The sequence below is a fragment of the Anolis carolinensis genome, chromosome 2, assembly GCF_035594765.1.
Source record: "Anolis carolinensis isolate JA03-04 chromosome 2, rAnoCar3.1.pri, whole genome shotgun sequence".
Taxonomy (NCBI): Eukaryota; Metazoa; Chordata; class Lepidosauria; order Squamata; family Dactyloidae; genus Anolis; species Anolis carolinensis.
In genome coordinates, this window is record NC_085842.1 from 205,931,599 (window position 1) to 206,075,777 (window position 144,179).

The following is a 144,179-nucleotide window of genomic DNA, read 5'->3' on the forward strand; positions in this document are numbered from 1 at the left end:
CTGGGTGACACCATCAAACGAGTGACACGAAAATTAGTGCCTATAAAAATTTTGAGCAGTGTTCTACCAGAATTTGCTTATATAAATAAACATCCCTAAAGTTATATATAACCACACAAACATTTTTGGAAAGTACAGTGTACATCAATATGTCCACAATATCAATCTATCTACAAGGCTAACTACTTTTTGAACGAAAAAGAGATTTTTGTTTTAGTAAACTGCAGTCATTTAACAAAAATGTAGCACACATTACAATGATTCCTCTTGGTTTCCTCCCTGCTGGCATTAGCCAAGTGGTGTTTTGGATATGGTGACTCACCCATCTGCATGTCGTCTGGACACAGTGGATAAGTAATATTTAATGTGATGGTTGGGTATAGGTAAGCTCTTCTGCAAGAATTTTATGCAAAATCAAAATCTGCAAAACATTACTATATTTACTCAAATCCAATGCTCATCTTTTTTGGATAAATTACACAGCCAAATGTAGGTTGTGCATTAAATTTGATGGTGTGTTAGAATCACGCACGTAAACCTGTTCATATCCTTCTGTCAAGCCAAGGCTGGCAAACTCGCCAACCTCAGCCTGACAGAGATGCAAGCTTCCCAACTTTCCTCATTTACAAGGCCTTCAAAACCTCCCCCTCTGTTTTGAAAGAATATTAAGGCCTTTCAGTTTGCCAGCCATAGCTTGTGGAGGGGCACACCTTCACCTTGCAGACAGGCAAAGGGAAGCCGTGCATTACATTTGACAACAATCTTTTTTTGCAATGTGCTCCTTCAAAATTACGGTGTGCAGTACAATCAATGTTTGCATTCCAATCAGAGTTGTCATTATTACCTACTTACACTGATGCTTGAATCGTGTGGCTTCATCTACATACACTTCAAGCATATATTATTGTTTCTAGTGCTGCTTTGTATATATAGTTGCTGATTTCACCTAATCTTCTGGTACTTTAGCTACTGTACTGTGGTCTGGTCTGGGTCCATGAATTACTGCACTGTCTGGCCCCAACTGTAGTGATGCAACAATTTGCCCTTTCTTTTTTTTTAGCAACTCAGCCCAAATTGAAAAACAGGACAAGAATATGTTTATTCTACTTACTCTTCATTGATTGTCAGCTCTAAGCTTCGCAAGCATGACCTATGGATTGAATTCTTAGCCCTATTGAAAAGGATTTTTAACCAGACAAAAATGTACATTTAGCTTAATTCCAGTAGCTAAAGTACCCATTGATTTCTGTGGTTGTTTGGCTAGACTGTTGGTTCATTGATCTGTATGCTCAACCAATACTGGATAGGGGTGAATTATGGTAAGTCTATACCAAATTTCAGCAGGGAATAAAAAGAGATGAAGACTACACCAGGCAAAGTTAGGATGAAGTTGGGACAGATTAAAGAAGTGGAGAATTGCCTACTAAGGTCATGACAAAATATAGCTAATGTCCTCGCTTCCACCCCTTATATGATTACACAATCTTTGCAGCCAGAGGTTATAAGCAAGGGCAGAAAATATTTGCTGTACTGGGTTAATCATATACTAGAATCTGCTTCATTTCCTTAATTTCTTGATAAAAGCCTGAATCACAGGGGTGAGCTATGTGCCAGTTTATTTACATTGTACTGTGGGCAAAGGGGGCAGACTCTGAATCCTACAGCATGCAGTTGGCATAACCTAAGGCTTGTTGCTTGAAGGTGCTTGTTCCTCAAGAATATTAAAGTAACATTTCAATGGTAAAGGGCCTTTGAGATATTGGTCACAGTCTCAGCCTCTGTAAAGCTTTAATAATTCATTCCTATACTAAGCCAGCCTTCCTCAGTGTGGTGCTTTCTGTACTAGAAACCACATCATGCTGGCTGGAAATGATTTGAGCAGTATCCCAATATATTTTGGCGGTGCCAAGTTGGGAAAGGGGAGTACACCGCCATGTGAAATGGAGAAAAATGTCCTCAAGAGCATAATTTTCTTTCTACCTTCATGCTCCTACATTCTTTCAACAGACTAAAGTAAGCAAATAGCCCTCCCATATCAAAGGGAAGGTCCTTAGCAACACTTTTTGCAGGCTTTTTGGAGAAAAGGTATATGTGTGAAAGAGAGTGTGTCAAAACACAGTTAAAAGCATAGACCTCAAACTGATTTTTGCACCCTGCCAGTTTAAGAGCTTGAGGCTACAACTTTCACACTTTGCGTGTAATTGGTTGCCAAGAATGCTCAAAAGGCCTGGAAGAAATCCATAATGTAATGAAATAATTAGTGGAAAACTCATACAAGGAAAATGCTGAATTGACAGGGCAAAAAAAAATTATAATGTTTCCCAGATTTTGATTTTGCATAAAAACTTAAGAATTTTTTTGCTTACCCAACCATCACATTAAATGTTACCTATCTGTTGTATCCAGAAGACATGCAGATGGATGGGCCACCATATTCAAAATGCCACTTGGCTAATGCCAGCAGGGAGGAAACAAAGAAGGGTCATTGTAATGTGTGTTATTTTGTGTGCGAAATAACTACAATTTTGCTAAACAAATCCCTGTTTTGGTTTTATAAGACTACATAGAGCCCAGGGCTGCCATAATTCTGCCACTACTTTGGGGCATATCTTCAAGCAAGAGGGATGGAGGTCCCCTACTTCTTGTCCTTACTTTTTGATGTCAGACTTCCAGCACTTCCACTCCTATTGACTACTCTCCCAACTTTAATAGAAGTTATGGTTCCTTAAATCTCTACAGGGGATTAATATACAATAATCAATGACATCATTATAGGCACAGTTTTGGGAGGCAGGAGATAATTACACCCTTGTTCTCATGTTCCTAATATCAATACTGCTTCAAATCCCTGCCTAATAAAAATAGCTGCATTGTAATTCCATGCTAATAGATATACATCACTTTTTTCCTGTCAGGAGCAACTTGAGAAACTGCAAGTCACTTCTAGTGTGAGAGAATTGGATGTCTGCAAGGACATTGCCCAAGAGACGCCTGGATGTTTTGATGATTTTACCATCCTTGTGGGAGGCTTCCCTCATGTTCCCACATGGAGCTAGAGCTAATAGAGGGAGCTCATCTGTGCTCTCCCCAAGTTGGATTTGAACCAGCAATCTTCAGATCAGCAACCCAATCTTCAAGTCATCAGTCATGCCAGCACAAGGGTTTAACCCACTGTGCCACCAGGGGCTCCTATATACATTAATGAATATTTACATACATAAATCTATTCGTACGTTATGATTGATCCTTTGTTTATTCTGGGAAACAATATATTAGATATACTTCCTAGTTCCCATTTTGTCTATAGTAAATGCTGCACTTTCTTCAAGATGTCAAAATACACTGTAACATTAACTGATGACAATTTGATGACAACCAACTGATAAAAGATAACACTTGTAACTCACTTTTCTGATTATAAAAATTATTCAGTGTGGCTAACAAGAGTCACATCATTATATGCTGGCTCAAGCTGTCACTGATGACAGGTTCCCATTATCTCCTCCAGAAAAAAGACTAGTAGTTCCTGTGCTTTTTTGTCTTTTTTGGACACCCTTTTATTTACTTCTATTATTCACTCATGCTACCATTAAGCCTCTTAGTTTTGCCACCTTCTGATAGCTTGAAGTCTCTCTGAACAATGCAGGCAAGAGGACAACCATAGAGTCAAAATTGTCGTTTTAAAAATGCTACTGTACTTGGGTAGCACTAGTATTTCATGAAAGACTTCTGTTCTCAGGACTATAGGTCATTTTACAACAATGGAAGGTACTACAGCAGGGATTTCAATCCTCATCTCATGTTTTAGACAAATTCACAGGAAGAAGTGAATTTATATACACCTATATATTATTGTCCTGGGCCAGTGGTTTTTAACCTGTGGGTCCCCAGGTGTTTTGGCCTACAATTCCCAGAAATCCCAGCCAGTTTACCAACTGTTAGGATTTCTGGGAGTTGAAGGCCAAAATATCTGGAGACCCACCGGTTGAGAACCACTGTCCTAAGCCATTTTGGACTTAAACACTGTAATCCCTTCGACTCAGAAGAATACACCATTACACTCAATGGGACTTATTCTCAGATACATTTGAATAGGATTGCATCTTTAAGATCATTGTGTACTATTCCCAGAAACTATCAGAATGGACTCCATTACATGCAATAAAATCAGTGTTTCTACACATTTAAGAAATGGGTACCAATAGAGCCCATCACATGAGGCAAGCTTATACAGTGGGTTCCAGATATTTCACCATTTCTAAAGTGTGTTTTTTCGCTATACTTCTTAAGTGGATTGGCAATTGACTTCTTCTTCAATTCTCTGCATAGAAACGTATAAAAATGCCCAATTTACCTTGTGATGGGAATTCCCCCTTGTCCACCTGTAAACATAATGATGACATCATCATGGAGGAAGGAGCCAAGATGGGCATTGCTGTTTCCTTTCTTCCGCCATTACTGCTTCCTGTAGTTTGAAACCATTGTTCCGCATCCTAGTCTCCAGGGCACCAGAAAACAAGCTTGCTCCTTCCTCCCTATGACTTCCCCTCACAAATTATACATGGCCCTCATGTCTCCTCTCAGCCTTCTCTTCTGCAGGCTAAACATGCCCGGCTCTTCAAGCCTCTCCTCACAGGCCTTGTTCACCAGACCCTTGATCATTTTAGTTGCCCTCCTCTGGACACATTCCAGCTTGTCAACATCTCCCTTCAATTGCAGTGCCCAGAATTGGACACATTTTTCCAGGTGTGGTCTGACCAAGGCGGAATAGAGGGGTAGCATGACTTCCCTGGCTCTAGATACTATACTCCTATTTATGCAGGCCAAAATCCCCTTGGCTTTTTTAGCTGCTGCATCACATTGTGGGCTCATGTTTAACTTGTTGTCCACAAGGACTCCAAGATCTTTTTCACACATACTGCTGTCGTGCCTAAGAACTGCATTTTCCCTATCCCTATGTTCTAGAATTTTAAAAAGACCCACTTTAAAATGTACCCCCATTTCCAGCCAGTTGCAAACTATCTTCAAAGGTAGAGTCCTTTACCCAATTCTGTCCTAGCCAAGGCTAGGTCTGCATTCTTTAGGAAAGAGGGCAACCAGTATATTATTGGGAGAAGATACTTCCAGCAACCACAACTATCTGTCCAGTTCTGAATCCAGTTACATTCCCCAGCTACTAATCTGATTCTTAGGGAGGAGTGCACGCACTGGAAATAGAGTAATTGTTTATTTCCAGGTTACTGGAACCCAGGAGTGTCTCAAGCCATATGCAAACTACGCAAGTGCGGAAGGCACCATGAATTCGATTTGTTGTAAAACATGGTGTTTTGGTGCTTAATTTGTAAAATTATAATGTAATTTGATATTTAATAAGCTTTTCCTGAATCCCTCCTTATTATTCAACATTTTCCAATGTTCTGCCAGCCCATTTATGTTGGATAACTGAGACTCTACTGTATACACACACACACACACACACACACACACATACAAACACATATGCAGGGACCATATGTGCCTCTCTCATACACTTATCTGTTCATCTCTACTTTCTACCTTTTATTTTTCAGTGATTGGTTTTGGGTGGGGGGGGGGGGGGCGCCAAAAATACTGTTTGCTTACACTTGAACATTATCTAGGGCTGGCCCTGCTGGAACCCCAAACAACTGACACTTTTATTCTGTATGGATAAAGTTTAAATTCATAGAGACTGTGGACTTCATCCCATCAGCCTGTTGTCTCATCACAATTATGTTCTTTAAGCAAATAGAAGCATATTGGAACAATTACTTTTACATCTGACCGTAATTGTGCAATGTCTGCATTTTGTTGATGTGATTTCCCAAGATCACGTTTTTTTGTACAGCACATATGAGCTAAGTTTTTTTCTGTTTTCTCTCAACCCCCCTTTTTTTTTTTGCAATTGCACAGCCATTCAATTGTGACTTTCTTGCAAGACCATCCCCAACTTTGTGATATTGGGATTGCAGCAGAAGAAAATTATCTGACAAGGATAACAGTGATATTGGATTCATGTTTTTTTTTTTTGCCAAAGAGAAGATCCAAACATGATTCAAGCACAATGTGACCATGGAAGAGACAAGATGTTGTGTAATAAGCTCTCCACAAAGGTACTTTTTATCATATTGCAATTGATCTGTATTAGCCATATGTGATAAAATCTTCACTTGCTGTTTCCAAGTGTGAATAATTTAATTTGTAAGGAGGCACTGTCATTCACATTTGGCAAGTTACATTAGAGTATACACAGTGAATACAATTGCTGACAGCGGGTGAAGTGAGCCAGCACTCTAGTTCATGAATAACATATTTGGAAAAAAGAAATAAAATAGGGCCCAGCACCACAAATCAGAATGAAAAGTCTCTGTCCAACCAACATTCAATAACATCCTTCAGGACTTCAGTGCTCTGTCCCAAAATCTCATATGATCAGACCTGAATGCTCTCTACAAACTTTTCGCTCAAGCAGACACCAAGAATTATTGGTAAGATTTTAGCAAGTGCTCTATTCAGGGTGGAATAAATCTGAGACAATCAGATTCTATTTGGGAACAATTCATCAAAAAGAAGACAGATGAATTGTGCAGAACAAATTCCTCTTCTGCTGTCGCAAAGATTGGTCACCCACAAGGACCTCAGGAGAGAAGAAACTAAACATAGACCATGTGAGAAACAGATTGCAGGAGTCCACACATTCCCATTAAGTAAGAATTTTGTTCTTTTCTTATTATTTCCTCTTTAGTATAATTTCCTGCTATGGCATCAGAATTTAGAATCTTAGGCTGTGTTTATACTGTCATATAATGCAGTTTCAGAATGCAGATTATCTACATTGAACTGGTTTATATGAGTCTGCACTGCCTTTGGCCCCATCTACACTGCCATGTAATGCAATTTGAATTGCATTAGATGCTCAGTGTAGACTCATATAATAAAGGCTGAACTGTAGTAAACTGGATTATTTAAGTCTACACTGACATATAATCCAGTTCAATGCAGTTAATCTGCATTCTAAAACTGCATTATATGGCAGTGTAGATGAGGCCTTAGATTTCTTTTTTGTTTCAGATACACTGAGATATTTTCATTTTATTCATTTATATTTTAGGATTACCGCATTTTCTTCATTTTTACTGCAGAAATCAAACGTTTAATTTTAAACAGGATATATTATTTGGCTTCAGAGGAAAATATACTTTGTGCCTTGATTTCTCAGTCTGCCTCCCGAGTAGAAGATCACATGTGTAGTGCAGTAACTCAGAGAGGAAAGCAATGCACAAATAAAATTTTAGTCATACTTGATACAGAATATATAGTGTGACCCTTGTATCCATGAGACTGGTACCCATATATTCACTTATCCAGATCTGAAAAAATAGCTTCTCTCTAGGCATTTTCTAAGTCTTCCAGCATGATTCTATGGTATGCTTCTTCTGGAAGTTGGCCACAGAGTTGTGCTGAAGGACTTAACAATGCCTAGAGAGGTGTGATCTCCAGACATTTTCTAGTCTTCCAGCACAACTCTATAGAATGTTTCCTTGAGAAGTCATTTATTTCAAAATTGTTTGTTAATAGCAATTATTCCTTTTTTTCCATCCCTACTACAGAAAGCAACAAGAAGACAAAGCCAGAGAAGTAAACCATTAAGAAAGACTGCACAGACCTACCACTGTGTATCAAGAGAGAAGCTGTAGACCATTGTAGGGGACTGAGAGAGCCTAACTGTACTTCTCGTCCTCCATGTTGTGATGGTCTCCTATTATGATGCAGGTCCTTCCTATCCACCAATTTGTGCTGTAATGTCACCATCGCATGCTGTGACAGGGTGCCAAGGGACAGGGAAGAGGCCTGGATAGGGATGTCCTGTATTGCTATTTGAAAAATCTGGCAACCCTCAATCAATCAATCAAAACTTTATTTGTATCCTGCCCCATCTCCCCGTGGGGACTCAGGGCGGCTAATAACATGAACTAATAAACAAAAGAAACAGAGATTATAAACAATCAATCGTAAAATAAATCATCATAAAAACTCAATAAAACACCATTACACACACAACATTAAAACAATAAACTTATTTTTCCACCGAGGCCCAAGACAGCACTCTATGGCCAAAGGCTAGCTCAGTAGGTTGTCTCCCAGGTATCCTTGGCTGCTCAGCTACTTTATGGCCCCCTCTACACTGCCATTCAAAATCCAGAATATCTGCTTTGAACAGGATTATTTGGCAGTATAGACTCATATAATCCAGTTCAAAGCAAATAATGTGGATTATCTGCTTTGATAATCTGGATTATATGGCAGTGTAGAAGAAGCCTATGACATCCTGACCACAAAGCCCCTATGAGCAAAGTCTTGTAAATGGATTCATCCCTGAAATAAAACGATGTCATGCAATAGAACTAAATTTGTTTCCATAGTGGCCACAACCTACTCTCAGCAAGGAGGATCTACATTGTACCAAATGAACAAAATCAACAAATGTGACAAGGATCAAAAGAGAGAGAAACAAAGATGACATTTCTGGGAAAGAATGCTAAGCAACCTTTATTGCCAGCTTCATCCAAGCGACCTCTTGCTTCAAATCAGCATTGTTTGTTTAAACCCACAGGCGACTGCTGGTTCAGTGCAAATCTAATGTAACTTTTCCAAGCGCTCATGGAAACTTCCCCGCAAAGGTCAGTGCCTCTTTGTCTCAGAGAAGCCTTTAAACAGGAGGGACTGGCGCTGGGCTGAAAGCCGCTTTCAGCAGGGGATGAATGGCATATTGACCTCCCCGATGCAAAGGTGAGTAGAGTTCATGTCTGGGCTTTGGCAAACCGAGACCCAGCTAACCTTTACATAATGCAATCTATTGCTCAGCATTTAATTGAATGTTTGGGGTGTTTTGAAACTAGGTGCACATCCATTTGGACAAAGAAACAATACAATTGATGCCATTATCAACAGCAATTTGAGATAAGAGGAGAAAAGAAGAGGCTAAGGTAATTCCTCGAAAGGTGTGCAGTAATACACTTAAATCCTGACACTTTTGATAAAAGCTAATTTATGAAGAGGCAAGGAGCAATCTGCTTGTACTGCCTGGCATGAGATTTTGTCAGTAATGTAATCTGCCTTTCACATACTGTTGCAGCTGGCTTTTGAATGGTAAATGTGTCCTCCAAACAGCTAGATTGTAAAAATAGACAACCTCTTTTGGAAAGATTCGGCACAATCCTAAACAAATTTGCTGGGACACAAACTAGGAAAAAAATACTTTTTTTGGACTACATTTTAAAAATTTAGCCAGTGTAAGATTTTATCATATTCAGGGAGTTATAATCTAAAAAGCATCTTTCCCTAGCTCTACCAGAATGTAATCTGTAATAAAACCAAATATTCCTGTCATCCCTGGGAGAACTCTAAATATCAGGCTTTGCAGGTTTTTGCAAAGCTATTGTGAATATTCAGAGACTGGACAAAAGCAAAATGAGTTTGAACAGGAAAAAATGCAAGATGCTCCTCTTAGGCAGAAAAAAATGAAATGCAAAGATACAGAATGGGGGTGCCTGGCTTAACAGCAGTACGTGTGAAAAAGATATTGGAGTCCTTGTGGACATCCAGTTAAAAATGAGCCAACAATGACATGCAGCAGCAAAAAAAGCAAGCGGGAATTTGTCCTGCATAAATAGGAACATAATGTCTAGATCCAGGGAAGTCATGCTACTCCTCTATTCCGCCTTGGCCAGATCACACTTGGAATACTGTATCCAATTCTGGGCACCACAGTTGAAGGGAGATGTTGACAAGCTGGAATGTGTCCAGACGACGGCAACTAAAATGATCAAGGTTCATTTTGAGGAGCAGCTTAAAGAGTTGGGCATTTTAGCATGCAAAAGAGAAGGCTGAGAGGAGACATGATAGCCATATGTGAGGGGAAATCATAGGGACGAGGGAGCAAGCTTGTTTTCTGCTGCCTTGGAGACTAGAACAACAGCTTCACACTACAGGAAAGGAGATTCCACCTGAACATTACAAAGAACTTCCTCACTGTGAGAGCTGTTCACCAATGGAGCTCTCTGCCCCGGACACCACACTGGTGGAAGCTCCTTCTTTGGAGGCTTTTAAGCAGAGGCTGGATGGCCATCTGTCGAGGGTATTTTGAATGCAATTGTGATGTCCCAGAGTCCCTCAGGTCACAATCCTGTATTCATTGCGGACCTGAGCGACGAGGATATAGGGTTTATGCCGACTCAGCAAGAGTCCGTTCCCTTCCAGATGCTCCCTGTTGACAGTTCAAGCCCAAAGCTCATTAAAAAAGGCCTTGAGGCCGAGCCTGTTCCCAGCGGTTCCCCTCCCTTTGATAGGAGGGTGTTTTGGGAATCAAGTCACTCAGAGAAGGCTAACTTACGGAGGAGCGCGAGATTAGCAGCCAGAGAAGCTGCTGACTAACCCGTTTCCCTTGAGAGTTTCCAGGGAGGCTTGCATCTGGCGAAGATGTTGTCTCTAGCCAGTTTTTCCCTTGGGAAAAGTGTTGGACACCTGTTTTGAAGGGAGATTTGAAGTCCCTTAAAAGTTCTGTGCGCTGGCTAGCCAGCGCAGTGTCAAAGTGTCAGTTGGAGGATTAACTTTGCTTCTAGTTCCTTGTGGCGTGCTACTCTCAAGTAGACCGGGCGATGCGCCTCGCCTTCTAGTCAAGTCTGGACCACATTTGGATCCACTATCTTCAGCCTTGCCTTGCCTTGTTTCCTTGCCTTGCCTTGAACTCCTTTGCCTTGGACTAGCCTCCTGAGACTCTTGCAAAAGACCTGGATTATTCCCCACTCAAACTGCTTGGAAGTTTGAGTGTGTTTCAGTTAATTGGATTATCATCTTTAAACTCTAATACTTGACATTGGATTTATAATACTGGACTATATTTGACCTTTCCCAGAAGGTCTATTGTTGGACATATATTCTGCTTATTTTTGTTTTATTTCTTCAATTCTTTAATAAAGATATTAGATTGTTTATTGGCTCGGTGTCTGGTTTCCAGTGCTCACGCAGCCTAGAGTATCACAGTGATTTTCCTGCTTCTTGGCAGTGGGTTGGACTGGATGGCCCACAAGGACTCTTCCAACTCTATGATTCTATGATTCAGTCACCGGAAAACACATCACATAAAGACCCCAGAAAGGACCTTTTCTGGAACATCATGACATAGGCCCCTTCCACACAGATGAATAAAATCCTACATTATTTGCTTTGAACTTGGATATATGACAGTGTGGACTCAGATAACCCAGTTCAAAGCAGATACTGCGGGTTATTCTGCCTTAATATTCTGGGTTATATGGCTGTGTGGAAGGGAGCATAGTTTACTACACTCTATTGCAGATTCTGTGGCAGCAATTTTATGTAATACAACTAGGTATTTCACATTAGCAACCTGTTCCAGTCCAATTCCATTTTATCTTTCAGACAATGAAATACTGACAGTAGCTATTAGGTATGAGTTTTAACTTCCCCCTGCACCTTTTAAGTATTTTTTTTGTTAATTTTTGAATGCTGTCTATATATATTTTGAATGCTCAATGTTGACAGCTGCTGTACACAGCTGCCAGACACTGGTATTTTGGCATCTTCTGCTGTCAAAAGCAAATAAAGAACAGTGTGCATATACATGTCCAAACAGCAGGTGGTGTGGTGGCAGAAAAGGCCAATTGACTTCAGGTACACATTGCACCATTGCTCAAACTTAGTCTCTTTTTTGGGAGGTTTAAAATGAGTTTATTTTTCTTTATTTTAGACAGCCTACATGACAAGCTTTTAAAAACCAGTGCCTCTGCTCCAAATATTTCAGGGTCAAAATAAATCAAATTAAGCTCAAGACAGCATCAGTCCAGTTTTTAGACATCACTGAGTCATGATGTTTTGTTGATGAATATAGAGCAGCAGCCAATTATGATGAGGATGGGTGATCCTGAAGAGCTGATCTTTTGTTAACATTTCTCCATCTCTAATCCATGGTTAAAGAAAATCATAGATGGGGTCACGCCTTCCTCACGGAAATCCAACAAGGCCACCATGCCATCTGGATTCATGTTCTCGCCTACAAAAAACTGGTAATTTTTGAAGTTGGCAATGATATATTTGACTTGTTCAGCTGCCTCTGTCATGAACAGCTTTATTTGCTCTGGCTTTGTTTCCTTAAGTCTGGTTTTGATTGCTTTCATGTAGTCCTTGATGTACTTCTTGTAAGACTCTTTAGTGAAACTTGTCTCCTGGAGGTGATGGTTCATGACAGTGTCAATGCCAGTGATAACTGTGGCTTCTGCCCTTTCACATTCTAGACCAGGCATGGGCAAACTTTTTTTACCTTGGGGCTATATTGTGGGCCTAGCTGGGTAGGCCGGACCAGGAGACAGGGTGGCTGTCTCTGTGCTGAGTGGGGTAGGCCTGTAAGGGGTAAGCCCCAGGAGGGGGCAGGGCAGGGCCTAGATCATCATCAGTTTGCCCTCCCAGCATAACAACGGGGTTGCTTTTCCCATCCTTATGCCAGGAGGAAGGCAGGATATACAGTGACTGCCCCAATCCTCCTCCCCTGATCTTCAGGCTGTCCTCTTCACATTATGCTGGGAGGAGGGCAAGGCACGTGGTGGCTGAGAGTGCTCTGGGGGGCTCTCAGCTACCTCGTGCCTTCCTTGAGCTGTCCTCCCAGCATAAGGATGGGGCTCTCACACCATCCTTATGTCGTGAGGAGGGTGAGACACGTGGTGGCTGGGCGTGCTCTAGCGGCACAGGGGAGACGTGTCTGCCTCTCCTGTCCTGCTGTGTCCTTATGCCAAGAGGACAGGGAAAATTAGGAGGGCCTGAGATAAGTGCCCAGGGAGCTGCATCTGGCCCCTGGGCCTTAGTTTGTTCATGCCTGTCCTAGACCTTCAGAAGACGCTTTTCCATCAATTAAGGCATCATCTATTTTGCCTTCTTTCCTGCTCACCATCTTTCCCTCCAATTCCAGGCAGAGTCCGTTGGCCACTTCTTTAATCTTTTAGATGTTTGAGAACATCTCATCTTCACTGATACAGCCGTGGTAGATAATCATGGCTGATGCATCAGGCAAATTTGGGCCAAGGTGGCAGGTGGTCTGTGACAGAGGAGCGGCTCGGCAGCGGCCCCCATCGCCAACAAGGAGAAAGGCGGAAATTCAGACATGGTCTCTTTTTGAGGAATTCCACTCTAGGCCAGCTTCCCTCACCAGATTGAGAGCTTAACCCATGTCTTGGTCTGTAACAGAGTCTTAGTTCTGGTTCAGGGGTTCCATTACAGGATTTGAACTGCAATCTGTGACCACATGGTTGCTAAGTACATGGGTGTAAAGCTTCACCACATCTATGTAGAGCATAACCAGGTAGGTAGGCTTTGTGTTTTCTCTTCTGAACCACCTACATGGTTCCTCTCTTGCAGTCAATAACAGGTAGTTGATACATCTTCCGCAATGAATATAAGGTCTTTTTCTCCTTAATTGAAGGATTGGAAGATCTTATACAGCCAGTCCTCCACATTTTCAGGTTTATATTTTGCAGTTTTGATTATTTGCAGATTTGATAAATATGTTCTCTTTAGGGATTTCCTGATTATCCAAGTACGTCTATAGCAGTGTTTCTCAACCTGTGGGTCACCAGATGTTTTAGTCTTCAACTCCCAAAAATCCTAACAGCTGGTAAACTAGCTGGGATTTCTGGGAGCTGTAAGCCAAAACACCTAGGGATCCACAGGTTGAAAAAAACTGCTCTGTTGCCAACATCGTCCAAAAGCTAACCATAGTCACTCTGGAGGACTCAGGCGTTCCTAGGAAACTGCTTTCTTGAAGACTTCCAGCACCATTATATGGTCACCTTCTGACATAAGTTGACTATAGAGTTTCCCCAGAGAAACTAGATGTTCCTAGAGAAGTTTTCTCTCCAGTTAAAAAAAGTTTATTTTCTATTCATTTTTCCCCAGTTCACAGGGGTCCTCAGCCCCAGTGCCTTCAAAAGTAGATAGTCTACTGCACAAGGAAACAATGAAGCCTCTGCACAATTCGATCAAATAAATGAGCAACTAACAACAAGGTGAACTCATTTTATTATATCTGCAGTTGGCTCTCAGACAGAGAATTAAACCTGAATGAGCTCTTTCTCAACAGATTTTCAGAAGCTCCCAACTCTCTTGGCATGCTGAAAAATCACTCTAATAAGTTTGTCCAATTTTATATTGGAAATGCTGCTGAGAAAGTGAATCTTCTGGATAACAAACTAAACCAAAACAGTTAAATGCCTGCTAGCTTAACCAGGAGTTAATTAATGAAGGATGGAAATCCAATCCCTGACAGATGAATTTGTTTATTTTCAATTTTGGAATAGAATTAGAAAGGCAATAGCAAATCAACCTAGCTTAGCAACCAATTCATTGCATTGATTATTGTATTCCAGTTCCTGAATATTCACATAGCATTTCCAAGGATAGGAACATCCACTATAGTAGAGATGGTAAGTTGGGGTCTGTTACATCAGAAAATGTTTCTATCTCTTAATGACATAACTTTAGCAATATCAAAAGACTCATCTCGACACATACAGAAGAATCCTCCCCATACATATACCTCTTTTTTTTTTTTTTTTTAAATGATCTTTATTAAAGAATTTCCAGATAACACTTATCGTCTAAGGGAAAAGGTGGGTGGAGAGGTAGGTTATGGGACAGGGAATTAAGGGAGGGGAGGGGAAGGGGTGGGTAGTGCGTGGGGAGACCAGACCTGTGGGGAGGGAAAGGGAAAATAATAGGTAAAGGGCCCTTAGAGTGGGGTGGGGAAGGGGAGGGGGATGGACCTCCGCTCTACTATCTTCTGTTAGTCTTCCTGTTTGATTCATCTTCTTAGCTCTTCTTCTACATAGTCTTCAAATAGTGTCCAGTCCGTTTCTTTCATTATTCCTCCTGTATTTTTTTTAATCAAAAAAGTTAACTTGTCCATGTTCTTAATATCCATGACTTTGTTTAGCCACATCTCTCTCGTAGGGGTTTCTGCATTCTTCCAATCTTTGGCAATTACCAGTCTCGCAGCCGTTATTAAATAAGTATAAATTTTATCTAAATTCTCCTTGTTTTTCGCTTCTACTTTATTCTCATTTTCGAAGATATTGTATAGCCCTAATAAATAGTATTCGGGTTTGCATTCCAAATTTATTTTCAGAATTTTCCTACTTTCCACGTTAATTATAGACCAGAACTTTTTAACTTTTTTACAGCTCCACCACATGTGGAAGTAAGACCCCACCTGCTCTTTACACCTCCAACATTTGTTATCAATATTGTTATACATTAAGGCAATTTTTTTAGGTGTCAGGTACCACCTATGAATGATTTTAATCCAGTTTTCCTTGAGGTCAGTGGCCCGGCAGTATTTGATTTTCTTATTCCAAATCGCCTCCCATTCATTTAGTAGAATTGGCCTGTTTATATCTCTTGACCATTTTAGCATTGATTCCTTTATTACTTCCTTTTCCGTGTTCCACTCCACTAATTTATTGTATAAAATAGTTAATACCTTTTTCTCTCTTTGTAAAATAATATCCCAAAACTCATCAGATGGACTAAAACCTTGTTTTTTATCAGCCCTAAAACAATCTCTTAATTGGTAATAGTGTAGCCATGATATATTCTTATATTTGATTTGAATTTCTTCTAACTTCTTTATCTCTGGTAATCCATTCCTGTTTGACCAGTTTAACACCTCCTTATACGTTGGCCAGGATATCCACCCTAATTCTCGTCTCTGATATGCTTCTAACGGCGAGAGCCACAGCGGAGTCTTTTCATAGAAAAATCTTTTATACTTAGTCCAAGTTTTTAGTAGCGCCGATCTCACAAAATGATTACCAAAATTCCTTTCAATTTTATGTTTACCATACCATAAATACCCATGCCAGCCCCTTCTTAAATTATAGCCTTCTAATGATAAAATTTTCGCTTTTTTTAAGTTCGCCCAATCTCTAATCCAATCTAAAGCACAGGCCTCGTGGTATAATTTGAGGTCTGGCAAATCAAGTCCCCCTCTTTCTTTGGGAGTTAGCATCGTCGAGAGCTTGATCCTGGGTCTTTTATTGTTCCACACAAATTTTCTTATGTCTTTATTCCAATTATTGAATATTTGATTGTTCCTTATTATGGGAATGTTCCTGAATATGTACAGCATCTTTGGAAGGACTGACATTTTTACTGTCGCTATTCTGCCTAACAGAGATATTTTTAAATTTTTCCATTCCTCCAGATCTTTTTTTATTTCTTTCCATTTCCTCACGTAATTAAGTTCCAGCAAGCGATTATTTTTTGACGCAATCCAGATGCCTAAATATTTAATTTTGTTTGCAAATTGGAGTCCCGTTTCTTTCTTTATTATTTCCAAGTCCTGTGATGTCAGATTCTTTGTCAACATTACTGATTTGTCTTTATTAATTTTGAACCCTGCCAATTTTCCAAATTCTTCAATTTTATTTAGCCAAATTCTTGTATTATCCCTAGGGTTTTCTATTATGCAGATTACATCATCCGCGAATGCTCTGGCTTTTATTTCCTGACTATCTACTTTAATTCCTACTAACTTGCTATCTTCCCTTATGGAACGCAATAAAATTTCTAGGGTCATTATGAAAATCAACGGCGAGAGTGGACAGCCCTGTCTAGCTCCTCTATTAATATTGAATTTTCCCGACGTCTGACCGTTTACTCTAATGATAGCTTCTTGCTGGGTATATATAGCATTTATAGTATTTTGAAACTGTGCCCCCATATCTAATTCTCGTAATAGCAATTTTATGAAATCCCAATTCAACTGGTCAAAAGCTTTCTCAGCATCTAGTGCGAGAAAGCCTACTGTCTTTTGGTGATTATACTCGTAATATTCAATTGCGTCAATTATTATCCTGATGTTATCTTTTGTGCTGCGGTTTGGTAAGAAGCCTGACTGGTCGTCTGCGATCCAATTGTTTAAAAATTTTGATAATCTTTTTGCCATAATTTTAGTAAAGAGTTTGTAATCCGTATTTAGCAGCGCTATTGGTCGATAATTTTTAACATCACTTTGATCTTTCCCTTCCTTATGGATCATTATTATCTCCGCTTCACTCCACGTTTTTGGGATAATACTTTCTGTTAAGACCAAATTCATTATTTGCACCAAATGTGCAATAACCTCCTCCTGTTCAATTTTGTAAAACCCAGCTATAAACCCGTCTAATCCGGGCGCTTTGTTTGCTTCTGTTTCTTTTATCGCTTCTTTCACTTCTTCGGGTGTTATTGCTTTATTTAAGTCTAATCGTTGCTCATCTGTTATCTTTTGCAATTTTTGCTTACATAGATATTTTACTATTTCCTCCTGGCTGATCCCTTCCTTTTCGTACAGTTGCTCATAATACTTTTTAAATTCTTCCTTTATTTCCTCATCAGTATACACTGTTCTCCCTTGCGAATTAATTTTTAGTACTTGTTGACTATACCTTTTCTTCCTTAATAATCTAGCAAGCCACTTTCCAGGCTTGTTAGCGTTTTCAAATGAATATTGCTTTGCCCACTTTATCTGGTTTGCTAAGTTATCTAATTCGAGGTTTTTTTTCTGGTTCCTAAAAATGGTCAACTGCTGGTTTATTTTATTGTTACCCGGATTCGCTTTAAGTGCTTTTTCCTTTTGCTCTATTTGAATTTGTAATCTTTTTAAATTCTCCTTTTTCGTTCTCGTTTTCAACTTCTTTTGCTGAATAAAGAACCCTCTGGCCACTGCCTTGTATGCGTCCCATATAATTAGTGGGTCAGACTCTTGAATATTATTAAATTTAAAATATTCTTTCGTCATTTGCCTAATTTTAACGATGTCCTCTTCTCTTTTAATTAAATTATCGTCTAATCTCCATTTCAAATTTATTTTTTTCTTATTGATTTCCATTAACATAGCACCGTGATCAGATAAATCTCTAGCCATAATTTCTACCTTATTTATTTTAGTGGTTAACAATTTAGACACCCAAATCATGTCGATTCTTGACCACGAGTTGTGACGACTTGAATAGAATGTATAATCTAATTGGGTGGGGTTTCTCAATCTCCATGAATCGTGGAGGTCGTATTCATTCTTTAGATCTATAAAATTCTGTGGTAACATGTTGTTTGTTATGGTCTTTTTATATGCTTTTTTATCTCTGTTTTTTTCCAATATACCATTGAAATCCCCCATTATAATAATGTGATTAAAATCACTCTCCCTAATATGGTTTCTTAAATTTTTGACAAACTTTCTTTTTGGCCCGTTAGGTGCATAAATATTACAAATTAAAATTGTTTCTGAATTTGATTCAATTTTCGCTGCTACTATTCTACCCTCATTATCTTTAAATTCTAAAGATGGATTTAATTTATTGTTAATATACAGGGCCACTCCTTTTTTCTTCTTCTCCCGGTCTAGAGAGTGGTATAACTTTCCCAGGTTGTCCTTAAACAAATATTTGGCCTGGCTTTGTTTGATGTGCACTTCTTGTAAAGCAATTACATCAAAGTTATTCTTTTTTAGATAATTATATACCCTTTTTCTCTTTGTGGGCGCATTCAGACCGTTGATGTTGTTTGAGAAAACCTTTATTGATTGGTTAAAATCATTCATTTGCCGCTATCTCCTCTTCTACTTCCTCCACGCTATCCGATAAGTCCTCAGTCTCTTTGTCCTTTGAAAACTGGATCAATAGCTCCTCAGCTTCTTTGGGAGAGTCGAATCTTCTTTTTTTTGTGTCCTTGGGATTTTTTTCCTTTTCTGCCGATTCCAGTTGTTTCTTTTGGGATAAATCTTTCTTCAATTTTCGGTAAAACTCGTCTGCCTTCTCTTCAGAAGTAATCCAATTTTTTTCACCATTGTAGGTCACCATAATCCCCTCGTATTTCTCCCACCGGAATTTTATTTGCAGTCTCTTTAATTCGTCCGTAAGAAAGAAGTAGTTCCTACGTCTGTTTAATATAGATAGTGGAAACTCTTTTAATACCGCAACTCTTCGGTCTTTGTGGATAATTGGATTGCTTTTATTATTCCTCAGTAATTCGTCTCTATAGTTTTTTCTTGCGAAATGGACAATTACATCCCTAGCCACTTTATTTTTTTTTGCATAATTCGTGTTTATTCTATATGCTCTATCAATCTGAGCACTGGTTTCCTGTTCGCTGCTGTTCATAGCTTTTGCTACTAGACTAATTATGGTGCTTCTGATATTCTCCTTAGCCTCTTCCTGGACATTCCTAAATCTCAGTTGGAATTCCGTTTCGTTTAATTCCATCTTTTCCTGTAATTTTTCTAATTTACTATTCTTAGCTTCAATCCCTTCTACTCTCCTTTGTAGTTTACTTCGTGTTCTTTCCTCTTTTACTTTCTCATCTCTCAGTTCAAGAATGTCCTTTGAGTTTTTTTGCACCTCACTTTTGATTGTGTACATCTCCTCTCTCAGCTCTTTTTTTAACTCAGTCAGTTCTTCTTGAAATAATTTTTGTTGCAAGTCTTGTTTACTGGCAATGGCTTGAATGTCCTTCTGTAGCAGGTCTTGTTTCTCCGAGACCCGTTGGATCTCTCTCAAAAGATCTTTCAAGTTTACTTCATCCGGGGTCGGGATCGAGTTCCTTCTTTGACCTGTTTTCAGCTCTTTCCAATCTTTATCCAGCTTTCCCTTGAAAGTTGCCATACTCCTCTCTTACGTGCTATTATTTGTTCCTTGCTATGTTGTTTTATTGTTATATTGTAATTATGAATCAAACTCTCCGCCAGTATATGGCTCAGGTGCTCTGGGTCCAATCCGTCACACTTTTCCAGGTCACCACGACCTCCGACTGGCTCAGACTATATCCTCGGTACCACACTATATATATTGGTTGCTTCCTCCGGCTCAGGTTTCAATACCAAGAAGAAGCTCCTCTTCTCTTGCTTAGATGCCTACTTTACTCAATTCCCTGCAATAAAGACACGGCCTGAGGTATACTCAATAATATAATAATACATTACTGAAAAAAGGAAAACACCATAGAGACCGTACACCCTTTCTTCAGGTACTGCTCCTCCCGGAACCAGGCTTCCCCTTATTGTTGGGTCACTCCCGCCTCTGTTGTCGATATGTCAATATGCTCCGCAACTCCAGCCTGACTCCACCAGGGGCCTGTTATCCGGGGTACCCTTATTTTACTTACACAACCCCTCTTCTCTACGAATTGATGCTCCTGCGGTGGTCTGCTGGAGTCTTTACTAGTCTTTGCTGGTCATGGACAGGTTTAAGCGTGTTTGTTTCCCACCGGAAGATCAACAGCGTCCCTCTGCGTAATTCCTCCTCGTAGTGTGTGTCGCTTAAGGCTTTCCCTCCGTGTTCCTTCCGTTCTCTTCAGCAGTTCTCGCCAGGGCTGTAGGCTCCCCCACAGCTCTCGCGAGCCTCTGCTTATCTCCTGAGGGCTGCCGCAGACACAACAGCTTGCTCCAAGGTCAGTGGATTTCCAATCTCACCCTCTTCCTTGGGTCCGTTCGAAAAAAAAAGGAGATTTTGTTGAAACGCTGCCTTTCTCTTTTGGATCTGCCGTCCATAAACCACCTCCAAGCACGCTTACACAGTCTCTTTTTCTCGTGTCCCGGTCCGTTTCTTCCCAGTTCTAGCACTACCCGAACCCTTCCTAACACTTGAATTCCAACTGGGTATATGCTATGTTACACCAGAACAATACAGTGGGTGCAGGGTACGTCTTCCTCATAATCTCATCATCTCATAAACTCCGGACACCATACTCTTATAACCAACTCGTTGCAGCCATATTCCTCCACAGCCGATAGTGAGCCCAATCAATGTTTGAACTTACGTTTCTATCTCCGGCTTCCCCACGCCGGAGTCTCGCTGCACTGGAACAATTTATTCCTTCTTGATGCGAGCGCGGCATACAGCTTGTAGAGAGATAGCTCTCTCTAGCGCACGAGCCGCTCCATGCTTGTCCCAATCCTCCGGACCCGCTCAATCCTCCACCCTTGAGGGGTGGCTGATTTTTGGGGCCATCGGTGGACGATGCGGACTTTGCTATCCCTCGCCGTATCGATCCGCGGGGAGGGCTGAGCCAAAGGCTCAAATTGGACGCGATCTCGTGTGTACCATCAGGAGCCCCGGTGGTGCACGTCTGTCGCCATTCAGCGCTCACCGGAAGTCCCCCATACATATACCTCTTGTGTTAGGCTGCCAAAATGAGGAGAATCTGGGTTAAGACAAGAACGGATGTGTGCAAGCTGCTATTCGGAATGGAAAATAAATTCTTGGGCTGAGCATGTACACAGTGGCAATTTGTTCTTCAGTTCATCTATGGCTTACCTTCCTGAACTATTATTTTGCTCCTGGCTTTGATTAATGGACCTCAAGAGTTTGGTGAAAAGCAACATAGATTTCATGTGCTCAGAGCCTCCCAACTACTGCTGCTTTGCAGATTCAGGTCATCATATCAGTGACTAAAGATCCTGAAAACCTTGATGAGATGCGAAGACAAGGGTGAATCGCTACTTGACTCTACCTCTATGGCATCTTAACAGCTCACTAATTTATTACAGTATTAGCTTTTGTATTCTATAGTTCCCTTCACTGGATGGGTGGAATGTTATCCAAAATGTCAGGTGTGTATGATTGAGATCGTTATTGAATCCCGGCACCCCAAAAGACCTCAAAATCCATAGCCAAGAACAACACCATGAAGGGTTCTACTATCTGATGTCTAGAATGACCTTTCCCACAGAAACATTGTCCAGTTAACATCTGAACATAAAATTTTCCCCATAGTTGCACAAGTACACATGTGCTAATCCTATTACTTCTCTGGTTGCTTGGCATAATTGCCTGGTGATCATTCTTCCTCGCCAACAATAAAACTCTCCACCCAACAATAAATTAATCCCTGGCCAGCCATAAGGGTCTCCAAGTCACCCAATATCTTGCCACTGTGTCTCCCTGGAAACCCATCAAGGTGTTCTGGTATCCATTCTTTCCCCACCCAGACCCGTTGTCACATCCTAGCTGGTAGGAATCAAATCAGCCCTGAACCCTGCCCATATTCCTTCCCGCATGCACCCAAGGAAGGAGGACTCAGGAAACAGCCAGAAGCTTCAAACAGAGCATTTGTAGTTTATTAACATTCCTGCCAGATAAGGAAACCAATCAGATGCAGCAGGAGACAGCATGCCTCCTCCAATCAGCATTTGGATCATAACTTGCACTAATCAGTTCCCAGAGCAGCCAAAGTCCATTGTTTGAATAGCTGTCAAATCTCTATAAATGTTTCTGTATGTATCCATTGCTTTATGTCTGATTTGAGAATGCTGACTCTCTGATATCCACTTTTGGCCAAAGTGAATAAAGCATCTGATCCTTGACTTCGACCTACTTGAATCTAATTTGATTTTTTGGACCCTAGGCATGTCGGGAACCAGAACATGCAATGCTTGCAAAGCTGAAATCACATATAAAAATGGAAGGGAGTTCAGAGGGAAATTATATGTACAAAGTTGGTGACCATTAGGTGAAGATATATGAATGATCTCTACTTTGGCATTGTATATTACATATTGAATGAAGAAATGTTCCAGGAGAAAACCAAAAGACTTTTTCTCCATTTGAGAAAAAGAACACCTAACTTTGGTCCTGTCTGAGACACTGGGAGGTCATTAGAGTGTACTGTTGCTGAGAAGGGATGGGAATGTGTCTCCAGGATAAGCAGTTCCTGTCTATATGCATTCTTCCTATGTCCTGCTTAACAGATACATATATAAGTAATCAGATATTATTAAATATGCCAAAGATGTTATCACAGGAACCCACTATTCCACTTCAAGTGCATTATCATTGACAGTGGATATTACTGGGCTGAGAACCTTTGATATTGCACTCAATCATGCCATTTGCCAGTATGCCAATCCATGATGCCATGACTGTATTTCTGTATACTGTCATAATTCTGCCATCCTGTCTATCTATCTATCTATCTATCTATCTATCTATCTATCTATCTATCTATCTATCTATCTATCTATCTATCTATCTATGCAATTTCCAAACATTGGGAAATTTAACTATAAACCTGGGAATAGCAGGGGGTGGGGAGTAGGGGAATCTCACCCCTTTACTTCTGGCATGTCAGCAAAAGGGAATCACACCAAAGCAGGTGATGGAAATATTTCAAGATTGTGAGCTATTGACAGGTTTTACCTGTCAATAGTGAGGGACAAGGAAATCATGGGGAAAGGGCTTGCCCATAGCATTTATTCCAGTTTACTTGCCTTGAGAGATAAAGTTCTAGGTTTCCAGCAGTGCCTTCTCACAGGGACCCTCACCTTGAAACCAACATGGGAAGCTTGAAGTAGAAGTTTCAAGCTTGGTAAGCAGAGAACACAAATATTATAATCATAAATAAATAAATAAATAAATAAAATTATTGGTGGATCTCAGGCTTTTAGTGGCATTCAAAACTTGCCAGATGGTAAATCCAGTCATGATATCAGACACCAAAAATTAAACCACTACAGCAAACTGCCTCACTGAATAGACAGACTTTGTAAAAAGCCAACAAAGCTGCAGTTAATAGTCTTGATGAAGATGCACCATAACATCCCAAATGGCCTTGGGTCACTCATCATATCATTTTGCACATTGCTCACACCACAGTGCAAAGCACAAACTGAATGTGTGTCGCCTTTTGACTTCTGTCTGCAGATATTCTCTTCTTTTCTAGCATTTGAATCTCATTATGAAACTCAGACTCTTCTCCACAGATGGGTATCAAGGCAGGTGGTTATTCTCATATGAACAGTTCCCATATTATTCAAGAAAAAAATGTAAGAAGATTTTCAGCTAGACCAGTCTGGAATCAAATACAGACTGGTTATACATACACATAGGTAAAGGTAAAGGCTTCCCCTGACGTTAAGTCCAGTCATGTCTGACTCTGGGGTGTGGTGCACATCTCCATTTCTAAGCTGAAGAGCCAGCGTTGTCCATAGACACCTCCAAGGTCATGTGGCCGGCATGACTGCATGGAGCGCTGTTACCTTCCCGCCAGAGCGGTACCTATTGATCTACTCACATTGGCATGTTTTCGAACTGCTAGGTTGGCAGGAACTGGAGCTAACAGCAGCCGCTCCCGCAGCTCCCGGGGCTTGAACCTGGGACCTTTCGGTCTGCAGCTCAGTGCTTTAACGCACTTTGCCACCTATACACCTATATATATATATATATATATATATATATATATCCAAAACAATAACAAAAACCCTATTATAAACTCTATTATATATAACCATATATTTATCTTAAACATGTATACAAAGATCCATATTATATGCCATTATATAAATAAATAAATAAATAAATAAATAAATAAGCATCTCGAGCTCTGAGGATTAACTGGGAAGGAATCCCACTGGAGCATTGCAGCACACCAAAATACCTGGGAGTTACTCTAGACCGTACTCTGACTAATAAGAAACACTGCTTGAATATCAGGCAAAAAGTGGGTGCTAGAAATAACATCATATGAAAGCTGACTGGCACAACCTGGGGATCACAATCAGACTCAGTGAAGACATCTGCCCTTGCACTTTGCTACTCTGCTGCTGAATATGTATGCCCAGTTTGGAATTCATCTCACCATGTTAAAACAGTGGCTATGGCTCTTAAGACATGTCGCATTATCTATACCCCACACCACTGGAGAAATTATACTGTTTAGCCAGTATTGCACCACCTGACACCCATCGGAAAGTAGCAGCCTGTAATGAAAGGACCAAGGCATTGACATCTCTGGCCCATCCTCTGTTCGGATATAAGCCACCAAGCCAATGGATTAAATCAAGAAATAGCTTCCTAAGATCTACAGAGACACTTGCAGGAACACCTCAGCAAGCAAGAGTCCAAAAGTGACAAGTTAAAACCTAGAACCTCAATCAGTGGCTGATACCAGATGAGAAACTCCTTCCTGGACACACAGAAGACTGAACAACTTAGAAGGAGCTGAACAGACTATAGTCTGGCATCACAAGATGAAGAGCTAACCTTAAGAAATGGGGCTACAAAGTGGAGTCTGCGACATGCAAGTGTGAAGAAGAGCAAACCACAGACCACTTACTATAATGCAGCCTGAGCCCTGCCACATGCACAATGGAGGACTTTTTTATAGTAACACCAGAGGCACCCAAAGTGGTCAGCTTCTGGTCAAAGCTAATTTAGCATAATGCCAAGTTTTTAACTTTGTTTGTGGTTTTTATACATTATAACTGTATTCTCAATTCGCTTCTGACACAATAAATACATATAAATAAGTGCAACAACATATGAAGTGCAACAGTTGTGAAGCCAGTCATACGTAGTAGTATTTAATATCCTGCTTTTTCTCTCCTAAAGAAGACTCAAAGTGGCTGATACTAAAAATAAGAACAATGAATAAATTAAAAACTCAAGCATATAAACATTAAAACAGAATCAAATATATGACTATCAAAAATACATCGTTAAATCCAATAAAACCATTTAAAATATATTAAACAACATAAAACACAGTTCCCTCAAACTCAGTCTTTAAAACTTTATTCTTTAAAAGCATTCCTGAAAAGAAAATTTGCTATGAAAGGAGCTTCAATATATTTATTTCCACATATAACTTTTAGACAAATTATTTTTAACAGTTTTGTCATGACAATGTCAACCATGTATGCTCATGTACAAGTTAACCTGATGTATAAGTCAATTGCAGGTATGGAGGTCAAAATTATGGATTTTGATCTGGCTCATGGATAAGTCGAGGGAGAGATAAAAACATCAATGTGATCTCGGGAGGCCAGTTGCCCCTCACTTCTATTGCTACCATTTTCATATCCAGATATTAAAAAAGGCCAAAAGCAGCACTATAGCAGAGAGATGCCCCTTTTTGGGTTTTCTTCGATGAACTTAGGTCCCATTGATTTCAGAAGGCTTTAGTGGATCTTTTATAGAAATATGTTAAATTTTTGCTATGTTCGTGTTTTTAAATTGTTTTGTAACCCGCCTTGAGCCTTGAGTCACAGGGAAAGGCCGGTAAGAAATAATAATAATAATAATAATAATAATAATAATAATAATAATAACTAAATGTATGCTAAGTACTTAGCCTTAATTTAGTAGGATGAGATGCATAATAGGCATTTACTTCACAAGCACTGTTGTTTACTCAACTGTTGTGCATGTTGTATTTTAAATTGATTTGCTTTTTTGGAAGCTTCACAACACACTTTTTGATCCAAGTGCTTTATTTGGACTTTTTTTTTCATGAAAGCCTTTTTCACTGAAACCTCTTTTATAGTGACCAGTACTCAAAGCTCTCTGCTTTTTAAAGCGTCGTCCCTCCTGCCACCCATGAAAATTGTCTCTTCATAGCACTGATTTAGTACCATGCTGAGGAGATAAAGAGGCAACTGTGCAAGTGTTTCCTATCAGGCAAGTTAATGTAGAAAGGGTTTCTAGTGTGTGACAGATAGTTGACTGACAGATGAATAGTAAGTACATCCAACTTCCAAGTGTGTGGTTTACAGAGGTCTTCAGGTTCAGATCAGGAAACCTGTAACACAGTCACCAATGTTCAGATCCTCCTGCATCCAAGGAGAGCAGCATTCTTTTTCTTCCCTTACAAGACATTTTCTCATGGTTTCTCATTGGAATATAACATGTGTTCCCCCTCCCCCACTGTCATCTTGACAGTGGCTGTCACACTTAAAAGAGAATACTGCTGATGTTGCAGGTACTGGCAGAAGGGCTCCTCTCTCACTCCCATCAAAATAATTAAACAGTTTCAAGCTTTACCAAGTTTCTTTTCTTCTTCTTCTTAAGATTCTGACACTTATTGATTTCTTTCTATAGAATCATATCCTTTAATTCTGTCAATGACAGGGTCTATAGTAAATCTGCTTACATTTTACTGGCAGTATTTACTTATTGGATTATTCAAGCAGTATTTAGTTATTTATTATGGAGTGTTGCTTCAAGGGAATGCTTGTGTGCTAGATGTTGTTTTTCTTTCCTCTCTATATCTTCAAATGTTTGTCTGTTCCAATATTGTCAAAGCTTGAATTGAATTTCTAAAGTAGTTGCTTGGCTTCTCAAAGCCGACTCATTAACAGATCAAAAAAAAAAAAGATAACTCAAGGAAATGGGATTTTGTTTTATTAGCTTGTTGGTTGCGTGTTGCAAAGGAGGGGAAGTATGCGTGTGCACAAATACAGTAGAGTCTCACTTATCCAATGTAAATGGGCTGGCAGAACATTGGATAAGCGAATATGTTGGATAATAAGGAGAGATTAAGGAGAAGCCTATTAAACATCAAATTAGGTTATGATTTTACAAATTGAGCACCAAAACATCATGTTATACAACAAATTTGACAGAAAAAGTATGTAATGCTATGTAGTAATTACTGTATTTACGAATTTAGCATCAAAATATCATGATGTATTGAAAACATTGACTACAAAAATGTGTTGGATAATCCAGAACATTGGATAAGGGAGTGTTGGATAAGTGAGACTCTACTGTACATGAGTATAGAACAGTGGTCCCCAATAACTAAAATATAGTCCGCAACCTCACTGTTACTACACCGTTGCAACGAGGACGACTAGTCTCATGAAATCCTCTTATAGTGCCGAGGCAACTGAGATGTCGGGATGGGACAGTACCTACGAAAGGCACGACAACAAGCCTGCTGATTGCTGCCTCTCCTCCTCCTCCCTCCCCTTAAGCGGAGCCGTTCCATGTGGTGCCTGGAAGTGGGGGTGCCTTGTTGTCTTCATTTTTAGGCCTGTTCCTGCGGTTATTTGGAGTGTTGGTTCAGAAGATTGCACTGGAGAGACCACATCAGCTCTAGATTATTAAATACGGTTTTCTGTGGGTGAGCAGATGACGACTACTGGATGGCATATGCTCTGTATCAGAAACTAGAGCTGATGTGGTCTATCCAATAAAGTTTTCTGAATCAGTACCCTAAATAACCAAACTGAATCTAAAGTTCACCAAAAACTGATTTTTAACCCTTTTGGGACTAATATTGGAGAGTGGTCCCTGGTCAAAATGGTCCCTGGTCAAGTGCCCCCTGATCAAAAAAAAAAAAAAAAAAGGTTGGGAACCACTGGTATAGAACTATTATCCCACTATGAAACCATAATCTAATGATGAGAATTCAGGCAGTAGCTTAAACATATTTTTGGATGTCTGCAAGAGGCAGGAATATCAGTTTGCCAGTTGTTTTCTATTCCTACTGTAAAGATTTTATCAAGGTTGCCCTGTTCCCATGGCCCTGTTCTAGGTATCAGTATTTTCAAAACTGAAAGGCAGCAAACAATTCTGGAAACTCTATTTTAAAGTCTCTCATGAAAATGTACTCTACCTGTTTAAAACATAAGAGAGAAATAATGTGACATACTATGAATTCCTCCATCCTCTATTTTGTACCACATGATCCATACTGAATGTGGAACTATTGGCTTGAAATAATATGGAGATAGCTTTATACCATCATATCTATATCTCTGGTGTGCTGAATGCAATGTATGGGCAGCCACCAGAACAAACAATATTTTCCTGTATTATGTTTAGTTCTAGAAAGTGAACAGAATTCGGTCCTGAAGCTCCTCTACTCCAGTCAGTTATGTCTTCTTATAAGCTATCCTCTGTATGTTTCTGTATACTCTGATGAAGAGGACTATAAACCTGGTGCCATCTTACACTACCTGGCTTTTAACATTAATAAGAAAAACCTAATTCTAAATCAGAACCTTTACCAAAATCTAACTGAGGACTTCATCACATGCAGTAAGACAGATAGACAGACAGAAAGACATGGACTAAAATACTTATTTTCTTCCATCCCACTCACTTTCTTTCTTTCTGATTTATCTGCAAGTCTCTAATTTTTAATTAATAACCAGCCATGAGATGCTCTTGCATTATCTTGAAAAATCTGTTGTTTCTTGATTAAGTTCTCACATATACACCATGTGCCTCTCACTTTACTCTGGGATAAGTGTACTGATTTATACACAGCAACTTTGGCCATGGACTCTTCTCTTGATGTTTGCATTTTTCCAGCTACAGCTGTGGTTCTTAACCTGTGGGTCCCAGATGTTTTGGCCCACAACTCCCAGAAATCCCAACCAGTTTACCAGCTGTTAGGATTTCTGAGAGTTGAAGGCCAAAACATCTGGGGACCCACAGGTTGAGAATCACTGAGCTACAGATATATCTCAAAATATTTGCTTGTGTTTTCTCACACATCAGGTACACCTCTATCCTCCCGTACCTTCTACAAAGCATACATACAGCACTGTCATCAGATCCTTATGTTACATTCCAGTTTCTCTATATCCTACTTCCATGTCTTATCAGCATAGGTTTGTGGTAATAATGGAAATGATGCAGAACAATACAGTGCTTGAAAAAGTTATGATTATTCTTTAGAATCTCTCAGTCAACATAATCAGCTGTAATCTGAAAAGGATTCCCTCTTAGGTTCTGCAATTATATCACTATTCTATCCATTATTGGCAGGCAAAGAGTTATAAAGGCTTTTCTTTTTAATGCAAATGTTCCCAGTTTGCTGATCCTACCTGATTTGGTGTACAGTGTTCCCTCACTTATCGTGGGGGTTAGGTTCCAGGACCACCCGCAATAACTGAAAATCCACGAAGTAGGGACACTATATTTATTTTAATTTTTATACATTATTTTAGTTATACGCTATGTTAAGTCTTTATCAACCAATGGTGTGTTGATAATTCACCTCTTTCTCCTCCCGTTGCCACTTGGGCTCCTTTTCTTGACCTTTGGCTTCTCCTTCCTCCCTTCCTCAGGCTGTAAATTGCAATTTTTATGATTTATAATATTCTTTTAGAGTTTATTGAAAAACAGCAAAACAGCAAATCTGTGAAAAGTGAACTGCGAAGTAGTGAGGGAACACTGTATCATGCTGTTTAACGAAGAGGGATTAATGGATAGCGTATTGACTACACCATGAATCATGTAACAGTTATGTTGTAAGCAAACACAACATCTCCTTTTCTGTCCCTTCAGAATCTGTACCCAGAAACCCCTCAAGCTATTTTTTAAGATCTAGCAAGTCACATGCAAAGCATTTTCCTCAAATCCACAAGAGATATTTTCTTCCTAAGAAGTAAAATCCACTGGAGAATATTCCTATTCATATTTTTAACTTCACTAGGTCATTAGTAGACGCGTATGACAAATTCATCTAGTGAGCAATCTCAGATGTCCCAAGAAGGGTTTGCTCTCCACTGAGTTAGCGGCATCTTGTTCTCCCCAGCCTTTTCTGTAATCTCCAGAGATGCAAATAATGAGTTTTTCCCCAGTGGTGATCTTCTGTTTCCCAGTGTGACTCCACACACAGAGACACATATTTCTCATAGTCAAAATGCATGCACAATTTTTAAAAAATGTCTCATATTATAATGATGTACCTACTCATGTTCTTTCTCAGAAATTTCCCTTTGTTCCAACAATATATAGCTGCCAGTCTTTCATGTGCTCATTTAGTTGTTTCTATCTTTCAAAACAGGAGTAGTTAGGAGCATGAATAATCCTGTGTAATGGTCCTGTGGATGTGCCACTTACTAAAATTGTCTTTTCCTTCCCCTCATTTCTACTCTATGTTGCCTCCTATATCACTGTCTAGAGATTCCTCCACCCTGAGAAATAAAAAGATATGGGTTTTCCCTTGCGCGCCAGCTGGCCATGGGAGTTCATGCCTCAGTCACATCTCATTTGGACTTTTGCAATGCTTTCTACATGGGGCTGCCTTTGAAGATAGTTCAGAAGCTTCAAATGGTCTAGAGATCAGCAGCCAGGGTACTAACTGGAGCGCTGTTCAGGGAGAGAACCACTTCCATGCTGCTGCAGCTCTGCTGGCTGCTGGTCTGCTTCTGGGCTAAATACAAAGTTCTGGTTCTTACCTTTAAAGTCCTAAATGGCTTGGGTCCAGACTATTTGATGATCCGGATCCCCCACTATAGATTAACTCAGACACTGTGGTCATTGGAGGAGGCCTGTTCTCAGTCTCATCCCTGTCCCAAGCACGGTTGATGGGAACAAGAGAAAGGGCCTTCTCCATGGCGGCCTCCCACCTCTGGAACTCCCTTCCTACGAAATTAAAGATGGCCCCTTCCCTCCCCATCTTCAAGAAACAGTTGAAGACACACCTTTGCTCACTGGCTTACAAGGAGGAGGAGGTATAGATTATAATACTACCATTGTTCCTCGGATTAATAGCTACCATCAGTATCCATGCCCTGTTTGCCCCATCAGCTCAGTAGACATCTTGATCAATCTATTTGCCCCCAAGGAACTGGGAAGGCTTCTGTTTGATGTTTTGATGTTTTGCTTTTTGTCCAATATAACAGGTTGCATTTTTAATTTAATTTTAGTTGTTAAGTCATAATTTGTTTTTATATGATAGGTTGTCAAGTTTTGTTATTATGGGTGTGTTGTGTTCAGGCACTGAATGTTTGCTTTTTATTTTTGAAATCCACCCTGAGTCCCTCCAGGAAGACAGGGCAGAATATAAATAAAGTTTATTATTATTATTATTGTATGACACAGCAAACAAGATAGATATGCTGGATTTCGTTTCACAAAATCACAAGTCGAACACTTCCCAAGTGTCTAGGACTGTGTGATGTATTTTTGGATGATGCGTGCAGATCCCAGCAGGGTGGCCTTTTGCAGTTGGCAGATCGTAATTTTGTCAATGTCTATTGTTTCCAAATGCCGGCTGAGATCTTTTGGCACGGCACCCAATGTGCCCATCACCACCGGGACCACCTGCACTGGTTTCTGCCAGAGTCTTTGAAGTTCAATCTTGAGGTCCTGATAGCAGTTGAGTTTTTCCTGTTGTTTTTCGTCAATGCGACTGTCACCTGGGATGGCAACATCAATGACCCAAGCCTTTTTCTTTTCCACAACTGTGATGTCTGGTGTGTTGTGTTCCAGAACTTTGTCAGTCTGGATTCGGAAGTCCCACAGTATTTTTGCGTGCTCATTTTCCAATACTTTTGCAGGTTTGTGATCCCACCAGTTCTTTGCTGCTGGCAGGTGGTACTTGAGGCATAAGTTCCAATGAATCATTTGGGCCACATAGTTGTGCCTCTGTTTGTAGTCTGTCTGTGCGATTTTCTTACAGCAGCTGAGGATATGATCAATGGTTTCGTTGGTTTCCTTGCACAGTCTGCGTTTTGGGTCATCAGCTGATTTTTCGATCTTGGCCTTAATTGCATTTGTTCTGATGACTTGCTCCTGGGCTGCAAGGATCAGGCCTTCTGTCTCCTTCTTCAGGGTCCCATTTGTGAGCCATAGCCAGGTCTTCTCCTTGTCAGTTTTTCCTTCAATTTTGTCAAGGAAGTTTCCATGCAATGTTTTGTTGTTGTTGTTGTTGTTGTCGTTGTTGTCGTTGTTGTCATTGTTGTTGTTGTTGTTGTTGTTATTATTATTATTATTTCCTGTCATGTGGTGAGATACCTCCTGAAAAAAAAAACTCACACTCTTTTTCCTGCCATAGCACTAAAGGCAATGCACATCCATAGGCACTGTTGCTCACCTCCCTATTCTGCCTTCTAGAAACCAACTAGACACCTCAACCCCTCCCTATAAGGATGGCTCTCACGGAAGATTACCATGGGGCGGGAAAACACTTTATCTCCAGGTAACTAGTGAAGCAAGTAGGGAAATAGACGCAGAAGGGATCACAAGTTCAACCTCCTGCCAGGCAGAAATACACAGCTAAAGAACTTCAGAAAGAGACGGCACACACACACAGTAAGATGCTTCCTTTCAGGCCTCTGCAAGAATTATCAGGAGTTTAAAATGTGATGCCCAGATAGGGCACTCACATAGTCAGTGTTGCCCTTCTATGTTGCTCCTCTCAGCACAAACATCAAGGCATCCACTCTTCCATGTGAGAAACACAAAAACAAAGTATCCTGTAATAAGCTCCAAAGCACAGCACCTTGCCCTACTATCTGCCCCCTTCCTACACTGCAAACAAATAGAGATTATGCCCATAGATTAAGCAAAACTTTTTCTTTAGAAGCAAATGTACCTCTTTCTAAAACACACACACTCACATGTATGCAAACTCATCTCATAAACCTACACTCTCCTGGATTCATGAGAGGTCACTTGGATGAAAGAGACTACACACACTCTCCTGAGACCCCAAAATCTTGTGTTCATGGTTATATACTGTGAATAATTTCTGGACATAGTATATGAAAGAAAATTATTGGGTCCCATTATGTTTCAGGATGACCTAACTACATGAGGAAATAAGCCATGGAGGGAAAGAAATTAAAGCGATAAGAGGGTGAAAAATCAAAACAAAGGTGGCCTTTTTTAAAGCTTCATTTTGATTATGCAGGTTTTTCATTTAAATGGTGATTCTGTGGTAGGGGCACATGCAATTTGTATTAGCCAAAGACTTGCCATATATATTGTTGTATAAGTCGACTTCATGTGTACAAGTCAAGGGCAGGCTGGGGGCCAAAATTTGGACTTTTGCTGTGATCTCATAATGTCTACATCTGTGAAATACAGAGAGGGGATAGAATATAAATGGGGGAAAAGAATGAGAATGCAGCCAGAAAAAAGGGGAGGGGAGAATAGCAAGAAAAGCAACCTGCCTCTATTACAGACCCAGCACAAGGTCAGTGGCAGGAGGCAGAGATGAGAAGTGTTCCCACTCTATTATGTCCCTTTGGGAAGGGGGGTTTGCTGCTAGCACAGCGGATTAAACTGCCAACTACAGAAGATCTTGCTGACCGGTAGGTCGGCAGTTCAAGCCACATGTCAGGGTGAGCTAACGCCGTCAGCCCCAGCTTCTGCTTACCTAACAGTTCGAAAACAACAACGTGAGTAGATAAATAGGAACCACTTTGGCAGGGAGGTAAAAGGCACCCTGAAAAACATTTATTTATTTATTTATTTACAGCATTTATATTCCGCCCTTCTCAACCCGAAGGGGACTCAGGGCGGATCACATTATACATATAGGCAAACATTCAATGCCTTTTAACATAGAACAAAGACAGACAAACATAGGCTCCGAGCGGGCCTCGAACTCATGACCTCCTGGTCAGAGTGATTCATTGCAGTGATTCATTGCAGCTGCTCTCCAGCCTGCGCCGCAGCCCAAGCCCAACATGCCAGCAAATCCAATCAGGAAGACGTCCATGGACAACAGGCTCCTCAACATGGAAAAAAGAAACAAAAGCACCCGTATTGGCCGAGTCGAGCACAGCCTCCAGATGCCAGAGATGAAAAAGAGGGAAGCCTTGCTTCTATTTATGTATTGTTCTGTCTTTGTCAATTGTATAATGGCATTGAATGTTTGCCATATATGTATCTGTAATCCACTCTGAGTCCCCTCGGGGAGATAGAGCAGAATATAAAGTATATTATTATAGACCAAGCCAGAGAAAGAAAAATAGCACTCCTTTTCTTTTCTTCTACTTTGGCCCAAGTGTCATTCAGCAGCAATGTTTTCTAGAGCGGGAGGAGGGAGAATATGGCACACCTGCAGTTTTGGGTGCTTGAGGCAGAGTGTAGTGGTCCTGGCCATTTTGAATAGGAACTTACTGCATAAACCTCACCTCATAAGGGCAGATATTTTAATATGGCCTTAATCTCTGTGCTCCCTGCTGCTATAAGTGCTTGAATTGAAGAGGAATAGCTACTACCAAGCCTCACAAGGGTTGGACAGCAAGCGCCTATCAAAAATGGCCACCACAACTGCTCCACTTTAAGTACCCAAAATGTCAGGGAGTACAGAGTATTTCCTGATTTTCTTTTTGTGTCAGGAGCGACTTGAGAAACTGCTAGTCACTTCTGGTGTGAGAGAATTGGCCATCTGCAAGGACGTTGCCCAGCGGAAACCCTGATGTTTTACCATCCTGTGGGAGGCTTCTGTCATGTCTCCACCCCGCTCCCTGGATTCAAACCGCTAATGTGAATTGATCCATAACTAACTCTACTCAGGTTTTTTTGGTGCATTTTGGTCAGGGATTTTTCCATTTATAGATGTGTATATAAAATATCATGATAAGTAGGAATTAATGCCATAAACACCCATAGCTTTGAGGATGGATCTATTGCAGTAGCACAGATATCATCCACAACCTGCAACAAAAAGATGGTCAGAAAATATGGTTTAAAATGAAAGAAGTCAAGGCTTTGGTAATGAAACCAAACTGCACCTAGTATGAAAGGGGATCAAAAGCAGCAATGCAGTCAAAGCACCTCAAAATTAACTTGACACCTTTCTCTCATAAAAGAAAAAGTGCTTCCAATAACAGAAATGTGTGGAATAGAGATTACTTTGTATGTGGGTGGGTATCCATCACTTGAATAAAGGTTTAAATTGTGGGAACAACTGTAGGCTTCCAGGCACAGTTAGCATTACATTCACCCTGTATGAATTTGCCCTCTGTCTCCTGCTCTGAAATGCCAAGGATGATCCATGCCACAGACATGAAAGGTGAAACATAAATTGCTACCTGGACATCTCACATAGTTTAGCTAGTAAATTAATGGGGTTTCTTCTCCTTTCTTTAGCAGACAGCTGCAGATGTTTCTGTCTTACACTAACTTAAATAAATTGGTTATTTAAACTTCATCTCTGAAAGTTGATTTTCTCTTTCATGACACTATGTAATATGACTTTTGTTCCTCGGTTATAAATGCTTTTTTCCTAATTGGTTCTATCATGAAAAACATGGAAAAATGTTTAATAAATTTCAAAAAAAAATTTTTTTCCGGCATATCCTGTAGCACATTTTGCCATAGATTTTCAATGAATATCTCATAGAGTCTTAACCAATTCAACACAGTTTGTGGCAGACACAAAAACAAAGTTACTGGACTATAACAACAACTTTCAAAGTAAATAACACAAAATTAAACAGAAAATAACACTTTCAAACAGGAACATAATTTTTTTTGAAAAAAATTGTTACATAGTGTAATCACAAGAGCTACTTTATATATTCTAACTTAGCCATCTTGCTAACACTAAATATTTTTAAAGAGAATAATAGAAGTCCGAGGAAAAAGTCTCACCTTGCATAATGCAAGCCTGAATTGACTGTATTTTCAATATATGATATCAAAACAGGGAGCACTCTATTATTGCTGTGTGCCTTCAAGTCACGTCTGGCCTATGACAGCCCTAAGACAGAGCTATCACAGGCTTTTGTCTTGGTAAGGTTATTTAGAGATGGCCTGCCATTCCCTTCCTCTGAGGCTGAAAGAATATGGGTTGCCCAAGGAATTTGAATCATGGTCTCCAGAGTTGTCACCAAACTACTATACTGACTCTATAGTAGTGCTATTTATTATTAAACTAGCTTGGGGATCCAGTGGTGCCCGGGTTATTTTTAAAAGGCATTGTTTGGTTTTGGATGTTAGGTAATATCAGTATGGTAATTTGTTACGCTATTTCTTAGAAGAACTCAGTCTTTGCTTTTGTTTTTTTATGAATGCTCCCATTAGAAAATGCATAAGGATGTGGGTGAACTACAATTTCCAAAAAAGGTGGGTCAATCACTCCAAACCATGCCAGTATTTAAAGTTGGCCATGTTGGGTTTGTGTGCTGAGATTTGTTGTCAGATGAGTTCAGTGCTCTCTGGATGCAGAGTGAATTATAAGTCCCGGGTTCCAAGGTCAGCTCCTGCCCCCAAACCCCTCCAGTATGTTTTATTGGTCACCAGGTCTCTATGTGCCACGTTTGGTCCAGATTGTTCATTGGTGGGGTTCAGAATGCTCTCTGAATTCAGGGTGAACGACAACTCCCGCACAGGTGGGTCAGTCCCCCCAAAACCCCTCCAGTATGTTCTGTTGGTCATCAGGGTTCTTTGTGAATCATGGAAATAGAAACACATCATCATCACAAATACACTGTCCAGTGCTAGCATCTTTCCATTTCTAATTACAGGGTTTTTTCTATTTATTTTCAATTTTTACCATGAAATACTAGTTCACCAGAGATGTATCTACATTGTAGAATTAATGCAGTTTGGCACCACTTTAGCTGCCATGGCTCAATGCTATGGAGTCATAGAAGTTGTAGGTTTACAAGGTCTTTAGCCTTCTCTGCCAAAGTATGCTGGTGTTTCAGCAAACTACAACTCCTAGGTTTCCCTAGCATTGAGCCATGTCAGTTAAAGGAGCATCAAACTGCATTAATTCTACAGTGGGCATGCACCCATTAAAAAGGATTACAGCCAATTGTATTGTGTACTACACATGCCCATTGCAGGAACATAAAATGACTGAATAATCAAGAATAATCAAGACCAGCTATTTAGTGGGATAATTAAAAGGTGGTTCATCAACTTCCATTTAGATTTGTGGAACTTTGGATTTAATTCCACTTCTATGTAATTATGAAAAGGCTGTGCTTATGTATTGCATTTGGGGTCTAGCAAAGAAGCAACCAATATATGCATACTCATCTTTCAGCTCCATTCTTTGTAGTTGAGAACTAGTTCTTTGAAAACTACAATTCTATTATTCTTGTTCTCAAAACAAACAAACAAACTATCCACAACTCAGCTGAGCTATCTATTATGTGAATCAAGTCTATCTCCACTTCCCTCCCTGCCCATCCTTTTGCTACAGCAATGGCAGTAGATTTACAGTGTGGTTTGTTCTAGTGAATCACAAGGAACTACAAAGGGTAGCTCAAACAAGTTATTTGTTTAGATCCATGGATCTTTGAATATGCACACTTATGCAGAAACACAATTCGTAAACATCAACATTCATGGATATAAACTTTAAATTATAAACATTCAGAGAAACTGTTTGCTATGGAGACTATTTCCATAGGAAAGGTGTGGGCAAACCACATTCTTTTGGAAGGTTGCTGGTTCAAATCCAACCCAGGGAGAGCGCAGACGAGCTCCGTCTATCAGTGGGCACATGAGAGAAGCCTCTCACAAGGATGGTAAAAACATCAAAAACATCCGGGCATCCCCTGGGCAGCATCTTTGCAGATGACCAATGCTCTCACACCAGAAGCAACTTGCAGTTTCTCAAGTCGCTCCTGACACACACAAAAAAACCACTGCTTTATTCAATTTCAGCCTTGTAGGTCATTTCATTTTTTCCCAAAAAAAATCTTGCCAAGTGTATGGAACTCCTTGTCACTGTATCTCCTCACTTCTTCCCCTAATTTTTCAAAGCTTTCTGGTAATACAGAGCTTTAAGATTGGGTATGTCAAGTAAAGGGAAGCTATGTCTTCCAGATGTTGCTGTACTGCAGCTCCTAACATTCCATCCTTACCAATGCTGTACTGTACACACAATTCCATCTCCGGCCTAAAAAATTAACCTCACACCTTTATTAAATAAATAATATTTGACATAACAGACTATTTCCAATTATTGTTCTTTTTAAAAATAAATAGAGATGCTTAGTGGCAGTTTCCAAAGGTGCCTAATGAACTAGAATGTCACAAACCTCTCAAGGACTTTTCACTTCAGCCAAATAGACTAAATTTATTCCAACCAAATCCCAATATCCTTAGGACTTTCAACACATTTTAATTATCACATATATTTATTTATTTATTTATTTATTTATTTATTTATTTATTTATTTATTTATTTGCAGTATTTATATTCCACCCTTCTCACTCCGAAGGGGCCTCAGGATGGATCCCAGAACACATATACGGCAAACATTCAATGCCATTATACACAGACAGGACAGATAACAGGACAGATAGAGGTATATAGGCATTTCCCATCTTTGGCATCCTGGAGGTTGTGCTCGATTTCAGTCACAGAAAATGGGGGGTGCTGTCGCTCCATCCTCTATGTCGAAGAACCCTGTTCACAGACTTCCTCCTTCTTTGATTGCCGGCATTTTTCTGGAATTTCCTTATGGAGCCATTAAAATACCCCCCCCCCCCCCCCCCCGCTTAAGCGGAACCTATTTATGTACTCACTGCTATTTTCAATCTGTTATGTGGGCAGTGAACTGGGCTGAAGGTCGGGTGCTCACCCCTGACCCAGGCTTCAAACTGCCAACCTTTCAGTTGGTAAGATGTATTTCATCTGGTGGCTAATCTGCTGTGCTAAAGCTTGGCCCATTTCTCTCAAAGTTTTGTGTCCAACCTTGTCTCACACAACTAAATCCAGCCCATCCTAACTCTTCACCTGGAGGTTTCATTTTACCCTTCTCTATCTGCCACATCCAAACAGACATCCTCAGACAATCTGGATTTGATATTTCTCAAAATACTTAAAATAATTCAACTCATGTAACTGTCTTTAAATGAGTGTCAGTGTACAGTTATAACCATTAGATGTCACTTTAAAAGTCAGAGCTCTGTCCTGTGGAATCCTGGGATTTGTAATTGGTGAAGCACTTTGCATTCCGTGCTAGGCAGTTCAAACATACACTCCCCTGAAGTACAGCTCTGAGAATTTTACAGCTCACCAAAATTGTAACTGCTAGGATTACTTAGGGTGGAGCCATAGTAGGAGTGGATAAAACTGCTATGATTGTGTCATGTATTGGAGACAAGTCACAAACTAGACAATTGTAGCACTATGATTCAACTTTAATTTCCATGATTCTGACCCATAGAATAGAATAAAAATAGACAATCCTCTATGGTTGTTTGGATTGTGTGTGCGTTCAAGCCAGTGAAGAAAGATTATGCCCAACGTTGTTTTTGATCCAAGGGTTTTCCTTGGCTTCACCAAGAATGCAACCAACCACCTTCTTTCATGGGTCAAGAGAAACAGTTTATTGATTGGTGGTCACAAATTCATAGGTTCACATGGTGACATGTTAATGGCAATCACAGCATGTGTTTAGTTTAGTTCTCACAGTAAAACTTAAGAGTGTTATCAAAAGAGAAAAATAAAGGACTATGGTTCAGCCTTACAGTCTTGGGTTGCAATGCAGGGTGATTCTTTACCGTCCTTCAGTGGTGACTTTGCATGTGTAAAGGCGGGTGAGAACTGAGATAGGTTGCTGAGGTGTTAACACAGACCTCAGAGCATTCCCTTTCTCTTCTCCTCTAAAAAGGGGTGAGATTTAAATTAAAGTTTTACAAGAAAGTTCCTTTTAACTCTATATTCCATAGGACACAGTACTAAGTAAAAAGTTCTCAAAAACAAAATTAGTTAAGCACCAGGCACTCTTTATGGTATTGCAACCAGTGTTAGGAAATAGAGGTGTGCAATTCAGCCAAAAGGCATGCCATTTTGGGGTCCATTTTTGGCCAATCCCTCATTATGTTTACCGGGAGGTCACTCAAATCAGGATGGGTATTGCCATTTTTATTTGACAATGGGAAACTTTGAAAGGCTCAATTCTCAATCATTTTAAAGCCTATCTGCATGAAACCTACCTCATTTTTAGATTCCATTTAAAACTACAGGTCTGCCAAGCTTCAAAACAATTCACCAATCTACTGATTTTTAGGATTCTTTTAAGTTTTTTACCATATTTTTTTTTTTAAAAATTAGACAAACCACAAGAGAGGGTTCTGAATTGTAATCGCCCGTTGTGTCCATTCTCAGCCAATCAGAGCATGGACACAACCAGGTTTTTTATTGGCTGACAAACAGAGAGAGAAAAACTTCAACTCCCATCATGCTTCAAGAGGAACTCAGAGACTTTTCAATTCCCGCCCCATGCAAGAGCTGCTGGGAAAGTGAGTTCCCAGCAAAGCCCTCTCTGGAAGAAGAGACTAGGAAATTTTCCAAATGGATGGACGCTGCTGCTGCTCCTGGGGGAGGGAGAAAAAGATGCTTCTCCAGGAGCCCCCGTGGCAGACCCCTGCCTCAAGTATTTTCAAAACTTAACTGTTTACTGTCCAGTAACTGATAAAATCTGGCACCCTTAATCCGTTTTGGTCAGCTTTTGAGTACCCTCCCCCATATTCTGTTTTTGGGGATTAAACAAAACGGACCACAGAATATTACAAATCATTTTCATTCAAACCTATTTGGGCCCAAGCCTATTAGGAAAGTCTGTTTTCAAAAGTACACTTTATTCCTTACAGAAGCAGTTTAGGGATGAGCACTTAGAATTATCTGCCAGAGAGCTCTAGTGCCTCCCCAACAATGAACACTAGGATTCGATAGGATGTTGCCATGGCAGTTAAATTCAGGAGAGCCTTATAATTTATCTTTTTCTCTCAAGACTTATGGTGCCATTAGAACTGTAAACTGTCAAGAGGTGACATAAATAATCTGTTCTATATGCAGCTTTTCTCCACACAAGTTCTAAGGGCATGTGATACAGCCACTTCACTCAATCTAAGCAGATCTGCATCTGGTCACTGCCTGGAGAGAAGATTGCTTGGGAACCCATATATGCTGATTTCAGTCGCATGGTGGAAGATAGGCAAGATATAAATGTTATTTGATATGTTAACACGTTAAGTGCCCATGTTAGGTTTCTCCTCATGGGTGTGTGTCTAGAAGTATTTGGGATGGCCACAATTGAAAGGAAAAAAGTATTGAGTAGACCGCCTCTAACCAAACCTTTTAAGCATGATTGCATTCTCATGTTTACAGTTACATGATATAAGGATAAAGAGCAATAAATGGATTGAGGGGAATTTATTTCTTATGACACAAGAAGTGATTCTGACCTTTCCTGCAAATCCTTGACCTTCTTTGTTGATGTTGTGTTGATGTTGTCACTCTTCTAGTGATGAAAAGGTCTGGTATTGAGTGACAGCTTCATTTAGAAAGTTAAAGAGCAAAAAGAGAGATGAAGTGAGTGTAATGTCAAGAGAAGAAACTCTTTTCACATAGTCTAGGCTGCTGACCGTACAATGATGGGATTGTCTCCTCCCTCCATCAAGTGTTTCCTTTTGTGGTTCTAACATATCCTTGACAGTGTCATTCAGATCTATGTACAGGCAGTCACCAAGTTACAAACAAGAAAGGTTCTGTAGGTTTGTTTTTAAGTTGAATTTGTCTGGAAGTCAGAATAGGTACATTTTAAGTGTAACTCCAGCCAAAATATATATGTCTTAGCTTTGGATAGCATGGGAAAGGGCTAACACCCCTTTTGTGCCCCTGTTCAAAAGATTTCACCGCACGTTCTGTCCCTGTGATAACTGGATTTTGAAAAATTTGACTTGTTGTAGAAACAAGGATTGATGAGAAAGCTTCAGTGGAGACACCTCTTCTCCATGACTCTTTCAGGAGTGAACTTCCTTTCCTAGGGGTAGATTTCTCTCACTTCCTGTTGTCTTATCCCCGTTATTAACTATGAGTAATTTGCAAGTTGGATGTTTGTAATTCAGGGACCGCCTATATTTGGCAAAATCTTCTTTCTACTTTCTTTCTTTATTCCTGGCAAAAAATTTTTTTACCATGGTTACCATCCATTCCTAACCTGATCACGACATTCTTGGATGACCTGAGGTTACAGATGGCCAGGATTGTTAGAGATGGTGGAAATGTTAGTCCAGCACATCTAGAAGGCAATGGAGAATCTGGAACAGATAGCATCATGATAGCATGTAGAGATTTACATTCATTTGCCCTTCATAATCAGTACGTGTGGTATGATGAATAGGGAAACAACAGAGGAGGGAGGAAGTTTTGGGTCTAGCAGGTCATATACCAAGGGCAACTTCTATGGATGTCTCTGAGAAATGGACATTGATGAAAGACAATTGTGGTTTCAAGTTTCCTTAAAAGCAGCAGGACTCCATTTTGAGTGCTTCTGAAGTGGTAAAATACCTGGCTTGGGTGATTGTTTCTATAGAAAGATATCTTGATGTTACACCATTGCTGTAAGGCTCATTGAGAAGTTAGGCTGAACATCAATCCTTTCTTAATGAGATTTCAGGTTTCAGATCCTTTTTATTTCCATGATGAAAAGACAAAGTGTTTTTCATGTCCATCTCATTTGAGCAGAGAAACGTGTCTGCTTAATAATTATCTATGTTCTGGAGATAGGTTCCTTGATACAGAGGAGATGGAAAGAGGAGAGCACTTTCTATTCACCTGAAAGAAAGGCTATCCCTCTTAGCAATATGCTTTCAGAAGCCACTTCTCCAAGGACAAAGCTTTTAAATTGCAAGGAGCATCCCTTTACAAAGTCAAAGTAATTGGGATAATTGCATCTTATAAGTGATGATACAAGGTGTATGTGCTGTAGGCAGTGCTGCATCTAATGGGAGTGGAGAAAATGGTGAATCATCTGCCTCTTACACACAGATGCACACACACACACACACACACACACACACACACTCCAAGAATAGTAAATACTTTGTGATTGTATTGCTATTCCTAAAACTATTGTGTAGTAGGCGGGGAAAACATAATAATCTTTTCTCCAATATAGTGCATTCTAATGAATAGTGATCAACATTTCAATTGGCTAGGACTAGATGAAAGTGTCATAGAATGGCCTTGGGAATGAGACGGTTCTCTTTACCCGAGATATATGGCTGGTTGCTGGCCCCTATGGCAAATACATAGCAGAGGTAAAATTGAAATAGTTTGAAAATTTCCAGGAAAAATGACAGCTCTCAGAATCTCCCATATGGTGTGGTTATTTGCATGTTGAATAGGTAATTGTAGGAGCTATAGTAAAAAGAAAGCAATTTCCCCAACTTCAGCAAAGTAGAGGAAAGCCTGTTTGTTTTTTGGTTTTCTTTCAATATCCAGCAGAGAAAATGTTGCATGTGCATGCTCCACTGAATGTTTTCCTAGTCAGACATTATTTTCTGTTCTTTTTGAAATATTTTTTCTTCAAGAAAGAATCAAAATAAACACATGAACAGGAATTTTAGATATATAAACTCATTCAAATTACACTGCTACATACTGTACACTACAATTAAAGTACAGTAGAGTCTCACTTATCCAAGGTTCTGTATTATCCAAGGCAGGCTGCCTTTTAGTAGTCATTGTTTTTGTAGTAAATGTTGCAATGTTTTGGTGCTAAATTCGTAAATACAGTAATTACTACATAACATTACTGTGCATTGAACTGCTTTTTCTGTCAATTTCTTGTAAAACATGATGTTTTGGTGCTTAATTTGTAAAATCATAATGTAATTTTATTTTAAATAGGCTTTTTTCTTAATCCCTCCTTATTATCCAAGATTTTCACTTATCCAATGTTCTGCCAGCCCATTTATCTTGGATAAGTGAGACTCTTCTGTACAACTAAATGACAATTAAAAAAAAACCTAGAAATTTCCCACTTTTTATCTAGTGGTTGTTATTCCTTATTGGTCTATGCTCTTTAAACTACCTCTACTTTAGACAATACTCTATTAACTCATGAATCCCACGGGTGATAAATGCTCCCATCATTGTTGTGAAAAAACTATGAGCAGGTCTCAATCTTTCTTAAAGTTAGTCAAGGATTTCTATTTAACTAGTAACTATTTAACATAGTAACTCAATTTCAGCTATTTCACAGATCATCATCAACTATTCTTGCTTTGAGACAACTGGTTGGTGATAAATGCTCCCATCATTGTTGTGAAAAAACTATGAGCAGGTCTCAATCTTTCTTAAAGTTAGTCAAGGATTTCTATTTAACTAGTAACTATTTAACATAGTAACTCAATTTCAGCTATTTCACAGATCATCATCAACTATTCTTGCTTTGAGACAACTGGTTTCCTCCACCTTTAAGCATGCATGTCTCAAACTCAAGTCCTGTGGGCCAAATCCAGCCCACCCTGTCATTTTATATGGCCCTCCAGATGCTGCACTACAACTCGTGTACAGTAAAGTCTCACTTATCCAACCTTTGCTCATCTAACATTCTGTATTATCCAACGTAGTCTGCCTCCTGCCCGGATCCACAGCTGTTTCTCTAGGCAGCAACGCGCAGTGGGCCAACTCGCCCAACAACACAAGTGCAGTCACGCTCCCAAATAAGTGGTAGACTTGTTGCAAAACATGATGTTTTGGTGCTTAATTTGTAAAATCATAACGTAATTTGACGTTTAATAGGCTTTTCCTTAATCCCTTCTTATTATCCAACATTTTTGCTTATCCAACATTGTGCTGGACCATTTATGTTGGATAAGCGAGACTCTACTGTATTCTTCATCATATTAGAGCTGATGGGAGTTGTGATACAGTAACATCTGTTAAGCTGCAGTTTGTTCGGTATAGTCAGGACAGTGGGGTTTGAACTGAGATACAAGGCTTGAGAATATGAGATCTGACTTTAAAATTTCCTTTAACATTTCCCCAACCTCAGAGCCACAAGTGCTGTTGGGTTGCAATTCCCATTATCCCCAGCCCACATGGCAGATAATCAAACGTAATCACGTGAAAAAATTATAGTTGACCTTCTCTATCCATATATTCCCTGTCCATGAATTCAACAGCCCTTTGAAGGCAACCATAAGGCTGATGTGGCCCCTGATGAAAAGGAATTTGACATCCTTATCTAAGCACATACAATTCTTGGGGTAGTTATAAAATATATTGTAGCAGTCTCCCCAATTTCCTTTCTATATGACTAGCAGTTTCAACAAACAAAATTCTCATCTCAAGTTTAATCTTAACAATATTTTATAACATCAAATTCATTTGAGTCCAATATTTCTGGGCCTTTCCACAAGACAACAATATATGGAGATACAAAGGTATCCTGCAACTTGTTTAAGGACCTCATCAGACGGGATGAATTCAGCATCCTAGGACACTTTCACCCCATCTAGAGGATGGAGCCCCACGTCTCGGCATTGTGTGAGTTCCAGTGGAACCCCCCCCCCCAACTCCAACTATGGTGAAAGCATTGTCAGGCACTTTCCCCCCTAACATGGAAGGTTTCTTGTGTTGTGCTGGCTCCAGTGAAGCCAGCATGGTGCCTTGCCAGAAGGCAATGCTTTCACCATGTGATGGAGAAAGTGTCCCGGAGAGGGAGCTGCATGCGGGGCCACAGATTCCTTCCAAGACATCCAGTGTGTCTTCGGAACTTCAGAAACTGGCTTCCTACTTGGAGACATTTTTGGTTAGTCCTAATCAAAATTATGCCTAACTGTGGATTTTGATATCTTTTCATGCACCAGTGCAAATTCCTTTGCTTGTTATGTATGATTCCAAGGGGACTTGATAATTTGCAATCATGGATGAACAACACTAGCATGGCACAGGGGTGCAAGACGCCCTACTTTGTTGAAGTTTTCCACCTCACTCCTCTTGGCCAGTATTCATAACTGTGATTTAGAACTGCAGCAATCTGGTTGAGAAAAATCTTTAGATCTGCCCACTTATTTGGTTGAAGTATTAGGTATTATTAGAAACATGCAGGGAAGAGAGGATAATGAACTTAACTCTCCAATGGTAATTAAGAACCTCAGTCAAGCATGAGAATGAAGGAATGAACAATCATTTCCACTGGGAAACAAGCTTACAAAAAGAATGCTGTTTGGAGAAATCATAGTTTACATTAGGCAGCTTCATAAGCAAAATTGTCATCTTTCCCTCCCTCTTGCTGCGCTTGCCTCAAGTCTAATTCAAGGATAATTTTTTTTTTTTACATAAGTTAACCCCTCCTTTGCAGATCTGTTTGCACTGGCTTTTTAAAAATAATTTCCTGATAACATATAATATTTTTACAATAGGTTCCCAGTCCTCCTGCTCCAGCCAAAAATAGACCAATATGAACTAGGAATGGCTGTGAACATTAAAATATTTTGATTACTTCTTAAACACTCTCATAGAAAACATGTGCTGGTTTCTGCTCTTGAGTACAGGTAGTCTCCAAGTTACAGACAAGATAGGTTCTGTAGATTTGTTCTTAAGTTGAATTTGTATGTAAGTTGGAACAGGAAAATCACTTAAGTGTAATTTCAGCTAAATATAAATATTTTTTAGTTTTGAATAGCACATGAAGGGTTAACACTCCCAAGACATTTGTTTTGCTGTTAAGAAGATTTCACCTTACTTTCTGTCTCTGTGATAATTGGATTTAGAAAAATTTGGCTTGTTGTGGGAACAAGAATTGGTGATAAAGCTTCAGTGGAGACACCTTTCTCCCATGATAACTGTCCCTTCAGAAGGGTAGATTTCCTCTTACAACCCTGCTGTCTCAGGCCCATTCTTAACTGTGTCTCATACGTATGTTGTTGTTGTTTATTCATTCAGTCACTTCCGACTCTTTGTGACTTCATGGACCAGCCCACGCAAGAGCTTCCTGTCAGCCATGGCCACCCCCAGCTCTTTCAAGGTCAATCCATCCATCTTGGCCTTGGTCGACCCGTATTCCCAGGCCCGGCCCAACACGGGACGCCAACCACGCCCTCACGTTGGGCGCCATGTTGCGGGGGCACTATCGAGCCCCACAGGAGGTGGGGCCAGACCTAGCCCTGCCTCCCGCACCCTGGCCCCGCCGCCCACACAGCACAAGAGGCGGGGCCAGGGAGCGCAGCGCAGGAGGTGGGGCCAGGGAGCGCAGCGCAGGAGGTGGGGCCAGGTCTGGCCCCACCTCCCGCGCCGCGCACCATGGCCCGGCCGGCCTGGCCCAGTCAGGCTGCGGCAGGAGTCTTTCCAGGCCTTCGCCGCAGCCTGGAAGGACTTTCCCGCCTCGCCCTGGCCCCGCCTCCCGTGCTGCGTACCCTGGCCCAGCCACCCTGGGGCAGCCAGGCTGTGGCAGAGGCCTTCCAGGCAGGCTGCAGCGAAGCCTTTGCTGCGACCTGGAGAGACTCCTGCCGCAGCCTGGCTGGCCCAGGCCGGCAGGGCCAGGGTGTGTGGTGCAGGAGGCGGGGCCAGACTTGGCCCCGCCTCCTGCATTGCGCGCTCTGGCCCTGCCTCCTGCGCCGCCCACGGTGCGAGAGGTGTGGCCGCGCGACACGGGGGCATGGTCGCGTGATGCAGGAGGCGGGGCCAGGTCTGGCCACGCCTCCCGCATCGTGTGGCCACGCCTCCCGCACCGCGGGGGGTGGGCAGATTTTTTTTTTCCGCGTATGTTTTAAAATGACCTCAGGCCGGTTCTGCTTATTCCTTTTCCCTTCTATTTGCCCGGCATCATTCTTTTCTCCTAACGTTCCTGTCTCCTCATTATGTGACCAAAGTACTTCATCTTTGCCTTTAACATCCTTCCCTCCAGTGAGCAGCCAGGCATTATTTCCCGGAGTATGGACTGGTTGGATCTTCTTGCAGTCCAAGGCACTCTCAGAATTTTCCTCCAACACCATAGTCCAAATTCATCTATCTTCCTTTGCCCAGCCTTCCTTATGGTACAACTCTCGCATCCATAGGTTACTGTGGGGAATACCATTGCTTTAACTATGCAGACCTTTGTTGCCAGTGTGAAGTCTCTACTCTTCACACTGCTCTCTTCCAAGAAGTAAGCATCTTCAGATTTCTGGGCTGCAGTCTGCGTCTGCAGTAATCTTCGCACCTAGAAATATAAAGTCTGTCACTGCCTCCATGTTTTCTCCCTCTATTTGCCAGTTATCAATCAGTCTGGTAGCAATAATCTTGGTTTTCTTGATGTTTAACTACAACCCAGATTTTGCACTTTCTTTTTTCACCTTGGTGATAAGGCTCCTCAGCTCCTCCTTGCTTTCAGCCATCAAAGTGGTATCATCTGCATATCTAAGGTTGTTAATGTTTCTTCCAGCAATTTTAACCCCAGCTTTGGATTCATCAAGCCCCACAAGTCACATGATATGTTCTGCATACAAGTTGAATAGGTAAGGTGAAAATATACAACCCTGTCATACTCCTTTCCCAATCTTGACCAGTCTGTTGTTCTGTGGTCTGTTCTCACTGTTGCCACTTGGTCATTATACAGATTCCTCAAGAGACAGGCAAGATGACTTGGTATCACCATACCAACAAGAACCTGCCACAATTGATTATGATCCACACAGTCGAAAGCTTTAGAATAGTCAATAAAACAGAAATAGATGTTTTTCTGAAACCCCCTAGCTTCCTCCATTATCCAGCGGATATTGGGAATTTGGGATATCTTTCTTCTGCCTTTTCTAAATCCAGCTTGTATATCTGGCAAATCTCACTCCATATGTATGTTGGATGTTTATAACTTGGGGACTCCTGTATTGCATTTTCTCCCTCACCAGCAGAATCAATTGAAATACCCACCAACTGCCGCTGTTTGGGGGGAACAATCCCAATTAATTCTCTGTCTTCCCTCAGTTTTCAGGTGCTTAAAAATGTCCCAGTGCTAATCTCTCTTACCTCTGTTCTTTGTTTCAATTTCTGCAAACTGAAGTCAGTGTGTAGAAGTAGTTTTGCATTCAATTAATGAAAAGTGGGAGGAAGAGAAGGGATTGGATTTTTCCCCTTTCCCATAGGTTCAGGTAAAAGCAAACTGCTGCAACCTCATGTGTTCTTCCTCATTAATAATTATTATCTTTATTTATACCCTGACTTTCTCCCCATGGGATTCAAGGCAGCTAACAACTATAAATTGTAATTACAATTTAAGATGAAGCAGATACATAAATTAAAATAAATTAAATATTAGTGTGTGGATATAAAGTTAAAATATAATTAAAATATAATAAATACAGTTAAATTACATTTAAAACTCACCACCCTCCAGTTCTACCCTCCTTTTTGGTGCTGTAAATTCAACAGCGACAGCTTCCATGCCATTTTCTGCACATGATCTAGTCTAACATTAACATTTAATCAATGAGTTAATTCATAGTAACTAGCCAAATTAAACAATTCAATAGGAATTGCAAGGGAATTAAGTTTCCTTTTCTAACATTTAGCTTTGTCACATTAATTTTCAAACCTAAAGTTTCACAATCAGGTCACAGGGGCTGACCCCAATGATGACATTAAGCATTATTGATTAAACATCAATCATACTTACTCATATATACAGAGAGAGAAAGAGACAGGGAGATTGAAGGATAAAAGAAAAATCATAGCTAATGGGGATTTTGCAAGATCCAGCTTCTCTTCCAGGATCTTAAAAAGGGAAAAGAGAATGGGATGGTGGGTGGGAAGAATATAGCAGCACCTTTAAGACAAACAGATTTTATTTTAGCATGGGTTTTTGTGAATATAAGCCCACTTCTTCAGATCAGTACAGAGTGATAGCAGGATCTCAAAATATACAGTATATTTACATACATAGATGTGAAGTAGGAGTAGGATGGAATGTAATAGGAATCAGAAAGGTGCAAATCAAGTCCCTTGCCATAAACTTTCAAAGGGTTGCATGAGGTGATCAAGATCTTTCAGATCTTTACCAGTGGTGAGTTTGTGTTGAGGTGTGGAAACAATAAATAATAAATCATATTAATACATTCTAACCTTTATTGAGAGAATTCTCTTTGTCGCATATGCAGTAACAAAGATTTTTATATCAATGCATGTAGTGTGTGCCATGAAGCCATTGTCTTTGTTCATACCCCTGCTAATGGATTGGAATTTGTAAGTATAATTCATCGGTTTCTCTTTTTAGTTCTTCTTTGTAATTTGCTTGTTCAAATTCTAGGGTAGAGGCTTAGGGTCTTTTATTTATGATGGGACTTTTATTTATTTTATTTATTGTTGTATTCCAACCAGAGGGAAATGGCATAGATACAAGGTTAGGTACCATAATAATAGTCATCATCATCATTACTGATATCCTACATTGCCTCCACAGATATGAATGAGTAATTAAGTAATGTCTTCTGGTCCATACACACAACCCACCTTCAAACCTAGGCCTTTTCTACACTGCCATATAATCCAGATTATCAAAGCAGATAATCCACATTATCTACTTTGAACTGGATTGCATGAATCTACACTGCCAGATAATCCAGTTCAAAGCAAATAATCTGGATTGTATATGGAAGTGTAGAAGGGGTCCTACTTTAAGAGCCAACAGCCCATTGAAGTATTGGAGCTCTATTCAGAAGAGTGAGTAAGATGACATTTCTGCCCCCCTCCTGATAATAAGGAAGAATGTGACAAGGAATTAAGATAAATATTAGACTTCTGATTGTTGCAGAATAGCTGGCACACAAGAGGAAGCTGAAATGTTAATCAGTGGCCAAGTACATCATTCAGAGCAACTGCCAGATGTTAAGATAGATTGGTGGAGATTTACAATTGTGGCCATAATGTCATAATTGTGAATATGTTCAGGCCTTCCATCATGTCAGTGAACCTTCCAACTCTGACTCCCTTCCCACAAACTTTCCATTCATCTTCCTCTTTCCCAGGGGTAGCAGCTTCTATTCCCCTGAACTAGAAATGAATTCAAGATACTCAGTCGCTGTGGTCTTCTTTCCCTACCCTACGACAATCCATCCATATAATAAAACATACTTAAATAACACTACCTCAAATTATCTCATCTCCAGCATAGTGGCTCTTCCCTTGTTTTGCTATTGTTTCGCGCCACAATCAGCCTAGAGCCCAGCATCAGTCTCTACTCATATCATTCCCAATCTCCAAACTTCCCATATGTCATTTTCTTTGCCTGTTTCCAACTACCATGCCAGGTAAGCCATCCATCACAGCCTACATATTGTTCTTATTTCCACCAGTGTCCCCTTTTCCAAACTTTAGGAAAGTGTCTGTCTCTCCCTGCCCACCCAATTCTCCATGAACAACATTGCAGTAACAACTAACTTGGAAAACAGGTTCCAGATTACTGTTTAACATCACTCACTTGATCTCCTGTGCTGGATTGCCATCTCATTCCAACTCGAGGGACATATGCATTTGCAGAGTCTCCACTCAGAATTTCCTGAAGTTGTCTGTGGCATGCAGGCAGAACTTGGTAAGCATTTAAATGTATCAACTCATCTGGGTGGTAAGAGGTTTGTAGTTTTCTTCTATCCAGTGGGGACATCTTTCTAACAGGAGTTTTAGTTCTGGAAATAAACAATTTTCATTTAGTAAACAATTTCAAATCACAGTGAGACCAGAGAAATGAAAGGAGATGTATTGTCTTTGGCCCTGGCACCAACAAGGGGGTATAGGTCATTGGATGTTACATCCTCCAGCTAAGGCTTGAACTAAGGCTGGATCTATACTGCCATATAATGCAGTTCAATTCAGTTATGCTGCATTATATGGGTCTACACCACTGGTTCTCAACCTGTGGGCTGTGGCCCAGCAGTGGGCCAGGAGAACGAAAATCTGGTCCATGAACCTCCTTCCTCTTTATTTTATTTTATTTTATTTTATTTATTTCTGTTCCTTTCCACAGAGCAGACCATTGCATTGGATAGACCACCTCAACTCTAGATTATTAAATATGGTTTTCTGTGGGTGAGCAGATTGTGACTATTGGTTGGCATATGTTCTGTATCAGAAACTAGAGCTGATGTGGTCTATCCAATGCAATTTTCTGAATCAGCACCCAAAATAACCAAACCAGATCTAAAGTTGACCAAAAACTGATTCGTAACCCTTTTGGCACTAATGTTGGAGAATGGTCCCTGGTCAAAGTGGGCCCTGGTGAAACGGTCAAGTGGGCCCTGGTTAAAAAAAGGTTGGGAATCACTGTCTACACTGACTGTATAATTCAAAATGCAAAACTGCATTTTGTGGCAGCTCAGGAACCTATTTGACATGGAGAGTAAGCACTACCAGAATACTTACACTGGAGTCTATAATTTCCCTAGGAATACCTGCTATACCTTTCCAACCTATTAGTGGCTATGTTATTCAGTGTCAACTGGATGCTGTCCAGCAGCCACTGTACAGTCTGGAAGAAATTGTACTTGGTTGTATTGAACACCTCCTTGTGTAATGTCAGGGGGGAAAGTATTTACATTGATGTAAACCCATTTGATGCAAGTACAAAGGAGATTTTGAATGTGATCATGCAATAGAAACTTCATAGCAAGAAAGAAAACAGTCAGGTCCTGTCCCATGAGAGGAAAAGTTGCAGGGGAGCCTATTCCCCCACCCTGGTAACAGTACTCTGTTGTTTGATAAGATTTAGTGGCTTCCAGAATTTATGCCTGCATTTAATTGCTTTCTTTTCACCTCTCCTTACAATTTTAATTTTATTTCACATCTGTGAAACTGTGAGACTGTGAGCAAAGAATATTATATCTCTGAATCTGTGATGATTTTATGATTTTTAATATATATGTAAAGGATTAAATACATATAGATGAATAACAATAGCAGTTGGAGACTGCACTGCTGTTCTCAGACCTCTAGAAGTTGCCTACACCTCACCCACCCTGAAACACACACACTATTACACACTGAGATCTGATACCTACGTGTCTATCTTAATTATGATATATTTATTTGGCTTTTGCTAACCGAATGCATGTAAGTTGCATTTGCTCTGGCTTTGTTTCCATTTCTCAAAAAATACGCAACCTTTTCTTCTCTGACTGTAACCATGGTTCAAATTAGACACACTTACTTTGATTTGTTGCTGTTATGCATTAAGATGCAAATGCAGTAGAGGAGACGCATGAATTGATTTCACTTTTAATTGTTCTGTCTTTTGTGGGAGATATAATGTTCTCTGATTATTATTTTTTACATTCATAACTTATAATAATCAAATTCTGGAAGGAACTGATAAGACAAAGGAGATGAGACATTAGCTGCTGCATGCATATCAATTACAAGTAGCTGACTTTGCAGGCTCAAAAGCATCCATATTTGCTGAAGGCATTTCCCTCTTTTTAAACTGGCATTAATCAAATTAAGAAGGCGAGACATTTGTATTTATAACCAATCTAACTATAAGTGAGAGATGAGTAGAATGAAACAAGAAAGGAAATCTGGTTTGCTGCGAGTTTTCCAGGCTGTATGGCCATGTTCCAGAAGCATTATCTCCTGACATTTCACTCACACCTCATAGGTTGTGAGAACGCCTGTCATAGATGTTGGTGAAATGTCAGGAGAGAATGCTTCTGGAACATGGCCATACACCCTGAAAAACTCACAGCAACCCAATGATTCCGGCCATGAAATCCTTCGACAACAGAAAGGGAATAATCTGTGATCATTCTGGGGAAAGTAGATCGAACCAAAAAAGGTGTAATTGTTCAGTGATGATCTTGCAAAAAACTCTGCCAAAGAAAATGTCCTAACTTTCATCAAAAAAATAAGTGTTAATCAAAAAGAGGATTGATTAGATAAGGAAAGAAACAAAGAGGGATACTTCAATCCTCTAGGACAAAAGAAACCAATTCCAAAACAGTATTTTATAAAGTATCCTTTGCATTTATCTATATTTTAATTGATATTACTATACTTCAAACATTTCAGAAAATAGATGAGAGAACCTACTTTAATAATAGCAGCTGCAGGAACTTGAGACACTGTTGCACGAAGCCGGTAGTGCATTTTGAAGCTCCCTAGCCATGCAAATCTGGCTGCAAATCCCTAACTTCCCACTCTTGTCTAATTGGCTTCCATTTTTAAAAATCAAATAACTGCAGCTTTCCAGGTAATTCTAGACACTGGTGGTGATTTCCCTTCATAATTAAGAGTTTCCTCTCTGTTTGCAAGTCCATTTTGGAAAACTTCCAGGTTTTGCATCACTAAACAAGGTATACCTCCCCCTTGCAGAATACACAAAACAGGGAAAGGTTTGCAATTGCAAAATGCATCTTTATTTTTTATTAATATTTTAAGTGTTTATAGTGACAGTGCTTGTGCACTTGGAAACGGTAGAAGTAATTAACTGTGAAGTGCCAGTCTTACTAGATTCTGAACTCCCTCAGCTGCACAATTCTTCTGAGGGGGATTAAACAGGAGGAAAACATGGATGAAGACAGGCAATACATGGGTTTGGAAGGATTGAGCCCCAGCAGATGTATGTGCAATATATTCACTCCTAGATGTTCTTATAACTAGCCTGGCTGACATGTTTTGAATAAATTTCCAAACTTGGTACAAATGTAGCCCAATGTAAAGTGCATTGCAGAAGTCCAACCTTGAGGTTAGCATTACCATCTTTAGGTCGTACCATTTTAGAAAGGGGCACAGCTGGTATATCAGCTGAAGCTGGTAATAAGCACTCCTGACCATGGCATCTATCTGAGCTAGCATTTAATGAGACGCATCTAGGATTCAGTTTCATCTTAATCCTTAGTAGTGACTATTAAAGGTCAGCAACAACAACAATAGGAATAGAATAGTAGAAAGTGATGGTGGTTGTATTATTATTGTCGCTATTGTTATTTATATAAGAGTTTGCATTCAATATGTTGCACTGATGCAGCTGAATTTTGACTTTTAATAGGGCTGGTAATTCAACATTTTAGGGTTAGTGCCATTTTCTGGGTCTGTCTTAATGTGGATTCAAAGTCATAAGTAGTGACACTGAACCAGAAGTCGATAGGGCACAGATATCTATACCAAATGCTATAAGAATGGTATATACCATTCTTATAGCACTGAGCCAGAAGTACCCACTTTTCTATCTAGACTTGCATTTGTTTTTCTCTCACAGCAATTCATAAGATCTGAGCAAGCAGCCAGGAGCCCACTACACTTTAACCTCAGTTTCTTACTTGGAGCAAATTACAAGTGGTTTTTCAGTCTTCATATCCAGCAACAATGCTCTCAATGAGCAGAAAGTAGACCTCTTTGCATTCTTGGAATGTAAAATCATCTACTCCTTAATCTGCATACTGAGACAGCCGCTCTAGGGTTATGCAAATTCATGAAGCAGATGGTTGCGGCTGAGCTGCTGCAAATAACAAAGCAAAGGATGAAGTGGAACATTCTGAAACTGGCACTGTCAGGGGAATGCCTTTGTTTGAATTTCATATTTTGAAACTGATAGACAACAGTGTCTCGCACGTTCCACAGGTAGGATTAGGCAGCATGTCGAGTGATTATGGAAAGAGAAGCAAGACTGGGAAATTACTTTCCTATTGAAGATTATTTTGATTATTTCCTAGAATGTCAAAGTGGGTATGGGCGTCAGCAAACTGATGACAGAGGAGATGGGGAAATGAGCCGTTATTTTAGTTGGGCTACAAATTGGGCAGTATTGGCTAGACACCTTAAGATCTATGGTAGATTTGCAGCACAGAGGCCAAGGTCATTCTGGCCCCATCTACATTGCCATATAAATGCAGTTTCTGAATCCAGATTATCTGCTTTGAACTGGATTATATGGCAGACTCATATAATCCAGCTCAAAGCAGATAATCAGGATTCAAAAACTGAATTACATGGCACTGTAGATCCAGTCTCTGTCTAATTCAAATGCCAAGTTCAAAGTTTATTGATATAAGACGGGGAACCCATTGAATTGCTTCACTTCCAGTAAATGTGAATGTAGTAGCTGGACCCCATAGCACACTGGTGAAACTGGAGAGCTATCCAGCAAACCAAGAGAGTAGCTGTAAAGGAAGCTCCGCAAAGCCCAGGAACCAGGCTGAAGATTCAAGGTGATGAACAGGAGGAGCTGTGCACCAGCAATAGTCAGAATACAAAGGTGTCATTTATTTTTCAAATCAATGATGGGAATCTGAACTTCAGACCAAGGCCAAGAATGAGGAGATTTCCCATTGCCCAATGGACCCACAGTTTTCTAAACAGGGTTTCAGTTCAACCATGTTGCTGTCTGTTTCTGGAGCATGGGTGCAATTTATTTATTTCGTGTCAAAAGCATTGTACATTTCAAATAATGGAAATAAAAATAAAATTTAAAAAGAAAAAAGAAAAAAAGAAATCACAAGCAACTAAATAGTTTTGGACCAAAAGCGGGCGACAGCAACCGCATTGTCTGTAGCTTTAAACAACTCCTCCTCCGTACATGAGGCAGGGCATTGTGGGCAAGCATACATATGCTGAGTTGTTTGTTCAGCTCCACAGTCACACAAGGTGGAGGATTCCTCCAGGTAGTGCCACCTTGCCAAGTTGTCTTTTGATCTGCCCACTCCACTTCTGAGTCTGTTCAGGGACTTCCAAGTTGCCCATTCTTGGTTTGCCCCTGGGGGAAGACCCTCTTGGGGGGCCATCCAGTTAGAATTGCCAGGTTTAGCTGCCCAGAGGGACACCCTTGCTGTTGCTGGAGGAACATCAAGAGGAGTGGTGGTTCTCATGAAGCCCTTCCTTGATTTGATGGGTGCAATGACCAAGGCTCTAGAAATTGCAGGGAGTGACTGTAGTGGATGAGATGGGGCACTTCCTAAGATGACAGACTTATGGGGTTCTTCAGAGTATGCCTAATTCCCTATGGTTCTCAATATGTATTAATCCTGATGGTGATATCCTCTTCTTTTAAAAAAACAACAACTAAAACATTCAGACTAGGCATTACATTACTGCCTACACTTTCATTTCTATTTTTCAATTAGCACTGAGCATACTATTATTTTAAAACCTATTCCTCATTAGACATTAAGGACCTCATCTCATTGAGGCCGGGAAGTGTCTTATCCTCATTTCTCTGTGTTGCTGGCACACTGCCAGCATGGAGTCTCCCGGGGCCCATCAGATGACACAGGGCTACTTCCGGTGGGGCTCCGTTGGGCTCTGTGCCAGCACCATGCTGGCAATGCAGAGAAATAATGCAGCGTACACCTGATTCCTTATAGGAGAAGCTGGGGAGGAAGCAATGGAAAGCAGGGGACAGCAAAGAAATGCCTTGGGAAGGGATCCCACAACCAATGATGGTAAGGGAATGCAGCATGACACCGGAGAAATTATACTATTTAGCCGGTATTGCACCACCTGACATCCGTAGGGAAGTAGCAGCCTGTAATGAAAGGAACAAGGCATTGACATCTCCAGCCCATCTTCTGTTTGAATATCAGACAGCAAGCTAATACCTTAAATTAAGAAATAGCTTCCTAAGATCTACAGATACACTCGCAGGAATGCCTCAGCAAGCGAGAGTCCAAAAAGCGGGAGGTTAAAACCCAGAACCTCAATCCATGGCTGATATCAGAAGAGAAACTCCCTCTGAGGAACACAGAAGACTGGACAACTTGGAAGGAGCTAAACAGACTGCGTTTTGGTACCATGAGATGCAGAGCTAATCTTAAAAAATGGGGCTACAAAGTGGAATCCACGATATGTGAGTGCAGAGAGGAGCAGACCACAGAATACCTGCTACAGTGTGGGCTGAGCCACATGAACAGTGGAGGACCTTCTCACAGTTACACCAGAGGCACTCCAAGTGGCCAGCTTCTGGTCAAAGGAAATTTAGTATAATGCCAAGTCTTTAACTGTTTGTGTGTTTTTTAAATACATTATAACTGTAACCTCAGTTCGCTTCTGACACAATAAATAAATAAAATAGCATGACACTGTCCCACAGTTTCCCCCACTGTCCGCTGGCTTCTCGAGCTCAATATGATGAGGTCCTTAATGGAAGAGAGGGTGGCTTGCTTAGGATTTGTTTCAAAGATGTTGTGATTTTGTACATCTGACCCTAAGATTCCTTTCATCATTCTGATACCATTTCTCAGTGATCCCATTTGGGCCCCATTTCCCTCAACAATACTAGAGGAAGGAGTAGGTATTTTTTAAAAATTTAGCACTTGCTTTCTCTTGTGGTACACGTGTGCTCATTATGCTGGGTTTTTTTTCTAAACAGACATCCCTCTCTACAAAATGCAAATGGGAAAAGATTGTGAAAAAAATCTGTGCACCCATCTGCCCACAAACCTTGATGATATCTGTATATAAGGTTTTTAGACATCTCAGGGAGTAGTCAGAAAAAAGATAAAAATGACAACCAGTCCAGTCTGCCGAAAAATTACTTCCTGGGCCATATATGGCATCTGGTAATTGATGGTTACTTTCACTGCCTTGGACACTCAGCCACAACTTCAACCAATATGACTGTGGCTGGACACATTCTATCACATAGAAATGAACATTAATTAAAGACCAGATGCCAGGATTCTGAAGCCAAGGCATGTGTGAGCACCAGGTGTGATGCAGTGTTGACTGACTGCTGATCTCCTGGGCCCCATGGGCATGCCACTGACATTAGCTCCAGGCGCAGGCAAACATGTAAGTGCTCATTAGCTCTTTGGGGCTCATCTAATACTGCTCTCCAATTTCTTCCTAGCTGTCTATGTCAATGAAGAAACAAGGAGCTCCAAGAGAGAGCCAGTAAAATAGACAACTTATATATACTGTGTAAAAGATGTGGTTATTTAACCTGGTAATTAAGTTTTCTCAAGTTTTCCCATCATATGCATAAGTAGGCAGCTGTTATGGTAGTGTCAGTACTTTTGATAAGCTTCTTTTTTACGACTCCCAGATTTTTTCAATTTGCATGCTGGTTGGGAGATTCTGGAAACAATAATCCAAAATACAAAAATATACCAAGCTCTGGGTGTAGTGAACAGAACATAGGTTCTGAACATTCATAATCAAATGTTTAAAATTAATGTTATATAGAGAATTAAACATGCAGGCATTTGGTGGAATGGTTTACAATTCAGTAACCATGACACAAAAGACATAAATAACTAGTAATGTGGAGATTTGATATGATCAAAATGACTAATTTATAAAAGGGTCCAAGAAACTTCAGGACAATGGAATATCTGAGCTTACCCTTCTTCAGTTCCAGACATCATGAAGGTGAAAAGATCACCACTGTTTTAAGGCCTTTGGAGAAACCTGAAGACTAATTATGATGTAATGTTTTATGTTTTCATTCTCCATGGAAGGGAAAAGTGGTTGAGTGAGCCATTATGGCATGACCACAATCTATGTGAATGTCTGGTTCAATAGAAGTAAAGTATTGTACCTTCATATTTTCCAGATGACTTCAGTAGATTATGGAAATTTGTGGTCTCTGTCACTATTGAAACGGAGATCATGAAAGGTAGCTCTGATCATCAGTTTATTTTAATTAAAGCATTTGTATGGCACTTTCCATTGCTCAGACTACACTGTATATACACAATGATACAGCTATTATTATTCCATGGCAACATGCAACACAATCTTGAGATTGGCTGTTTAAGAAAAGGTTCTCAGAACTCAACCAGAGAGCTTTTTTAGTGCCTCGTCTAACAAAAAAAAAACCCTACAGGATACAATAGGATGGAACCTTGGCAGTAAAAAGTGGAATAATAGCACTACAATTGTATAGTGCATATAGATCCAAAGTATCTTGCTTGCAGTAAGCTATTTTGTAATTTAACGACCTTTGAATTTTGACTCTCCTTTCTCATGGCTTTAACAACAACAACAACAACAACTTTATTTTTATACCCCGCCCCATCTCCCGAAGGGACTCGGGGTGGCTTACATGGGGCCATGCCCAGGCCCCATGTAATTATCCATTACAGTTTAGAAACAAACTATAAAGAGCACGTTGAGATGCAAGACAAAAACAAGAGAGAAAACATCCTCCATATAAATGCCTAACTTGAGTTAGCCCAACATGTTTCTAAAAGATCCCCCCTTGTACAAAGTAAGAATATGTCTATACATTTATATTGCCACTTTGAATAATGTTTAACATGCCTAGAGCACAGACAGAGTGCTCTCTTACAACATTGCTTCTCAGATTATTTGATGTGAGGGAATAGTTTAATTTTCCAGTGTGCCAGAGACTGGCACCATATTTATAACTATAGGTGACAATGGTTTCTGAAACTTGTTGTCACCTAATGGCTAATGGACTGGCACCATTTAGGGACCACCAATCTTACCCAGGACAGTCAGACAAACTACCTTTATGATTATGTTTAGTCAGCATAGGACATGGAAATGAAAAACTTAATTTTGTTTCTATATCAAATATTTTTAAAAGCTTTAGATGGTAAGACTCACTACTCACAGATTGTTGTATCCCAGAGCTAAATAAGACCATAAGACACCACGCCAGCTGAATATTATTGGCAAGCAGTTTATTGAAGAATATATATAAAAGCCAAGCAATAAAAAGGATTAAAAGGTAAAGTCTAAAAAAGTTTCTTCAAAACATCAGCAGTGGTCCATCACTTCCAAGGGACAGGAATAAAACACAAGACCCAAGGTTGTAAAATACAAAAACACAAGGCAGAGTAAATCCCAAAAAACAAGGTATGAACTTGGTAAACTGGAACCAGGAGAGAATACACTTGGATTCAAAGAGCAAAACTTGGCATATCAGGAACCATGAAGCAAAATCCATATAGGAAACTTAAGAGCATGAACTGGCATGACTCACTTGAAGCACCAACATTGGCCCCGATGAAGTAACAGGCTTTTCCCTTTGCCTTAATAAACCTCCTCTCCTGAAAAATATACATTCCGTTTCACTTTCTCAGCAGATAATTTATCTGCTCTTTTTTTCTCGAAGACAAACTGACTGACCAAGGAGCTGGGAACTCTCTCTCTACTTACAAAAGTCTTGCCTCCTATCTGCCAGCTCATTAACTTCTCCAGTTGTATCTGTATCTGAAGAATCTCCCTCAGAAAAGTGGCCCCTTTCAGGAATTTGGCCTTGAGGCTCCATTCTCTGTTCTCCAGAAACCTCTAGCAATAAGGCAAGCCTGTCAAGACCATCATCCCCATTGCAATCAGACACAGGCCCGGGCCCAGAAACCTGATTGACATCAGTCACTAACACAGGTAACACAGGCTGAACTTTTCAGATCTTGACTTTTCTAAACAAAATTAAAGGTCCATTTCAGATCATTGCCATGACCTAAAAATAACACAAGGCCCCAGTATCAAAAACAGATGCACTGAGTATATCAACTTGGCATTGCAAAAATCCTTTTTTTTCCAAAGATAAGAAAAATGATTAAGAAATCAGGGAATGTGATTTTGTTGTCAATATATAATTTTACATAAGTTTCCCCTTTGGCAAATTTTGAAATGCACATTTGGCTCTTGGATCTCAAGCATTATAAGGTTTGCATTGGCATTTCATTGAGTAAAGGCTGGGGCGGAAAGAAAATGACTTGGCAAAGATTATATGCAGAATCCTAACCAGAAATGAGGCCTGAATTTTTTTTAAAATGACTCGAATAGCAATTCTCACATCCTTAGCACCTATATATTCCAAGTAGAATTGGAAGAAAATCTAGAAAATATCACACTTCCCTTCTTTACATATCTTACAGCATTTGATGAAAATATGAGCCTATGCAAATGTAACCCCATTTGTATTTCTCGTAAATGGATTACTGTCTGAGTTTCTTGCCACTCTATTATGCATTGCTGTAGGCTCAGTGCATATGCTGAGTTCATTTAATCTGCAAAAGCATTTTATAAAACGTATTGGTACACAGGCAGATGATGGTTCCTGTGTCATTAGAAGAGCAAATCCGCTGTGGGCTTTAACCCAGATTTTATGGGAGCTGTCCAGGGTTCTGATACCAAAATTGATTCAACATCTCAGGGCCCTTTGAGACAGGCCCTATATCCCAGGATCTGATCCCAGGATTTCTGCTTTAAACTGGATTATATGAGTCTACACTGCCAGATAATCTGGGATAAACAGAAATCCCAGATCCTGGGATATAGGACCTGTCTTGAAGGGCGCTCTGATAGCTCCTTTAAAGTTCAGACTAAAACCTGGAACAGTTTCATCATCCTATAGGAGTCATGAACTGAGTAGGTATGGAATGAACTGAATTGTAAGAGTAACAATTTCCAAAGAATATTGAATAGCACATGCAATCCTGCATTTTCTCCCTGAGAACAAAGCTCCACTATGCTTAATGGAATTTTCTCCCATTAGCTAGTTAGGTATAACAGTGTGAACAACCTTCAGTACCCATTATCCCCTAGCTGAACTTGCTGACCAAAAGGTCAGTGGTTCAAATCTAGAGAGCGGGGTGGGCTCCCACTATTAACCTCAGCTTCTGCCAACCTAAAAATTCAAAAACATGCAAATATGAGTAGATCAATAGGTACTGCTCTGGCAGGAAGGTAACAGCACTCCATGAAGTCATGCCGGCCACATGAGCTTGGAGGTGTCTACGGACAATACTGGCTCTTTGGCTTAGAAATGAAGATGAGCACCAACCCCCAGAGTCGGACATGGCTAGACTTAATGTCAGGGGGAAACCTTAACCTATGCTCATGGGAAAGTACAGACACTACAGAGTACAGAGACTATGTTTCTTTGTAAGAATTTGGTGTCACTCATGCCTATGTGAAAGGTTCCCTGAAGGCAAAGCACTTGCAAACCACCAGATAAATGTAAATAATGTTGGGCAAGTGCTCTAGCATTTGGAGCATGAGAGCACTTAAATCCAGAATGACCTGTGTAAGTTCAGCAGCCATTGCCTCCAAAGCAAACACAGAGAGAACAAAAACACGTTTGTATTCTTGCTGTCTTCAAGGTCTCTGGCCTGGTTCCACCACTATTTGGTTAAGACTCTTTTGTGTACTTTCACTGAACAGTTTAGACTAATGCTTTCATGTAGGAAGCAACGTCGTTTTTGTTTGGCTGCCAATTATTCATTATAATCTAAAGGGCTCTAAAAGGCTGTTGGTTAGCCAAAGCAGCTGTACAACTTGCTGGAGTGTAGAAGGAACTCCAGTGGGGCTGTATTTAATGTTGAGCCAAAATCTGCTTTAAATAAATATTGTATATTGGTGCTTTATGAAGCTCAGCATCTGGCCAGGCTGGCCAACTTTGAATGGACTTTTGCCAGTCACTCCAGACAAAGTAATAAAAAACGCATACCCTCGGAGTTTAAACATGCATACACTTCAAGTGCAATTATAACAGTAACCATCAAGCTATGAGGCCATCAAAATAATCTCCTGACTTCTCCAATTTGGCCTGCTTTTGCATGCCATAAAGAACAAGATTTTCCTTTTTTTTAATGGAAGGAATAAGAAGGAAATGAGCAAGAAAGGGAGAGAAAGAGATTAACTGTGTACTATCCAGGGTGGCATTTCTATCTGAAGTTAGAGAAAATAGCAAGAAAATTGTACTCATTCTGTTGGCCTTCAAATTGCTGGTTGGCAAACAAAATCAACCAGTCCAGGTCTTTTGGCAGTCTAAAAATTATACTGAGGACCATGCCTAGAGGCCTCTTTGAACAGACAGCCAAATGAAGTGTTTGGCAGTATCATTCAGCTTTGCTCCCTTTGGCTTGCTTTTCTCACTGTGCCAAGTCATCCGCACACATTTCCCACTGCTGCTTTTGCTTTATTGTTATTTTTGTGGCAAAGAATGTTGGAACATGCACTAAAGCTAACAGTCAGTTCACATCGAATTTTACCCAAGCTCTTATGGCTCAAAGTTGCCCACCAAAAATAGCAAATACTCTCCTATAGTAATTCATTGCAGAAGGAAAATAATTGTGGTAGATACTTTTTCAAATTATCATTGAGAAAAGCATGGCAGCCAATGGCTAAACTAACTATTGAGAAACCAAGTCTACTGATCTCTCCCTAACAACCACTGGTGTTGCCTGGAATGGTGCCTGAAAATCATAATTCTGTGACACTAGATGCTTCCTCTCCCACTACAACTGTGTTGTCTGAAAAGCACTACCAACAAGATTGTTTTCTTTTCTACTGCACCTTCAGAGCCATTGTACAATTGCAGCATTCCTACATGCTAAAATTACCAGCTTGAAAGCATCTGGATAAGAATCAAGGGAACCGGGACTCAAAAAGATCTTGTCGTGGGTGTCTACTACAGACCTCCGAGTCAGGATGAAGGACTTGATGAAGCCTTCTGTCAACAGCTGACCAAACAGGCACAAAGAAGAGATATAGTAGTCATGGGCGATTTCAATTATCCCGATATCTGCTGGAAAACAAACTCAGCCAAGAGTACAAAGTCCAACAAATTCCTCACTTGCCTTGCAGATAATTTTATGGTCCAGAAGGTAGAAGAGGCAACAAGGGGATCAGCAACTCTTGATCTAATCTTAACAAATGTGGAAGACCTGATCAATACAGTTGAAGTGGTTGGATCCTTAGGGGCAAGTGACCATGTGCTCCTGCAGTTTGCAATACAAAGGAATGCTGAAACTAAGACAAGTCAAACACGCATTCTGGACTTTAAGAGAGCTGACTTCCAAAAAATGAAGGAATTACTGAGCGGCATTCCATGGACGCCGATATTAAAAAACAAGGGAGTTAAGGATGGATGGGAGTTTTTCAAAAGTGAAATACTCAAGGCGCAAATGCAAACAGTGCCAACAAAGAAGAAAAATAAGACAAGTGCAAAGAAGCCAGAATGGATGTCCAAAGAACTTCTAACTGAGCTAAAGCTCAAAAGTGACATGCACAAGAAGTGGAAAAGGGGAGAAATCACCAAAGAAGAATTCAAACGTATAGCCAACTCCTGTAGGGAAAAGGTTCGCAAGGCTAAAGCGCAAAATGAGCTCAGGCTTGCCAGGGACATAAAAAACAACAAAAAAGGTTTTTTTGCTTACGTTGGTAGAAAAAGGAAGAAAAAGGAGGCGATAGGGCCACTGCAAGGAGTAGATGGGGTGATGGTGACAGGGGATAGGGAAAAGGCAGAACTGCTTAATGCCTTCTTTGCCTCGGTCTTCTCACAAAAAGAAAGCCATCTTCAACCTCAGCAACATGGAATGGACGAAGGATTGGGGGAAATCCAACCCCAAATAGGGAAACAAGTTGTCCAGGAACACCTGGCCACTCTAAACGAATTCAAGTCCCCAGGGCCAGATCAGCTACATCCAAGAGTATTGAAGGAACTAGCGGAAGTTATTTCAGAACCACTGGCAATCATCTTTGAGAGTTCTTGGAGAACAGGAGAAGTCCCAGCAGATTGGAGGAGGGCGAATGTGGTCCCTATCTTCAAGAAGGGAAAAAAGAACGACCCAAACAATTACCGTCCGGTCAGCCTCACATCAATACCAGGCAAGATTCTGGAAAAGATCATTAAGGAAGTGGTCTGCAAACACTTAGAAACAAATGCGGTCATTGCTAATAGTCAACACGGATTTACCAAAAACAAGTCATGCCAGACTAATCTGATCTCTTTTTTCGATAGAGTTACGAGTTGGGTCGATACAGGGAATGCCGTGGATGTAGCATATCTAGATTTCAGTAAGGCCTTCGACAAAGTCCCCCACGACCTTCTGGCAAACAAACTAGTAAAATGTGGGCTAGACAAAACTACGGTTAGGTGGATCTGTAATTGGCTAAGCGAACGAACCCAAAGGGTGCTCACCAATGCGTCGTCTTCATCATGGAAAGAAGTGACAAGTGGAGTGCCGCAGGGCTCCGTCCTGGGCCCGGTTCTGTTCAACATCTTTATTAACGACTTAGACGAAGGGTTAGAAGGCACGATCATCAAGTTTGCAGATGACACCAAACTCGGAGGGATAGCTAACACTCCAGAAGACAGGAGCAGAATTCAAAACGATCTTGACAGACTAGAGAGATGGGCCGAAACTAACAAAATGAAGTTCAACAGGGACAAATGCAAGATACTTCACTTCGGCAGAAAAAATGGAAATCAAAGATACAGAATGGGGGACGCCTGGCTTGACAGCAGTGTGTGCGAAAAAGATCTTGGAGTCCTCGTGGACAACAAGTTAAACATGAGCCTACAATGTGATGCGGCAGCTAAAAAAGCCAATGGGATTTTGGCCTGCATCAATAGGGGAATAACGTCTAGATCCAGGGAAGTTATGCTCCCCCTCTATTCTGCCTTGGTCAGACCACACCTGGAATACTGTGTCCAGTTTTGGGCACCGCAGATGAAGGGAGATGCTGACAAGCTGGAAAGCGTCCAGAGGAGGGCAACTAAAATGATTAAGGGTCTGGAGAACAAGCCCTATGAGGAGAGGCTTAAAGAGCTGGGCATGTTTAGCCTGCAGAAGAGAAGGCTGAGAGGAGACATGATAGCCATGTACAAATATGTGAGGGGAAGTCATAGGGAGGAGGGAGCAAGCTTATTTTCTGCTGCCCTGCAGACTAGGACACGGAACAATGGCTTCAAACTACAGGAAAGGAGATTCCACCTGAACATCAGGAAGAACTTCCTCACTGTGAGGGCTGTTCGGCAGTGGAACTCTCTCCCCCGGGCCGTGGTGGAGGCTCCTTCTTTGGAGGCTTTTAAGCAGAGGCTGGATGGCCATCTGTCGGGGGTGCTTTGAATGCGATTTCCTGCTTCTTAGCGGGGGGTTGGACTAGATGGCCCTTGAGGTCTCTTCCAACTCTACTATTCTATGATTCTATGATTCTATGATTCTATGTATCACAACTAACTTCCTGAAGACAATATCTTCATTCGTTGTTTAGAGCAGTGGTTCCCAACCTGTCGTCCATGGACCACTAATGGTCCCCATGAACTAAAATATGGTCCGCGGCCTCACCATTACTACACTGTTGCAACAAGAACAACTGATGTTGCTCAAACCTCTTATAGTGCCGAGGCAACAGGGATGTTGGGAGGAGAGAGGATGACTACCCATGAAAGGCATAACAACAAGCCTCCTGACTTCTGCTTCTCTTTTCCTCCCTTCCCCTGTGTGGAGCCATTCTATGTGGCACCTAGAAGCAGGGCAGGCCTTGGTGTCTTTGTTTTTAGGCCTGTTCCTGGGGTTATTTGGGGTGCTGATTCAGAAAATTGCATTGAATTCACCTTATCAGCTCTAGATTATTAAATATTTTTTCTGTGGGCAAGCAGATGGTGACTACTAGATGGCATATGTTCTGTACCAGAAACTAGAGCAATTTTCTGAATCAGTACCCCAAATAACCAAACCAAATCTAAAGTTGACCAAAAATTGATTCGTAACCCTTTTGGTACTAATGTTGGAGAGTGGCCCCAGGTCAAAGTAAGCCCTGGTCAAGTGGTCCCTGGTGTCGCACCTCAGGTTAGTTTCACCTTGCTAAAATACACCAGGCAGTACACAGGTTATAGTCCTTTGTAGTTTATTGGAAATAGGGAAAAGGATAGTTCTTAAAAGGCAAAAATTCAGTTCCAAAAGATAGTTGCAAAACAAGGCTGTAAGAAATAATCCAAAGAAACACTTGGCATTAAATGAAATCCTTTCAGTACATGACAAAGTCCCATGAGCGAGAATACATCAAGGCTACAAGACAACCCAGGAAAGCAGAACTTGCTTCTTGATTCAAAGAGACATTACTTTGACAAAGATTCCTCTCTCAGCAGACTGTTTTAATAGCATAACATGAAGGCATTCCTTTGCCCTTTGCCCACTCTCTTATTTGCTATTCTAAGACTTCTGCGAACATCCCTAAATTCCAAATGGCTGGCCCGGTCCAGAGATGCTGTATCATCATCAAGGCCAAAGTGCTCGTTAGTGTAATCAGGGTGGGAGCTGCTCTCCCTTCCTGCTTCTTGCACCTGTAAACATCAGCATGAACAACACAATTTCCTCCCGTGGGGAAGCTTCCCTGTTCCCCATCTTCTACAGCAGGAACACCCTGCACCTGAATCCCATAATTCCCATCAGAGTCATCTTGAAACTCATCCTAAACCTGAATCCCATAATTCCCATCAGAGTCATCTTGAAACTCATCCTGGACCTGAATCCCAAAATCCTCATCAGAGTCACTCTAAGGCTGAGTCACAACACCTAGCCAAGTAGTCCCTGGTTAAAAAAGGTTGGGAACCACTGGTTTAGAGCCACAAACTTTTTAAGCAGGGGGCTGGGTCACAATCCCTCAGACTATTGGGGGCCCAGACTATAGCTGAGGGAAAATGAATGAATTCCTATGCAAACTGAAAATCTTAATTGTCCCTTCATTGTAAGACACCATGGTGTTATACTATTGCAGTGCTACAATGCCACTCTACTTTTATAACATCACCCTTCCTCTGAATTTAAATCTGCAAAGAAGTGAGAGCTGCATGGGATATGCTGTGGAATTAATGCAGTTCTACACAACTTTAACAGTTGTAGCTCAATCCTATAGAATTGTGGAAGTTGTAATTTTACAAATGTTATAAGAACTTTAGCCTTCTGAGCCAAAGAGTACTCATCAAAATAACAACAACAACAACAACAACAACAACAACAACAACATGAAGAAGGAGACAGAAGGCCTGATCCTTGCAGCCCAGGAGCAAGCCATCAGAACAAATGCAATTAAGGCCAAGATCAAAAAATCAGTTGTTGACCCAAAATGCAGACTGTGCAAGGAAACCGACGAAACCATTGATCATATCCTCAGCTGCTGTAAGAAAATCGCACAGACAGACTACAAACAGAGGCACAACTATGTGGCCCAAATGATTCATTGGAACTTATGCCTCAAGTACCACCTCCCAGCAGCAAAAAACTGGTGGGATCACAAACCTGCAAAAGTATTGGAAAATGAGCATGCAAAAATACTGTGGGACTTCCGAATCCAGACTGACAAAGTTCTGGAACACAACACACCAGACATCACAGTTGTGGAAAAGAAAAAGGTTTGGATCAATGATGTCGCCATCCCAGGTGACAGTCGCATTGACGAAAAACAACAGGAAAAACTCAGCCGCTATCAGGACCTCAAGATTGAACTTAAAAGACTCTGGCACAAACCAGTGCAGGTGGTCCCGGTGGTGATGGGCACATTGGGTGCCGTGCCAAAAGATCTCAGCCGGCATTTGGAAACAATAGACATTGACAAAATTACGATCTGCCAGCTGCAAAAGGCCACCCTGCTGGGATCTGCGCGCATCATCCGAAAATACATCACACAGTCCTAGACACTTGGGAAGTGTTCGACATGTGATTTTGTGATATGAAATCCAGCATATCTATCTTGTTTGCTGTGTCATTAATAATAATAATAATAATAATAATAATAATAATAATAATAATAATAATAAATTGTGCGGTTTTCTGGCATTGTATATTTCTGCCGCTTCTGTGTGCAACGAAACCGACGAAACCATTGATCATATCCTTAGCTGCTGTAAGAAAATCGCACAGACAGACTACAAACAGAGGCACAACTATGTGGCCCAAATGATTCATTGGAACTTATGCCTCAAGTACCACCTGCCAGCAGCAAAGAACTGGTGGGATCACAAACTTGGGAAATGTTCGACTTGTGATTTTGTGAAACGAAATCCAGCATATCTATCTAGTTTGCTGTGTCATACAATAAAATAAAATATAATAATAATAATAATAATAATAATAATAATAATAATAATAATGTCAACTGCAAAAGGCCACCTTACTGGGATCTGCACACATCATCTGAAAATACATCACACAGTCCTAAACACTTGGGAAGTGTTTGACTTGTGATTTTGTAATACGAAATCCAGCATATATATCTCATTTGCTTTGTCATACTATGGCTTTGTGTCAATAATAGTTATTATTATTATTATTATTATTATTATTATTATTATTATTATTATTATTAAGAACTTTATTTATATTCCACGCTTCTCCCCAGAGGGACTCAGAGCAGAGTACAGTATCATAGAGCACACAAAGGCAAACATTCAATGCCTTATTTACAAACATACAATAAGATATACAACACAGACAAAATCAAAGACTTCTCCTTTCATTTCTAGCACATGAATTCCATAGCATTGTGTCATTGCAGTTGAAGTTGTGCCAAATTGCCCCACACCCCCAGTTGCCAGAGCTTCATTTGAGTCTCAGAATAATTTTTAAGTAGAAAAAAAAAGAATAATATCAAACAGGACAACTGCAAAGTGAGGACATCATGTGGTAAACACAGTCACTGAAGGCATTATTACCCTGATGCATTTCTATTTTATCTGCCTCAGGCGGCAAGGCCTTAAGTAATTCTTGGCTGATGCTAACTAGAGCCACTGGTAACTAGTAGCAGACCTACACTTATATCAGCACTGAACATACTTCCAGTACACTCTCCAGTATTTTGTCCAACTTCTTAGATAATCTCCCCGAAATCCTCCCTGGAATTCTCTGCAGATGTTTATGAGGATGATGGTGATATCACTGTCATTCCAAATCAGAGGAATCTATGGCCCTCCAGATGTTTTTGGCCCCACAATAACCAATCAGCCCTAACCAGCATGACTAATAACTGTGGGTAATGGGAGCTGTCATCTGACAACATCTGGAAGGACACAAGCACATTACCTCTGATATAAATTTTAAATACAGGCATGCATTTAAAATCAATTTCAACAGCAGAGGAGACAAATAAGAGGGAGAGGAAAGGTAAAGCAAGGAAAAGGCAAGGACAGCAAGTGGCAAATGAACATGGACAAATGCAGAATATTTATCAGATATTCTGTCCGTGAAATGTGCTAAATATTCACTTTTTGTGGCGCATCCACAGGGGACTGTTATAAAACCCTTGTCCCATGTTTTCCCAGCAGTTCATTCAGTGTTTCTCAGAGTGCTGAAAATCTGAATTTTGGAAAGGTAAACAAAAAAGGAGAGTTTTCCCAGTTAATCATTAACCGTTCTTAACTAATGTTCAATACCCTCTGAGAAATATAATTTCAATGTATATCTTGTGGTGTCACGTAAGTTAACCTTTAACTACATGACATACTTTCATTAAAAAGTTTGGAATGGGCACCATCATATCACTTTATTTTAAACCTCTAATTAATTAGCACTAACATGCTTTCTATTTTTAAATAATTAAGTGAAATAATGTTTAAACAAAAGGAGCATCACAACACTAATTAAACAAAGCACTTTAAAAAGTCAAGTGGCTTTGCAATCATGGCCATTTGAGCAACATTTGCTTACTTCTAATTAAACACTCCTGATCTACACTTCCAATCCAAAACCAATGCTAAGTGCTTTGTTTTTAGACCTTTAAGTGAACAATAATAAAGCAATCACACAAAAATAAATGATTTGATGCTGCTGAAATTATCTGATTTTTTGTAAAAGATTGATACGGTTTTAAAGGGTTTTTATTAGAAGTAACATTCAGATGAGAGAACCAGTGTGGTATTGTGGTTTGAGCATTTGACTGTGACTCTGAAGACCAGGGTTCAAATTCCTGTGCAGATATGGAAACCCATTGGCTCACATTTTCTCGGTCTCAGAGGAAGACAGAGATTCTACCCCTCTGAACAAATCTTGCCAAGAAAACTCAGACAGCAGTCAGAAACAACTTGAAAGCACACTGCAAAAGCTCAGATGAGTTGACCCTTTTCCATACACTGTGAAGTGTCACATCCACTGCTTTCAGTGGAACATACTAAAATGTAACTATACAGATTGAGAGTCATTACCTGGAATTCTCAGAATCTGAAATACCCCGAAAACCAAAATTATCTACCTGAGAGGCAGTGATTATGACACCTTTGCTTTTTTTGATGGTTCCGTGTAGGCTAGCTTGTTTCATGCATGAAGCTATTGAAAATATTATATAAAATTACCTTCATAATAATAATAATAATAATAATAATAATAATAATAATAATAATAATAAGTATTTGCTACCCACCTCTCCTAATGGCTTGAGGAGGGGTACAATTCAAAACATATAAACATAAAATACATGCAATAAAATACATATATCAAAACACACTATTTTTTAAAAGTATATATGAAGCACTAATGAATTTAGCATTTAACCATGGATCCCATCTCCAAGTATTCCAAAATTGGAAAAAAACTGAAATCCAAAACACTTTTGGTCCCAAGCATTTCAGATAAGGGATATTTATCCTCTATCAATAAGAGCAATTATTTTCATTGTGTGGAAATTGGTTTCGCCTATTGCTTGCAATGGAAGTCCAGTTGGAGTTTCCGAAGTACATTTAATGGATGTTAACCAGCAGCCTTTGTGTCCAGCATGAGTCTCACCTTGATTCAGCGAATAGATTTGGGCCAAGGCCGCCAGTTGCTGATCTTTTTAAATCTATTTTTTTGCCTGCCATGGCAGCTGGCTATTGGTTTTGTTTAGCTATTTTCATAACTAGAAACTGTTGCTTTAATTAGTATTTTGATGTTATCAAAGCAAAAGAGAGAGATTGATGGCCTTCTTACTTGGCCTGTTCAGGAAAAACTTTGGTGCCTGGTAAACTGGACAAAAACCTGTCATATCAGCTGTCTTGCAGCAAATGCCCTTGGCTCTGACAACTTTTAACATTCAAAAACATGACAGAAAAGTCATAATGATCCTTAGAGATTGGTACAAAGTGATTTTGAGCCTAATAGCCCATGAGTAAAAATGTATTCACAATTTAGTTAAAGATTAAGTAATCCCAGACTGGGAATGCATTTCAGTCTTAGTGATAAAACATATCTCTACCCCATGTATCAAGGCGAAACAAAGAACAGCTGACACATTTTCCTAACCTGATTACAGTTTAAATAATTTAAAAATTTAAACTAAATGAACATTAAATCTAAATAGGCAATGGAGAATTATAAACTGAAGACTTTCCACTACTGAAGAAGCTTGTGAAGTAGAGCTATGGAGTATGGGTTCACATTGCTGAACTAGAACTAAGGTAAATATATTCCATTCTCCACTCAGCTCAGTTTACCTGGTGATCTGAGGCCAATTGGCAGCTTACCTTGTCATACGGCATGTGGCTCTGGAGGGTATAAAAATTGTAGATCTGATTGATTAGAACATAATTATTGGACTACAGCAATGGAAATCAGAGTTTTATTTTCCACACAACAATGGAAACCTACTGGATGATCTTGGACAAGTCATACACTCTCAGGCCCAGAAAACCAGGTTGGCCTTAGGGTCATAAACTGGAAATAAAAAGAACCAATATTGACGACAGAAATATAGATTTGCACCTACCATAGAAGGCAGTGGTTCTCAACATGTGGGCCACAGCCCAGAGTGGGCCACAAGAACGAAAATCTGGTCTGCGAACCTCCTTCCTTTTTATTCATTTATTTATTTTATTGATTTTCTTTCTGCTCCTTTCCACAGAGTTGACCATTGCATTGGATAGACCATTTCAGCTCTAGATTATTAAATATAGTTTTCAGTGGTCAACAGATGGCAACTACTGGATGGCATAGGTTCTGTATCAGAAACTAGAGCTGATGTGGTCTATCCAACGCAATTTTCTGAATCAGCACCCCAAATAACAAACCAAATATAAAATTGATCAAAAACTGATTTGTAATCCTTTTGGTACTAATGCTGGACAGTGGTCCCTAGTCCAAGTGGTCCCCGGTCAAGTGGGTCCTAGTCAAAGTGGTCCCTAGTCAAGTGGGCCCTGGTCAAAAAAAAGTTGGGAACTACTGATCTTACAAATGTGGACACCATACCATAGCTGAGGAAGATGTGCATTGCTTGGTAGAATTGTCATAACCCTATATTGTTGTTTTGATACATTGTCCTTAGATCTGGGCCAATCATGATGTGAATTGGCTGCTATGGGTTGTAGCACTGAGCTAGATCAGCACCTCTTATGCCTAAAAAAAAGTGCTGATTTCTTAGCACGATAGCTCAAAAAAGATAGGCCATAGACACAAACCTACTGTATTTTACCATGCATGTTTGCTGAAGGAAGAATGAAATGAAAAATGTGTCTCGTCCAGCTTGATTTGTTTATTAGTCAACACACTGTTTATTAGAAAAAGGGGCAGCAATATTTGGCTAGAAACATAAGCAGTCTGATTCAGTGGGTGGCTTGTTCACGTGAAAATAGATCGTGGACATGCTATTTTGAAAGGAATTTGGACCACACACTTACTAAAGAGTCTTGAAAGAGTAGAGGCCCATGATTGTGGCACCAAGTTAATTCACAGAGTTTATATATTTTCTTTATTCCAGATCCCCAAAACCTCCAATCAGCATGGGAAAACTCAGCTGCTATAGCTGTTAGATCCATAGTAAGACTATAATCTTGAGATGGAGACTATAGGTTTGGAAAGGCAGTTTGAGCACCAAAAATATCAGTTTACACCTAAAGGGATGTAAAAATCATCATCTTCATCCATTTCCATAGAAGCAAAGTGCTGGCAGCCAGTCAATGATTTATTCATTGCCTTTTGGCAAATCACACAGGCTTTTGTGTCATCTTGGAGCCAAAGCATTAAGTACAATGGTAATCCCCATATCAGCAAAATCCCAAAAAGCAACTTTTCCAAGCATAATGCTTACCAAATTGACTGGATACAGAAAGCCAGAAAGGGAGGGGAGGGAGTTGAAGAAGAAGGCAATGTCCAAGGTAGAAAACAAGTATGTTGATTTCTTATTAGTACAGTAGAATCTCACTTATCCAAGCTAAACGGGCCGGCAGAAGCTTGGATAAGCGAATATCTTGGATAATAAGGAGGGATTAAGGAAAAGCCTATTAAACATCAAATTAGGTTATGATTTTACCAATTAAGCAGCAAAACATCATGTTATACAGCAAATTGGACAGAAAAAGTAGTTCAATACGCAGTAATGTTATGTTGTAATTACTGTATTTACGAATTTAGCACCAAAATATCATGATATATTGAAAACATTGACTACAAAAATGGCTTGGATAAGTGAGGCTTGGATAAGTGAGACTCTACTGTAACTGAAACCAAACTTTCAAATAGCATTAATCACAGTTCAGGTAACTCTGTGATTCCACTGTTTCATAATATGAACTCCCTGTCATTATAATCTAGCCTACATGGGTATATTGATTATTCACTGTGAGTCAAACCCCTGAGAAATGATTCATGTTTACAGACTGACCACTGAATAAAGTGTGAACCTCCAGCACATAAACACAGGTGTATTGAAGGTGTATTGTGGTCTTATATCTTTGATGGACTCATAGAATCATAGAATCATAGATTCTATGAGTCCATCAAAGATATAAGACCACAATACACCTTCAATACACCTTTGTTTATGTGTTGGAGGTTCACATGGATTTTCATGAGATCACTTTATCACGTATTTAGCTGCCTATCCTCAAGGGCTGATTCATATACACACTTGATGATTATGTCAACCAACAGCAACCAATATGTCTGTGGATATCAAAGGCCAGTTCACCTCACATAACAAAATGCTTTACAGCAAATCCAGAATCACATAATCTATGGTGAATTGAGTCACTAGACTGTTGTTGGATGAGGAAGAGTGAAGAATAAGCTTGAGGCAGGTGAGCAGGAAAATTGGAAGGACACAGTATAATTTTCTCATCCATAGTCTTGGGATTCTGTGCTCATTCCAATCTTCTCAGTTTAGGTAACACTATGCCACCTTGGAGCCCTTGGATAGCCAAGCCATGCCATCAAGTATCCAACTATTCCAGGAGGGAAATAAGGTGTGTGATCAGCAGGGGGAGCTACAACGTCTCAAGAGGTACAAACATCCTTAAACAACCATTCTGTATAGATTCATAGAGTCATAGAATCATAGAGTTGAAAGAGACCACATGGGCCATCCAGTCCAACCCCCTTCCATGCAAATAGCATAATCAAAGCACCCCCGGCAGATAGCCATTCAGCCTCTGTTTAAAAGCCTCCAAAGAAGACTCCTTCTCCACACTCTGAGACAGAGAGTTCCACTGCTGAACAGCTCTTATGGTCAGAAAGTTCTTCCTAATGTTCAGGTGGAATCTCCTTTACTGGAATTTGAACTCGCTGATCCAAGTCGTAGTCTCCAGGGAAGAGAAAACAAGCCTGCACCCTCTTCCTCATGACAACCTTTCAAATATTTAGACATGGCGATCAAGTCTCCTCTCTGTGCCTTCTTCAGAACCAGTGACCACAGCTCCCCCTGTCTCTGCTTCCTTTTGAAGATAGTGGCAACAAAGAGAAATGTGTGTGTGTTTGTGTATGCAGGAGTTCAACTTACAAATAGAAAACAGAATGTCAGTGGAAAACAAAGAAATGAAAAGATGGGCTTAAAGCTAACCTTAAAAATATGCTATAAACACCAAGAACTGCGAAGCCCTGGCACTCAAGTGTTGTAACTGGAGGTCAACTGTTACCAATGGTGCTATGGATTTTGAAGAGGCACCTCTCATCTGTGTTCTGCAAGTGGAGAATGGGTCTCTAATCAATGAATTTTTACTACTATATTGCAGAGCAATTTATGAGATGCTGCATCTAAATGCCATAAACAAGCTAGATCTGATTAGTACTTAGATAGGAGACTGCCAATAAATACCAGATGCTGTAGGCTAAACTACAGGAAAGGAGATTCCAGCTCTGAACATTAGGAAGAACTTCCTAACTGTGAGAGCTGTTCAGCAGTGGAACTCTCTGCCCCAGAGTGTAGTGGAGGTTCCTTCTTTGGAGGCTTTTAAACAGAGGCTGGATGGCCATCTGTTGAGGGTGCGTTGAATGCAATTTTCCTGCTTCTTGGCAGGGGGTTGGACTGGATGGCCCACGAGGTCACTTCCAATTCTTTGATTCTATGATTTAATTGGATGATAGGCTTTTTCAGAAATGTGAAACACTTTTAAACAGATGCAAATCTGAAGCATCATTCTAGAATGCAAGCAACAAACAGTATTTACACTTGATTTACAACAATGTTTTCTTAGCTTCAAAGTTAGTTGTTAGTTCCCAAATAACGTATTTTAATTACCAATGATATAGTCCCTACACAGCTGCTTTAAATTTAATTGAAAAACTCATATATTACTATTGGAGCTTCAGGATGAATTATTGCTGTTTACATATTTCCAGCAACAATACATTTTATTTCTCAGCCACTGGCGGTTTATTTCCAAAGTAAAAATGCGATGTTTGATTTTGCTGTAATCTGTCTTGCAACACATTCGTAAACTTTGCTGTAATGCTCTGTCAAGCAATAGCCTTAGGTTGCCTTTGAAGGAAGAAATCAAAACTCAGTAACTATATGGGATTTGGTCCTGGAAACAACTGAAGCAGGTTGGGATATACAGTGTGCTGTAGCCTTCCCTGCTCCAAAACTATGACACCAACATAGAATACTGATATATTTATTAAAACCTTTCAATCATGGCCTACGTTGAAAGAGAGTAATAAACAAAACAGCAGAATGTTTTACTCAAACAATTTAAAATAATGATCACATGCAGAACTACACACTGCAGGAATTGTGGAGAAGTTACCCTCAGGTAGCTTTTCCTAATATACAGGCAGTTCCCAAGTTACAATCATCCAGTTTACAAATGCCTCATAGTTAAGAACAGAGGTGAGACAACAGGATGTGAGAGAAATTATTTGAAGCCAAACCAGTGGCATAACTCCTGTATGGGGCCCAGCTAGGCCCCTTCTCCAAGCTTGCCCCCTAGAGCTTGTACAATCAAAAGTTTTGAGATCGGCCCTGCAAGTACCAAAATGTGTCTCCAATGTCATTCTGTGACTGGAGACAGGCTTCATGAAAGTGGAGGCGGGGGTGTGGGTGGTCATACTCAACTACTGGCTCAGAATATCCTGCCGTTTTGCCTCACTAACCATCAAGGATGACTTCCAGTCCACATGGAAACAGGCAATAGCAACAAAAATCACATCACTGGGCTTCTTTCCAGGGCTGCTACTCAGTATGGAGCCCGATCAAGCCAAAGCACTAACCAAACAATGTATCTCAGATACAGAGAGCCAATTGGATCTAGTCCATGCCCCAACCTTTATTATCAATGAAGCCAGCAGATATCTCATCTCCTCTATGGCATACTTAACAAATCTAGAGGTTCCCAACCATTGGAGGGCCTCCACCCTGGCTCAATGTCATGCCCTTCCATTACCTGTACTCGAGGGCCATTACCGGAAGACCCCCTACCCAGAGAGACTCTGCCCCTGCGATTCAGGTTAAATAGAAACAATGGGGCATGTGCTCCTCCAGATCCTGTTCTACAGGGACATTCAATCCAGACTCATCCTGCCTTTGCTATATAATTACCCAGGTCGTTCAGGACAATTTTACACCAGCCTGCTGCTCTCAGATACAAACCCATTTATAACCTACAATGCCGCCAAGTTTTGTGTAGCAGCACTTAAAATCTGCCGATTGATTACTGGATCCAACAGCTAACAATACAACTATCAGCTAACTGAAATGTAGATCAGTTATTTTCACCCCAGTCTCCCAGACTTGTGCCCTGAATGCTCAAACTCATCAATCAATTTCCCTCCCTCCTCCCTCCCTCTCCATCCCTTTTTTTGTCCAATCCTTTCTCTAAAGAGTTTTGGTTTTTTTTAGCCTTCAACATACCTTTTTTTTTTAGCCTTTTAGATTTTATGTACATGCTTCTATGAGACTGTACCCCACTTATGCTGGTCTATGACCATAATAAAGATTTTGATTTGAGCATCTGACTGGGATATAAGCCAGTAGTGGCCAATTCAGCCAAGAGGAATCTCTCAGATTGGGCCCTACCCCAGCCAGAACTGGGACTACTACAGAGACGATGTCATCATTTGTGGAACAACCCCAGAACCAGGAACAGACCTAACAGCTCTTAAATAGGAAATACTAAGCAAGCACACACCTGCAGCCTCAAGTTCAGCCAGCTTTAAATCCCACAGTAGCTACCAGGACTTTCAATTGTTGACAATGTTCATTCTTCTTGATTTTTGTGTACTTCTTGCTTGTGGATTTGTTTAGATCCTTGACTTCTGAAGTGGTTTACAGTGCAATTATGACTTTTTGAGCAAGTCTACAGCCAGTCTAGAGCAGAACCTACCTGAAGTAGCTCCACAGACAACCACACGTGGAGCCTGCTGTAGCACTTCGGCCATCCAACAGTCCAGTCAGGCCAAGACTGTCATCTCACCTTCTGTGTCACCACCACCCTACCTACCCAGTTGGACAGAGAGCTTAGTGTGACCTACTGGCCATTGCAGGCACCCCATTGTGACATCATCAAAAGCACCCAGGTGACCAAGGAGGAGGGGGGGGTGATCTTCCTTCTGACTGTGCAGGTGCACCTGCTGGTGGGAGCAGCATCAACACGGGCACGATTCTTCTCTTTTTCCTTGTGCTAAGGAGTATAAGAAAAGGGTGGTGGCATTGTTCTCTCTGGATCACACCTGATCCAGTTGTCCACATGGCCCCAGAATCATGGGATACTCCAGTTTCCAGCAAACTCTGGTACATCCCTCAACTTTCCCTGAAGTGAAACAAAGGTGATTTAACCCAGGAAAAACCCACAATGCTTACAGCAAATGTTGGAGTGTTACGAGGATAGTGAGGAATCAATTCAAGGTGATTTTGGGATTTGTTGCACATATAAACTTACCATTTGTTTTCTCCTTGTGATTTTGGTAATCCTGACTCCTGGCTTCTTGTGATGGATTCTGCAACAGCTGAGAGGTTACAATTGCCCCTCCCTTCAACTTCACTAAATCCTTTGATTATGACATGGATGCTTGACTCAACTGCTTTTCCCTACTTAGCTTACTTTTCCTAGAACCTGCTAGAGATCAGAACAAACATACAGTAGAGTCTTGCTTATCCAATGTTCTGGATTATCCAATGCATTTTTGTAGTCAATGTTTTCAAAACATCATGATATTTTAGTGCTAAATTCGTAAATACAGTAATTACTACATAGAATTACTGCATATTGAACTACTTTTTCTGTCAAATTTGTTGTATAACATGATGTTTTGATGCTTAATTTGTAAAACCATAACCTAATTTGATGTTTAATAGGCTTTTCCTTAATCCCTCCTTATTATCCAACATATTCACTTATCCAACGTTCTGCCAGCCCGTTTATGTTGGATAAGTGGGACTCTACTGTATTGTCAATGAAGATAGTGAAATGTTGCTACACTTGAAAGGACAGAACAGGGGAAGAAGTTATGATAATGGCAGCGATGGTTACTTATACTCATCCCCACCTCCTATATACAGGCAACAAATAAGAATTTCTACTATTCCATTTTCTCAGGTGCATTTTAAATGTCCAGATTCTCACTTCTGCAGTCAAGAAATCAAAAGAAAACTAGGACTCGAAGGGCAGCTATGAAAGAACAAAATAAGATTGTGAAGTGCAAAGATATAAAATGGAACAGCAGTTAGGATTCTCTATGTCATACCATATTTCATTGCAGCCGAGGGAAGTCCTATAGCTGCAAAAAATTCCCCACATAATGCACCACCCTCCCCACTTCCCCAAAAAGAGTGTGTGTGAGGGAGTATTATGCAGTGAAATGTGGTATTTTCCATGAGTGCTGGACAATGAAGAAAGCTGGTAGAAACAAAATCAACTCATTTGAGATATAGCAAAGCAAAAGAGTTATGTGGGTACTGTGGATGGCTAAAAAAGGCAAACAAATTGGGTCCTAGAACAAATCAAGCCCAAACTCTCTCTAGAAGCCACATCATGGGAAGGCATGGCTCACTAGAAAAGACAATATCTTTGGAAAGGTGGAGGACAGAAGAAAGAGAAGAAGACCACATATCAGATGGATAGACATGAGCAGAGCTGTTGAAGATAGAATGCCATGGAGGTGTCTCATTCACAGGGTCTTCATGAGTTGTAAATCAGTTTGAAGGCAGTGAATAGCAACTAACCTGCTCCTATTGGGATCATAGGTGTATATGGGCCCATCTGAAGACCTAGTACTAGCATGCTTACCACTAAAGGCTGGAAAACACAAGATAAGCCCTTACCTGCATGCATTATGAAAACAGACATAATTTAGAAAACGTTGCCATGTGTCGTCAAGAACTCCTTAAAAGTGATGTCCACACCTCTCATCCCTTTTTGCCAAACACTTTTGTTTTGTTTACTGAGGTTTTATCTGTGCTTTAAAGCTCAGAAAAATGACGGTTTAGAGCTACCACTACCTGAATCCCCTAGTTTTCATGCCCAATTTCTTGACTGGCTAGAGAACAGGAAAGCAATAATTAAAAAGTCATTTTTCCTAGCTCTGTGTCATTAATAGTTTCATAAAATCATGTTTTCCAACTCTTCCATATTTTGATTTTTGGTGAGATAGGGAAAACTGATTAAAAAAATATTTTCAGCTCATTAGAAAATCTCTGTAAAGCAATGATTATAAATTTAAACAGAAGTCTGGCTTGGCAAGAGAACCGAAACTTCTTGACTCTCAGTTCCTTGGTGGTAAATATTCATGGTAAAAGATAAAAGCAACTCTCTGTGTGCCTAACATGGATATTTAAAAGGCTGCACAGACTTCCCATGAAAAATGAAAATGGTATAGCAAGTGATTTACATATAAAACATGGGTCTTTCTGTCTAAGTGATGGAAGAGGTAATTGGTGAAGGCAACCCAGAAGGACACTTGCCAAGTCACTTGTAGATTTAACTACCTTAGTCACTTACAGAGAAGAGCTGCTCAATGAATAACCATCAGAGGTCAAACGCTGTTTTGATAGATTTGTCAAGTTGCAGCCTTCTATCCAAGATCTGGCACCAAGTATTAATGCCCTGACTACTGATTAAACAGAAAAGAGTGGTATAGCATTTACAGACATTTACCCTTTAGCATAGACAGATAACAGAGCTGGCAAGCTGTGACAAATTAATAATTTCTAGTGTTACATAACTGGCAAAAGAAAATCAACAGATAGAATCTAAAAGTGCTACCAAATGAAGTAGCAGAATCCTGGAATAACAGAATAGACTACACAACTTCAGGCTACAGGGGGAAAAACTTTAACCATATATAACTTCCTTCTGGTAGAAAATGAGTAGAAGCTATGCTCTGAGTGAAAACAGTTTTCATGAGAGGGAGCTTTTCTTAAATAAAAAAAAGATGAATTCATCTTGAACTCTAACATGGTACAATACTTTCTATGACCCTAGATTCTTCTGTTTATTCTCCTATAGATCAATCCTGCCATTGGTTTGCTTGTTCTTTTTATCCTTCTTTGCTTGCAATTACCAAATGAGTGGATTCACAAAACAATCCACACATTCACCCATCTCTGCATTGCATTAGCTAGTGAGGACTTACTCCATGATTCAAGATATAAGAACTGCTAGGGCTTGAAGTGGGGGTTATTGTCTCTTTTGGGAAAGATAAAGCAGAGTAATAATATTGTTCTTCATTTATTTTATTTACATATGGCTTTTCTCACCCCTGGGGGGGACTCAAAGCCCCCCAGGGGCAAAGATGACAAAGATTCAATGTCTCACATCCATATAAAAGAAATACTACAAATCTAAAAGCAGTTGCATATAACCACAAATTAACTCATTAAAAACTATATAAATCATCAAACATACCATAAAACATTAAAACATTCAACATTAAGGCATTTTATTATTAAGGCATATTATTATTATTATTATTATTATTATTATTATTATTATTATTATTATATCCCGCCTTCACCTCTTTGAAGGCACTCGGGATGGCTTACATATGGCACAAGGTGCCTAAAACAATGCATAAAATAAACACACAGTACAAGACAAAATGAAACCACTAGAATATAAAACAACAATTTGAACTCAAAACAGCACCAATAACCTATAGTGTCATCTGTCGTAAAAACATGGCCAACTGTAAACAAGAAGAAAGGAAAGGGATAGTGCAAGTTGTAGCTAAGGAACAAGGCAATGGGATAAAAATGGTGTGCTGTATCATAATTGCAGACCATTGGGCTAGACCAGGGGTCCCCAAACTTTTTAAACAGGGGGCCAGTTCACGGTCCCTCAGACCGTTGGAGGACCAGAATATAGGTGTTTTAAAAAAAACAACTATGAACAAATTCCTAAGCACACTACACATATCTTATTTTGAAGTAAAAAACAAACAAATTGGGAACAAATACAGCCTCAATGTTAATAATAATCATTATCATCATCATCATCATCATCATCATAAAAATAATAAAGAGGGTTGGAAGAGACCCCTTGGGCCATTTAGTTTAACCCCTTTCTGCCTTTGTGCACCAAAAGCACAAAGAAAGCACCCTGACATATGACCACACAGCCTCAATGTTGTTAATAATAATAATAATAACAACAACAACAACAATAATTTTTGTGTGTGTCAGGAGCGGCTTGAGAAACTGCAAGTCGCTTCTGGAGTGAGAGAATTGGCCATCTGCAAGGACGTTGCCCAGGGGATGCCCAGATGTTTTTATGTTTTTACCATCCTTGTGGGAGGCTTCTCTGATGTCCCCTCATGAAGCTGGAGCTGATGGAGGGAGCTCATCCGCACTCTCCCCAGGTTGGATTCGAACCTGGCAGCCTTCAGGACAGCAACCCAACCTTCAAGTCACAAGGCTTTAATCCACTGCACCACTGGGGGCTCCAATAATAATAATAATAATAATAATAATAATAATAATAATAATAATAACAGTAATACATCACACAGTCCTAAATGCTTGGGAAAATAACCCCGGCTTGCTGTTGACCTATGCAGCCCTGAAAGACAGTTGCATTTGTCAAGTAGGGAAAATTTAGGTACGCTTTATGCAGGAGGCTAATTTAACTAATTTACAACACCATAAAACTGCCAGCAAAACACGAGGAAAAGAATGAGGAAGAACAGCCACCAGTAGATGGTGAAGCAACAGCTCCCCCTGTGGCCGGAATCGTGAAGCTGGAAAGATGTTAAAATGCCACTGTGTCTGTCTAAACTGAATGTTGTTTGTCTGTTGGCATTGAATGTTTGCCATATATGTGTTCATTGTAATCCATCCTGAGTCCCCTTCGGGGTGAGAAGGGCGGAATATAAATACTGTAAATAAAATAAATAAATAAATAAGTGTTCGATTTGTGATTTTGTGATTCGAAATCCAGCATATATATATCTCATTTGCTGTGTTATACTATGTCTTTGTGTCAATAATAATAATAATAATAATAATAATAATAATAATAATAATAATGAGGGTTGGAAGAGACCCCTTGGAAGAGACCCCTAGTCTAACCCCCTTCTGCCTTTGTGCACCAAAAGCTCTAGCAAAGCACCCCTAAATAATTAATAATTGATTAAATAACCAATTATAGTAGTTCATCCACCTGTGTAGACAAAAAAACTGTACCTGGGTGGTTGATTGATATTTTAATTGTTGTAAATTCTTGTTTTATAGTATTACTGTTTTATCTTTTACATTGCGAATTGTATTTATGCTATAGTTTTTGCTTTATTGTATTGTTCAGGCCTTGCCCCCTGTGAGCCGCCCCGAGTCTCCGCGGGGAGATGGTGGCGGGGTATAAATAAAGTTATTATTATTATTATTATTATTATTATTATTATTATTATTATTATTATTAAATGATTAAAATACCATTATAAACAAGCACTGCCAAAGGAGACCAGGCAATCTCCTACTTTGTCCACCTTTCGTAAGGAACTGAAGACCTGGTGGTTTTGGCAGGTTTTTGAGTAGTTTACTCTGGTATACCGCCGATCTCTGGACCTGAATATATTGTATAAGACTCATCTATCCCAAAATGGTTTATGTTAATATACTTGGCTATGGTCCCCGTCCCCTTGATCAAGGTTGCTGTAAGTGTTATTTATTGCTTATTTAATTGTATAGTTTTATCTGTTTTTATAATATGTTTATTATACTGTTATGTAATGCACTTGTTGTTCTTATGATTGGAAACCGCCCTGAGTCCCTTCTGGGAGATAGGGCGGTATATAAATAAAGTTTTTATTATTATTTTTATTTTATTTTATTTTATGACACCGCAAACAAGATGCTGGATTTCGTATTACAAAATCACAAGTCAAACACTTCCCAAGTGTTTAGGACTGTGTGATGTATTTTCAGACAATGTGTGCAGATCCCAGTAAGGTGGCCTTTTGCAGTTGACATTATTATTATTATTATCAACACAACAACGTTGTATGGCACAGCAAACAAGATAGATATGCTGGATTTCGTTTCGCAAAACCACAAGTCGAACACTTCCCAAGTGTCTAGGACTGTGTGATGTATTTTCTGATGATGTGTGCAGATCCCAGTAGGGTGGCCTTTTGCAGTTGGCAGATGGTGTTTTGTCAATGTCTATTGTTTCCAAATGCCGGCTGAGATCTTTTGGCACGGCACCCAGTGTGCCCATCACCACCGGGACCATCTGTACTGGTTTCTGCCAGAGTCTTTGAAGTTCAATCTTGAGGTCCTGATAGCGGCTGAGTTTTTCCTGTTGTTTTTCATCTATGCGACTGTCACCTGGGATGGCAACATCAATGATCCAAACCTTGTTCTTTTCCACAACTGTGATGTCTGGTACGTTGTGTTCCAGAACTTTGTCAGTCTGGATTCGGAAGTCCCACAGTATCTTTGCGTGCTCATTTTCCAATACTTTTGCAGGTTTGTGATCCCACCAGTTCTTTGCTGCTGGCAGGTGGTACTTGAGGCATAAGTTCCAATGAATCATTTGGGCCACATAGTTGTGCCTCTGTTTGTAGTCTGTCTGTGCGATTTTCTTACAGCAGCTGAGGATATGATCAATGGTTTCGTCGGTTTCCTTGCACAGTCTGCATTTTGGGTCATCAGCTGATTTTTCAATCTTGGCCTTAATAGCATTTGTTCTGATGGCTTGCTCCTGGGCTGCAAGGATCAGGCCTTCTGTCTCCTTCTTCAGGGTCCCATTCGTGAGCCAGAGCCAGGTCTTCTCCTTATCAGCTTTTCCTTCAATTTTGTCAAGGAACTTTCCATGCAGTGTTTTGTTGTGCCAGCTGTCAGCTCTAGTTTGTAGTGCAGTTTTCTTGTACTGGTTTTTTGTCTGCTGTGTTTTGAGGAGTTTCTGATTTTTGACTTCAATCAAAGCAGGTTCTTCACTTTGCTTGACATATTCTGCCAGGGCATGTTCTTCTTCTTTGACTGCTTGTTTTACTTGTAAGAGTCCTCTGCCCCCTGATCTTCTAGGCAGATATAGCCGGTCAACATCACTGCGAGGGTGCAGTGAATGATGAATGGTCATGAGTTTTCTTGTTTTTCTGTCCAAATTGTCCAGTTCCACCTGTGTCCAATTTATAATGCCAGCAGTATATCTTATGACAGGTATGGCCCATGTGTTTATGGCCTTGATGTGTTGCCTCCATTGAGCTTGCTTTTGAGAATTTTTCTGACCCTTTGTGTGTATTCTTTGCTGACCACAGTTTTCACATGTTCATGCTTGATGTTGTCCAGCTGTAGTATGCCCAGATATTTATAGGCCTCTGGCTGGTGACACTTTATTGTTTGGCCATTGGGCATATTTATGCCCTCACTTTCAATGATTTTTCCCTTCTTCAATGCCACTGTCGAACATTTGTCCAAACCAAACTCCATGTTGATATCAGTGCTAAAAATTCGGACAGTGTTGGTCAGAGACTGGATTTCAGTTTCCGTTTTCCCATATAGCTTCAGGTCATCCATGTACATCAAATGTGAAATTTTGTGAGAATTCTTAGATGTTTGATAACCAAGATTTGTTTTTGTAAGATTGTTGACAGAGGGATCATGGCAATAATGAAAAGCAGAGGGGACAATGAATCTCCCTGGAAAATTCCTCTCCTGATGTTGACAAGTCCATAGCTTTCATTTCCAACAAACAGTTCAGTTTTCCAGTGCTCCATCATGTTTTCAATGAAGGTGCCAACAGTTTTACAAATCCCGATGGCGTCCAGGCACTTGATGATCCAGCTGTGTGGGAGTGAGTCAAAGGCCTTTTTGTAGTCAATCCATGTCATGTGAAGATTAGCTTTTCGGCTCTTACAGTTCTCCAGAATCATTTTGTCAATCAATAACTGGTCTTTTGTGCCCCTGCTTTTCCGTTTGTTGCCTTTCTGTTCATCTGGCAAGATGTTTTTTTCTTCAAGATAGTCTTGAATTCTGTCAGCTATGATGCCAGTCAGTAGTTTAAACATAGTGGGCAGACACGTTATTGGCCTGTAGTTTCCTGGTGCTGCTCCTTTTGCTGGATCCTTTTGTATCAGGTATGTTCTTCCAGTTGTTAGCCATTCACTGATACTTCCTTTCTGCAGCATCTCATTGAATTGTTGGGCCATTTTTCCATGTAAACTAATCAGATGTTTGAGCCAAAATCCATGAAGTTGATCACTACCAGGCGATGTCCAGTTCTTGACTTTTTGCACTTGTTTGCTGATCATTTCAGTTGTTATTTCCATCAGTTCCATTTTGTTCTGTAAGAATTTTCCTTCAAACTCCTTTATCCACCCAGCGTTTTTGTTGTAGTTTTTATTATTTTCCCAAAGTTCTTTCCAGAACTTTGTTGTTGCAGTTTTCTCTAGCTTTATGGTTACTGTGTCTGTTGTTTGGTTCAGACTCTGGTAGAACCATCTTTGGTCTGATTGAAACAGTTGATTTTGTCTGTACTGGATGATTCTGGCTTCATACCTTTCAATTTTTCTGGCTGTTGCTGTAATTTGTTCTTTCACGATTTCCAAAGCTTCTTCAATTTTTCTGGTGTTCAGCCAGTACTTTCGGATCAGGTATTGCTTGATTTTGTCATTCTTCAGTTTCCTCTCTTTCATATTTTTCAGGTTACTTGCATCTGATCTAAGTTTCTTGATTTTCAACTCTAGCCTGACCTTCCACTTTGCTTTTCCAGTCGATTTTCTTTGGGGCTGCCTTGGTTGTAGGAGCCCAAGTTCTTCTGTTACTATCACTGCTGCACTGTATGCAAACTGGTTTGTTTGTTCAATTGATGTTATTTGGACAGTGGAGAGTACTGCATTCACATCTTTCATGAGAGGCGCCAGGTGTCTCTTGGGCACTGTTTTTAGAGTTGGGAGCCGCTTTCTTATTGCATTTGCTGCAGCATGAGCCATGATCTTATCCTTGAGCTCTTGTTGTCTTGCTGTCAAGGTTTCTGGTGGTTCAACAGATGTTTCAAGTGCTGGTTCCTCAAATTCTTGCAAAAGCGCCACACTTTCTTCTGGTTCAATCTGTTCCACCATTCCAAGCGTTGCTGGAGTCTCTGCTGCTGTCTGTGCTGTGGTCTGATGGTAATCTACTTTGCAAATTTTCTGGATTTCTTCGAGTTCAACTTCACTGAACACTTTGTTTCTGATTATGAATCTTCGTTGGTCAGCCAGTCGGGGTTCTGTTATCTGTGAGTCAGGGTACTCTTGTTTCCATAGCTGATGCATCCTTTTTTGGTAGCCATGCCTTTGAGGTTCAGATTTGTAGTAGCATTTCATAATTGTGCGGTTTTCTGGCATTGTATATTTTTGCCGCTTCTGTGACTGTTCATTTGGGTTTTGATGATTCCGTAGCCCACTTGTCGATGGATGTCCAGAATCAGCAGCATCCACCGCGGTCCTTTTTATCCTGGGCGACGACCGAGCCAGTATAGACTTCGTTTGGGTTTGATTCTCCATAATGCTAATGGGTTAGGTGCTCTTGGTTCTGCTCCTCAGCTGAGGCCTCTCTGGCTTGGTTGGACCTGCCAGTAGTTACACTACCGCCAGCACAGCCCTCAGTCATCATTGGAGCAGCTAAGCCCCCCCCCCCCCCACGTCAAGGTGGCACCTGCGGGGGGGATTATTATTATTATTATTATTATTATTATTATTATTATTATTATTTTATTGTATGACACAGCAAACAAGATAGATATGCTGGATTTCGTTTCACAAAATCACAAGTTGAACACTTCCCAAGTGTCTAGGACTGTGTGAGGTATTTTCAGATGATGCGTGCAGATCCCAGTAGGGTGGCCTTTTGCAGTTGACAAATCGTAATTTTGTCAATTGTTTCCAAATGCCGGCTGAGATCTTTTGGCACGGCACCAAAAGATGATGATGATGATGATTATTATTATTATTATTATTATTATTGGAAGGCGTGCACTGGTCGAAGGAGGAGGTGGGAAAGGAGTGCACCTTTCCCTCCTCCCTTGCGCCACACATGCCTTCTTCGGCTGAGGAGGGAACTGCCGCTGCAGGAGCCAGATAAATGGCTTTGATGAGCCGCATGTGGCCCCTGGGCTGTAGTTTGGGGACCCCTGGGCTAGACAGTCTCAAAGGCTAGCCTAACATCCAAGTTTACAATTCCCACCAAAAGGAGGATAAGGTGGGGGCCTGCCTAATTATTATTGATGATGATGATGATGATGATGTCTGGGGGCCAAGAGGCAAAAAGTGATGATGGTCCTTGTTTGTTCCACAGGTCCTACCTGTGTGGGAGGATGCTTTGTGGGAGCTGCCAGTGATTCCTTCTTAGAGGAAGGATAGAAGAGTAGGGGCACCTCACTGTTGCTCAACTACTGTGTTTGTGAAGATGGGCATGGGGGTGGCAATAGCAATGCTATGATAAGATGCAGTAGTCCAAGGAGAGCCAAGTCCTAATGAAGCTGCTGTAGCTATAGATAAGTGTGAATGGTGCTGCTGCTGTCCCAGTGAGATGACACCAATGAACAAAAGCACTTTCCCACCAGCAGCAAAAGCTTCTGCTGCTGCCTCTGTAGCTTTAGACATGGCTGCTCTAGTAACTGGAGGCAGGACAAGTGGTAGTAGGTGCCCCATTGCCCTGTATTCTAGGAGCCATGTCCCTGCAAGCCCAGCACAGGAGTCATTCTGTTGGATGGCTTTCACAATTGTAATCCATGAGGTAACCTCACTGTACATATTCCTCCCAGTACTGTCAAAGCTTTAAAGCAATCCCGATCATTTAGCATGAGGTAGCTGCCATTGGCAAGAAGAATAGACAAAGATCTGTGTGTCACATGACCAGTTCTGTAGTGCTGAGCTGACCTATTTTCTCCATGAAAGACGCTGTCTCATTGTCACCAGTGCAGAAGTAAGATTCATTTGCCTGGCCAATTGGCTTCTGTAAGTGGCAGAACCAAATAGAAGTGGGTAGAGTGCCATTGGGTCCTTTGTCTTGGGCAACAAATTGTCTTGGGCTTGCCGTGAATGCAGCTTCGTCATTGTATACCTTCAAGTCATTTCTGACTTATGGTAACTCTATCACTGGGGTTTCACTGTGTGATTCATCCATGATCACCCAGTGGATTTCCATAGCTGACTGTGGAATCAAACCCTTATTATTATTATTATTATTATTATTATTATTATTATTATTATTATTATTATTATTATTTATATCCCGCCCCCTCTCCTCAAAGGGACTTGGGGCAGCTCACCACAGAAAAAAAAATATAATACTCAACCAATCAAGAAAACAAAGTTCGTCAACCAACAAATCAGCACTCTAAAGTCATAATCTAACTCTTAAACAATACATCATGCTGGCTATTGAGCCTGAATGTGCAGTTACTGGGCTTAAAGCATAACATGCATGTGTATGTGTGCCTTCACATATGTTGATTTACTTAGACAAAAGATATTCTGGAATACTTTCTCGTGAAGCCTACCTGAGACTTTTTATTCTATACCTGTGTCTTCTGACCCTGCTTGATGCTGCTTCAGAGCCATCCAAACCTTGTTTCCTGAGTAATAATAATAATAATAATAATAATAATACCAGTCAAGATAGTCCCAGTGGTGATCGGTACACTAAGTGCAGTGCCTAAAGACCTTGGCCTGTACTTAAACACAATCGACACTGACAAAATTACTATCTGGCAGCTGCAAAAGGCCACCCCACTCGGATCTGCAGACAATATTTGCCGATATATCACACAGTCCTAGACACTTGGGACGTGTCCAATGTGTGATCAATACAACAGCCAAAATAATTATCTTGTTTGCTGTGTACTAATCTTTTGTGTTTCAAATAATAATAATAATAACAACTACTTCTTCTACTACTACTACTATTACAACTTTATTCTTATAACCCACCACCATCTCCCTGAAGGGACTCAGGACAGCTTACATGGGGACCAAGCCCAGTATAAACAGAAATTCAAAGTGATGTAATTAAAACATAACAAATAAACAAAACAATTAAAAACAATTAAAACCGGAAAAGTAAAAACACCATTAAAATACATCAATCAGCATCACAGTTGACACCTATGTAAACGGGGACAAACTTTCAGAGCAGAACATGCATGAAGCATTTGGGCACCCACCTCCAATTAGTCCAATTGTGTGATTTTTGCATGTCTTTCATCTTGTGGCCATAAAACATATAAGATGTGGTCCACTAGTTAATAATCCAAATCCCTGTACACAGTGCCTCTGTCATGAGATCGTCAGCTGCTCTCTACTTTAATAACCACAAGCACCCTATTCAAGTCAATCCATAGGATCAATGAGGCAACACTGAATTCCCTAAGAGGCTGCGGTCTGGGCTCTAAGTAGTTTCTGTTCAATGATAGCTTTAACAGTGTAATTTTAGCTCTACATTGCATCCAGACAGAGTGGAACCAGATATGCTGTCTAATGCTTACCTATGGGCTGGGTTTTTATTGGTTGCCTTGTCATAAAGCTTTAAAGAGAATTTTTCATAGATCTCACACAGGGTGGGACTCAATGTTATCTTGGCAAATACACTGTCCCAACTCCACATTTGCAGGGATGATGAGAATTTACAGGGAGGAGGTAGATTTATAGAGGAAGTGCAATGAACAAGAATGGGTGCTTAAAATACTTTGTTTCATTGCTTCTCGTTTATTTTTGAAAATGTGGACTTGGGAAGTTTTGGGAAGTACAAAAAAATGAATTGAGGCCTATGGTCAGCAATGTTTCCATCCCTGATCCACAAACATTAACAGATGATAACTCAGCAAAGCAAAAGGATATTAAAATCACAAAAGAAGGTCAGGCTGAGTTACACTTTCTGATGAAATGAGGCACGCTCCTGCTGGTGTGTGCCCAATGGCGAGAACTGTAGAGGAACAAGGAGCTCAGAACAAGCTTAGAAATTATTTGGAGTCAGGTGGCGAGCAGAGAGATTGCCAAAATTTTACTGATGGGATAAAACTATCAGGGGTACTTAAAGGGGGCTTGTGCAGAGCTCCAAAATGATGTCACCAGGCTGAGGAAATGAGTATTAAATGGTAAATGCAGTTTAATGTAAGGAAATATAAACTGATGTGCATTGGGACAATGACTCATATATTAGTAGAATCCAAGAGCTCCCCTGGACATCCCAGTAGTTCCACTAAATGTCAGGACTTTTGTCAGAGGTTGTGAGGTATATATATAATATACCTCACAACCTCTGAGGATGCCTGCCATAGATGTGAGTGAAAAGTCAGAAGATAATACTTCTGGAACATGGCCATACCACCCAGAAAACACACAACAACCCCATGATTCCGGCCATGAAAGCCTTCAACAACACATCAGGACTTTCTGTTTCAGGATATCATGCCTTTAAACTGTTGTTTCTACTCCTGTATTAATCATCCTTAATGTACTGAGGGTTTGGTGCTGGTTTGTTGCTGGTTGTAGGAAAGTTTAACACTAGCCCTATTTTCTTTTCAACTGTGAGTTTCTCCCACTTGAGGTGTGGTTAAATTGTGATGTGAGCATGATCTCCCACCATACCTGCCATCCCCTCTATGTACTCCATTTCTCTCCCATCCATCCACATTCCCTGTGTCATACATTTAATTTTGTAAAACTTACACAGACATCTCTTCCCATTTTGGGGAGTTAGGAGCACATGACACCTATGAAAATAAAAAAACTCAAATTTTAAAAAATGCTTTGTAAGAGTTTCATTCATATATATATATAGATATATATATATATATAAACTCTCTCTCTCTCTCTCTCTCTCCCTCTCTCTCTCTCTCTCTCTATATATATATATATATATAGAGAGAGAGAGAGAGAGAGAGAGTAAAGATAAAGGTTTTCTCCTGACATTAAGTCTAATTGTGCCCGACTCTGGGGGTTGGTGCTCATCTCCATTTCTAAGCCGAAGAGCTGGCATTGTCTGTAGACACCTCCAAGGTCATGTGGCTGGCATGACTGCATGGAGCGCCATTACTTTCCTGCCAGAGCAGTACCTATTGATCTACTCACGTTTGCATGCGTTCGATCTGCTAGGTTGGCAGAAGCTGGGGCTAACAGCAGGAGCTCAACCTGCTCACCAGATTCGAACTGCTGACCTTTCGGTCAGAAAGTTCAATAGCTCAGCCATTTAACCTGCTGTGCCACCAGGGATATATTATATAATGTATATTATATAATGTATAATAAATATTAATTTTATATAATTTTTAATGTATAAACGAGGTTTGGAATTCTTTTCCTTTATACTTCTTATATGCCACAGATTATTCTTGCATAGTTTCCTCTGTAGTCGCTACATAGGATTCATCACAAACATTGTCAACAGATTTTCTTTTCTTAATTAGAAACTTATCCATGTTAGTGACAAATACTGCAATTCAGTCAACAAATTGTGCAACTTATAAAACGTATAACAGTACCACTACCTACAACTAAAACAACTAAGAAAACAACAAAAAACTTGGTTATGCAAACAAGCATTTGAAGAATGACAACAACAATGGAACAGATGGAAACCTCGGGATCAGTGCAATGTTAAATTGTTTTATGTTTATGTTTTTATGGTTCATAGTTTTTAATAGTCTAATTTATAGTCACATGTAATTGTTTTTAGATACATAATATATTGTTTGTATTGTTTGAAAAGCATTGTATTTTGCCATTTATTTGATGTGAACTGCTTTGAGTCCTCCCAGCGGTGAGAAAAGCGGTATATAAATGCAACAAATAAATACTCACCTTTGTTTGTGGAGAGTATTTCTCACACAACACACCTAGGGACTGCAAGCAACATACTAGTGTGTTCCGACACACAGTTTGAAAAGCTCTGATTCAGCTCTTCCAGCACAAGTCTATGGTCAACTCCTTGAAACTAATAATAGAATTGCCTTGGAAGATTTAGAGCACATGTACACTGACACTATAATGCAGCCTGGAACTGGTTTCATTGTGTGGATGATTAGACAGGTCTGGAACTGGGTTGAACCCAAGAAGCCATGGAACCTGGCCTCAATCTACTCTGTGGGGTTTGTGTGTTTTCCTCAATTTCTGGCAGATATGTGTAGCAGAAACATAAGAGGGGGTGAGAGGAGGTAAGTTGCCCCATTAGCCAGCCATGGCCTTGGGACATTTTTGGCAGCTACCTCACCACCTCATTCAGACTTCTACAAAGTGCATCAGCAAGAGCAGTTGCCTATAATGTGCTCCACATTCTGTAGAGTCGATTTCATCTTGAGATCTGGGATATATTGGGATCTGCTGCAGCAAATTAAAGGCCTTAACTGAGTCTATCCTGTGACTTTCTTTAATGCACTGTATATTCTTTAGTCCATGCTGCAGTGTACACTGGTGGCCAGCATTTTGTGGCCACTGCCTTATCAAGCCAGCTGGGAGCACATCATAGATGGGGTGGGGGTCATTGTAGATGGAGCTCTAGAGAGTTATTCACTCTAGAAATAGCTCAATCCTTCAGCATGAATAGAGGAAGTTGACATAGGATCTTATCACATTAACTTCGGGATTTGCCACACATGGAGGTCCCAGCGGGGTGTGTGGAGAACCAGTCACCCCACATCCCACATCGCCCAATTTACCTTTGGCCCCATCCCACGGAGGGAAGTGTCTGCCACCTGGCTTCCCATGTTGTATTGGCAACAATGCGAGGAAGCCTCCCATGTTGGTGCCATGGCGGTGTATACAGCTTTCCCCTTTTGCCAAGGAAACCCTTCGAAATAGATGTACATTGTGTAATAGGCTCTGAAGCAAAAGCGGAGAGGAATCGGTGCATGACAGGCAAATTAGCCCATATGATGAGGTTGAGTCACACTGAAGAACCAAGATATTTCTAAAAATAACATTTTAAATCAAAGCTGCAAAAGTAAAAGTGCAAATGTGGAAGGACCAATGTAGTGCTAAAGTACTATACAGTAGTGGGGATGGAGGAGAGAGAAATATTCAATGTGCTAACCAGAAATGTAATGGGGGAATATTGATGTTTTAAAAGGTGCTTTTAGGATGTTTTTAAGATGTTTTTTAAAGATGTTTTTAAGATGTTTTTAAATTGTTGATTTTAGCCGGTTCTTGTAAGCCGCCCCGAGCCCTGGGGGAGTGGCGGCATATAAGTTTGAAAAATAAATAAATAAAGTTCAAAGGAAAACTCTGTAACCAAGTGCACATGCCCATCCCAAATATTATCCATTGGGCTGCCCAAAAATTGAGTGGGAAGAAATTACACAATTGATACTTCTGTATGGGAAAATCCTGGTATTGGGGGACAAGAAGGAGCAACACCCTGTAGGGCCTTTAAAATGTTGTGGCTAATACTAACAATTCACAAGAAAAATACCAGGACAGGATGAGTGTTGTATGATATCAGAGGAGAAAAATACTCCAATAATTCCAACCATAATTCCTGGCAAATCTCAAGGTTTGGTGCCATTGAAGAGGAACCCTGAGCTGCCAGTAGTTGACCATACGGTCTTGAAATTTGGGAGAAGAACTGAATGAAAATGTTAATGGAGGCAAACAGGAAATTTCATATTCGACATACTTAGAAAAGGGGATAAAAATAAAACTACAATGCAAATCTATGATGTAACCATACTTAGAATACCATGTACAATTTTGGTCATAGCATATGAAAAACAAATGTAGAGCTAAAGAAGGTGCAGAAAAAGCCAAACAAAATGTGTAGGGGCCTGAGCTATTCTCCTATCAGACATTATTATAATGTCAGGGCCTACCTAATTTAGAAATAAGGTGAGTATAGAGAGATGTGACAGAGCTGTATAAAAGTATGCATAGCTTGGAGAAAATGGATGGGAAAAATATTTTTCTTCTTCTCAGCTAATAATAAAATTCAAGGTCATCCATTGAAGCTGAATAGTAAGAGATTAGAGACAGATAAAAGAAAATATTTATTCACGGAGGCTAGACAATATGATTGGCTATCACAAAATATAATTATTATTAATAGCCCCCAATTCAAATCACGTTAAAAGCGAACTGGATAAATTCATTGAGGAGGACATTATCAGTGGCTACTAAGCATGATGAATATATGTTCCTTGCAGTTACAGAGGCAATGCATATTGTATATTAGGTTTTGGGGAACATGAGTGGGAGTATGTGTCCTATACATGAATGTCTGTTTGGCAACTGCATAGGCTGGGGGATCTTTTTATGTTTAACTACTGAACATATTAATGTCACCATATGGAACTGAAGCTTTCAAAAACATTGTTTTCCTGATGAAGCAGCCATGGTGTATATGTGCTGAAAGGTAGGTCCACAGTTTTTCGTAGATCCTCACTGTGTAACATCAGAAAGTTCGTAAGGAAACAGGCTGAAGACAGATGTAATATTTATAGAGAAATTGAGCACCTTTCTCACATATACTTCATTATCCTGCCTCAGGCTGTACACCAAAAATGGTTTTCACTTCTCTCTCAGAATGATTTAGGTAAATTAAAGAATATTGTTTCTACACAGCACTGATTGGCTAGTGCCTATGCATCATGTATTCGCCATTCCCACAATCTGTTGTAAACTGCTTGCATTTTTAAAGCAGTAATAGGGAACAAGTAGACCTCCAAATGTTGTTGAACTGCAAGTCCAGGCCATTGGGAAACTGTACCTCAATATCTAGAAAGCCACATAATTCCCATCCTGTTTTAACAATATGTCTACAGTCATACAAATGTTACCTAGGAGTAAATTGCATTTAATTCAGTAGAACTTACTTTTGAGTAGAAATCTATAGGTATTTACCATGCAAGACTGAATTTGCTGCACTTTGAGAAGAGAAAAAGCAGACAGTCCAGTGAAGCATGGAGATAACTTGACAGCTGAACTAACATTCAGTTTGCTGGTATAGACATCTGTCATGTAAACTGCAAAGCTGGAAAGAGTTTTGCTATATCTGCTTAAATGCAACAATCCATCTTTACCCGGAAATGCTATGGAAGAATCATTATGTATGGTTGATATCCAGCTGCAACTTCCTCCTATTCCTGAAAGATAAAATACTGCACACAGAAAGCTGAATTGGAAAATGTATGGCTTTCCTGATGTGGTTGATAAACAAAGCAACAATGGGAGTTGTGGTCTAAGTATTTGTTCATCACCTTGCAGCTTGTCAAGGTTCCCAGGGTGATGTGCAACAAATAAATACATTTAAATTATAGTAGTTTGCCATAGCTCCATCATATGGAACCTTGGGATTTGTAGTTTTTGTGACATCACAGCTCTTTGAGAGAGAAAGATAAATAGCTGCTCTTCTTCAATCACTCAGTCGTTTCTGACTCTTCATGACCTCATGGACGAGTCCACGCCAGAGTTCCCTGTCGGTCATCGATGCCCCCAGTTCCCTCAAGGTCAAGCCAGTCACTTCAAGGATACCATCCATCCATCTTGCCGTTGGTCGGCCTCTCTTCCTTTTTCCTTCCATTTTCCCCAGTATCATGATCTTTTCCAAGCTTTCCTTGTCTTCTCATGATGTGGCCAAAATACTTCATCTTTGCCTCTAATATCCTTCCCTCCAGTGAGCAGCCGGGCATTATTTCCTGGAGGATGGACTGGTTTGGATCTTCTTGCAGTCCAAGGCACTCTCAGGATTTTCCTCCAGCACCAAATAGCTCAGAAAACTACAAATGCTAGAATTTCATAGCATTGGGCCATGGCTGTTAATGTGGTGTCAAACTGCTCTTTTTCTTCAGTGTTGATACAGCCATAGTGAATGAACTGAAGAAATGGGAGCCCCTGAAATTTTAATACTTTTTTCTGACAAGCGAATTAGGTTGCATGTCAAGCTACACTTCCTGAAATCCCTTCTCATAAAGAGCTATTAAAGGTGAAGGCAGCCTTTCCTCTTGAACTGCTGGCTGCCAGGATGGCAGAATTTCCAAGTTAAGACTACAGAGAGGAATAACACTTGGTAGTTTTCTAAAATATGACCCAAGGATTGATCATGAGAAATCAAGCTCCTATTTCTAGTCTCTCTGAATTACTTTGTGAGTTCACTTTTGATCAACCCTGTGCAGCTTTAATGTTCACCTCCACTTAACCTTGGCAGAAGCATAATGTGCTCAGCACCAAAAATATTGGCACCCACCGACAATACAAACCTACCCATGTCAAATCTTGTTTATTTCAGTGGGCTTGCTTCCTCGGTAAACCGATGCATGCAAATTCAAAAATTTCCCTACTCCAACAACCTTAAATGGATATTCAGTTAATATATACATACATAGTTAAAGCAGTGGTATTCCCCGTAGTATCCTAAGGATGCAAGAGCTGGATCTTAAGGAAGGCTGAGCAAAGGAAGATAAATGCTTTTGAACTGTGGTTTTTTGGGAGTACCTTGTATTTCAAGATCAAACCAGTCCATACTTATTGGAGGGAAGGATATTAAAGGCAAAAATGCAGTACGTTGGCCACATAATGAGAAGATTGGATACGCTGGAAAAGATAATGATGCTGTGGAAAATGGAAGGAAGAGGGGTCGACAAAGGGCAAAATGGATAGATGTTATCCTTGAAGTGACTGACTTGACCTTGAAGGAGCTGGGGGTGGTGATGGCCAACAGGATACTCTGGCATGGGCTAGTCTATGAGGTCATGAAGAGTTGGAAGCGACTGAACAAATAAAAATATAGGAGTATTCTTATATAGGGCTGCCAAATTATGGGGAGAGGGGTTCTTGGGTTGCCATTGTTTCTTAATGCTTCAGAACAATTTGATGTGTCCCCATAAGGTTTAGAAAATCATGGGCACATGATCTGTCTTGTCATTAGATGGTGAGGCAAATGCACCGGGCAGCAGTCGTTGGGATTCAACTGGAGAAACATCTCAGCTCTTCTTCTTGAAAATGCCAGCCATTCCTCTCTTGGAGTGTAGAACTAGGTATGCCGCACAATCTGTTTTGCACCCCTTCAAATAGATTTTTGCCCTTAGATCTGGTGAGGGATACTGTCCTATTGCCAGCATTCGGGTAAGGTTCAGTTTCAGTCCAGCTGACTTCTGTACATGGGAAGGGATGGGATGTCATTTTGTCCTTTCCTTCAAGCAGCAAAGTGTTTCAGGCCACTTTGGATGGAAATCAACATAATCACCAGTCAATTCTTGTTCATCACATTGCTGTTTCAATTGCAGGGTTGCCAGTTGGAAAATGATCAATTTTATGACCATAGAAGATGCCTGACTCAACAACAGTACATGTGAAAAAGATCTTCAAGTCTTAGTAGATAACAAGTTGAACATGAGCAATCAATGTGATGCTGTAGCTAAAATAGCCAATGGGATGTTGAGCTGTATCAGAAGAAGTATAGTGTCTACATCAAGGAAAGTCATGGTGCCCCTCTATTCTACTTTGTCAGACCCCAGCTGGAATACTGTGTCCACTTCTGGGCACCACAATTTAAGAGAGATATTGAAGGTGTCCAGAGGGCAAATAAAATGATCAAAGGTCTGAAAACCATTAATCCTTCTGAGGTGCGACTTAAAGAACTCAGTATGTTTAGCCTGCTGAAGAGAAGGTTGAGAGAAGACACGATCCCCATATATAAAGATGTTATGAAGAAGAGGGAGCAAGCTTGTTTTCTGCTGCCCTGGGAACTAAGAGCAATGGGTTCAAATTACAGAGAAGGAGATTCCCCCTGAACATTAGGAAGAACTTCCTGACCATAAGAGCTGTTCAATCAACAGTAGAACTTACTGCCTGAGTGTGGTTGAAGCTCCTTCTTTGGAGACCTTTAAATCAAGGTTGGATGGCCATCTGTTAGAGGTACTTTGATTGTGCTTTTTCATGAATGGTAGGAGATTGGCTTGGATGGTCCCTGAGGTCTCTTCCAAATCTATGATTCTATAATTCTAAGATGAGGAACTTCTGCCAGCAGTCTTCTCTTCCTGATTCAAATGACCATTGTAATGGATGATTGGTAGGTCCCTTTCTCCTTCTCCAGACAAAAACAGCAACTACTTCCTGTAAGTGCTGATCTTGCCACCAGTTAATTATAAATGCATTTCCAGTTGCCCAGTAAACCTGGGAGATTCTGGGATGCCACACCCATACTGTGCAACACACCACAAAGTGATGCTTATTAACACAAGGGTGTATCCTTGTTAACTAAGCTCTTTGCTTCATTATGAAAAGAAACACAACATGGAAACAGGATGAGAACAAGGAACATTTTCTTCTCTTTCTTTTATTGTTGTCATAAGCTTGGATGGTTTAATATTAATGCTGTCAAAATTATAGTTCTTGGCCCCATGGTCACTGCATGTTTGGTCTTGGATTATGGGATGTGGCAAGAAAACTGGAAGTGAGAGGCAAAACAAGAGATGCTGTCACTAACATGAAGTAGGGCTGACATGTTGGAGAAAGGTTTAGACTTGCAAATTGGGAAGAGAGAAGCGGGAAAGGGATATAGCCTGCAAAATGTCAAGAAACACCCTCAGATGTAATCAAAATCTTGGTTTCGTTTCTGACTCCTGATTCCTGAAAGTTCTCCTGAGTATTTCATTTTCTGAGCCTTTTCTCATTACTGATAGACAAACATTACCAACACTAGTAACATAAACTTGGGGAATGGCAACAGGCAGGTAGACAGCTCACAGTGTTTTCTTTTCTTGGCTTTTCTAGAGTTATTTGAATGTTGCTCTTACTTTCATCCCTGTTTCTCTGAGGTCACTTCCTTCTTTTCCTCACTAGGAATGAAGCAAGGAACACATGGAGTCTCCATAATGGCTTCTTGGGCAAACATATACCCATGGAAACCAGCTTTAGCAATGAAATCTAGAGTATTTTCTTTCTGCACGATTGCTAATGAATTTTCTAAAATAGTCAATGAAAGGTTTTAGCTTACTAAGAACGTTCAGAGTAGCTACCATAAATTCAAGTACTAGCCCAGTCTACTCAGCTAGCATGGATGCAAATGACACTTGTACACACAATGCACTGAAATTGAGAGTATTTTTTCTGCACAATTGCTAATTTTCTAAAATAGTCAGTGAAAAGTTTTAGCCTACTGAAAATGTTCAGAGTACTAGCCCAGTGTACCCATCTAGCATTGATGCAAATGACACTTGTACATACAATGCATTGGGAAATTATGTCTTCCACCAAAATTAGAGGCACCCTTCTGACAGATATGGTGAAGAAAATACTTCTTCCAACAATGTTTTCAACCCCTATTCTTCTGCAAAAATTACAGCTTTGCAACATGGTAGTGCTATAACCGACTACACTGAATGTGAAGTTCTAACTGACTATAGAAATTGGTGTGCCATACTAATTGGGGAAGATTTTTACAGGCTGGGAAAAATCCCCAGGGTTTGTACATTAAAAAAGAAAACAAAGATCCCAAAGCAAAATTGGGGAACCAAAGGAAAATGGAGTGGTATGGAATGCTGAGTGATTCTTTTTAATGCATATTTAGTGGAAAGGAACTCTGGGCATCAGATGGTTAACAGGAAAGAGCACCCTGGAAATAATGTGACCAGCTAGCTGAGAACATGAACAGTATTTTATATTGCAGTATTTTGTTATGGGTTAAGCATGGAAAGGATCCTTTTTTTCTTTTTTCTTTTTTGGATTTCAGTTCCCAGAATTCCACAAGTTCCTGAAGGGTAATGATGACCGAAACCCCGGCTTTTAAATTAATTTAAAAGCACAGCGGAGAGTTCCGCAGATCACTCACCAAAGGAACGGAGCGGGACCGCAGCAGACTATTATTAAAAGATTTTTTCTTTCTTCACTTTCCCCTTCCCTGAACTATGTAACAAATTCCCCAATAAAAGTAGCATTTATTTTAACAGTAACACTCTCTATCTGGTTATTTTGTGTCATTCTCTGACTCCTTCCTTTGCATGCAATTTCTCTCTCTCTCACTAACCCGTCTGATCTTTAAAAACCCTGGCGGAGGCTTCTCCGCCATAGGTTAATACGGCGGACGATACAAATTGGCTCATATCTTTATCAAAATTACCCCTAGAACGCTCCTCTTTTAGTCCTAACCCTTTCTAAGGCTCCTGACTCGAAGACCACCAACGGAACCGAAATCGGTCCAGTTTTCGGCACCTCAACAGCTGACTGTCAAACGGGACCGACTGCTCTTTTCAAGCCGGGCTGCCCTCCTCCAGCCTTATCCCGGACTTTCCTCTCCCCGCGACTCGCGGAATGGTTTTAAGAGATCCCTAGCCCCTTTCTGTGAACTGGGGATGGGGGGATCGCTCTCCCGCTGGGGAGACATAGTTCTCCAAGGACCCTCACCCTCTCTGCAGCTGCCAGGGGGTGCCCGGACGGGTGCCCTCCACGTTTCATTCATACCTTCATAATTTTATGAAGGAGAAGAACACTCTTCCCCAGACCTATCCCTGGACTTATGAAATCTTATACTTCCAAAGACTACAACCCACATGTGCCCCTTCCCCATGCCATCTCTATGAATTCCTTCCATCACAGATGAACTCTTTTTCCTCATGTATCCGTGAATTTTCATATTCTATGTACCTGGACACCCTCATGACTCACTGTTGTATGAATTTCTAATCGTTGGGCTAACTTCATGAACTGTGAAATCATGCTGCTAGAACTCCACTCCTATGACTTTCCATATTGGGTTCCCCAGATGTTGTGAACTTCGTTCTTATCAAATGTTTTCAATTGTTTATATCATTCATGATTCCCCTTTATGCAATGTAACCCACCTTTATGGATTCTCCCTTACTTCCTTGAAATCTATCTATCTGCCTATATGTATTTGTACTCTTTGGGATCCCCGGAAAATATGTGTTTTTCCCAGCTGGGTTTATGTTCCAACTTTATTTTAATTTTCATTCTATTTCATATAATTGTCAAATCATGAAATCAAATGGGAAATATTTTGACCTCAGCATGAACCCCGGCCCCTATGACCCAGGTTTACCTTCCCCAAAACAAAAGGTTAATCCGCTGCCGCATAACCTAATCAGAATCAGATTGCATGGACAGTATAGGGCTTGAGTCGCCGAATAAAAGGTGATTCGCCCTCAAGGCAAACATTGTCATATCTCCTCCAAAGGGAAAACCAGGACGTCTCAGGAAGACGCCCTGCTGCGCCCATTGCCACCCATCCTTACTTCCCCCCCTGACACCTCAAGGCATATCTAAAATCAGTGTACATGACAGGAACCCCTGATGACTGTCATTAATCCCTTTAGAAATCGGCCGGGCAAGGACTAATCCGATCCTTCCTGCTTAGTCACTTCATTGTTTCAATAGCTCCCGCCTTCCCCTCTCTGATTGGCCCGAGTGGGGACAAAAAACGGCTCCCCATTGGGACAGCAGAGCAAGGCGGGAAACAAAAGCCCGCCTCATTCAACCTTCTAGCCTATCCGCGATCAGATGGGCGGGGGAGCGGGGTGGGAAATTCAAAGGGCTGTCAGACCGAAACATTGTATAAATATGGCTTTATTTTGAATGTATGATACGCTAGTAGATTGAATGATCGCTACTAGTGTCCTTTTCGGCTGAATCGCTCAATAAAGACTCCTTGGCGGATTTTCCTTCATCTTTGGCGGACCTTCATTTCGGCTCCAGGTTGTATTGCGGCTCATATTCTCTTATCGGCTCCGCCAAGGTCCGTTCTCTCAGGACCGGATCGGCTCCCTCCTTAAGGGGCCCGATCCCCTAGAAACGCGGTCGATAACAGTAACACCTCTACAACTAAAAATTTCTAAAGTTCTGGTTGAAAGTTCATGTGCAGAGAAAAGCTGGTCTCTCTGGTTTGTGATTTGGAAATCTGATTCCTTGGGCTGAGGCCTTATTTAGGAAATTAGTGGCAACAATATTTTGGCTGCAAGGTGAGAATTAGAGGATCAGAAGACAAATAGCAGTAATCTCTACTTAGTGAATACCAAGGTTGGTATTAGTACATGACATAGTTAAGCAAGTATTGGGTTTCGGAGAGCTAGTCTCTCTTGCTCTCACTGTCTCTCTCATCCTTCTGTAAGCAAACACTGAACAAAAAGGTTAGGTAGAAGAATCAAGTCTTTCCTCCAGGCCTTTTGAATACCACCGCATCATCCACTTCATCACATTAGGCAGGGAAGTGTGTGGTAGAGGAGAGCCCAGTTTTACTCCATTTTTTTTACAAGAAACAAATGTTTTCCCTAACTTCTATCACACTGTTAAATGTCTCTATTTCCTTTCTGTATTATTTTACTGCAGTTGTCTTCACATTGCAGAGATTTGCCCCACCCAACCACCATCCTTCTCCCTACTCATTGTTGAAAACAGGGAGGAAGGAAGGAAAGCAGCAATTCTCTCCCTTTCACTCACTCTCCCTCCTCCCCTCTCCCTCCCCCCCCCCCGGCTGCCTTACAGAGAAGGGTGCGAACCTTGTACTGCATAGTCTGGAGCCATGGTATTTAAAGTGGGGCGCAAGGGCATTCATTCCATACTGTAAATGCACCAAGAAGGGCACCAAGGCACAGACATATCACAGAAGGAAGGGAAGAGAAAGAAAGGAAAGGCTATTCAAAAAAAGGAAATTGTTCTGGCAAAGTAAAAACTTGGTGAGCAAAAAGTAATTATTTCCCTAACAAGGGTACTTTTGGCTCCTCCCACAGTTTTCCCTCCCACAAGCAACAAATGGCATCACATTAGAGAATTGACCATTCATCTGGATCAGTGGGCATATATATAAATATCCAGTTCCCCACCATCTCCTGAAATGTTTGAAAATAATGTGGGCCCCCATGCTTAAAATACGGAAAGAATGCTCTATCCTACACTTGAAGCCAAACTAATGTGATAAGAACAGTGGCTTCCCGGATTTTAAGTGTAGCACAGAGTGGAATTTAGAAAGTGTCATGAAGTGGTATGTATCATCCCTCTACGGTGGGCATATATATTATTTTACAGGCATGAGTCTATTCTTTGAAAGTAGCATCTTTTTCAGAGATGCATAGCTTCCAAGTCATCATCATAGGGTATCACTTGTGGCCAAGTATGATTGCCTTCCAAGTATAGGGTCTTGGTGGTGGGTCCGCAGGTGACTATAGAGACCTCTTCTTGATCTGCATATCCTTTTGTAGTGAAGATGTTGATTTCCAGATGGAAGGTGGTCCCAACAGGGTTTAGCTTGATGCACCTTCCTTTTGACACATTCTCCCTTTCGCCCTCCATTCATGCCTCTTCGAATTCCACTGCACTGTTGAGAACAACTGACCTTCAGTTAGAATATGAATGAGGACTATCCTACCAGGAGTCAGTGTGGTGCAGTGGTTTGAGCATTGGACTATGACTCTGGAGACCAGGGTTCAGTTCCTTGCTTGATCATGAAAAACTATTGTGACCTTGGGCAAGTCACACACATTCAGCATCATTAAACCCCATTATAGAGTCATCTTAGGGCCACCGTAAGTTAGACATAACTTTTAAGGCACACAACAACAATCCTTGTCAAATCAGGATAGTTGGAGGATATGTACAAAACAGATGGACTATTATTACAAGCCCGACATTGATACTAATGTAGCAGGTCTCGCGGAAAGCTCAGGGATCTTCCCCTCCTGTTTTGTGCTGCTGTTCAGCAATTGTTACTATTACTCTAAACTTCGTTTATATCTTCTCCAAAATCTGGAATCAACGTACCTTACAAACCAAAACTATCTATGAAGGTGGTGTTCCCTTCTCTGTCTTTCTCCAAATGGCACCCCATCTCCCTCCCTAGTCCACCTTTGTTCCTACCTTTCTGTACATTGACATCCTACAAGTGAAACACACATTTAAAAATGAAAACCTTCATATCAGGAGCAAGGCTATGGTAGAACTGATCCCTCAGCTTTAAAGCCACCTCCCATACATAAATTGAACTTTTTTTCCTACTGCTTACTTGCAAACTTCCCTCCCCCACTTAGGCACACAGAGAATAATGGCAACTACCCAAGCCTTTGGCCGGTGCCCTGAGACTTGACAACTCAAGATCTAATCCATCTTTTCCACACAATCTGACTCTTCCAGCTTCCCATTTTAAAACACTATCTACAGATAAACTCATCATTCAATACTTTTGTACTCTGGGGAGAATACTGGCTAGATATAGCCATGAATAATTGTACCTAGTTTACTGCAAGCCAGGAGATGATTTGCCGGGTGCTAAATTTAGTTAATGAGTTAATTAATCATGTTACAGTTACATCTTAGGTTCAGAACAATTTATTCACTGCCCTATCCCTCAGGCTCAGAACTGAAGCCATAGTGTATTTTTACACAGGTTAGGAAGACATAAAATAAATATACCAGACTCTTGAGTGCACAGGCCAGCCAAAAAGCAGGCCTTTGAAGTCAAGTGATTTCAGTGGGGAGATTTAAATTTGTGCTCTGTTTTGCCACTGAAATCAATTGAACTTTTTGTATTTATTGTGTGAATCAACTTGAGAGGACCGTATAATCCAGAAAGGTAGTATATAAATGCATAAATAAAGTGCAGGCATTTTCCTTTGGTGAGATTGTGTCCAAGATTTACAACTTCAAAGATAGCCTTGCTTTATCCTCCAAATACTGAAGGCCTGGGGAAGAAGTGTTTTATGATATCTGAAAGAAAAGTGAATTTCCAGAAGCACTTTATAAATGGAATAGTGTACCATTTGAGATCATCTCTGGCCCCTTCTACACTGCCATATAATCCAGATTATCACGTCTGCTTTGAACTGGATTGTATGCGTCTACACTGCTATATCATCCAGTTCAAAGAAGACAATCTCAATTTTATATGGCAATGTAGAAGGGGCCTCTGAGTATTTTTTCCCCCATCTTCTTTTGGTATAGAGCAAAACATGTGATATTGAGAGCAGTGACATGTCTGGGGTGTCTGCCAGATTATCAACAGAATTTCAAGTGTTCATCACCAAATCTAATTTATTACATTTTATGCAACCTTTACTCCAAAATACTAATTATAATATATATAACCATCTCATGTCTTTATATTCACAAGAACTCTATGTGGTCAATTAAGATGAGAGACACTGGCCAAAACCAAATTATTTTTTTGGCTAGAATGAATAGTGAATCAATGAAATTTGCAGTCATGTTGGATCGCCATTCAACTATGGGTTAGGTGAGATTCTTTTACAGTAAATGGAATTAACCAACAGAATAACAGCCATTGATGTTGAGTTTCACAGCTCAGTGGGAACTTGATTCCTGGATTCCCATGTTTGAGATGCTCATCCTTAAACTACACTGGCTATCAGGTGAACTGCTGTATATGAAATTGCATTAAATATTACATTTAGACTTTGTAATTCATTGTAAGATCCACCTGTAACAAAGATCATTCAAGTAGTCCAGTGGTTCTCAACCTGTGGGCCCCCAGATGTTTTGGCCTTCAACTCCCAGAAATCCTAACAGCTGGTAAAGTGGCTGGGATTTCTGAGAGCTGTAGGCCAAGACACCTGGGGACCCACGGGTTGAGAACCACCAAAGTAGTCAGACCTTCTAAGGTGTCCAATTTATCCCCTTGTGGTCATAAACAGAGTTTGGATTACGGTGATACAACCCAATATAAAGATCTGTAGAGACATGGTTACCAGCTTTCTTCATTATTTGCATGGAGTTTGCTATCTCTATCCAAACTTAGAATTTTTTTTCTTATTCCTATATAAATCTAATATGAAAAACTTCCAGATGTCATTTGACTAAAAGTCTAAACAGAAACATATGGTAATTTCTGAAGTTCAGGTACCCATCATAACATTTCTGCTATAGTTATAACCCCAAGGAAGCTTGAAAAATACAGGCAACATACAGTTGACAATATCCAGCATTTTGACAATATCCACCAATCAATGGTGCCTATTTTCATCTACATCAAAAGAACTTTTGGAAAGCAATGAGTCCTATTTGCCCATTCTGGACCAAGCCACCTCAAATTATTCTAAAACGATCCAATCATGGAGTTTTATTGGCAAGATTTGCCTTTCCCGTGCTCTGAGACTGAGAAAGTGGAACTTGTCCAAGGTCAACCAGTGGGTTTCATGGCTGAGGAGAGATTCAAACACTACCTCCAGGGTCACAATCCAGTACTCAAACCACTACAAAACAGAAACCTCACAACAATGTACTGTTGCAGGATAAAATCCATACCCAGGGAAGGTGAGAGGTACAATGATATACCCATTGCTGCTAATCCAACAGCACCAATGCTCTAATCTCAGCGCTGACTCCATTTATATTTAATCAGTCTTAGCCATATTAGACAACTGTTAGGGAAGATGAGAAATAGCATCTGGAGAATCCCATCTCTAGCCATATTTATCTGGATGGAAGCCCAACTAAACCCCAGTTCATACATTCTACAAAATCAAGTAGTGTAACATTTCCTCAGCATCCCATACATGTCAGGCTGACCGTGTGTGTGGGAGGAGACTATTATATGTTAGAACAAAATTGACACATATCAAAAACCTTAGCCTTCTTCACAGCATTTTAAATTACTATCTGCAAAGAAGCTTCTTTATACACCACTGATGAGCATTCAAATATGCAATCAGACTTGCAAGCCCCTACTTGCTACCTAAGGTGGTGGTGGTTCTTTGCCTTAAAGTCATTTCCAACTTATGGTGAACCTAAAGCAAGCCTATCATAGGATTTTGTTATCAAAGTTTGTTCAAAGAGAATTTGCATTATTTTCCAATGAGGCTGAGAGAGTGTGACTTGCCCATGATCAACGTGCAGTAACACAGTCTAGAAAAGCCTCATTTCTGCTAAATGTATAATCTGGGAGATCATACATTTAGTTTTAATTTATTTTATCATGGCAGATCAACCTGTAAATGTTCATCTTTCAGAGGAGAGAACAGCATTACTGCCACATTCTTCATTTGGAACAGATGAGATATAAAAAAAGAATCCAACTGAAAGTTGCAAGCAGACTCTTTTATAGATGAGCTCTGGGTGCACAGTTGTTCTTTTTCAGGGAGAAAGAGAGAGCTTAATTTGCAAATAGCTCATTCAGTACCTATCCTTTCCACATGACTAACTTCACACTTTATCTTTCCTTTCATATATGAGCTTTAATGCTTCCGAGGGCTAAATCAGAATGCAAGTCACAAAGAAAATCAAATTGTTGTTTCAAAAAAAGGTGAATATATAATAGTGCAGAGTCTTTATTGATGGCATGTGCGCTCTGAGCCTCGCTTCAAACTCTCCAGTCTTCACAGATAATTTATTGGGCTTCCTCTGTTTGCAGATGTGAAATATATTAATGCCTCCCAGAAACAATCCTTTTAAACAATCTCATAGGAAAGGAAAATGAAGGCACTGAATCTTTATTGGTTTTAAAGGAAAGAGCAATGTTGATCTCTACCCAAATTAACAAAGGAAAGATTGGCTGTTTGTTTACTTTTGTTTTGCTTTTTTCAAACTTTCTGAACAAGCTCTTGAACATAAATCCTGGCAAGGAAGCATTGCAAACAGAGGGATTTTTTAAAAAAAATAGAATAGAGTAGTACAGGTTGAGTATCCCATATCTGAAATGCTTGGGACCAGATATGTTTTGGATTTTGAAATACTTACTTACTTAGGCAATCCCTCATAGCCCGAAGATGATGGCCATCCAAGTATAGTGTCTTGGTGGTGGATGTGCAGGTGCCTGTGGAGACCTATTCTTGTCCCGCTTGTTCTTCCGCAGTGAGGACATTGGTTTCCAGGTGGAAGGTGGTCCCGGTCAGGGTTGGCTTGATGTACCTTCTTCTTGGCACATTTTCCCTTAAGCCCTCCATCCGTGCCTCTTCGAATTCTGCAGCACTGCTGGTCACTGCTGATCTCCAGTTAGAGTGCTCAAGGGCTTCCCAGTTCTCAGTGTTGGTGCCACAGTTTTTTAGGCTATCTTTAAATCTCTTTTCCTGTCCACCAACATTATATTTCCCATTCTTGAGTTGGGAGTATAGCAACTGCTTTGGGAAATGGTGATTGGGCATTCAGACAACATGGCCAGTCCAGCGGAGTTGATGGTGTAGGAACTTCACTTCAGTGCTGGTGGTCTTTGCTTCTTCCAGCATGCTGACCTTTGTCCACCTGTCTTCTCAAGAAATTGCAGGATTTTTTTGGAGGCAACGCTGATTGAATCATTCCAGGATTTTGGAATATCTTTATTTCATATGCATATATAATGAGATATCTTGGAGATGGGACCCAAGTTTAAACCCCATTTTTCATTTCTATGTCATATATATATAGCCAGGGTGTAATTTTACTCAACATTTTAAATAATTTACACAGTGTTTGTGCATACTGAATGATCAGAAAGCAAATGTATGTCAGACACTGTATCAGTGACTTAGCATCTTAGGCAGAAGCATACAGTCAGACACAGAAAGAGTCTTTTTAGATAGTCAAAGAAACAGAGAATGGCAAAACCAGTCTGAAGTCAATATACAGGAAGCTCATCAACAAATCCAAATGCAGCCCAAAGTCATTCACAAAAGGCAGTCCACACAGTACCAGGCAGAACACATCATCCAAGAATTAAGTCCAAGGTCTAATACAGCTCACCAAAACTCCATGTAGCGTAATACAGGGCCAAGGATCCAAATCACTTGCTGAAAACATTCAATGCCAATATTGTTTCCAGCAATGTTCTGTTTGCAACGTCCTTATTTTATGTTGCCTCTCTAATCACTCTACAGCTGGTCTTCCCTCTGTTGAGCCAATCTCTTTGACCAGCACAGCTGAATCAAGTCTACTCTCATCTGCAGCCAGGTGGGGCACATCAAGTCCTGTCCTTCTGGAAATCTTAATCCCATTCAGACTCAATTGCCACAGTAGGGTTCTGATCCTGCACAGCAGTATTATTCTCAGACTGGTCTAATTGTTCCTCTTACTAAGGCTCTACTTCAGATACTGAGAGGCAAACTCCTTTCTCCTCTTGGCTCATGGTCATGACAAGATGTCACTTATCTCAGCCATCCATGAGGACAATTTTGGATTTTGGAGGAATTTGGATTTTGGAATTCTGGATAAGGGATGCTCGGTACCAGGAAGGAAAAGGTAGACATGCAAGTCCTTTAGAATTCATTGTGAGTTTGAGCATTCCAAAATTTGAGGTGAACCAAATTCTATAATGAAAAATAAGGCTTTTGAATTTCTACAACTATCATGGAGCTCCAAGGAGAGTCAAGCCTTTCCCAGATCTCTTCCTTTCTGTGGACAAAGCATAGATTCATATTGATCCAAATTCATTCTCTAGTCCCAACATAATTTACTTAAGTGTTTATTTACAATACAACATTCAATAGGTGTAGTCTAGTTGGGAGTAGCAGTTGAAGGATCAAGCAGAATCTGGGCAGTATATGTTGTAGATCTAATTCTTAGTCCCAACTAGAGCAGCCTCAATGAATCAATGAGATTCCCAGAATTGGTTACTTATATAAGTATCTCTTTTCTAGCCATTGGATTTGAGTCTAAGGCCCCCTCCACATAGCCGAATAAAATCCCACATTATCTGCTTTGAACTGGGATATATGGCAGTGTGAACTCAGATAACCCAGTTCAAAGCAGATATTGTGGGATTTTCTGCCTTGATATTTGGGGTTATATGGCTCTGTAGAAGGGCCCTTGACAAGAAGCTATTTTATACCACATCAGGCCTTTAGTCCATTTAGCACAACTAGAAAGATTTTTTCCAGGATTTTAGAGAGGAGATACTGTGAATTGATTATTGGACTACGTGCATACAAAGCAAGTACTCTACCCTCTGCTGTTGATCTTTGTGCATTGGAGCACCTGCTTCATTATAGCAAATTTGGACTTTCATGTGAAATTGCAGCTCAACAAATGAGGTGTTGTCTGCTAAATTCAAAGGAAGTTGTGGATTAAAATATATCAGCAGATCTCAAATTTTCAGTCATCTTTTTTATTAACATGCATGCTGACACTTTTCCTTTCTTTTTTGTTTTTTGTCCAATTTACAATAACTTTTTTAAAATAACTTTTTGTATTATAATACTGACAGGGGGTTAATTAAGGTTGCTGTACCTTAGGGGTTTAAAGCAGCCAAGAATTATTTCAGTTCTAAGACACTGTGGCATCTGTTTCAGTTTCCCACATAAAAGAAATGTGTGTATCCACAGCATCTATGCTATGTGCCAAGTAAAAACCCATCTGGAGAAAGGTTGCTGGTTGCCTACTTTTTATGCTTTCATTTATTTTTTCATTTTTCTATATTTCTACTTAAAATTCATTTTTCTTGAATTTTTTCTTCAAGTCATCTTTTAAGATTGTCTACATGATATTCTATATGTTTTCCTGTTTATCCGAATGTAATAAAATTGAATACTAAATTCCCTAAAGACATCAGATTCCATCAGATCTTGAATGTGAATTGGGGTCAGCCCTAGTTAGACTTTGGATGGAAGTTTGCCAACTAACCAGATGCTGTAGGCTATTTTTCAGAGGAAGGAATTGACAAAATCATCTCTGGGTATTTCTGAATAAGAAAACCCTATGAAATTCATGGGGTCACCATAAATGGGCAGACAACTAAAAGGCATGCACATACACACACATTTAAGACACATTTGGGAATTAGGGGAATATGCCAGATTAGCAATATTCCATGTGATCTTCACTTATACTAAATGTCATTTAAAAATCTTTCTAAAACCTGAGTCTTCTTAAAAATAGAATATTTTAGAAATCTGAGTAAATAGACTGTACCAACAAGAAATAGGCAAAAGCTATATAGCAGTGATTCTCAACCTTTGGGTCCCCAGTTGTTTTGGCCTACAACTCCCAGAAATCCTAACCAGTTTACCAGCTGTTAGGATTTCTAGGAGTTGAAGGTCAAAATATCTGGAGACCCACAGGTTGAGAACCACGGCATATAGAGTTCTACTGCAGTGAATCTGCTCTGATTTTAGTCTGAACATTGGAGAAGCTATCCAGGATGCTGAAGCTATTTTGCATACAGGATTCAGCATATCATGTCCTGTTGGCATAGTAGCCATCAGCCATTGGCCACCACTGGTAGATTTGGGTAATATGTGGTAGAAAGACAAAGGATTAATCTTGGATGAAACAATAGCATTTTTATTGTAAAAGACATTCAGAAGTAGTTTACGTTCTGCACAGTATTAACAATGTTAGCTATGGTGTCACTGCTGTTGTCTTTGAAAGATCCTGCACCAATGTCATTGGTGTGAAAACTGGTGAAAAGAAGCTCAACAGTTTAATGTATAATCATACTACTAGCATAAAACAGCAAAGACTTAGAACAACTATTGAAGAAATCAAGAAAATCAAAGACAGGCTTACAGATAAACATTGAAACAATAAAAATAATGACCAAAGATGAAGTAAATAACTTTAAAGGCATTGAAACAGTTAAATATTTCCTTTACTCAACCACTAAACAAATGGAGACAGCAGTCAAGAAATCAAAAACAGGCTAAGACTTGGAAGGGCAGCTATGAAGGAACTAGACAAGATCCTCAAATGTAAAGATAGATAATTAAATACCAAACTCAGTCCATGTCTTTCTATGGATCATTGTGAAAATGTGGTTCTGGAAAAGAATTCTACAAATGTGATGGACTGTCAAAACAACAAATGGCTATGAGAGCAAATCAAGCCTGAACTCTCCCTAGAAGCCACGATGACTAAACTGAAGTTGTCATACTATAGATATAGTATTGAAAGACATAACTCACTACAAAAGACAACAATGCTTAGAAAGGTAGAAGGTGGTAGAAAAAAAACAATTCAGATGGATAGCCTCACTCAAGGAAACTATAGTCCTGAATCTGCAGGACTTGGGCAGAGCTGGTGATAACAGAGTGGCTTGGAAGCCTCTCATTCAGAAGGCCACCATAAATTGTGTTCAACCTGAGCCCCAGATTGTGATATCATGAGACAACATGACTCACCAGAATAGACAATCATGCTTCATAAGGTTGACATCAGTAGGAAAAGAGGAAGACCTGCATTCCAGATGGCTAGACTCAATCATGGAGGCCCTGAACCTGAGCTTGCAAGACCTGAGCAGGGTAATTGATAAGAGAATGACTTGGAGGTCTCTCATTTACAGGGTTGCCATGTCAATTAACAACAACAACAAGCAACAGATTGGTGTCCAGATTGTGGTAGTTTAACCAAATGATGCACACACACCCCATTATGCTCTTTTGATTAATAAAGCCAAGGAATTGAGACAGGAATAAGATTTGTGTGCTTTGAACAACTGTAAACTCCAGTTTAGGTAACTCAGTTTGGGTAATTCACAAAAAATTATTGGGTTGAGCATTTTCTGATGCTTATCTACACATGCCTTTTTGTTTAAATCCAGGTTCCAGTTTTAAAACAAATACTCGAAATTGTGCAAGCCTGAGTATGCCCACATGAGATCAAAACACTGATCTTGAGACTTGGAAACTCTTTTTCCTTGACAGACGCAGACAAGAGATCCCTGGTCCCTCGACCTCACAAAGAAAATGAATTCTCTTTCCTCCCCTTGTCTTTCTACTGGTTTTTGCAGTAATTATAGTAAACGATAGGAGTGGCTAAACTGTAGCCACCAATAGCTTTACATGGTTCCTCCCAGGACACCAGTTGCCCCTCCACCTTCATCCCCTGGATCGTCCCTTTGGAGGGTAGTAGCTAAAGGTAGTGCATTCATTTCACATGAAGAAAATGCCCACTTTCATTCACTGGTAGCTACCCTGTTTCCCCGAAAATAAGACATCCCCAAAAAATAAGACCTAGTAGAGGTTTTGCTGAATTGCTAAATATAAGGCCTCCCCTGAAAGTAAGACCTAGCAAAGTTTTTGTTTGGAAGCATGCCCAACTAACAGAACACCAGAGCATGCAGGATTGGTAAATGACATACCATAGAGTGTTGTACATGGAAATATTGGTAGTAACAAGAAATTCTTGATAGGATTCCGTGTTTGTCTGGTTATGCTGGTTTATGATGACAACTACTGTACAACATATAATGTCCATTTTTTGTTCAACAACAATAAATAATAATAATAATAATAATAATAATAATAATAATAATAATAATAATAAATAAAACTTTATTTATACCCTGACACCATCTCCCCATGGGGACTCGGGGCGACTCACATGGGACAAGGCCCGACCAGCACAATTTACAAAAACAACAGCATAAATACATTGAACAATATACAAAAAAATAAAACACAGTAAGACAATAAAACAAGAGTTAATACAGCAGTAATAATATCAATCAACCACCAAGTACAATTCAGTTGACTTCATTGGTGAGGGGGACTGCAGCAGCAATATAAAATATAAAATGTAATTCAATAAATAAATAAATAAATAAATTCAATACATGTGAATTCTTCTTCATGGAAAGATAAGACATCCCCTAAAAATAAGACCTAGCGCATCTTTGGGAGCAAAAATAAATATAAGACACTGTCTTATTTTCGGGGAAACACGGTACATTTAAAAGCTTATGTTTGATAGGAAAGGTCATTGCCTGAAACCATGCAAGTCAGATGGGTTATATGGAATGGTGGCCTGCAAAGTACTTCCGTATTTCATTTCAACCCATTTTTAACTAGGACAGTCAGTTGCACTGTTAAAGCAGGGGTGGGAAGGATCTATCACAATTAGATGTAACAGTAGATTTATTTCTGCCCACAACAGCATGGCATAGTAGTTTCAGTATTGGACTATGACTCTAGAGAACTGGGTTAAAATCCCCATTCAGCCATGACATTCCACTAAGTTATCTTGGGTAAGTCACATACCTTTGGCCTCAGAGATTCCCATTGCTATAAGTCAGAAATGACTTGGAAGCACCTAACAACACCACCATCAGGACTGTGAGCCTTCCCAGCTCCCTTATCTGTCCCTTGGCTATTCCTCCAACAACAACCCCTCACCCCAAAAATTGATCTCTTATGGTTACCAGTGCCTCATAAGCATGTGGTCTAGATCCTGAGGCTGTTGTATACAATAGACTATGGCTCCTTCTACACTGTCCTTATACCCTTCTATACAGCCCTATATCCCAGGATCTGATCCCAGGTTATCTGCTTTGAACTGAAATGGATTATATGAGTCTCCACTGCAAGATAATCTAGGATAAGCAGATAATCTGGGATCAGATCCTGGGATATAGGGCTGTATAGAAGGGGCCTGAATTATACACTTCTCAAAGCACTGGCTCTGCATCTTCAGGATCTGCTGCCATCTAGACTGCATCTACTGTGTTTACCTTTTTCTAGACTTAATTTGTATGGTGATCATTCCCAGCCACAAGTACAGCTGAGAAGAAAGGCATTGCAACTGACTTTTTAATGCAAGACTGGTCAGCACTATCAGTGTACAAATCAAACATAAGCCATGCCATACTTGTTTCAGCAGATCAAGTGCTCATGTTTGTCATTCACAAAGATCTCTTTCCAAACATTTCTTCCCTTCAAGAGGATTTGTGAGTGAAAAATGATATACACATGTTAATATAAAACTACTCAAATGTATTTGTGTATGCAAAAAATAATGTGCTTCTTCTCACTTCTCCTTTATTTGCATCCTTATCATCACCCTTCCTTACTATCAAAATAAACACATTGTTTTTCACGGGCATATATCTAAATGTAAATTTTGTGGACACAGAGCCCACTGAAATGGGGTGCTATCTCTTTGGAAAAGGGAAAATTCAGAATCCAAAGCAGATATTGCTAACATCCTTAGCTAGTGGTTGGATCTAATTCATTTAGAGTTACTTATGGGATCTGTAAAAGTGTCTTGCATACTCAAACCAAGAGGATATCTGGTTCAGCAACCTGTTATCAGAGAAGTTACTTAGTGAAGCCCATGAGAATAATAGCACAAACTGAATTCCCTGTGCATCCTGGAGTTTAGGAAACAGAATCTAACCATCTTTACTGGTATCCACTGATAACTTTATCCTCTCTGAATTTAACTAACTTTTTAAAAAGATTTTCAATCTGGTGTCTAATATTATATCAGGCAGTAGCATTTAACAATGCTTTTGTGAAGAAGGAATGTCTAAGAGATGTTGCCATGAATTTCATCGGATTTTCTTAAGCAAGGAATATTCAGAAGGGGTTTTCCATTACAGTAGAATCTCACTTATCCAAGCTTCGCTTATCCAAGCTTCTGGATTATCCAAACCATTTTTGTAGTCAATGTTTTCAATATATAGTGATATTTTGGTGCTAAATTCGTAAATACAGTAATTACAACATAACATTACTGTGTATTGAACTACTTTTTCTGTCAAATTTGTTATATAACATGTTGTTTTGGTGTTTAATTTGTAAAACCATAACCTCCGGTGGCTCAGTGTGTTAAAGCACTGAGCTGCTGAACTTGCAGACCGAAATGTCCCAGGTTCAAATCTGGGGAGCGGAGTGAGCGCCCGCTGTTAGCTCCAGCTTCTGCCAACCTAGCAGTTCGAAAACATGCAAATGTGAGTAGATCAATAAGTACCGCTCCGGCGGGAAGGTAACAGCGCTCCATGCAGTCATGCCGGCCACATGACCTTGGAGGTGTCTACGGACAACACCGGCTCTTCGGCTTAGAAATGGAGATGAGCACCAACCCCCAGAATCAGACATGACTGGACTTAACATCAGGGGAAACCTTTACCTTTACCTAATTTGATGTTTAATAGGCTTTTCCTTAATCCTTCCTTATTATCCAAGATATTCGCTTATCTAAGCTTCTGCCGACCTGTTTAGCTTGGATAAGTGAGACTCTACTGTACCTTCTTCTGAAAACATGTTATTCCTTAGTGATCTCTCACTCATATACCAATCAGAGCTGATTCTGCTTAGCTTCCAAGATCAGATAGGATCTTGAGTCTTCCTTATATACATAGGTTAGTTTTGAACCATGCTGTTCTTTCTTGAGCCTGAAGAGGACTCTGAAACTTGAGTTTCAAGTAGCCAACTCCCAAATACAAGGTGAGGTCAAATGTGAGGCTAGGTGTGTGACTTTGAGTTGCATGGGTTGTTTTCAAAGGTCAAATAGCTTTCTATGATGAAGGGTAATGAGAGTTGTAACCCAACACATCTGAAGCAAATCAAGGTAGAGAAGTCATTTAAAATCAAATAGCCAAATTTTGGGTACCAGCAGGTGCATCTGCATTGTGGAATTAATGTTGTTTGATGCTACTTTAACTGCCATAGTTCAATGCTATGAAATCATGGGAAGTATAGTTTTACAAAGTCCTTAGCCTTTTCTGCCAAAGAGTGCTGATGCCTCACCAAACAACTGCCAGAATTCCATAGTTTTGATGTTTGGGCATTAAAGTGCTGCCAAACTGCATTAATTTCATGGTGTAGCTGCTCCTGGAATACATTTTAGAAGCTTTTTCTAGATTAAACAGGAATACATTTCAGTAGTAGTAACAGCAGCAGTTATTAACTTTATTTATATCTGCCATTTCCCTAGATTCGCACCCAAGGTGTTTTGAAAATTGAAATTATTATAATAAATACTCTTACTTCCTTACATTTTCTATGACATGCTAATGCAATTCAGCACACCATTTGAGAATTGCTGTCTTAAGCATTGTTGCCAGCAAAATTCCTGCAGGCCAAATTGCTCTCGAAGCAAGAACCCTGTTGTCATTAAATGGTAACATTACTTCAATTAAATCAAGCCCAAAGTGCACCATTTTCAGGCTGGCAGGTTCTACAATCCTCAAAAAGGAACTCAAAGCAGCAAAAAGTCTTCATTTGCATGCAAATATCCACCTCTTTCATGCACATCAAGTGTCAGCTCGGAGCACACCCACACAACCACCTGCTATTGAGTAAGAGAGGTGTGAGGCTCCCAATTTTGTGCTGCCATCCAGAAGACAGACATGTCAGGCAAGGGAAAGGAAGGAGTGGGAATGTAAATCCACACACCCTCCTGTGAAATGTTTAGTAACATCCTTTGCTGAAAGAGGTGAGGAAGAGCTATCAATTTATGACCTCATCGCTGAACATATCCTTTCTAGGGTAAGCTGAGTTGTCTCCTTCCCTGGTACTGTTAATCAGATTTGACAGGTTAATTTCCAGGCGATGACAGATTGCAACACAAGCTCTTGGACTATGAGTTGGCTTCCCCTTCTTCTTCAGATATTAATTTAAAATTCTCTCTATCCGCTCTATTTAAATGAGTGCTGCTTATCTTCGATGCCAGTGTCTAGGCCGGCTTTGTATCTAAACCCAGTTGAGAAACATGACATAAGATGAGGTATGTCAAGCATTCTGAGCTGTCATCAGGAGGAGAGGAATTCACAGCTGTTCTCCCCAGCACACAGACAACAAAGTAACTGGCTGAATATTTTTTCTAAACCTGCCAGAGAGTTTTCTTATAAAGGGTGATGCTGTTATATATAAGAACCAACACAACTTCAGTTAGGTCATTGCTGCAGGCCAGCTACAGTCACCCTTCACATTCACTAAAATTAGGGACAAAGGACCCCCACAAAAATGAAAAATTACAAATTCAAAATTTGCTATTTTTTTTTTTACCTGTGAGGAACTTTTCTACGAATCTTTATATTCTCCAACACAACCCTGGTCACACAGGTGCCTTCAAGCACTCTCTCAAGGAATATCTAGTCCTACAACATGACTCTATGCCCAAGTTCCTACGAAGGTTGATCATAAAGTCTCACTGGATGACCTAGAGCAGTGGTTCTCAACCTATGGATCCTCGGATGTTTTGGCCTTCAACTCTCAGAAATCCTAACAGCTGGTAAACTGGCTGGGATTTCTGGAAGTTATAGGCCAAAACACCTGGGAACTCACAGGTTGAGAACCACTGACATAGAGAGTCCTAGGAAGAACATTTTAATCATATCTTTAAATAATCAAATCTGCAAAAATCAACCCCAAAAACGTGAAGATGCATGTAATTACATCATGTCTGTATTGTTTGGAAAGCAGAGGAGCCAGACAAGGCTGGAAGAGAGACTGCAACAGAAGATATTTCATCTGGATTGTAGACAGTTACTTTTTAAAAATAATAATTACTATGTACTGTTACAGTTCCAGCACTCAAACAATACCTTGTTACCAATATAGTTGCAATTTTAAAAATAACTCTGCTTCATTGTTTCTTATTGCTAACAAAAGGTTACTTTCACTTTTGTAAAAAGAAAAGAAAAAATTAAAACTATAATGTGCTGGCCTAAGGTACCATCTGCTTTCTCCTTCAATCGCAGTGGTTCTCAACCTGGGGTCCCCAGATTTTTTGGCCTTGGTAAACTGGCTGGGATTTCTGGGAGTTGTAAGACAAAAACATCTGGGGACCCCAGGTTGAGAACCACTGATATAGAGCTTTAGGTGCTGGACTTGGACTTTCGAGACCAAAGTTCAAATCTCCATTCAGCCATGGCAATTCTTTCAGCATCAGAGGAAGGCAAAATCAAACCTACTCCAAACAAGAAAACCCCATGATTGCTTTGCCATAAGATCACCATAGATCAGCAGTGATTTAAAGGCTCACAACTACAACAACAAATGCTTTGGTTTAATCCATTTTTCCAGGCAACTTTCATCCACCCCAAGTTTAGGAGGCACAAATCATAGCAGCTGTCAAAATAGCTCCTGCATGCAAAGCCAAGTGCTGTGATTTGTACCAGGAAAGAACTCAGGTTGAAAGCTGGTGAGGCCGCATTTTGTTCTGTTCTATCACTTGCTTGTTATCTTTATGTAGAATCTTACATCTTAAATATAGTTTATCTACATCCTGAGATTAGTTTATGTGCAGTGCTAATTTATGTTGACTGCTTGTCAGTAATTGTCATGGCTTCTCTCAAAGAAAACTAGTAATTGTGGTTCAGTGAGGAAATACACTTTCATGATGAGGAGAAATAACAAAAACAATTTAACTCAGTCTGTATGGATGAGATTGAGGAAAAGAGGACATGGAAACCTATTCACATTGAACTCCTACCCTTGGGCTTGTGGGGATGATTCTAAAGACTTTTTTGTGTTTACAAAGGTATAAACACACTGCAAGGTATGAGGAACAACTTCAGTTTTTACTTGAAGTGATGTCCACCAAACAGTATGACAATGAAAATAATGTTGTAATGTCGCAGGGTAGAACAGTGCTTCAATGCATAAAACTGACATGAATCAAGGTGCACACGAAGGTGGATGAATTTAACTATATATGCATTTTAAATTTTATAATTCATGGTTTTATAGAGTCTAATTAGAGTTTTAATTGATGTGGTACTGTTTTATTGTTTATTAATATGTCATTGTTTTATTGAATGCATTTTGGGCAATGTAATTTGCCGACTGTTGTAAGCCGCCCTGAGTCCCTCTGGGTGAGAAGGGCGGGGTAAAAATGATGTAAATAAAATAAATAAATAAATAAACTAGAACTGATATTGTATTTTGTGGATATGTAGGGTGACCAGCTAAGAAAAAAGGAGGTTGCCAAAATGAAATGTCATCTCTGGATAGATTATGGGAGAAATGTTCAAGGCTTCTGTGGAAGGCCCCAGGTGTTTTTGCTGATTTAATGCAAGTGTACTTGACCCGGTTGTTTCATTTCAACTGTGCAGATTGTATGTTATGAATGAAAGATTTATGGGAACTTCTCTTCTTTGTCCTTCTCTTCCTCTCCTCCTTCACCATCCTCTCTTCTTCTTTTCCTCCTCTTCCCCTCCTTCTCTTCCTCTCCTCCTCCATCTTTTCTCCTTTCCCACTTGCCTCTATTTTTCCTCCTCCTCCTTTCTGTATTTATTTATTTGTTTGTTTGTTTACAGCATTTATATTCCGCCCTTCTCACCCCGAAGGGGACTCAGGGCGGATCACATTACACATATAGGCAAACATTCAATGCCTTTTTTTAACATAGAACAAAGACAAACAAACATAGGCTCTGAGCGGGGCTCAAACTCATGACCTCCTGGTCAGAGTGATTCATTGCAGTTAATTGCAGCTGGCTTGCTCTCCCTCCTGCACCACAGCCTGGGCATAATAGTGGCTGTCAGGGCTCAATGTGGCTGTCAGGGCTCACTCCACAACCAGTAGTCACATCATCACCTGGGAGCATTGCGGGTGGAAGGGAAGCCCCATAATCCCGTGCCCCTTTCCTTATTACAGGGGCAGAGATTGGGATGAGTGAGAGTGATCCTATCAGACTTTCGTCACCTGAGGAGGGAAGGGAGAGGAGCTATCACTCATATGTGGGTTCCTTCTTCCTAGTGACTTCTCTCTCTTTCTCTCTCACCCCCCCCCCCCCCCCGCTGCCCCTTATAACTCACATCAAAGCACCTCCCTAGCCCTCGCTGACCTGGTTATGTATGTGTGTGTGTGGTGTCGTGCCCCATATTAGGGCTGACTGTGGGTGTGACACTGCACTTCTAAATATGTATACAGGACAAATAACAAGGCAGTATGCATACCAGAATGATCCCAAAACACTAACTGAAATAAGGAAGTTCTCCAACGGTAGGGTGATTTGCATATGCAACTAAAAATCTATATTTAATTTAGGATAAATCAGGGATTCCAGCATCCTGATTTAAAGAGGCACATGAAAACCTTTCTGTTCGTTTAGTTAAATAGGGATTTTTTTCAAAAGTCTTCCCAAATATATTTTAAGTCAGTGGTGGGTGAAGTGTGTTCCATAGACCACAAGTGACAGCTGAGTAGGGGATCCATGAAAAGATTTCAGGGGATTAGTGATCTTGAACTGATTATGAATATATGCAATAAATTACATTAATGTTCCTTTCAAATCATATTACAGCTGTTGCATATTTTGAAAAATCGCTTATGCTCATCCATACTTCAGAACTATAGTAGTTTTTTTTTGTTTTTTTGTTTTCATGTCAGGAGTGACTTGAGAGACTGCAAGTCACTTCTCACACCAGAAGCGACTTGCAGTCTCTCAAGTTGCTTCTGACACTGAAAAAAATAATAATCCTAGGAACTCATCATACAACTAAATTTCAGTGCCATAGGATGCTTCTACCCAACTGAGCCATGGAGCCCCACACCGCCCATCAGACAATGTAGGCTCAACTGGGATGCAAGCATCCTATGATGCTGTGCTGGCAGCACAGGAGTCTCCTCGTGTTCTGTTAGGATTAATGGGGCTATTGTGGGGGGAAGCTGCATGGCAACACTTCCCCACATATGATGGGGAAGTGTTGCCGGCAAGATGGGTTGCATGGTGTCAGGATTGCCTGGAGGCTGGCAAATCAGAACATGGGACCTTATTGATGTGATGAGGTCCATACATCATGTGTCCTTGTCAGACATGCTGCCAGAAAAAAGACATCTCACCGCATTCTGGCAGCAGTTACACAAAAGGAGTAGGAACCCACCCACCGCCCGATGCCCCGCTCCATCTTGCCTCATCACATGGGGAATTTTTTTTGGGGGGGGGGTGACTCAACCCATCTTTCCATATGGAAAGTCAGGGAGCCTGCTGTTGGCCGCCGCCGGTGATGAGAGTTTTCAACTTCAGCCATGAAGCCATCCTGGAAGTAGTTCTCTGTGGTGTGATGGGGGCCATCGGGCTCCATGGCTGTAAACTCCTATTGCCACTGCTGAAAAAAGGTAAATCTGAAGAGGTCCCTACTGTGTACAAACTATTATGCAATATGCTGTTGTTGAGTATAATAAAATTATCTGCTGCTACGTTGTGAGAAAGGGCCTGGTTTTCACTGGACTGACAAAGATGTATGTGGAACAAGATTAAAAATTCCCTGATTATTTTTGGAAATGTGAATTGAATGAGAGGTGATGCATATTTATATCCTGTTTGTGAAAAACATGGAAAATATGGGCGAAAGTCCTGCACACCTCATACAGAATATTTGAAGCAAAAAAACCTTATTTTTGCAGCATTTGGTGGTGTAGGCCTTCCAAGATCTCCCTGAAAGCTAATCAGGGCACCCGCAGCCCTCCATAGTTGGCACCAGGGCCGGCCCCACTAATGAGGCACCTGACGCCGCCGCCTCGGGCGCAGGCCCGGGGGGGCGCCGTCAGGCTGGGCGGGAGGCGGGGCACCGCCCTGACGGTGCCCCGCCTCCCGCCCAGTGCGCCCTGGCCCGTCTGGCCTGCTAGAAAAGGCCAGACGGGCGAGCAGGAGTAGCGTGGGAGGCGGGGCCAGCTCTGACGCCGCTCCCCCCCCCCCGCCCAGCGTGCCTTGGCCCTGCCTCCCACGCAGCGTGGGAGGCGGGGCCAAGGCACGCTGGGTGGGGGGGGAGCGGCGTCAGAGCTGGCCCTGCCTCCCACGCTACCCCCGCTCGCCTGTCTGGCCATTTCTAGCAGGCCAGAGTTAAGCGGAGGTTCCTCCAGGCCGCAATCGCGGCCTGGAGGAACCTCCGCTTAACTCTGGCCTGCTAGAAATGGCCAGACGGGCGAGCGGGGGTAGCGTGGGAGGCGGGGCCAGCTCTGGCCCCGCCCCCCCGCCCAGCGTGCCCTGGCCCCGCCTCCCACGTTGCGTGGGAGGCGGGGCCAGGGCACGCTGGGCGGGGGGGCGGGGCCAACTCTGGCCCCGCCCCCCTCACTATTCGCCCTGGCCCCGCCTCCCACGCAGCGTGGGAGGCGGGGCCAGGGCACGCTGGGCGGGGCCAGGGCGCCGGTGGCGGGGGCGCTTTTCAGCACCCCCGCTTCACATCAAAAAATATCTCCGGCCGGCCCTGGTTGGCACCCTTGCTGTAAATCATCCAGCACTCTATTAATAGAGTATAATCCAGATATACCTTGTACCCATTATTATAGAAGGTCTGAAACATTATTATGGAGAAGTTTCTCAAAACAGTTAACCAAACACATTTACCAATGCTACCACCCCAACCCCAGAAATTTAGTCTTAGCATGGGAAAAATCTATAAAATATCTGAACAGATGGGACTATGGCAGGAAATATATATGGCTACCAAACACCCTTCCCCATGTGCTATCTGCATACCTAGACTGCTGGGATGTAGATGTGCTCAGTGTTTTTTCTGTTTCAAAATTGACTTTTCAGCCCTTGTCCTTGAGGTAATTAATTTCATCCAATATAACACACCTCATTCATTAAGTGTTTTCTGATTCCATTTTAAAGCTCTTCTTGTTTGCTAATACAGGTCTTGAAAACACATCTTCTTTCCTTTGCTATCTTTAATTATTTCTCATTGGAGTCAATTTTCTTCATACAGAAGCAATTGAACAAGTTACCATAACAGAATAATTCCACATTCGCCTTCCCTCTGCCACCTCTTCAGCTGCTTGTCTTTTTTTGTGCGTCACACCATTCACCCTAGAAAATGAATGTCAAGATAATACCCTGCTTTTTTCACTTTAATGTAAATCAGACTGTCAGTGTTTGGACAGGGCCTTTTAGCCACAGGCAATTTAGATCGGAAATCCAATGTGCACTATGAAGTCCAAATTGTACTGCTTTTGTACTGCAAATTGAAGTGAGTTCAGAAGTTCAAAGTGAAATTCAGGCCACATGATAACAGCGTAGAACTGCCAAAGCTAAGTCAAAAGCTGGTGGAGGAAAATACAACCAATGCAATTTAAAACAATGGGGTTTGTTTGTAAGTAAGGAGAGAGAGACCATGGGTGCATCTACATTATAAAATTAATTCAGCCTGACATCACTTTATCTGCCATGGATCAATGCTATGGAATCCTGAGAGTTGTAGTTTAGTGAGGCACCACACTTTTTGATAGTGAAGGCTAAAGACCTTATGAAATTATAACTCCCACGATCCCATAACACTGAGTCATGGCAGTTTTCTATACTTCAAATCTCTCCATCTCATCTGCTGCAGGGACTGAACAATCAACATGCACAAATTATCCCAGTAGCATGATAAAATTCTGTGTGTGTAGTTCTGGTGGGGAAAAATGCTAAACTCCAAAGTTAAGTCAGTGCGGTAATGAATACAAACTGCAGAGAAAGAAAACAATCCATTACCATTAGTAAGCCTTGTCACTAAGAATGAATTTTATACTGTGAAAATGATGATAAATTACATTATTATTTTGTTACTCACCATAGAATCCCACTTTCTTTCCTCAGCTGAGAGCTTCAAAAGCAATCTTCCCGAAATGTCATTCCTGTTGCCCATTGTATTGTATTGAGAAAGGGTTCCTTTAGAGATGCATACCTACCAAGTGAATGTGGACAAGTCACACACTCTCAACCCCAAAGAAAGGCTATATTAGGGGTACGGGACTGCATTAGATTCCCAGGAGATCGAAATGTCACCACTAATGACCTACTCCTGTTGCCCATTGTATTGCATTGGGAAACGGTTCCTTTAGAGATGCATATCCACCAGGTGAACTTGAACAAGTCACACAACTCTCAACCTCAAAGGAAGGCCATATTAGGGGTATATGGAACTACATTAAATTCCCAGGAAACTTTGGAGGGCTGCAACTTTGTGAAACCTATTTCAGCTTAGCCACAATTCTGCTTCTTCCTGGTTTTCATATGTGATATATGTAGTCAAGTGATAGATTGTGAGATACTGCAATGTACTGTGGCTTTGGGCATTCCATTCTTTGAAAACGCATTTATCCCATGATGAAAAGAAAAATAATAACATTATTTTAATAAAAGTAGGTATCTTTCATGTTCATTTTGTGGTCTTCCCAGGAAGCAAGTGCTCCTGGCATTAATTTCTTATTACTCTGGTACTCTGCTACACACACCACCGAAATGTGATCTTATAGCATACATTTGGATGTGATCATTGATGGCATTCGCCTCCCACAGTCAGCAATATGTAATGAGGAACAATTTGCTCAGGAAGAACCCACAAATTTTAGGGTACTTTTTATTGTTGTCATTTTTAAAATAGCAATATCAGTACACAAGGCAGCTTATAATTATTAATTTGACATTTGACTGTGGCAGGGGAGGGGATTAAGTACAGCAGATCCCCCAATAGCACAGTGGGTTAAACTGCTGAGCTGCTGAACTTTCTGACCAAAAGGTCAGTGGTTTGAATCCATGGAGGAGGGTGAACTCCCACTGTTAGCACCAGCTTTTGCCAACCTAGCAGTTCGAAAATATGCAAATGTGGGTAGATCAGTAGGTACTGCTCTGGCTGGAAGGTAACAGTGCTCCATGCAGTCATGCTGGCCACATTACCTTGGAGGTGTTTACAATAATGCTGGCTCTTCGGCTTAGAAATGGAGATGAGCACCAACCAATGGAGATGAGCACCAAATGGAGATGAATCGGACACAACTAGATTTAATGTTAGAGAAAACTTTACCTTCCCCTAGATATTGTCTGTTCTTCTCTCCTCCTAGCAGCTACAGCAGTGGCAGCTGGAATGAAGGCAGAGGGTTTTCCTCACATGTAATGAGCCATAATTCCCATCATCCATAGCCATCAGATTTTTGTTAGCTGTGGATTATGGGAGTTTGAGTTCAACACCTCTAGAGGGTCCTGGCTTGGTGAAGGGTAATCTAAGGCCCCTTCTACACTGCCACATAACATCCACATTTTCTGCTTTGAACTGGATTATATGGCAGTGTAGACTCACATAATCTAGTTCAAAGCAGATAATGTGGATTATCTCATTTGATAATCTGGATTATATGGCAGTGTAGAAAAAGGCCTAAAATGTATTAGTTAGAAATATTTCCAGCTGAATTATATTCAGTTTTTCTGAGATATTAAAACTTAGTGGGCTTACATTTTCTAGTGCATTAAAATGCTAAAGGCAAGAGAGTGGTATTAACAGTATCCTTCCTAGCAGAAGGAATTAATTAGCCAAATGAAAGAGGCTGCAAAATTTCTTTGTATGGTATCCTCCGAAGGGTTCCTATAGCTTACTTCTGTGGACAGAGAAACTTCAGTGATACTAGAAATTCAAGACATCAGCAATACAGTTTAGGATGAATGCCTGCATAAGTGGGTTAGGGAGACTTTAATTGCCTTGTGAAGATATACTCAGGAAGTTTTCTACTTCCCCATTTCCTCCCCTGCATTTTGCCTGAAACATTGTACTGCTGGTAAATGGAACAGGAGCAAAGTGCGTAAATTTGGGAGAAGAAAGGATGAAGAGTGGGGTCAGTGGAAGGACAAAAATATTCACTGGTGGTTCTAAAAAAATAACTTTGGGATTAAAAAAAGTTATCCAGTAGTGTGGTCAGGAGTCCTATTTTGCATACATCATCCTCTGTGTAAAGATATTCTTAATTTTAACTGTGTTTTAGTAAGAAAGTCAGGAGCAGTGCACACATTTTGCCATGGACTAATTCTTTTGACTTGCAAGTTGCAGCTGTCGGCAAAGCTTGCAGAATTAAAATTTTAGATCACAGCCTCCATAATCGCTAGCCAACACAGCAGTGGCCCATGCTGGCTGAGGGATTCTGAGAGGCATAATGAAAAGGTAAGTCTCCCTAACTCTGGTTATAGGAGAATGTGAGGTTGGATCTAGCCTCCCATCCACACTGCAGAATTATAGCAGTTTGACATTACTTTATCTGCCCTGACTCCATCATATGGGATCTCAGGATTTGTAGTTTATTGTGGCTCTGGCAGAGAAGGGTAAATATCTCACCAAACTAAAAAGAGTTCAATAGCATTGAGCCATTGCAGATAATGTGATGTCAAACTGATATAATTCTGCAATGTAGCTACAGCATAGCTCAATCTTCCTAGATCATTCATGAAATTGATCTATTTCTTCTGTAGTTATGGAACTGGGTTGCTGTGTGTTTTACAGGCTTTATGGATATGTTCCAGAACCATTCTTGCCTGATGTTTCACCCACATCTATGGCAGGCATCCTCAGAGGTTGTGAAGTATGTTGGAATTGTTTGCTAAATAGAATGTATCTACAGTAGAGTCTCGCTTATCCAACATAAACGGGCCAGCAGAACGTTGGATAAGCGAATATGTTGGATAATAAGGAGAGATTAAGGAAAAGCCTATTAAACATCAAATTAGGTTATGATTTTACAAATTAAGCACCAAAACATCATGTTATACAACAAATTTGACACAAAAAGTAGTTCAATACACAGTAATGCTATGTAGTAATTACTGTATTTATGAACTTAGCACCAAAATATCATGATGTATTGAAAACATTGACTACAAAAATGCATTGGATAATCCAGAACATTGGATAAGCGAGTGTTGGATAAGTGAGACTCTACTGTATTATCTGTACATATAGTCTGGTATACTGGGGGAAACTTCTTTCCCTGACATCAAGTTTTATACACACACAGGAAGCTTTACACAAAGAGAATCACTCAATCATGCAAAATAGGAGCCTCCGGTGGCACAGTGTGTTAAAGCACTGAGCTGCTGAACTTGCTGACTAAAAGGTCCCAGGTTCAAACCCGGGGAGCAGAGTGAGCGCCCGCTGTTAGCTCCAGCTTCTGCCAACCTAGCAGTTCGAAAACATGCAAATGTGAGTAGATCAATAAGTATCGCTCCGGCAGGAAGGTAATGGCGTTCCATACAGTCATGCCGGCCACATGACCTTGGAGGTGTCTATGGACAATGCTGGCTCTTCAGCTTAGAAATGGAGATGAGCAGTAAACCCCCAGAGACAGACATGACTGGACTTAATGTCCTTACCTTTAGTCTCAAATTACATTGTTCGGGAAAATAACTGGCATTGCACCATGGGTCTAGGTTTCAGGTTTCAATTGACTCTTCTTTCTATAACAGCCTACCACAACATGCTGGACTATAACTCCTATCAACCTCAACATTATGGGTGGTGGTCTATCCCATCTGAAGGGTTCAACGTTTGTACCTGCATCTCTTAACAAGTTAGACATGATGGAATAAATAGAAGCGGTAGACGTGATTTATTTTGGACCCGATAAAGTTCCTTGCACATGGCCATTAAGGAAATGAAGTAACTTGAGTGGGAGTTTAAAAGTTCTCTGAGGGATTAAGATGCTGGTAAGTAGATTGGAAGGAAAGGATGGAAATAAATGGCCCAGCCTCTGCCTCAGATAGGAAGAAGACTTGTAATGAGCTAAACCGCCTGTGGGATCAGATTGAGAAATGCTGATGCTCAGTTACAGTAATAACCTGTTCGACAGAATGAGCAGTGAGCAGGCAATTTTTTGCTGATGACGTGAAATTTTCTAAGTTACTTTAAACTGATGGAGATTTTGAGGAATCCCACAAGGCGCTAACACAACGAGGCAAGCCTGACAACACGAAGGAAAGGAACACTTGGCAAAAGACAAATAGAAGTTGGTCTGTATCTCAGCAGGATTTACAATTATTTTCCCAGGAGGAGAGAAAAAGATATTGTCAACTGTCTGCGCAAAGCAAAACCAAGCCAGAACGATTCATTCCAGTTTGGATGTTGCTGTTGAAAAATCTCTCCTATTGCTATTATTTAACCCCTGACAGATAGAATAAAATGTTTCCCTGGGATGTGTAGGGGGATGTAGAAATACAATTTGCTCAATGCCAATCTGTTCAATCTTGGGTGCCCTGTGGTTCAAGCCTATCAGGATATATGAGTTTTTGAGACAGAGAGACCATGACAGGGTACAGAGCCGGTGGGATTGCTAAAGAAAATGAAAAGAGAGAGAATTTCTCCTGGATCTGGTCATCATGACTTAAATTGTTTCAGCATGATGTGAGAAGGGTGGAACAATACCAGATGGGAAAGAACTGATTATAAAGTTTTACATATATTCATAGCTATGGGAAAATGCATCAAAGACATGTGTGTGAATGGTATTAGGTTTAACAGAAACACTTGATGAACCAACGAGACACAGCATATTATTTGAGAACACAGAAATGCTGGACCACTCTAACAACTGCCATGTCAGACTGCACAGAGAAGCCATTGAAATCCACAAGCATGTATACAATTTCAACAGAAAGGAGGAAACCATGAAAATGAACAACATCTGGATACCAGTATTAAAAAAACCCTCTAAAATCAGTGCAGTAATTAAAGAACAACACTCAGAAGACAGGGGAATTCCAGACATGAAACAATCATGGCCAGCTAACACCTTGCAACAAAGGATTCCCTCAGGCAGAAAGCAGCCAGGCTTTGAAGCTGAAAGGCAATTAAATGCTAATCAAGGTGATCAATTACAACATTCACACTTGCCTCTAACAGACAAGAGTTCTCTCTCCCAACCTGTACTTTCCACAGATACATAAAACCCACTTGCCTAGTTTCCAACAGACCTCACACCTCTAAGGATGCCTGCCATAGATGTGGGTGAAACATCAGGAGAGAATGCTTCTGGAACATGGCCATATAGTCTGGAAAACTCCCAGCAACCCAGTGATTCTGGCCATGAAAGCCTTTGACAACACATTGAAACAGGAATAAATCACAGCGTTTGATTTTACCAAGTCAACTTTATCAGTGCTACTTCATAATGCTCGCCATCACCACCATCATCATTTCAATCTGTTATCATATGCTTTTCCTTCAGGCCAAGGCTGGAGGGAAAGAAATTTCCAGAAGGGAGTAACGGAGTGGGGGTGCAAGCAGAGATATATTTAAACAATCCATTTTGCCAACTTTATTTTATTTATTTTGAGTTTTTTCACTGCAGATAACATTCTTCCCAAGCCCATATTTGTATGGAGAAGCAGGCATCAGACATTAAACACGAGAAATCTGAGAAAACACTGAACAGTATGGTATAAATAGTAGATGGCCCCATGCATTGGAGCAAGCTTATGAAGCAAACTCTCCCAAATGTGACCCACTACTTTTCTTTGAAGTGAAAGAAAATAATTTTAAATATTGTGATGAGAGAGAGAGATCCAGTACATTCATTTGTCAGAGCACCCAGTGGCCCAATGGATTAAACCCTTGTGCCAGCAGGACTGCTGACCGAAAGGTCAATGGTTTGAATCCAGAGAACACGGTGAGCTCCCATCTGTCAGCTGCAGCTTCCCATGCGGGGACATGAGAGAAGCCTCCCACAGGATGGGAAAACATCTGGGCATCCCCTGGGCAACGTCCTTGCAGACAGCCAATTCTCTCACTCCAGAAGTGACTTGCAGTTTCTCAAGTCGCTCCAGACACAAAAAAAATTGTCGATCTTTATGAGGACTTAAGCCAGTAGCAGAGGCTGAGGTGTAGGCACCAATTTTCCCCCTTGAGTCATTGAACTGAGAAGGAAATTGGATAATTTGAATATAAATTTAAAAAGTAGACTAGTCTTCCTTATTTCTTATAGTTCTGGAAAACAAGTAGTTCTTTAAGGCTAATTAGGCGTCACTGCCCATTAAAACACTCCCAAATTTGCTGTACTTCCAGAGGTTGTGTCCAGGTACCCTTTCACACTACACATGAATTTTTACATACCATATATATTCATACATAAGTCTAGAAAGTTTAGTCAAAAAAATTGACCCAAAAACCGGACTCAGCTTATCCAAAGATCATTGAAAGTACTGTACTCCCCATCCTGTGGGAGGCTTCTCTCATGTCCCCGAATGGGAATCTGGAGCTGACAGATGGGAGCTCACCCTGTTCTCTGGATTCAAACCATTGACCTTTTGGTCAGCAGTCCTGCCGGCACAAGGGTTTAACCCATTGGGCCACCGGGTGCTCTGACAAATGAATGTACTGAATCTCTCTCTCTCATCACAATATTGTGAAATTATTTTCTTTCACTTCAAAGAAAAGTAGTGGGTCACATTTGGAAGAGTTTGCTTCATAAGCTTGCTCCAATGCATGGGGCCATCTACTATTTATACAGTGTTCAGTGTTTTCTCAGATTTCTCTTATACAAAGGAATTATTTTCTTCTCTAATGATTTCATCACAGGCAGCAAAATCAACAGTCCTACACAGTTAAGAAACTGCAACCGACGGTGCCCTTTACACAACACAAGCTTCAAATGTGGGGTAGAGGCATCTTGCCATTTCTAAAGTGTGGGTTTTCCTGACGATTCCTAAGCCGGTTGGCAAGTAACTTATTCTTCAATTCCCTACGCAGAGACGTGTAAAAACGCCCAATTTAACATGTGATGGGAATTTCCCCTTGCCCGCTTTTAAAGGTAACGATGACGTCATCAAAGAGAGAGGAACCCAGATGGGCAGTATTGATTCCTTTCCCGTACCATTACTGTTTTGTGTCTGAGGAGGAAGGAATGATAATTTATATCTCCTTTTAAATGTAAAATAGATTTACCTTTGTAATTGAGAGCTATCTGTACTTATATAGAGAAATGGTAATATCCAAAGAAATGGGGGAGGAGACAGTGAGAGGAGAAATATGTCTCCTGTGTGATGAGAAGGCAAATGGATAATTAGAAAAGAAAGCAGAAAATAAAATATACCTTGCTTAAGATGTTTCATTGATGGTACATGACGCCAATCAAATTATCTAAAATGTATAAATACGCCGATACAAAATGTTGGAAGTGTTCGGACTATAAAGGAAGTTTCTTTCACTTATGGTGGACTTGTAAAATACTAGACAAAGATTCATGAGGAGGTACAAAAAATAATTAAAAGAACCTTCCCAAAGAAACCAGAATATTACCTCTAGGTTTAAAAATAAGGATTTGACCTTAACAAAAAATGAAGACATTTTATTCACATATCTATCGACGGCCACAAGGATTGTCTTTGCGAAAACATTGATATTACAGGAAACACCAGATTTGGATACTTGGAGAAATAAAGTAGGGGAGGTTAAAGATATGGATCAACTAACTTTTTTTCTCAAAAAGAATTCGGGAAATCCAATAAAACAAATGGACTGGGAACCAGTAGAAAATTATTTTAGAAGAATGAAGAATTAATAGATCACTAAAATCTGGAGAAGAATTAGGGACAGAAAGACAATGATCTACTTAGAGGACAGAAACAATAGAACCCTAACCACAAAGGATTAAAGGAAGTCATCCTATTTTTGTGTGTTTTTGTTTTTATTTTTTGTGTGTTTTTTTCTTCTCCTTTCCCCCCTTCCTTCCCCTTTTCCCTTACCATTTTCCCCTTCCCTTTTCACTTTCTTTCCTATACCCAGTATTGTTCCCACTCTTTCAATGTTTATAATTACCCAATTTAAAAAAATTTTAAAAAGAAAAAAAGAAAAGAAAGCAGAAAGAGAGAAACTATGTGATGGGGGTAGGAAAATCATCCATTTAATTTCAAAATGGGGCTTTGAAAAGCTTATTTAGTTATTTATTTACATCATTTCTGTCCCTCCTTTCTCACCTGAGGGGACTCAAAGCAGCTTACAAATCTGGCAAAATTCAATGCCAATAAACAGCAATACAGTAGAATAAAACATGGAGGAATTAAAAACAATTAGGCATTAAACAATAAGACCATATACAAATTTAAAACATATAAAGTGGTTAAAACCATTCATCCAAAAAACCTTGCACATAATCCTTGAGTCGAAGCCATCAGAGCTTATTCTTTAAACACTTGCACACATAGCCAGGTCTTCAGTTTCTTTCTAAAGCCCAGAAGGGATGGGGCCTGCTGGATGTCATTGGGGAGGGAGATGGGACCGAGAGCAAGGCCTCCCCAGATGATCTTAAAGTTCTCATAAAGCTCATAGGAGGAGATACATTCAGACAGGTAAGTTGGACCAGAACCATTTAGGGCTTTGTAGGTCAAGACCAGCACTTTGAATTGGGCTCGGTAGCATATTGGCAGCCAGTGGAACTGAAGTAACAAAGCAGTGGTATGCTCCTGTATGCTGCTCCAGTTATAAACCTGGCTGCCGCCCGTACTATTTGAAGCTTCTGGGCCATCTTCAAAGGCAGGCCTATGTAGAGCATGTTGCAGTAATCCAAGCAAGATGCAACAAGAGCGTAGACCACCATGGCCAAGTCAGACTTCCAAGGTACAGATGCAGCTGGCGCACAAGTCTTAGTTGTGCAAATGCTCCCCTGGTCACCGCCGAGACTTGGAGTTCCAAGCTCAGCGATGAATCCAGAAGCTTATTTGAGAAATTTCTTCAAGCCTCAACTAGTTATTTGTTATGTATATAATTCAGATTGCTTACTGTATTATATATGTGTATATTGGTATGCAGTTTTCCTTAATTCTTTTTTGTGGCAGGAGCTGCATACCATGTGATCAGATTTGGGCTTGTTTGGGACTCAGACTCCATTTTAGAAACATTATGCCTTTAGACTTCAGTAGGAGTATGTTTAGAGATGCCAGCAGAGATAGACTCCTTTGGACTTTCTATTCTCAGAACAGAGAAATGTTTTGGACTTTGGACTGCTGATTGTAAGAAAGATGTCCTGTGTTACCTACACAGAGAAACTACTTCAAATCTACTTGTAACTGAATTGATATGCAAAGTACCTGTATGCTGAATACATGAAGTTTGTGAGTAAACCAACTATGTTACTTTTTAAAAAGTCTGCTTATTTTTTGTCTCTTGAGAACATGATTTAAAGGAAAACATATTTTAAAGGAGAGTAGATGTTTTTGGGTAACTAAAAAGAATACTTCTGAAACTCTGTTGTGTATGTTTCATGCTTATGTCTATGTTTGATGTTTTTATAGTTTTAATGGTGTAATCTACAGCTATATGTTTTTGATGTAGATATGTGATATATTTTTATACATATGTGAGGCATTTAATTTTGCCCTTTATTATGTTGTAAACCGCTTTGGGTCCCTGCAGGGGTGAGAAAAGCAATATAGAAATTGAGATAATGATGATGATGATGATGATGATGATGATGATGATGATGATGATGATGATGATATAGTGCATTGGAATATCTTTGTCCCTAACAGTTCAAAGACATATCTAGGTACATCAGTTTAACACAGTGGTTCTCAACCTATGGGCTGTGGTCCAGCAGGGGGCCATGAGAACAAAAATCCAGTCCGCGAACCTCCTTTTTCTTTCATTTTATTTTATTAATTTTTATTTCTGCTCCTTTCCACAGAGCTGATCATTGCATTGGATAAACCACATCAGCTCTAGATTATTAAATATGGTTTTCTGTGCGTGAGCAGATGGCAACTACTGGATGGTATATGTTCTGTATCAGAAATTAGAGCTGATATGGTCTATCCAATGCAGTTTTCTGAATCAGCACCAAACCGAATCTAAGGTTGACCAAAAACTGATTCGTAGCCTTTTTGGTACTAATGTTGGAGAGTGGTCCCTGGTCAAGTGATCCCTGCTCAAAGTGAGTCCTGGTCAAAGTGGGCCCTGGTCAAGTGGGCCAATCGACTGATTTAACAGTTAAGTAACCTGATTGCCTTGCGTGAATGACTTTTCCCCAAAATGTTATAGCATCATTTTCCAAAAAGTTATGACTTCTAAGAAGGTCATGCCTTTCAAAAGATCATAAAATCTTGAAAGGGTTATGGAGATTTCCATTTCCCAAAGGGAAAAACAATGATCCCAAACACTTTACCTATCCCAGGGGATGAAGTCATAAGTATAGTGAAAGACAGGGACTTTGGCCATTCTGGGAGAACTTAAAAGATGCTCTGATCTCTTTTAGTGTCTCTACCAAGTTGCAGCTTCTGGCCTTTTTAAATGCCTGCTGGGGAAATTGTGGTGACAGCCAAGAGTGCCAAAAACACCCCCTGGGGTGAAGCTGGAGTTTTGCCCTATCTGTACCTCAATTTATCCATGGATCATCTAAAAACCTGCCCTAAACATATACAGGACAACTTATACATGGGTATATACAGTAGTTCCCTACTAGCCAAGTAATCCTATTAACTGTACATCCTGGACTAAATCATAGTGCTAGTCTCAGGTCAACCCAATTGAATAAACAGAAACTTGTAAATTGACACTTAAGTAAATATGTTGAGTCAATGGGTTTTCTCAATACTAGATTTTCAGGCCCCAACAGAAGTATAACCTACAGAACTCAAAGCAGCACACCAGTTCAGTTTAATTATCAGACATCTATTGGCTGCCCAATAATAACTGGGTTGTGCTGTAATCGGTGTGGTATATCCTGAAGCAGTCACTGCAAGTCGACAAGTTGTAATTATGCATTAATATTAAATGTCATTTGCGTATCACAGCACAGACAGATAACATCTCTCGGCATTATGCGTTGCTAATGCTAGCACAGTTCACAGGCCCAGGCGTCCCTCACTTTCAGTCTCTCTCATGCTTTTAAGATTACTGAGACAGAGCTATTGGGAAGGCATGCTGTGTTCCATTTTCAGATTTCAACAGGGGTTCCAGGCCATAACCCAGGGAACAGGCACAGATGTGTACATTTTAAGTGACCATATTTGCGGATGGATACCCTTTCTCACTTCTCTATCTAGTCCATTTACAGTTCTGTAATGATTTTTCTTCAAAGGGGCAAAATCCATTACTTTATTTGCTTTTCCATTTTCAAATGTACCCACATTGGTGCATGTGTTTTACATTGTATGCATCACTTGAATGCATTCATCATTAATGATATCATGTTTAAAGATAACTTCATGGGCATTTGAAATCTGCACATGTAATATATGAGCATGTAATATATGTGAACATCTATTTTCTCAGCTGCATCCACCAATGTCCATCTATATACTCTTTCAAGAGTACAAATTGCACCCCTCTTATATATAGCCCAGGAAGCAGGAATCCAAAGAGGCCTGTCAAGACTCAAACTAAAATTGGATTTTGAACACATTCCTTATATACTCATAAAAAACTCCTCCCCATAGCTATTGTTTATGAGCTCTGTCGGTCATGCCTTTCTCAAAAGCTTCTGTAAACACACCAGGTGAGCGAGAGCAGACAAAGTGACAAACAGATAAAATAGGTAAAGGTTGTTACAAGTGCCTTATTTTCATAGGCAGGAGTTATACATTATCTGAGTTGCCATCTGTAGCTCTAAGACTCAGTCCAGACAATATGGTGTAATGAATGCTATTAAGAGGCTCAAAGTTTTTCCCACACGCACACGCCCTTAAGAAAATGGGACATGCAATAAAACCAGCAGAAGTGGAACTATCATGCAAAGTGACAGAGATGGGAAGAGCATTTATTTTAACAATTCAACAAGAGTCCATAGTATTTAGGTCAATATTATTTATTTATCTATGTATCTATTATTTTCGTTTGTATACTGTTTTTTTTCTAAGAAAAGAGATCTGAAGTAGCTTACATTAAAATCAATACAATGCAATGTAAAACCTAAAAATATAAAAACATTTAAATAGAATTGAAATATTAGGTAAATGTAAATGTAAAGGTATTCCCCTGACGTTAAGTCTAGTCATGTCCACCTCTGGGTGTTGGTGCTCATCTCCATTTCTAAGCCAACAAGCCGGCGCTGCCCATAGACACCTCCATGGTCAAGTGGCCGGCATGACTGCATGGAGCACCGATACCTTCCTGCTGGAGCGGTACCTATTGATCTACTCACATTTGCATGTTTTCGAACTGCTAGGTTGGCAGATGCTGGGGCTAACAGCAGGAACTCAACCTGCTCCCCAAATTCAAACCGCTGACCTTTCAGTCAGTAAGTTCAGCAGCTCAGCGGTTTAACTCATTGTGCCATGGAGGACTCCCAGTTTTAATATTAATAATATTAAAAATAAACTGTTTAAACTCTTAAAACTGATTTAAAACCTATTCAGAGCTAAAACCACAGCACCCCCTGATTTGATCTCAAAAACTTTATTCTTTAGAGGTGCATTCAAGTTGCCTGGTGGCTTATAGTGACCCCAAGAATTTCATAAGGTTTTATTTGGCAAATAATATTCAGAGGTAGTTTTTCCAGTTCCTTCTTCTGAAATAAAGCCTACAGTACCTGGTATTCATTGGTGGTCTCCCTTCTGAGTCTTAACCAAGGTTGAGCCTACTTAGTTTCCAAGATCAGGTGGGATCTGGTGCTTTGGGATATTTAGACTACCTTCAGATACATATCTGAATCCAAATATAGCCACAGAAACTAAGCAACATTCAAATAGGATCTCTAGCGTGAATATCTCCAGTTTTAAGCTGGCATGATGGGAAACCTCTATACATATTATTTGTCCATTTCTTTTGCACACTAATTTTGTATACTAATGCTTTTATGTCAAGCCGCTTTGAATCCTCTTTGAGTCAGCCATAGCAGAGCACCTGATGAACCAACCCGGACACAACATATTATTTCAGAACACAGAAATGCTGGACCATTCTGACAACCACCATATCAGACTACACAGAGAAACCATTGAAATACACAAGCATGTGGACAATTTCAACAGACGGAATCATGAAAATGTACAAAATCTGGCTACCAGTATTTTAAAAATTCTAAAATCAGGACAGTAAATAAAGAGCAGTACTCAAAAAATGGAAATTTCAGACAGGAAACAATCAGGGTCAGCCAACACCTCCCAACAAAGGATTCCCTCAGGCAGGAAGCAGCCAAGCTTTGAAACTGCAAGGCTATTCAATGCTGATTAAGGTGGCCAATTGCAACATTCACACTTGCCTCAGACAAGAGTTTTCTCCCACCCTGGACATTTCACAGATATATAAACTTCACTTGCCTATTTCCAACAGACCTCACAACCTCTGAGGATGCCTGCCATAGATGTGGGTGAAAAGTCAGAAGAGAATGCTTCTGGAACATGGCCATACAGCCCAGAATACTCGCAGCAACCCACTTTTAAAGCCATTCAAAGAGTGAGGGGGGACAAAGAATTAAATGGTGTGGTCAATGCCAGTTGGGGTACTGTGCTTTGCTTCTATAGCAGCTTCTTGAGAGCTCTGAGACCTGGCACTCCTTGAAAATATATTATACAGCTGGAAAACACAATTCCTCCTTTAAAACAGTCCAGGTATTTAAAAAATCTTGTTTTTATAACTCAACATCATTCCCATTTCACTAGAAAAGCTTAATCTGCTTTCTCTGCCCACTTTCTAACTACACATCCTTCCTTTTCTTGGTAGCCTAGCCATATCCTCATTCCACCACTGTTCAAAAAACCCACAATGATTTAGTTATCCTCATACAGATGAGGGCCACACACACTTTCCTCCGTATAAAAGGGGAAACTGGAATTAAAGACGGCCTGGTGATATAGATGTCCGTAATGTATTTACCATCAAGACTCTTAAATATTGTTCCTAGATTAATATATTTCAGTATTAGAGAGACAGCACTAGTAGTTTGAGTGTTAGATTATGATCGTAGAGACCAGGGTTCGGTTCCCTGTTCAGTCATGTAAACCCACATCACACAGACCCCTTCCACACAGACCCCTTCCACACAGCTGAATAAAATCCCACATTTTCTGATTTGAACTGGAATATATGGCAGTGTGGACTCAAATAACTCAATTCAAAGTAAATATTGTGGGATTTTCTGCCTTCAGCATATTTCGGGTTATATGACTGTGTGGAAGGGCCCAGACTCTCATCCCCAGAAAAACTCATGGTAGGGTTACCTTATGATCACCACAGTTTGGAAACAACTTCAACATGTTGTTCCATGGAACAACAAACATTTCAATTTTGCCTTTCCAGGTAAAAGCTTGCCCACAATACGACTTAATGTGAAATGCAGTTAAACTCCCATGCCCATCAGACGTTCCTAATTTACTGCTAGCATCAAAGATGTGAGAAAGAGGTGGAAAAGCTAAGGAACAGTTTGCATTTGCCTATTTCAGATTTCAATGCAAATAGAGGTCAGGGGCCAAGAAGCACTATGTTTACAGCTCTGTACAACCCAAGGTTAATCAATCTGAACTCTCGCTACCTTCATGCAACAGAAAATGCAGAGAGAGTTTTAAAAGGCTAATTACGTATGCCAAGGCAGCACATTCAAATACTTTTGACTTAATCCTGGAAATACTGTGTCACCTAAGTCTGCATACAACTAGTGCCAGCCCTGGGGGGGGGGGGGGGGGGTCTGATTTTTTAAAAAAACAAAAAACCTGCAAATATCTTACTTTTCTGGTTCAGAGCAGCAGTTTGGATGTTCCCATACATGCAGGAAACAAATGCCTTTGTCCCTGATTTTGTGGGTAACCATCAAGAAAAATAATTAGGAATAAATGAAGCAGACATCATATTTGCATGTAAGTGCTTTGACAGATACTGGCTTAGACCCAGAGTTTCCCTCAGCTCACAGAATGCTGTGAGAACGAGGGATAGGAGATGGAGAAGAAGCCATATTTGCCAATTCCCCCTTCTCCAAGCAGTCTTTTGTACTCCTCTAAAAGCTACTCTAGAGTAGGGTTTCTTAAACTTTTCTCACAACCTTTTCCCACTCAATAAAAGTTTGCATGACATCTGGTGTGTGTGTGTGTGTGTGTGTGTGTGTATGGCATAAAAATAAAATATGTATTGATAATAAATCAGAATTTGCAAGACTTCCCCGACAGGCTGTTTTTACTTTTTATTGAGTACAATTGAAACATTTTCTGCAGGGTCCTCTTTAAACACTGCATGTTGTTGCTAACAGATTTGTTTAAATGTTACATTCAGAAACTATTGTCTTAAACTCTAAAAGTCGGAGCCCTGAAAATGGGGTTCAGATGATCTTCCAATGTCTCTGCTGACTTCAGAAATAGGAACACACACAAACCCTGCTGGGAAGCCTTGGCTGGCTTTCTTCCTTTCCACCAACACACAATGAGCTCAGGTCACCAAAAGGCGCAGGAACTTCCTCATCAGCCAAGCCACTAGGCTAAGAAAATAGATCAGAATGCTGATCAATGTTGCAAGGACATACCAATTATAGGTCCCACTCAAAGTGATCCGAAAGCCCATCAGTGCAGCCCAGGTTCTCTTTTGTCCCAGAGGGGGACCACGAAATCTCATCACTCATGGGCAAAATTAGGCCCTCCAGGTGTTTTGGACTTGAAGTCCCACAATTCCTAACAGCTGGCTAACTGACTGGGATTTCTAGGAGTTGAAGTCCAAAGCACCTGGAGGGTCAAAGTTTGCCCATCACTCTAGGGCAGTGATTCTCAACCTGGAGTTCCCAGATATTTTTGGCCTACAACTCCCAGAAATCCCAGCCAATTTACTAACTGTTAGGATTTCTGGGAGTTGAAGGCCAAAAACATCTGGGGACTCCAGGCTAAGAACCACTGCTCTAGGGCAATTCCATCCTGATACCATCCATTTCCCTGCCCTGAAAGCCCCCACTAGCAGAAGGACTGACAACAGCACAGCAAGGAACTCAGATTTCGTCCAATAAAACTTTATTGAAATTTCTGCTATACACAACTCACCAGTCACGGCTGTAAATCATGACAACAATATACATCAAGCTAATGAGACACTGGATTGTAACTTTGTACCAATCAGAACAATATCTATTATTTTGAATATATATAAAACAGTGATGTCTTGAATGGAATGCATGTCAGAGCTGGGACTCTCACCAGGCATCTTTCTCTGACCACCAAGTAATAAAGATGATCTATGATTTTGCCCTCATTTCTGAATGTCTTGATTGAGTACCATTGATGCTGGCATTCTGGGAACAAACCCAAGATTCTGGATAACAAAACCTTTTACTGTTACCAAAATATTTCGTGAACCAAACATTGGGCTAATGAGACCCACAGTTTAAAAAGCAATGCTCTCTAGATTAGTGTTTCTCAACCTGTGGGTTCCCAGATGTTTTGGCATTCAACTCCCAGAAATCCTAACAGCTGGTAAACTGGCTGGGCTTTATGGGAGTTGTAGGCCAAAACACCTGGGGACCCACAGGTTGAGAACCGTTGCTCTAGAGCAGGGGTCCCCAAACTAAGGCCCAGGGGCCACATGCGGCCCATCGAAGCCATTTATCCGGCCCCCATGGCACAAAGGCAGAAGGGGGTTGGACTAAATGGGCCAAGGGGTCTCTTCCAACCTTCTTTATTACTGTTGTTGTTGTTGTTGTTGTTGTTGTTGTTATTATTATTATTATTATTATTATTATTATTATTATTATTAACAACATTGAGGCAGGGGGCCATCTGTCAGGGGTGCTTTGCTTGTTCTTTTGGTGCACAAAGGCAGAAGGGGGTTGGACTCAATGGCCCAAAGAGTCTCTTCCAACCCTCTTTATTATTATTATTATTATTATTATTATTGATACAACAACATTGTATGACATAGCAAACAAGATAGATATGCTGGATTTTGTATCACAAAATTACAAGTCGAACACTTCCCAAGCGTTTAGGACTGTGTGTTGTATTTTCGGATGATGTGCACAGATCCCAGTAGGGTGGCCTTTTGCCTACTGGAATCTTTTTCAATCTGAGTTGGCAGATCATAATTTTGTCGATGTCTATTGTTTTCAAATGCTGACTGAGATCTTTTGGCATGGCACCCAATGTGCCGATCACCACCGGGACCACCTGTACTGGTTTTTGTTATTATTATTATTATTATTATTATTATTATTATTATTATTATTAATTATTATTATTATTATTGCTTGGTGGCCAACTATAGTCCGGCCCTCCAATGGTCCAAAGGATTGTGAACTGGCCACCTGTTTAAAAAGTTTGGGGACCCCTGCTCTAGAGGATAGCTAGGAGATCTCTTGAAGCAGCCTGGGAAGTGATGTTGGGGACTGCAGACCAGATGAAACTGGCAAAAATTACTTAGCC

The 144,179-nt window shown here is 40.4% G+C and overlaps 1 long non-coding RNA gene and 1 pseudogene across 2 annotated transcripts; both read right to left on the minus strand.

Moving 5' to 3' along the window:
• Positions 1 to 11,771: 11,771 nt before the first annotated feature.
• LOC100559731 (translationally-controlled tumor protein homolog) lies at positions 11,772 to 13,084 on the minus strand (annotated as a pseudogene).
• Positions 13,085 to 39,872: 26,788 nt separating this feature from the next.
• Positions 39,873 to 79,682, minus strand: LOC134296499 (uncharacterized). Of its 2 annotated transcripts, none has more exons than XR_010003274.1 (5): positions 79,517 to 79,682; positions 53,474 to 53,554; positions 51,752 to 51,956; positions 41,754 to 41,842; positions 39,873 to 40,169 (listed from the first exon to the last, which is right to left on the minus strand). It is a non-coding gene; the product is annotated as an uncharacterized LOC134296499 (long non-coding RNA). The 2 variants fall into 2 exon arrangements; XR_010003275.1 differs by lacking the exon at positions 53,474 to 53,554 and adding an exon at positions 42,509 to 42,608 and having other exon boundaries at positions 79,517 to 79,680.
• Positions 79,683 to 144,179: the final 64,497 nt, after the last annotated feature.